Source organism: Muntiacus reevesi, chromosome 8, assembly GCF_963930625.1.
Source record: "Muntiacus reevesi chromosome 8, mMunRee1.1, whole genome shotgun sequence".
Lineage (NCBI taxonomy): Eukaryota > Metazoa > Chordata > Mammalia > Artiodactyla > Cervidae > Muntiacus > Muntiacus reevesi.
In genome coordinates this window covers 48,587,871-48,732,049 of record NC_089256.1, presented here as the reverse complement: position 1 = coordinate 48,732,049, position 144,179 = coordinate 48,587,871, and the positions used below count along the sequence as shown (strand labels likewise).

The following is a 144,179-nucleotide window of genomic DNA, read 5'->3' as shown; positions in this document are numbered from 1 at the left end:
AGTGGAATCAGGGGAACAACATGGCAGTGCCTGCAATCCTGGCCCTTTAGCTATGGCAGCCCACAGCCCCAGAGAACCCAGTAGTGTTACTGAGACCCCAGCCTCTCTACACACCAGTGCTGAATCAAATCCTAGAGACAGAGTTTGGGGTGAATAATAGAAAAGGATAACTTTATTGCTTTGCCAGGCAAAGAGAGACACGTCAGGTTTCTGCCTCGAAAAATTGTTATGTCTTCACCTGGGAGGATTTGATGCGGGTTTTATAACAACTCTCAAGTTTCAAAGGTGAGGTCTCTGACATGATAGGGTGTGCAGGGCTTTCACTCCCTTAGTCTCTTCTCAGGTGGGTCTTCTAATCTAATCTCTGGCTCATTTCATCTTGCTTCAGATCTTTCTTGGCTGCTCCTTCCTTAGCAGCTGTTCTGAATCTGCCTTTGGGACTCAGGGAAGGTCATGGAGGCAGAGTCTTGCCCACAAGAAATGGGAGACAGCAAGGCCTCCATGTCTGGGAGCCCACAGGGCCCCACTTGGTTTCAGTAGCTGCAGGAGAGGCAGTGCATACCACTCCAGTCTCAGGGACAGTGGCACTCATGGCCACAGGGAACTGGACAGCAGTGACAGTGGGACCTGGGGCCCTGGCCCTCCAGCTGTGGAAGCACCCATGACTCCAACCCTCGACCCTCCCAGTGGCAGCAGCAGAGTCCAGGAGCCTAACCCAGACACAGCAGAGGTGCCTGCTTGTCCCTGGCTCCCCTCCCTCCCCTCCTCCTTGGCTGACAGCAACAGAGCCTGATCCCATTTGCAGAGGAATCACCCACCATCCTAGTGCTTCACGTGGGGTAGTGACACTGGCAGCATCAAAGGCTCCAACAACCCCAGAGACACAAGCAGTGATATGGAATCACGCCTCTGATGGAAGCAGTGGAGAGTGGAAAGTGCTGTCTTCCTTCCACCTGAGGCGGCTCAGGTAAGAGAAACCAAAAGTTTGTGCTGTAGCGCCACCTGCTGGAAAGTAGAAGAAAGGCCTCTAATTTTTAATTAAGTTGAATTGTTAGAATCAAATAGAAAGGTGCTCCCTGTTTCAAATGAGTTGGCAGACGGGCTGAGTAGACATTTCCCCAAAGAACACATACGAATGAACAACAAGCAGATGAAAAGATGTTTAATATCACTAATTATTAAGTAAATGCAAATCAAAACCACAATGAGATACCACCTCACGCCTGTTAGAATCCTTATTATCAAAAAGGAAAGTATTGTTGAATATGTGGAGAAAAGGGAACTTATATATAAATAGAAAGATATTTCATGCTTGTGGATTAAAAGAATTAACATTGCTTCAGTTCAGTTCAGTCGCTCAGTCATGTCCGATTCTTTGCGACCCATGAATCACAGCACGCCAGGCCTCCCTGTCCATCACAAACTCCCCGAGTTTACTCAAACTCATGCCCATTGAGTCGGTGATGCCATCCAGCCATCTCATCCTCTGTCGTCCCCTTCTCCTCCTGCCCCCAATCCCTCCCAGCATCAGGGTCTTTTCCAATGAGTCAACTCTTTGCATGAGGTGACCAAGGTATTGGAGTTTCAGCTTCAGCATCAGTCCTTCCAATGAACACCCAGGACTGATCTCCTTCAGGATGGACTGGTTGGATCTCCTTGCAGTCCAAGGGACTCTCAAAAGTCTTCTCCAACACCACAGTTCAAAGCATCAGTACTTCGGCGCTCAGCTTTCTTCACAGTCCAACTCTCACATCCATACATGACCACTGGAAAAACCATAGCCTTGACTAGATGGACCTTTGTTGGTAAAGTAATGTCTCTGCTTTTTAATATGCTATCTAAGTTGGTCATAACTTTTCTGCCAAGGAGTAAGCGTCTTTTAATTTCATGGCTGCAGTCACCATCCGCAGTGATTTTGTAGCCCAAAAAAATAAAGTCTGACACTGTTTCCACTGTCTCCCCATCTATTTCCAATGAGGTGATGGGACCAGATGCCATGATCTTGGTTTTCTGAATGTTGCGCTTTAAGCCAACTTTTTCACTCTCCTCTTTCACTTTCATCACAAGGCTTTTTAGTTCCTCTTCACTTTCTGCCATAAGGGTGGTGTCATCTGCATATCTGAGGTTATTGATATTTCTCCCGGCAATCTTGATTCCACCTTGTGCTTCATCCAGCCCAGCGTTTCTCATGATGTACTCTCCATATAAATTAAATAAGCAGGGTGACAATATACAGCCTTGATGTACTCCATTTCCTATTTGGAACCAGTCTGTTGTTCCATGTCCAGTTCTAACATTGTTTAAATGTCCATAATACCTATGGCAATCTACAGATTCAGTGCAGTCCTTATCAATATCCCGAGGACACTGGGGACAAATACTATTGGTAGGAATGTAAATTGGCACAGCCACAATGAACAACAGAGTGGAGGCATCTCAAAAAATGAAGACTAGAAGTACCGTTTGATCCAGCTATTGCACTTCTATGTATTTATCCAAAGAACATGAAAACACAAATGCGTGCACCCTTATGTTCATTGAAGCATTATTTACAATAGCCAAGATATGGAAACAGCCTAAGTGTCCATGAATGGATAAAGAAGAGGTGATATATAGATGTATATAAAATGGAATATTGCCTAGGAATAAGAAAGATGAAATCTTTCTATTTGTGATAACATGGATAGAGCTTGAGAACATTATATTAAGTGAACTAATTCAGGCAGAGAAAGACAGATATCGTATGATTTCACTCATATTTGGAATATTTTAAAAATAAAAATAAATCAACAGGACTTCCCTGGTGGCCCAGGGGTTAAGAGTCTGCTTGCAACGCAAGGGCTGCTGGTTCAATCCCTGGTCCAGGAAGATCCCACATGCTCTGGAGCAACTAAGCTCATGCACCACAACTACTGAAACTGTGCTTTAGAGCCCATAAGCCGAAACTACTGAAGCCTGTGTGCCTGGAACCTATGCTCTGCAACAAGAGAAGGCATCGCAATGGGAAGCCTGTGCAGCACAACAAAGAGTGTGAATCCCTACTCCTCACAACTAGAGAAAGCCCTCATGCAGCAAAGACCCACCACAGTCAAAAAACATGAACAGGAACAAACACACAGAGTGCAAAGAGCAGAGTAGTGGTTACTAAAGAGGAAGAGGCCGGGGAAGGGCAAAATGGATATAGGAGATCAACTGTACAGTGACAGAAGGAAACTAAATTTTGGTGGTGAGCATACTGTAGTGCATTTGTTGTTGTTCAGTCACTAAGTCATTTAACTTTTTGCGACTGTTTGCAAACCCGTGCACAGCAGCATGACAGGCTTCCCTCTCTTTCACCATATCCCAGAATTTGCTCAGACTCATGTCCATTAAGTCAGTGATTCCATCCAACCATCTCATCCTCTGTTGCCTCCTTCTCCTCCTGCCTTCAATCATCCCCAGCATCAGGGTCTTTTCTAACGAGTCAGCTCTTCCCATCAAGTGGCCAAAGTATTGGAGCTTCAGCTTTGGCATCAGTTCTTCCAATGATTATTGACTGATTTCCTTTAGGATTGACTAGTTGGATCTCCATGCTGTCCAAAGGACTCAAAATCTTCTCCAGTACCACAGTTCGAAAGCATCAATTCTTCAACACTCAGCCTTCTTTATGGTCCAGTTCTCACATCCATACATGACTACTGGAAAAACCATAGCTTTGACTAGACAGATCTTTGGTGACAAAGTGATGTCTCTGCTTTTTAATATGTTCTCTAGGTTGGTCATAGCTTTTCTTCCAAGGAGCAAGGGTCTTTTAACTTCACGGCTGCAGTCACCATCTGCGCTGATTTTTGGAGCTCAAGAAAATAAAGTCTGTCACTGTTTCCATTTCTTCCCCCAACTATTTGCCATGAAGTGATGGGACCAGATGCCATGATCTTAATTTTTTGAATATTGAGTTTCAAGCCAGCTTTTTCTCACTCCTCTTTCACCTTCATCAAGAGGCTCTTTAGTTCCTCTTTGCTTTCTGCCATAAGGGTGGCATCATCCGCATGTCTGAGGTTGTTGATATATCTTCTGACAATCTTGATTCCAGCTTGTGAGTCATCCAGCCTAGCATCTTGCATGATGTACTCTGCGTATAAGTTAAATAAGCTAGGTGACAGTATATAGCCTTGACGTACTCCTTTCCTGATTTTGAACCAATCCGTTGTTCTATGTTGGGTTCTAACTGTTGCTTCTTGACGGGCAGTCAGGTTGCTCGGGAGGCAGGGAAGGTGGTCTGGTATTCCCATCTCTTTAAGAATATTTCACAATTTGTTGTGATTCACACAGTCAAAGGCTTTTGCATAGTCAATGAAGCAGAAGTAGATGTTTTCCTGGAATTCACTTGCTTTTTCTGTGATCCAATGGATGTTGGCAATTTGATCTCTGGTTTCTCTGCCTTTTCTAAATCCAGCTTGTACATCTGGAAGTTCTTGGTTCACGTACTGTTGAAGCCTAACTTGAAGGATTTTGAGCATTACCTCGATAGCATGTGAAATGAGCACAATTGTATGTTAGTTTTAACATTCTTTGGCATTGTCCTTCTTTGGGATTGATATGCATGTAGTGCATACAGAAGTAAAAATACAATGTTATATGCATGAAACATGTAATGTTATAAACCAGTGTTACCTCAGTAAAAAATAAATTATAAAAAAATCACAAAAAGACATAAAGTACAAGAAAAGATAAAAAAAAAAAAAGCAATAGCTACATTTTGTTGAATCCTTTCTATTTAAGCACTTCTAATATAAATACTCTATTAAAGTACAGTTGTAGAATAGTTATACAACAGTGATTCAGTATTTTTATTGATTATACTCCATATAAAGTCATTATAACATATTGACTATTTTCCCTGTGCTGTACAATATATCCTTATATCTTATTTATTTTAGACCTAGTAGTTTGTACCTCTAAATTCCCTAGTTCATTTTGCCCCTCCCCAACTCCTCTCCCCACTAGTAACCACTAGTTTATTGTCTATACTTGTGAATCTGTTTTTGTTTTTTATATTCATTTGCATTTTGGTTTTTTTTTAGATTCAACTATAAAGTCTTATATACATTTTACTTACATAGATACATGAATACATACATTACAAACATGATCTCCTTTAGTCCTCATAACAATGCTATAAAATTGGTATTACTAATATCATTTCATAAATGAAGAAGCTAAGTTTGGAGACCTTTTCCCATGAATATCCAGTAAGTAAGGGGCAGAGCTATGGTTTGAAGCCAGGTCTCTCTAAAGCCTGTGTTCCTAGCCATTAAATTCTATGCTACGCAGCCTCCCAACAAACTGTAGACTTTGTTATTACATAAGCACTAAATCTGCACACAGTCTATAGACTGCCTGCAAAACCTTTAGGCATGAGCACTCAGTGATTGACCTGTGACACCACTAGCTTGGGAACAAGCTCCTGAGGCACTCATCACTCTTCTCCCTGAGAAGTTGCCTGAGTTGGATTCCCAGACCTTTCACTTGGTAACTGAGTGACCTTGGGCGAGTTACATAACCTTTATCAGTCTTACTCGCCTGGTGAAGGCAGTAATTCCCACCTTACAAACTGTAAAGGTAGATGATACTAATACCAGGAGAACATCTGGCACAGCCTGATCATCCTAAAAACTCCCAAGTGAGAGTTCTCCCCTTTCTCAGTGAATTAGCTACTACTCCCTATGTGTAGGCTACAGACCCTTTAGTCTATACCTTCAGTTCTAGTCGCTTATTCTTCCTCTAGATCTGTGTTTCTTGTTTCTCACCAGAAAGTGCAGCCAATGCCAAATTATCTTCACTTGAACAATTATTCCCAGCTTTTCAACACCTAATACCATCAGTGCTATCTTCAATACCATCTTTCTGCTCCTTGAGCTCACTTTCTTCAAATAATCTCCATCTCTCTCTCCTTCTGCTTGTCAGATATCATATGTACACATCACTCCTCTTTCCCAAGAAAAATATTTCAACTCCTAATGCCATATTTTTAAAAGTATATTAGCAAACTATGTTTGAGAGTTGCCAAGAGTAGATCTTCAAAGTTCTCATCACAAGGAAAAAAAAAACCAATGTTTTCTTAACTATGTATGGTGACAGATGTTAATTAGGCTTATTGTGGTGATCATTTCACAGTATATATAAATATCAAATCTTTATCATCTGAAACTAATATCATGTTATCTGTCCATTATATCTCATTGGAAAAATCATACTGTGAAAAAAAGAAAGTATATTGTCAAATTTGAGTAAATTAGAAGGATCAGGATGATGAGAACCTGGAAACTGGCATAGTGAACATATATGTATATCAAGGAAATAGGCATTTTCCTCTTTTAGAACAAAACCCTAAGGGTTGTCATTGGGAAGAAAAAGTTCTTTCTCTGTAGGCTTCAAAGTACAGACCTGATCTATAGGCAGTGGATTTCTGCTCAATATAAGGAAACAGTAAGGACTTGAGTCTCTGCCAGTGAGATATGGTACAGCCATCTGGGATTCTCCGTCTTTGTCTCATCCGCTTGCTTCTTCCACTCTCACGTCAACGGGGAGGAGGAGGATTTAAGCTAAAAAGACATAGTTACCATCTGCTATGAGATTCTTAAGGAAGCAGCTTGCTAAGTTTCAAGTATGTGCATACATTGTTGAATGATTTAAGACCCTCTGGAATCATATGCTACCCATTTTGAGCCTGTTCGAAACCTGGCTTCCCAGCACCAATGGCATGAAAGCTAAAGGTTGCTCATGACAATGAAGGGTTTAAAATCCCCCTCTGAGTCAACCAGACTGCTCAACTCATAACATTGCCTTTAATAATAAATTATCTAGCACATTCATTTTCAAGGCAGTCAGTATTAGCAAGACAGAGGCTTTTCTTTTAAATGATCCTTCTTCTTTTAAGAGTATGAGGACCACAGCAAAGGCACTTTGCAAATGTATCCCACTGGCCTGAAGACAGAAGGTGTGGGAAGGATGAAACGGGGGGCAGACTTCTGAGGGGTGAGCGTAAGGGGAAGGGTAGGAAAAAGGCAGAGGACAAGAAGAGGTGCCTGCCTACCCATCCAAAAGGAAACTGTGCAGCAACAGAAAAGAAATATATTGCTCCATCCTCCAGACCCTGAATGTGTTGCCCATGGTCCACAAATGGAAGAACGTGAGAACAGAAGAACACAGGGGTCTTGGGCGCTGAACCCAAGAGAAAGTAGAATTGATGGCTGACCTGCTGGCGCTGGAGCACGTGGGATCTTTCTTGCATCATATGGAATCTTGCATTGCAGCGCATGGACTCTCTAGCTGTGGCCTGCGTGCTTAGTTGTTCTGTGGCATGTGGGATCTTACTTCCCCAACCAAGGATTGGGATTCATGTCCTCTGCATTACAAGTTCGGTTCAGTCGCTCAGCTCTTTGCAACCCCATGGACTGCAGCACGCCAGGCTTCCCTGTCCATCACCAACTCCCAGAGCTTGCTTAAATTCATGTCCCTCAAGTCGGTGATGCCATCCAACCATCTCACCCTCTGTCATCCCCTTCTCCTCCCACCTTCAATCTTTCCCAGCATCAGAGTCTTTTCCAAAGAGTCAGTTCTTTTCATCAGGTGGCCAAAGTATCGGTGTGTCAGTTTCAGCATCAGTCCATCCAATGAATATTCAGGACTGATTTCCTTTAGGATTGACTGATTGGATCTCCTGGCAATCCAAGGGACTCTCAAGAGTCTTCTCCAACACCACAGCTCAGAAGCATCAATTCTTCGGTGCTCAGCTTTCTTTATAGTCCAACTCTCACATCCATACATGACTACTGGAAAAACCATAGCCTTGACTAGACGGACCTTTATTGGCAAAGTAATGGCTCTGCTTTTTAATATGCTATCTAAGTTGGTCATAGCTTTTCATCCAAGGTGTAAGCGTCTTTTAATTTCATGACTGCAGTCACCATCTGTAGTGATTTTGGAGCCCAAGAAAGTAAAGTCTCTCACTGTTTCATTGTTTCCCCATCTATTTGCCCTGAAGTGGTGGGACTGGATGCCATGATCTTAGTTTTCTGAATGTTTAATTTTAAGCCAACTTTTTCACTCTCCTCTTTCACTTTCATCAAGAGGCTTTTTAGTTCTTCTCTTTCTGCCAGAAGGGTGGTGTCATCTGCATTTTAGAGGTTATTGATACTTCTCCCATCAATCTTGATTCCAGCTTCTGCTTCATCCAGCCTGGTATTTTGCATGATGTACTCTGCATATAAGTTAAATAAGCAGAGTGACAGTATACAGCCTAGACATACTCCTTTCCCTATTTGGGATCAGTCTCTTGTTCCATGTCCAGTTCTAACTGTTGCTTCTTTACCTGCATACGGATTTTTCAGGAGGCAGGTAAGGTGGTCTGGTATTTCCATCTCTTTAAGAATTTTTCAGAGTTTGTTGTGATCTGCACAGTCAAAGGCTTTGGCGTAGTCAATAAGGCAGAAATAGATGTCTTTCTGGAACTCTCTTGCTTTTTCAATGGTCCAACGGATGTTGGCAGTTTGATGTCTGGTTCCTCTGCCTTTTCTAAATCCAGCCTGAACATCTGGAAGTTCTTGGTTCATGTACTGATGAAGCCTGGCTTGGAGAATTTTGAGTATTACTTTGCTAGCGTGTGAGATGAGTGCAATTGTGTGGTAGTTTGAACATTCTTTGGCATTGCCTTTCTTTGTGATTGGAATGAAAACTGACCTTTTCCAGTCCTATGGCCACTGCTGAGTTTTCGTAAGGTCCACTTGACTTCACACTCCAGGATGTCTGGCTCTAGGTGAGTGACCGCAGCATTGTGGTATCTGGGTCATTAAGACCTTTTTTGTATAGTTCTTCTGTGTATTCTTGCCACCTCTTCTTAATCTCTTCTGCTTCTGTTAGGTCCTTGCCATTCTATTCTTTATTCTGCCCATCTTTGTTTGAATTCTCCAGGTAAGAATACTGGGATAGATTGCCATTTCCTTCTCCAGGGAATCTTCCTAATTAATTCAACCCCGCATCTCCTGCATTGGCATACAGATTTTTTACTGAGCCACCGGAGATGCCCTTTTTTATGATTACATATTAAAATTTTCTGAATATAATTGGTTCTGTTGTTTGCTTTAAAGACCTTTGGGATTCTTTTTGCCGCATCCTCATCAAAATTCCTCACTTTTTACTTTCTAATATGTCCAGAGTACACTCTGTTCCCACTGTTTTAAATTTCAGGCAGATGTAAGACATAGCACCTGCCAGTGCTTATCGTTCCTGGTCTGTTTTGTTAAACTCTAAAATCAGGAGACTGTGAAATAACCTCACCATATATTAGTCCCTGGTCTTCCCCTAAGGCTGATAAGATTTGATAAAACTAGTTTAGCTGTTCCCTACGTTACACTACAAAGGTCTCAGAGTATTTTTCTGCACCAAGCCCCTGTAATTAAACACTTTGTCTTTTATGAATCTTGGGATTCATAGGATTTACATTTTTTAAATTTTACATTAGACTATAGTTGATTTATAATACTATGTTAGTTTCAGGTGTACAGCCAAGTGATTCAGCTATGCATACACATAGGTCGGTTCTTTCTCAGATTCTTCTCCTATATAGGTTATTACAGAGCATTGAGTAGAGTTCCCTGTGCTATCCAATAGGCACTTGTTGATTGTCTATTCTATATACAGTAGTGTGTGTATGTTAATTCCAGCCTCTTACTTTATCCCTCCTCCACTTCCCCCTTTGTTTTCTAAGTCTGAGGACTTAGTCTTTTTACACTGTGGCTGTGTTATTTCACTAAAAGCTCTCCTTTCCCTGGTAGAAAATGTTCATGGTTTATTCATCTATCTTCTTTTTACTTCTATTTAAAAGTTGTGCTAAAATATGTATAACCTCAGTTTCGTCATTTTAACTATTTTTACATGTGCAGTTCAGTGGCATTAAGTATATTCACAATGTTGTTCAACCATAGCCAAGGTTTCCAAAATTTTTCATCTCCCCAAAAAGAAATCCAGTGCCTATTAAACAATAATTTCCCTTCCCTACTTCCCCAGCTGCTAGTAACTTCTGATCTACTTTCTGTCTCTATGGATTTGCCTATTCTAGTTATTTCATGGGAGTGAAATCATCCAATATATGTTCTTTTGTCTGGCTTATTTCACTTAGCATAGTGTTTTCAAGGTTCATCTATGTTGTGGGCTGTGTCCAAACTTCATTTTTATGGCCGTAAAATATTTGATTGTACGTATATATCAGATTTTGTTTATCCACTCATTTGTTAATGAACATTTGGATTGTCTCTACCTTTTGACTATTGTGAATAGTGCCGCTATGAATATTGACACTGAGTCTTTGGTTTAAATTCTTTTGGGTTTATACTTAGAAATGGAATTACTGGGCCATATGGTAATTCTATGCTTAACTTTTCAAGGAATTGCCAAGTTGTTTTCCACAGCAGCTGTACCATTTTACATTCCCAGGAATGCATGAGATTTCCAATTTCTCCACATCTTTAATGAAATATTTTATTTTTTAAAATTTTATTATAGATCTTCTAATGGGTATAAAGTGATATATCATTGTAGTTTTGATTTTTGTATTTCTTGATGGCTAATGATGTTGAGCATATTTTCATGTTTATTGATCATTTGACTATCTTCTTTGGAGAAATGTCAAGTCCTTTGCCCACTTTTAAACTGAGTTGTTTGTAGTTTTTTTTAACCTAGAGTTTTGAAGCCCTCTCCACTGTAGGCCACAGGCAGTCAGTCTGCACTTTACAAACTAGAACTACTCTCAACCCTAGAAGACAGACTCTGGTATCAAGGGCTGTCCATTTTAAAATCTGGGGTTGATTGGAGGAACTGGGGTTGATTGTGTTGATTGCTCAGCCATAGAGGTCCCTCTGGTCATAATATAAGATAGATGAACCAAAAACTATAATGAAAAGCAAAAGAAGGAGAGGATAGAATTTGAAGTTAATCTAGTTTACTTTTCTTCATTCATCAATTTAACAAATATTTCTTGAGCACTTTATATGTGACAAACATTGGCTAGGTACTGGGGATATAGTGGTCAATAACATAAATGTGGTTCATGTGGGAGGCAAAATAATGGTTCCCAAAGATGTCCGCATCCTAATCCTAGGACCTGTGAAATGTTACCTTACATGGCAAAAGGGATTTGGCAGGTGTGATTCAGTTAAGGATTTTGAGGTGGAAAGATTATTCTGGATTATCTGGTGGGCCCAATGTAATTGTAAGTCCTTATAAGAGGGAGACAGGAGAATTAGAGTGAGAGAAGACGGAAGCAGAGTTAGAGATTTGAAGACAACAAATAGCTTTGAAGACAGAAGGGGCCATGAGCCAAGAAATGCAGATGACTTATAAAAGCTGGAAAAGGCAAGGAAGCACATTCTCCCCAGAGTCTCTGGAAGGATTGCAAGCTGGCCAACCCCATAACTTTAGGACTTCTGCCTTGTAGATCTATAAGATGGTTGATTAGCCTCATTCTAGACTCTCACTTTATGATCATTTATTATGGCAGCAATGGGAAGCTGACACAGTTCCTCATTCCCCCATACAGGACACTGAGGTATAGTGTCAGTGCTGAGTTTGACTCAGAGTTGGAGTCAGACTCCTGTCAGAATCCAGTAGCCGTGTGACTTGGGACAGAGTTTCTTCATCACTGAGACTCATATTCCATGTCTGTAGAATGGGGACAGCAATGTCTGCCTTGCAACATTGTTGTAAGAAGTAGAGATAAATTATGTAAACAGTGGGCATTTAGTAGGCTCTTAGTAAATGGAAGCTATTATATTTGCCATCATTATTTTCTTTTAAATGCTTTCCTTTAATTAGGCAAGAAAGTGAGAGATCAAAGACATGGACCTTATTTAAAATTAGGATGTTGGAAGAGGAAGGGATTACAAAATGCTTCCATGGGAGTAATTAGGGGAGATTCTCTTCTAGGGAGCAAGGCAATGGCCCTGGTTGCCCTTCTCTCTCCTTCTCCTTTCTCTTAGTCACACTGTCCTGCTGCTCAGCTTCCATGTATCAAACACAAGGATTCATCCCTTCTTTTTTTTTTTTTCTGCCATCAAGTCCTGCTTCCATTTCTCCATCTAAACCCACTCCCAAGAAAAGCCCTTGTTTTGTTTATCTTCCTCAGTCATGATTAAGGTGATTTTGGTTATGGTTGTTCACATTTGGTCATGTTTGCTTTCTTTATGCAGCATTGATAACCCAGTCTAGATTGATTTCCAGTCCTTGGTCATAAATTATAATGTATCTCTCCCTTCTCACAAAGGACAGGTGCCAGCAGCCAGCTCTGCACTGGGTATCTCATTTCCTCTGCCTGTAATAGCTCACTGACCAAGCTGGACACCTTACCCAAGCCAGGAACTGGGATTTGTGATCTAATCAGCCCTGACTCAGAACTGATTGGAACCATATCCATCAATCAGTCACTCAGGAGAGTAATAACAACTATATAAGCTTAGGGAAGGGGGAGGGGAGGAGAGGAGAGCTCAACAGACATGCAAGGAGACATCCCAACGGCTCTGCAGTCCCCTTTTCCAGCCCCTTCCTACAGCTTTACTGTATTTCTGTCTTCAGATTCCATGAAAAAGCACTATGCATATCCTCATAGAGTTAAGATTTTTTATATGGACCATTTTTAAAGTCTTTATTAAATTTGCTACAGTATTGTTTCTGTTTTATATTTTGGTTTTTTGGCCACAAGACATGTGGGATCTTGGCTCCCCAGCCAGGGATTGAACCTGCACACCCTGTATTGGAAGGTGAAGTCTTAACCACTGGACTGCCAGGGAAGTCTCACATCCTTATACATTATACATTGTGTACATACATAGAATATATGCCTATAAATAAATATGCATGTATATAAAAACATGTATATAAGATATACAAATACAAGTTGAAATAAACTTCTAGGCCACTTCTGCCCAGGGTACCATGTCAGCAAATGGAAATTTAGATAACTTTCATGTCCCTGTAAATGCTCCATTTGACCAGAAATGTAGCATATCCAGTCAGCCACCCCCAAATGCCCAACCCAGCTCTGAGCGCTTTACTTATTTTCTTATTCCTCTCACCCCAAACAAGGTTGACCATGTGGCCCAGCTAACCAGATATCTTCCATTTTTCTCTTCTCTGTTCTTTATTCTCTATCCTGTGAAAGCTATCTGCCTTCAGCCCCATTTTGCAGTTCTCTGGACCCCTGTCAATGGAGACTGGCTGCTTCGTGAAGCATTAAATAAGGATTGTTTGTATCACCTAAATTGTCTTCTTTAATCATCTGTAACATCCATATACATAAAAATTTCAGTTTTCCCTTCAGCCAACTTTAAATGAAATCTGTTATGGCAACCAAAGGGTTTCAGCTAATTTAAACATAAATATCTTTGGGGATAGCAAGCTCTAGAATTCCTAGAGGAAAACCATGTAATATAAATGCTGCCATACATCCTCATCTCATTTTATTGCTGAGCCAGAGGCCTAAAAACTTTAATCGCCAATGTCTTACATCATCAAATACCTTCATCCAGTAAAGGTCTTTGGAAAATCACACAATGCGATCATACCAACATCAGACACTGACAAAAGCATCATATCCTTTCTTGAAATGTATGCAAAGAGAAGAAAATTTCAGGATGTCCCCAGCTCTGGCAACTGATCTCAATTTCTTTTAGTGTGGAAAAGAAAAGCAATAAAAATGATGCACCTAAAGATTCTTTCTTTCCCTTCCTTCCTTCCTTATTCCCTTTTTTCTTTCTTTTTGTATTCTTACAGGCCCAAGTTAGTCTTAAAAGAGGCACTTGCGAGCAAAGATCCCCTCCATGGATGCAGACATTAATGTTCCAAATATCTTTTAGGTTTTATTGTTCCTACTAGGCTAACTCACCAAATCAGGCAAGTGCTACCAGGTGTTTTGCAGCCAGTACCTCCTATAGGAAAGATTAAAAGAATGAATGGGGATTGTTGTTATTTAGTCTCTAAGTTATGACCAACTCTTCTGCAACACCATGGACTGTAACCTGCCAGGCTCCTATGTCCATGGGATTTCCCAGGCAAGAATACTGGCGTGGGTTGCTATTTCCTTCTCCAGGTGCCAGACATCTGACTTTTACTCATTTCTCTCAGTCATTCAATGAGGAAGGTGGTGTTTTTCCCATTAGACAGGTAAAGAGTTGAGGTTCAGGGTGGTCAAGTAATCTGTTCGGTATTCCGTAGGAAAAATATGGTGAATTCCATCTCAATCTAGGGTCTGCAATTTTTACTATACTAAGCACAACCTTCAGTTGAGAGGAACCTCATTCCCAGGAAAAGTTCTAGAGTTTTCCCACTCAGTCTAGAACAGAGCTCACACTATAGCCTGGGTCAGGAAAGTGCTCTAAACATTTATCCAATGGACTTTCTGTGGTTCTGTTACTAAGGATTCTAGGTGTTAACCTAAAACAATAAAACAGCTGGTTATTTTACCAGCAAAACACGTTTATCCAGCAACAGCAAAGAATTGCAGTTTGGGGCATGCAATTATGATGAACCACATGTAAGTCCCATTAAGCAAAGGAGAGGAGACTTTTATAGAGGAGAAGTGAAGTTGAGAAGGACTATTAGAAACAAAAGTCCTTTGGAGGGAACTGGTTGTTCTAAGTGGGCTTCCCAGGTGCACTAGTGGTGAAGAACCCACCTGGCAATGCAGGTAGATGTAAGAGACATGGTTTTGATCCCTGGGTCAGGAAGATACCCTGGAGGAGGGCATGGCAACCCACTCCAGTATTCTTGCCTGGAGAATTCCATGGACAGAGGAGCCTGGTGGACTATGGTCCATAGGGTTGCAAATAATCTGACACCACTAAAGTGACTTAGCATGCAAGCAAGCACATGTGTTCTAAGTATCATGGATTTTCATTGGCTGAGCCATGATCGTCTTCCATTGGTTGAGCTGTTTCCAAGCAAGGAGAAAATCTCCTTCATAATTCTTGTAGTAAAGTAGTGTAACTTCCTGCCTGAGATGCTTAGTATGTCTTTTCCTGCCTTACTGATGTCTGTGTTGATGTCAAGTGGAAAACACATGGGAACTCCCTATTCTGACTTCCTGACTCCATTTTAGTGAGGTTTCCCTTTATTAGTTTTCACAAGGATTCTATATTCAGAGTTTATTATAACTGCCTCCTGAAGTGGTCAGTGAGAACAAGAAGGGTGGGGACTGGGGAACAATCAGTGTGATGGTCTCATCTCTGCTTCTGATTCCTGTGCCTTTGATTCCAAGTCCATAACATGGAAATAATAATTCTTGTTCATTCTACCTCACAAAGGACAAAGAGGAGGAGAAGTCACTGACAAGAGTGAGTCATGCTTAGCAATATCATTGTGATGGCAGAAAAAATGAGGCAAATTAGAAAATTCAGGCAGATGCCTCCCTTTAATATCTGTGTATGTCCCCTGACCCTACATATTACAAGAGCTGCCCTTCCCTGGAGCAGGGGAGGGACCTAGCAAGACAAACAAACTTGCCCAAACTTTATCTAGGTCACTTTGAAGGAAGATGTGACAAAAATGTAGTCCACTGGAGAAAAGAATGGCAGACCACTTCAGTATTCTTGCCTTGAGAACACCATGAACAGTATGAAAAGACAAAAAGTAGGACACTGAAAGATGACTTCCCCAGGTCAGGAGGTGCCCAACATGCTACTGGAGATCAGTGGAGAAATAACTCTAGAAAGAATGAAGAGGCAGAGCCAAGGCAAAAATAACACCCAGCTGTGGATGTGACTGGTGATGGAAGAAAGATCCAATGCTGTAAAGAGCAATATTACATAGGAACCTGGAATGTTAGGTCCATGAATCAAGGCAAGTTGGAAGTGGTCAAATAGGAGATGGCAAGAGTGAACGTCGACATTTTAGGAATTAGCGAACTAAAATGGACTGGAATGGGTGAATTTAACTCAGATGACCATCACATCTACTAATGTGGGCAAGAATCCCTTAGAAGAAATGGAGTAGCCATCATAGTCAACAAAAGAGTCTGAAATGCAGTAGTTGGATGCAATCTCAAACACAACAGAATGATCTCTGTTCATTTCCAAGGCAAATCATTCAATATCACAGCAATCCAAGTCTATGCCCTGACCAGAAAGTCTGAAGAAGCTGAAGTTGAATGGTTCTATGAAGATCTACAAGACCTTTTAGAGCTAACACCCAAAAAAGATATCTGTTTCATTATAGGGGACTGGAATGCAAAAGTAGGAAGTCAAGAAACAACTGGAACAACAAGCAAATTTGGCCTTGGAGTACACAATGGATCAGGGCAAAGTTTAATAGAATTTTGCACAGAGAATGCACTGGTCATGGCAGACACACTCTTCCAACAACACAAAAGAAGACTCTAGGTGAAACAGACCACCAGCCCAGGTGGGATGCATGAGTCAAGTGCTTGGGCCTGGTGGGCTGGGAAGACCCAGAGGAATCGGGTGGAGAGGGAGGTGGGATGGGGGACTGGGATGGGGAATACGTGTAACTCTATGGCTGATTCATATCAATGTATGACAAAACCCACTGAAAAATAAAAATAAAAATAAAAATAAAGAAGACTCTACACGTGGACTTCACCAGATGGTCAACACCGAAATTAGATTGATTATATTCTTTGCAGCCAAAGATGGAGAAGCTCTATACAGTCAGCAAAAACAAGATCGGGAGCTGACTGTGGCTCAGATCATGAACTCCTTATTGCCAAATTCAGACTAAATTGAAGAAAGTAGGGAAAACCACTAGACCATTCAGTTATGACTGAATCAAATCCCTTATGATTATACAGTGGAAGTGAGAAATAGATTTAAGGGACTAGATCTGATACAGAGTGATGATCTATGTGATGAACTAGTTCATGAACTGATGAACTATGGACGGAGGTTCGTGACATTGTCCAGGAGACAGGGATCAAGACCATCCCCAAGAAAAAGAAATGCAAAAAAGCAAAACGGCTGCCTGAGGAGGCCTTACAAATAGCTGTGAAAAGAAGAGAAATGAAAAACAAAGGAGAAAAGGAAAGATATACCCATTTGTATGCAGAGTTCCAAAGAATAGCAAGGAGAAATAAGAATGCCTTCCTCCATGATGAGCGCAAAGAAATAGAGAAAAATGACAGAATGGGAAAGACTAGAGATCTCTTCAAGGAAATATGAGATACCAAGGGAATATTTCATGCAAAGATGGGCTCAATAAAGGACAAAAATGGTATGGACCTAACAGAAGCAGAAGATATTAAGAAGAGGTGGCAAGAATACACAGAAGAACTATACAAAAAAGATCTTCATGTCCCAGATGAATCACGATGGTGTGATCACTCACCTAGAGCTAGGTATCCTGGAATGTGAAGTCAAGTGGGCCTTAGGAAACATCACTACAAACAAAGCTAGTGGAGGTGATGGAATTCCAATTGAGCTATTTCAAATCCTCAAAGATGATGCTGTGAAGTGCCACACTCAGTATGGTAGCAACTTTGGAAAACTCAGCAGTGACCACAGGACTGGAAAAGGTCAGTTTTCATTCCAATCCCTAAGAAAGGCAATGCCAAAGAATGCTCAAACTACTGCACAACTGCACTCATTTCACACGCTAGTAAAGTAATGCTTAAAATTTTCCAAGCCAGGTTTCAACAGTATGTGAACCAAGAACTTCCAGATGTTCAGGCTGGATTTAGAAAAGGCGGAGGAACCAGAGATCAAATTGCCAACGTCCGTTGGGCCATCGAAAAAGCAAGAGAGTTCCAGAAAAACATCGATTTCTGCTTTATTGACTATGCCAAAGTCTTTGACTCGTGGATTACAACAAACTGTGGAAAATTCTGAAAGAGATGGGAATACCCGACCACCTGACCTGCCTCTTGAGAAACCTGTATGCAGGTCAGGAAGAAACAGTTAGAACTGGACACAGAACAACAGAATGGTTCCAAATAGGAAAAGGAGTACATCAAGGCTGTATATTGTCACCCTGCTTATTTAACTTATATGCAGAGTACATAATGAGAAACGCTAGGCTGGATAAAGCACAAGCTGGAATCAAGATTGCTGGGAGAAATATCAGTAACATTAGGTATGCAGATGACACCACCATTATGGCAGAAAGGGAAGAAGAACTAAAGAGCCTCCTGATGAAAGTGAAAGAGGAGAGTGAAAAAGTTGGCTTAAAGCTCAACATTCAGGAAACCAAGATCATGGCATCCAGTCCCATCACTTCATGGCAAATAGATGGGGAAACAGTGGAAACAGTAAGAGACTTTATTTTGGGGGGCTCCAAAATCACGGCAGATGATGATTGCAGCCATGAAATTAAAAGACGCCTACTGCTTGGTAGGAAAGTTATGACCAACCTAGACAGCATATTAAAAAGCAGAGACATTACTTTGTCAACAAAGGTCCATCTAGTCAAGGCTATGATTTTTCCAGTAGTCATGTATGGATGTGAGAGTTGGACTATAAAGAAAACTGAGTGCAGAAGAATTGATGCTTTTGAACTGTGGTGTTGGAGACGACTTTTGAGAGTCCCTTGGACTGCAAGGAGATTGAACCAGTCCATCCTAAAGGAGATCAGTCCTGAGTATTCATTGGAAGGACTGATGTTGAAGCTGAAGCTCCAATACTTTGGCCACCTGATGCAAAGAACTGACTCATCTGAAAAGACCCTGATGCTGGGGATGATTGAAGGTGGGAGGAGAAGGAGATGACAGAGGATGAAACGGGAGATGGCATCACTGACTCAATGGACATGAATTTGGGCAAACCCTGGGAGTTGGTGATGGACAGGGCAGCCTGGCCTGCTGCAGTCCATAGTGTCGCAAAGAGTCAGACATGACTGAGCGACTGAACTGAACTGAACTGAAGCAAGATAATAGCACAGAAGAATAGGGACACGATTAACATGGAGAAATCAATCGCACAGCCCCGCCCCTGTGGCCTCCCATAAATGCTATTATAGCACTTATGATGCTGTCTTGTTGTTTATTTTCATGCCTGTCTCCCTCTGATAGTGAGCTACATGTAGTCAGGGTCATTACAAGCTACATAAGAAAAGTGTGAATATGTTTTCTGTGTTAAATAAAAATTTTAAAAAATTACAGAGGTGGCTGAGATCCTCTTTGACCTACTTTTTGTTTAGCATCCCTGAAACCATTCACCTCAGACTGAGATTTGAACCATTGTTGTTGTTGTTCAGCCGCTTGGTTGCATCCGACTCTTTGCGACCCCATGGACTGTAGCACATCAGACTTCCCTGTCCATCACCATCTCCTGGAGCTTGCTCAAACTTTTGTCCATCCTGTCAGTAGCACCATCCAACCATCTGGTCCTCTGTCATCCCCTTCTCCTCTTGCCTTCAATCTTCCCCAGCATCAGGGTCTTTTCTAATGAGTCAACTCTTCGCATCATATGGCCAAAGTATTGGAGCTTCAGCTTTGGCATTAGTCCTTCCAATGAATATTCAGGGTTGATTTCCTTTAGGATTGACTGGTTTGATTTTCTTGCTGTCCAAGGAACTCTCAGAAGTCTTCTCCAACACCACAGTTCAAAAGCATCAATTCTTCAGTGCTCAGCCTTATTTATGGTCCAACTCTCACATCTATACATAACTACTGGAAATACGATAGCTTTGACTAGACAGACCTTTGTTAGCAAAGTCTCTGGTTTTTAATATGCTGTCTAGGTTGGCCATAGCTTTTCTTCCAAGGAGCAAGTGTCTTTTAATTTCATGGCTGTGTCACCATCTGCAGTGATTTTGGAGCCAAGAAAATGAAAAATGTCACTATTTCCATTGTTTCCCCATTCATTTGCCATGAAGTGATGGGACCAGTTGCCATGATCTTAGTTTTCTGAATGTTGAGTTTTAAGCCAACTTTTTCAGTCTCCTCTTTCACCTTCATCAAGAGGCTCTTTAGTTTCTTTGCTTTCTGCCATAAGGGTGGTGTCATCTGCATATCTGATGTTATTGATATTTCTCCTGGCAATCTTGATTCCAGTTTGTGCTTCATCCAGCCTGGCGTTTTGCATAATGTACTCAGCATATAAGTTAAATAAGCAGGGTGACAATATATAGTCTTGATGTACTCTTTTCCCAACTTTCAACCAGTCCACTGTTCCATGTCCAGTTCTAACAGTTGCTTCTTGGCCTGCATACAGGTTTCACAGGAAACCTGTACTGGGACTTGAACCCATGAGACCAGGACTCAAAGCTAGCCAAAACCCACAGTCTTCCTTTCAACTGAGATCACACACTTGGTTACAGAACCTAATGAATCTCAGCTTTTTTCTGTCTTATCACAGAAAGAATTCATTGAGAAAGAAAGCGATAGGTAAGAAGTAGATTTATTTAGAGAGAAACACACCCCAAAGATAGGAGCATGGGTCATTACAGGGTGTGAGTTCGACCTTCAAATGTAGTATGGTTAGCTTTTATGGTCTGGGTAATTTCACAGGTTAATGAGTGGGAAGATTATTCCAACTCCTTTGGGGAAAGGGTGGAGAGTTCCAGGAATTGGGCCATGGCCCATTTTTTGATCTTTGATGGTTGGCATTGGAACTGTCATGGCGCCTATTGGTGTAACTTAGCTTGCTGACGTGTTACAATGAGTGTATACTGAGTATCAAGGTCTAGTGGAAGTAGACTTGTCTGTCATCTTGGACTCATTTGGTTCTTAAGCAACTATTCCCGCAATGGGGATTTCCATGACAAGGAAGAGAAGAAAAATGGATGGCTGATTCTTACAATGTTAAAGATTGTCCTGGAACAAATAAAAATAGAAAGATTTTCCCAGAGTTGGCACAACCAGCTCACAACTGCCAGATAATGTCCAGTCAGATCTAACCTTCCACAGGAAACAGCTGTGTTAAGAGAACATGCTAGCTGCTGCCCAGCTGTTCCGGTGCCGAGGCAGAGCTGAGCTGAGACTGTGTAGCTAAGTACCCACTAGCTGTCCTGTGCCATTCTTTCAAAGGTCATGCCCTGCCTCATTCCCTCCTGTTTCATCCCCAATCCTAGTTTTCTCCTGGGGTGTAACCTTAGTTAGCAGGTTGAATGTAGATATTTTTCTATGTATTTCAAATGAGTGTCATACATATATTTAGCTTACTCTAATTTCAGCCAAAATAGAACAAAACAAACAAAACTCTGAAATTGTAATTTAACTAGTTCCATTCCATATACTGAGTCAATGGCCTGGAGAAGTGTGAGATGAATGACAGAATCCTTCAATTAAACCCAGATCCCTCAGCTGTCCTGGTGCTTCTTTTGGTATGACCATTTCACTGCCCTTGAGGATGATTTTAAATATTTTCAAGGGTATTTCTTTTTTTAAAAATTATTGTTTATTTTAATTTATTTTTGAATGCACAGAGTCTTGGTTGCTGTGTGTGGGCTTTCTCTAGTTGCAGTGAGTAGGGGCTACTGTCTCCAGTTGTGATGCTTGGGCTTCTGTTGCAGAGCACAGACACTTGGGTGCATGGGCTCGGTAGTTGTGGAGCATGGGCTTAGTTGCTCTGAGGCAGGTGGAATCTTCCCAGACCAGGGGTCAAACCCATGTCCTCTGCATTGGCAGATGGATTCCCAACCACTGGACCACCAGGGAAGTCCTTCAAAGGTTATTTCTGATAATACTTGATTTTTGCTTTAGACATTAACTTTTGGATCCAATCCCTATAAGAGTTATACTATATACACTCTCTCAGGCTCCATGTCATACCATGATGCCAATGCCAGACCTGAAACACAGCAATAAAGCTAATTCCTCTATCAGGACCCACAGAATGCAGGCTGCCCAGTGGCCCAGCCCTCAAATCTAAGCTTAAGTCAGCAGCACTTACAGGAAAGGCCTTACTGACAAGGAAACCTAATACCAATCTCAGTCCTCAGCTCAGATTTAGTTGGTTTATCCAACCCTAGAAAATAGATCCTACTAGCTGATCATGCCTTATTTCCACACTGCTGCTTCTAACACAAAATTTGCTCTTGTCAAAAATCCCTGGGAGGAGCCCTCCACTGCTGGTGAGGCCCTGTACTTCCTCAGCTCATGAATTGCTTTCCCCTGAATAAAGGAAAGAACACTAAATTGTTTTCATTTTTTAAAAAAATATTTACTTATTTGATTGTGCTGGGTCTTAGTTGCACGTGGAGAATCTTCCATCTTCCTTGAGGCTTACAGTCTCTTTAGTTGTGGCAATGCAGACTCTTAGTTTTGGCATGTGGGATCCAGTTCCCTGACCAGAGATTGAACCCTGACCCTCTACATTGGGAGCTCAGACTCTTAGCCACTGGACCACCAGGGAAGTCCCAATTATTTTAGTTTAGTCGTTTGACTCTAGGAATGAATGCCCTTTAATTTTTTAGGACAGAGGAAAGGAAACTAGGGAGGATCCTGGAGTGGTGGTACCTTACAAAAGAAAAAAATCCTGGCTACAGATTATTCTGAGTAATGGCATTTCTGACTTTGTTGAGATAATATCCAGAGTGAACCACCACTCTGCTTATATGTAATGTGAGTCTTAAATGGTCGCCATTTGGAGGCTGCCCTTCAAAGCAGCACGTGTGGGCTTTCTGTTTTGAAGATGGTATCATGCTAACAGGGCCCCCGTTAGCAGGAAATACCAATGGGCTGACCCCTGTCCACATGAACTCCGTGGTTACAAAACCTGACTTGAGCCAGCTATACTTTCCTTTCCATAAATGTACTTTAAAGAGAACCAGTCGGAAGTGCCCAGGCCTGGTGCACTGGGAAGACCCAGAGGAATCAGGTGGAGAGGGAGGTGGGAGGGGGGATCGGGATAGGGAATACGTGTAAATCCATGGCTGATTCATGTCAATGTATGACAAAACCCACTGCAATGTTGTGAAATGGTTAGCCTCCAACTAATAAAAATAAATGAAAATAAATAAATAAAATATTTAAAGCTCAAAATAAATAAATAAATAAATAAATAAATAAAGAGAACCAGTCTGGCTGTTATCTCTAAAAACCAGGGGAACTTTGGTCCTTACTCTCTTCTCTACATTCTTGGGGGGCCTGGTCTCCTGGCAGGTACTTGGTGTTTTAAGGATCCTGATTGGTGATTGCTATCAAATCTCTCCTACCCACCAGCTATTCCTTAACCCAGAGTTTCCCTTTACTGTCAGATTTACTGTCTTTTGGATATTCGGGGCAACTATTCCCGCAATGGGGATTTCCATGACAAGGAAGAGAAGAAAAATGGATGGCTGATTCTTACAATGTTAAAGATTGTCCTGGAACAAATAAAAATAGAAAGATTTTCCCAGAGTTGGCACAACCAGCTCACAAGTGCCAGATAATGTCCAGTCAGATCTAACCTTCCACAGGAAACAGCTGTGTTAAGAGAACATGCTAGCTGCTGCCCAGCTGTTCCGGTGCCGAGGCAGAGCTGAGCTGAGACTGTGTAGCTAAGTACCCACTAAAAGTAAGCCTTTTAGTTCAGCAAAGGCCCAGCAGAGTTGTTCATCCCTTCTAAGCAGAACAGAAAATGGGGATTAGAAGGGGTGGCTCCTAGAAATTATCTAATCCAGACATGGATTAGATAATTAACAAATGAGGAATTTGAGGCTCCAAAAGTGGAAGTGTCTGGTTCAAGATCATGCATTTGCATTACTGGCAGAGAGGAAATGAGAACTCAGGTCTTCTGACTTCTTGTTCAGTGTCCATTCCGCAACATTTTGCTTTGGAAGCCCTGAGTGAAACAAAATTAAGCCTTGTTCTTTAGCACCAGACATCTGACCCTTAAAACGTGCTAATGAAGTCTTCAGACTTTCCCAAACTTTTTTGACCAGATTACTATTTAATACAGTTTTCTACTTACATTTACAAAAGAGGATTAGAGGATTCCTCATAACAGTTCAGGAAATGCTGCGCTAGCCATGCAGTTACTGTTAAGTGCTACACCAAATAATTATTTACACATAATCCCTACAAGCCACATTATGCAGCACTGATGCTGAAACACAGGATAATCAGCCAATGGCAAACATCAGCTGTCATTCTAAAGCAGCCCTGAGCTCTGCATCCCCAAATGCAGTAATGTGTGTGTTGGGGGAAGGGGAATATGGGCAGGACCGGGGCTAATGGTCAGTTCCTCTTTGACGTGCAGTCAGTTCAGTATTTTGGATTTAGGGTTGTTCAGCCTCCATTCAGCATGCATGGTTGTGCTTCTGAGATGTGTCCTAGATCCTTGCCCTCAAGGAGGTCAGTCTAGTAGGGGAACCAGCACATGGAGTGAGCACTGTGATAATGCAATGACAGGGACTGTGACAGGGACTGTACTAGGAAATGAGGAGGGAGAGAGTGAAAGTTAGGCCTGGAGACAGGGGTGGTGACTAAACAACTTCCCAGAGAGGTCCTTTCCACTGGGTGTTAAAGGTCAAGTAGGAAATCACTAGATGGATGAATGGGGTGAGGAAGAGAAAAGACAGCATATTAAAAAGCAGAGACATTACTTTGCCAACAAGAGTTCTGCCGTCTGTACTCCTGGGATGCCCCTTACATAAAATGATTACTCTTACCACAGCACTTCAGTTCAGTTCAGTCACTCAGTCATGTCTGACTCTTTGCTACACTATGGACTGCAGCATGCCAGGCTGCCCTGTCCATCATCAACTCCCAGAGTTTGCCCAAATTCATGTCCATTGAGTCAATGATGCCATCCACCCATCTCATCCTCTGTCGTCTCCTTCTCCTCCCGCCTTCAATCTTTCCCAGCATCAGGGTCTTTTCAAATGAGTCAGCTCTTCACATCAGGTGGACAAAGTTTTGGAGTTTCAGCTTCAATATCAGTCCTTCCAATGAACACCCAGGACTGATCTCTTTTAGGATGAACTGGTTGGATCTCCTTGCACCAAGGGACTCTCAGAAGTCTTCTCCAACAGCACAGTTCAAAAGCATGAATTCTTCTGCACTCAGCTTTCTTCACAGTCCAAATCTCATATCCATACATGACTACTGGAAAAACCATAGCCTTGACTAGACGGACCTTTGTTGACAAAGTAATGTCTCTGCTTTTTAATATGCTGTCTAGGTTGGTTATAACTTTCCTGCCAAGGAGTAAGCACCTTTTAATTTCATGACTGCAGTCACCATCTGCAATGATTTTGGAGCCCAAAAAAATAAAGTTTGACCACAGATATGCAGATGACACCACCCTTATGGCAGAAAGGGAAGAAGAACTAAAGAGCCTCTTGATGAAAGTGAAAGAGGAGAGTGAAAAAGTTGACTTAAAGCTCAACATTCAGAAAACTATGATCATGGCATCTGGTCCCATCACTTCATGGCAAATAGATGCAGGTACAGTGGCAGACTTAATTTTGGGGGCCTCCAAAATCACTGCAGATGGTGACTGCAGCCATGAAATTAAAAGGTGCTTACTCCTTGGCAGGAGAGTTATGACCAACCTAGACAGCATATTAAAAAGCAGAGACATTACTTTGCCAACAAAGGTCCGTCTAGTCAAGGCTATGGTTTTTCCAGTAGTCAGGTACGGATGTGAGAGTTGGACTATAAAGAAAGCTGAGTGCAGAAGAATTCATGCTTTTGAACTGTGGTGTTGGAGAAGACTCTTGATAGTCCCTTGACTGCAAGGAGATTCAACCAGTCCATCCTAAAGGAAATCAGTCCTGGGTGTTCATTGGAAGGACTGATGTTGAAGCTGAAACTCCAATACTTTGGCCACCTGATGTGAAGAGTTGACTCATTTGAAAAGACCCTGATACTGGGAAAAACTGAAGGCGGGAGGAGGAGGAGATGACAGAGGATGAGATGGGTGGATGGCATCACTGACTCAATGGACATGAATTTGGGCAAACTCTGGGAGTTGGTGATGGACAGGGCAGCCTGGCATGCTGCAGTCCATAGTGTAGCAAAGAGTCGGACATGACTGAGCAACTGAACTGAACTGAACTGAATGGTCTAGTTGTTTTCCCTACTTTTCTTCAATTTAAGTCTTAATTTGGCCATAAGGAGTTCATGATCTGAGCCACAGTCAGCTCCCGGTCTTGTTTTTGCTGACTGTATAGAGCTTCTCCACATTTGTTGTTTTTTTTCTCCATTTATTTTTATTAGTTGGAGGCTAATTGCTTTACAATATTGTAGTGGTTTTTGGCATACATTGACATGAATCAGCCATGGATTTACATGTATTCCCCATCCCAGTCCCCCCTCCAACCTCCCTCTCCACCCGATTCCTCTGGGTCTTCCCAGTGCACCAGCCCTGAGCACTTGTCTCATGCAACCAACCTGGGCTGGTGATCTGTTTCACCCTTGATAATATACATGTTTCGATGCTGTTCTCTCTAAACATCCCATCCTCGCCTTCTCACAGAGTCCAAAAGTCTGTTCTGTACATCTGTGTCTCTTTTTCTGTTTTGCATATTAGGTTATCGTTACCATCTTTCTAAATTCCATATATATGTGTTAGTATACTGTATTGGTCTTTATCTTTCTGACTTACTTCACTCTGTATAATGGGCTCCAGTTTCATCCATCTCATTAGAACTGATTCAAATGATTTCTTTTTAAAGGCTGAGTAATATTCCATGGTGTTTATGTACCACAGCTTCCTTATCCATATGTCTGCTGATGGGCATCGAGGTTGCTTCCATGTCCTGGCTATTATAAACAGTGCTGCGATGAACATTGGGGTGCACGTGTCTCTTTCAGATCTGGTTTCCTTGGTGTGTATGCCCAGAAGTGGTATTGCTGGGTCATATGGCAGTTCTATTTCCAGTTTTTTAAGGAATCTCCACACTGTTCTCCATAGCAGCTGTACTAGTTTGCATTCCCACCAACAGTGTAAGAGGGTTCCCTTTTCTCCACACCCTCTCCAGCACTTATTGCTTGTAGACTTTTGGATAGCAGCCATCCTGACTGGCTTGTAATGGTACCTCACTGTGGTTTTGATTTGCATTTCTCTGATAATGAGTGAGGTTGAGCATCTTTTCATGTGTTTGTTAGCCATCTGTATGTCTTCTTTGGAGAAATGTCTGTTTAGTTCTTTGGCTCATTTTTTGATTGGGTCATTTATTTTTCTGGAATTGAACTGCAGGTGTTGCTTGTATATTTTTGAGATTAATCCTTTGTCTGTTGCTTCGTTTGCTATTATTTTCTTCCAATCTGAGGGCTGTCTTTTCACCTTGCTTATAGTTTCCTTTGTTGTGCAAAAGCTTTTAAGTTTAATTAGGTTCCATTTGTTTATTTTTGCTTTTATGTCCAATATTCTGGGAGGTGGGTAATAGAGGATCCCGCTGTGATTTATGTCAGGCTTCTCCATCTTTGGCTGCAAAGAATATAATCAATCTGATTTCGGTGTTGTCCATGTGTAGAGTCTTCTCTTGTGTTGTTGGAGGAGGGTGTTTGCTATGACCAGTGCGTTCTCTTGGTAAAACTCTATTACCCTTTGCCCTGCTCCATTGTGTACTCCAAGGCCAAGTTTGCCTGTTATTCCAGTTGTTTCTTGACTTCCTACTTTTGCATTCCAGTCCCCTATAATGAAAAGGATATCTTTTTTGGGTGTTAGTTCTAAAAGGTCTTGTAGGTCTTCATAGAACTGTTCAACTTCAGCTTCTTCAGCGTTACTGGTCAGGGCATAGACTTGGATTGCCATGATATTGAATGGTGTGCCTTGGAAACGAACAGAGATCATCCTGTCGCTTTGAGATTGCTTCCAGGTACTGCATTTTGGACCTTTTTGTTGACTATGATGGCTACTCCATTTCTTTGAAGGGATTCTTGACCACAGTAGTAGATATGATGGTCATCTGAGGTAAATTCACCCATTCCAGGCCATTTTAGTTTGCTGATTCCTAAAATGTCAACGTTCACTCTTGCCATTTCCTGTTTGACCACTTCCAACTTGCCTTGATTCATGGACCTAACATTCCAGGTTCCTATGTAATATTGCTCCTTACAGCATCGGACCTTGCTTCCATCACCAGTCACATCCACAGCTGGATGTTGTTTTTGCCTTGGCTCCGGCTCTTCATTCTTTCTAGAGTTATTTCTCCACTGATCTCCAGTAGCATATTTGGGAACCTCCCAACCTGGGGAGTTCATCTTTCAGTGTCCTATCTTTTTGTCTTTTCATACTGTTCATGGGGTTCTCAAGGCAAGAATACTGAAGTGATTTTCCATTCCCTTCTCCAGTGGACCACATTCTGTCATCTGATTACATAATCTGCTTGGAGATCCTTTGTCTTTGGACTGGAAGCTCTTGAGTACAAGGATACTTCGTTTTCATTTCAGTATTTCTGGGGTTTATTCCAGTGCCTGGGAAAAAGCAGGGACTCACAAACATTTACTGAATAAATGAGTTTAACCACTTGGGAACTGTGCCATCTTAGCATATCACTTAACCTTCTGGAGTCTAAGATTTTATCTGTACAAGAAGGTAATGATACCTCCTCCTTAAAGCTGTTATGAGAATTAAGTGAGATAATGTACATTAAGGCATTATCATTGCGCCTGGCTGGTGGAAAGCAAACAATAATTATTTTTAGGAGAAAAGAAGATTTAAGAAGTTATCTGTTCCAGCCTCCTACTTTCATTAAGCCAATCTCCTCATGCTGCAAGATCTAGATACCATTTTAGATTAAATGAAGAAGATAATAACCAGGTGCATCTCTCTGGGGATACACACTAGATTGGATTTCAAAGAACAACCCTCTCAAGGGCAAGTTCTCCAGAGCACACTCTGCTTAAGCCACATCTAGGTAATCAGGTTTCACATATGAAATACTCCTTTCATATGTAAACCAAGTCAAATACTCCTTTTACTCTGACTGTCATGAAACAGTAAACACTCCAGACTTCCACAACTCTTTAGTTTATTTTTGGCCATGCCATGCAGCTTGTGGGATCTTAGTTCCCTGACCAGGGATCAAACTTGGGCCTTCAGTAGTGAGAGCGCAGAGCCCTAACCACTGGACAGCCAGGGAATATCCATACTTCCTCTACTTTTAAAAATATTATTTATTTATGGCTGTGCTGGGTCTTCCTTGCTGCCCACAGGCTTCCTCTAGTTGCAGTGTATGGGGTTCTCATTGCAGTGGCTTCTTTTGTTGCAGACCACAGGCTCTAGATACATGGGCTTCAGTAGATGCAACATACAGACTCAGTAGTCATGGTGCACAGGCTTTGTTGCCCTGCAGCTATGGAATCTTCCCAAGCCAGAGATCAAACCTGCATCCCCTACGCTGATAGTTGGATTATTTACTACTAAGCCAACATGGAAGCCCTCTCAGTTCAGTTCAGTCGCTCAGTCGTGTCCGACTCTTTGCGACCCCATGAATCGCAGCACGCCAGGCCTCCCTGTCCATCACATACTCCCGAAGTTTACTCAAACTCATGCCCATCGAGTCAGTGATGCCATCCAGCCATCTCATCCTTGTCGTCCCCTTCTCCTCCTGCCCCCAATCCCTCCCAGCATCAGGGTCTTTTCCAATGAGTTAACTCTTCGCATGAGGTGGCCAAAGTATTGGAGTTTCAGCTTCAGCATCAGTCCTTCCAATGAACACCCAGGACTGATCTCCTTTAGGATGGACTGGTTAGATCTTCCTGCTGTCCAAGGGACTCTCAAGAGTCTTCTCCAACACCACAGTTCAAAAGCATCAACTTTTCGGCGTTCAGCTTTCTTCACAGTCCAACTCTCACATCCATACATTACCACTGGAAAAACCATAGCCTTGACCAGACGGACCTCTGTTGGCAAAGTAATGTCTCTGCCCTTTAATATGCTATCTAGGTTGGTCATAACTTTCCTTCCAAGGAGTAAGCGCCTTTTAATTTCATGGCTGCAGTCACCATCTGCAGTGATTTTGGAGCCCAAAAAAGTAAAGTCTGACACTGTTTCCACTGTCTCCCCATCTATTTCCCATGAGGTGATGGGACCAGATGCCATGATCTTAGTTTTCTTAATGTTGAACTTTAAGCCAACTTTTTCACTCTCCTCTTTCACTTTCATCACAAGGCTTTTTAGTTCCTCTTCACTTTCTGCCATAAGGGTGGTGTCATCTGCATATCTGAGGTTATTGATATTTCTCCCGGCAATCTGGATTCCAGCTTGTGCTTCCTCCAGCCCAGAGTTTCTCATGCCGTACTCTGCATATAAGTTAAATAAGCAGGGTGACAATATACAGCCTTGACATACTCCTTTTCCAATTTGGAACCAGTCTGTTGGTCCATGTCCAGTTCTAACTGTTTCTTCCTGACCTGCATACAGATTTCTCAAGAGGCAGGTCAGGTGATCTGGTATTCCCATCTCCTTCAGAATTTTCCACAGTTTATTGTGATCCACACATTCGAAGGCTTTGGCGTAGTCAATAAAGCAGAAACAGATGTGTTTTTGGAACTCTCTTGCTTTTTCGATGATCCAGCAGATATTGGCAATTTGATCTCTGGTTCCTCTGCCTTTTTTAAAACCAGCTTGAACATCTGGAAGTTCTCGGTTCACGTATTGCTGAAGCCTGGCTTGGAGAATTTTGAGCATTACTTTACTAGTGTGTGAGATGAGTGCAATTGTGTGGTAGTTTGAGCATTCTTTGGCATTGCCTTTCTTAGGGATTGGAATGAAAACGGACCTTTTCCAGACCTGTGGCCACTGCTGAGTTTTCCAAATTTGCTGGCATATTGAGTGCAGCACTTTGACAACATCATCTTTCAGGATTTGAAATAGCTCAACTGGAATTCCATCATCTCCACTAGCTTTGTTCGTAGAGATGCTTTCTAAGGTCCACTTGACTTCACATCCCAGGATGTCTGGCTCTAGGTAAGTGATCACACCATTGTGGTTATCTGGGTCATGAAGATCTCTTTTGTACAGTTCTTCTGTGTATTCTTGTCACCTCTTCTTAATATCTTCTGCTTCTGTTAGGTCCATATCATTTCTGTCTTTTATTGAGCCCATTTTTGCATGAGCCCTCTGCTGCTTATTAAATCAGGAAGGAAAAATGAAACAGAATCAGTGGTCCCAGACTATGTTCCAAAGATAAGATGTGATTTCTGAACATCCTTAAGATAATATTCATTTGCCTTTATAATTATGCAAGAGTGAATAGGTGAAGAGTGAATAGGCATAGAGCGGAAGAGAGTAGGTTGGATAAACTGGCTGTTGTTTTACGTGCGTGGGTGCTAAGTTGCTTCAGCGGTGTCTGACTCTTTGTGACCCCAGGAACTATAGCACACCAGGCTCCTCTGTCCATGGGATTCTTCAGGCAAGAATACTGGAGTGGGTTGCCATTTCCTTCTACAGGGGATCTTCCCAACCCAGGGATCAAACCTGAGTCTCTTATGTCTCCTGCATTGGCAGGCAGGTTCCTTACCTCTAGCACCACCTGGGAAACCAGTTGTTTCATTATAATGACTGTAGAATGAAAACAACATATCATGTTAGTATCTTTTTCACACTTAAATTTGCACTTGAAATAAGGGTGGAGACTGTAGGAGGTCTTAACATCTGGACAGATGAGCCTCCCCAAGTTTTACTTAGAACTAGAAGTTTGCCTTTTTAAAGGCAAACCAAAGAAAGCTGCCCAAACCTGGAGTGCAGAGGACCCATCCTCAGGGTGCAAGTCTTTGGACAGGTTGGACTGTCCAAAGTCAATCCAGTTCAACACATAGTTACTGCCTATTCTTGGCTAGGCACTGTGATAAGAGCTGGGGAGACATATATCAATAAGACATGATATCTGCCCTAACGGAGCTCCCAGGCTGTGACCCCCTTCCTAAATAATGTCCAGGTCTATCAGTGGATGTGCCATTTGGGGATGACAGATATGCCATCTCCCCTCCAATGCCTACACTCATGCCCATTCAGCCCAATGCAGTCTCAGAATTGTTCTCAAGATAGCACATCTGACTGACCACCTGGCCAGGAATTGACTCTAACCCTACAGTTGATAAAGTATGGGCTTTTGATAAAAAACAACTCTAAATTCAAACCCCAGCTCCATGTGTGGTATTGGGAAAATTCCTTACTGTTCCTTGAGCTTCAATTTTTCTCATCTGTAGAATGGGACAGGCTTCACAAAATACTGTAAGGCTGGCACTATTACTGTCCCCATTTTAAAGATGAGAAAAACTGAGGCACAGATAAGGTAGATAACTTGCCTAAGATCAAAAATAGAAAGAAGGAGAGCCAGAATTCAAAACCAGAGGTCTGTTTCAGAGTCTGTTCTGGTAACTCGGAAGTAGCATTGGTGGTTCAGTGGTAGAATTCTCGCCTGCCACGCGGGAGGCCCGTGTTCTGGTAACTGCCATGCTACTTTCCTCTTAGGATGGTCAAATGCTCTCTAGGTGCCAAGAAGCACAGAACTGCCAGGCTCAGATGAAATATTCAATAGAGGGGTTTACTAAGGGCCATTTTCCATTGGCTGAGATGTTAGCTCTGGTTGGAGACAGTATTTTGTCTTCAAGTAAAAAAGCTTGCGGTGGAGAAACCTGCTGGATTTGCAAATATAGAGGCTCACATCATATTTAAACTATTTGGCAGAATCTGACTCTTATCTCACCTGATAACAGAAATATGAGAATTCGAGATCACTTGACACAGTAGTCCAAGGTCATCTGACTAAAAACTGTGCCTCCGAGGAACATTGTTAAAGTCACCACACATTTCTAAGATGATTCCACAGTGATTAAGACACAGGTTGAAAAGTAAAAAGGAAAATTAACAAATCTTAACTCATAATTGAGCCCTAATAAATGAACTGATATTTGTAGAACTCTTAGAACACTGTCTGGCACCTAGTAAACACAAAGTGTTTTGTAAGTAAATGAAAAACCAACAAGAGGGCCTGGGAGAAGACCTGGTCAGAAGCATCCATGCTTGGGTGGCAGTTGATCTTTTTTTCACACCCTTCCCCCACTGGCCTTAGAAAAATCTTTTCTGAACCTCAGTTTTCTTGCCTGTTAAATGAAATTATAACAATAACTAATTCAAGGGAATTGTAAGAACCAAATGAGACCAGTGAGATATAAAGATGAAAACATGTCAATTGTAAATGATAAAGCACCATACAGATATCATTATTATTACTACTAGGACTAGAATGAGGTCCTAAGGCAGAGAATCAAATTTCTGGTGTTTGTGCTCAGGATCATCTACCCTTATCTGCAGTTCCCTCCCTGGCACAGCCCTCCAATAGCTGCTGGCCCTGCCAAGGGGAGAGCTGGGTCCCTGGCACCCAGGGCTGGAACACAGAGTGCCCTCTCTCCCTCTCTTCCCCTCTTGCATAGTCAAAGACATATAGAGCTGTTGAGAGTAGCTGGATCTAGTGTGCCAGGTCAGCCACATTCAGGATTAGATAGACTTTTGGGGACTGCCCTGAGAACCCGGTGACCCAGGGTAGCCTCATTCCTGTGGGCACTGGTATTGTGAGTTTTAAATGACTGGCTTTGTAATTATACTTTGGAATGCATAACCTATTCCAGGAATGGGGACTGCATGTGCGGAACCAAACTGAACTTCTTGACCTATGGTGTGTTCTTCAGAAAACAGTACAAAGCCATAGCATTACCATAAGCTGTGAGAATTACCTCACAGGAAATTCCCTTTTCTTTCTCTCTCTCTTTTTTTTTTCTCATTTTCTTTTACTGTTTGGGAGAAAACCATAATTACCTATTGATTTATCTCTATGATTAAATCAAGAGAAAAAACCAAAGTGACTCCTCAGGAATATGTGAAAGACAAAACTTCATGGGTGCTGCGTATTGGATTTAGATACCTTGAAGGGCAAAAAGCAATATAAAGCCACCAAGGAAAAATGCAACTGAAAGGTAATAAGGAGGAATTCTTATATGGTCCATTAGTTCAATAGGGAAGCAGAAACCCACAGGCTGATGGAAACTCTGTAAATACAGCTTTTAAGCAACTTTACAGTATGCCATCAATAGCAGAAATCAAATGATTTTTTTTGATGTGGATCATTTTTTGTGAATTTGCTACAATATTGCTTCTGTTTTATGTTTTGGTCTTTGGCTGCCAGGCATGTGGAATCTTAGTTCCCCAACCGGGGATAGAACCTGAGTCCCCTGCATTGGCAGGTGGGTTCTTAATCACTGGACCTCCAGGGAAGTCCCTAACTTTCTTACTATAAACCAGGAACATGCTTGTGCAGCTAGTTGTTCAATAAATTACTTATGAAAAGCACTGTCTCTAAAAAGCTAGATGACCATTGTTTTATCATGGCTAACCTGATTTTTCCAGGAGTTAAGTGATGTATTAAGATAGTAAGGTAACTCTTTAAGATTACTTCAGATCCAATTAATATCAGCCAAAACACAGTTGAGACCAGAATTACAGAGACTACTACTCAGCCCATCAGAATTGAGTTTAAGGTAAAGAAGAAATCTTACAGCTCTGGTTCTCTGGTTCTGGTCTGAATATTTGTGTCTTTCTCAAATTCATATGTTTAAACCCTAACCCTCAATGTGATGATATTAAGAATTGGAACCTTTAGAAGGTGATTAGGTCTTGAGGATGGAGCCCTCATGAGTAGTGTTAGCATCCTTATAAAAGGGACCCCAGAGCCCTCTTGCCATTTCCACCATGTGAGGGTACAGCAAGAGGGAAGCTGTGAACCAGGAAAGCAGCTCATACCAGACACTGAATCTGCCACTGCCCTGATCTTGGGCTTCCAGCCTCCAGAACTGCAAGAAATAAATGTTTGTTGTTTAAGTCACTCAATCTATGGTACTTTTGTTATAGCAGCCCAGACAGACAAAGACAGCTCTCATGGACATCCTTAAGGAGCAAAGGTGAACAGGATGAAGATGTGATTTATTTTTCCTTTGAGGCTTGGACCTAAAGAAGCAGCTGGTGACAAAGGGGAGAAACTGGGCTGAATGGAAGAGCCTTTCAGAGCAAAGCCACATGTGAAGCTGATGGACTAGGTGGCATCCAGGAAGCAGTGTCCCACTGGGTCCTAGTAGGCCATTTGGACATTTGAGACTTAGAACAAGTGCCCTTCACTTTTCCCTCTCTGTCGTAGCTCTCCTTCTAGTGGCTTCTTAACACTCAAGACAACTGAAACCCTTCCAAGGTCTTGGTCAGATTTGTTTGGGATTATACCTTCCTCAGGTTCTGCACCTAACAGGTGTTCATTCTTTGCTGAAAGCCCTGCAGGGATCAAGAATTTGCAGTATTTTTCTTGTAGACTCATCTTAGGATCTCCCATATTTTCATAATCAGAGACACTCTATGTCTCCCATCTAAAGCCGAGCTCAGTGTTCTTTGCTTGGATTTAAGAGACAAGGATGAGAACAGGAGGTCAGTTGTGATGTCAGAGTTATGGCATCACAAGGGGATGGAACTCAAGATGGGCACAGAGGCTTTTGAGCTCTGGTCTAGGCTAAACTGTCTGAAGCTCTGAAGTATGTGCAGATTTAGTAATGGTTAGTTTTCTTAACTGTAAAGCTTCTCCATCTTTGGCTGCAAAGAATATAATCAATCTGATTTCAGTGTTGACCATGTGGTGATGTCCATGCGTAGAGTCTTCTCTTGTGTTGTTGGAAGAAGGTGTTTGCTATGACCAGTGCGTTCTCTTGGCAAAACTCTATTAGCGTTTGCCCTGTTTCATTCTGTACTCCAAGACCAAATTTGCCTGTTACTCCAGGTATTTCCTGACTTCCTACTTTTGCATTTCAGTCCCCTATAATGAAAAGGACATCTTTTCTGGGTGTTAGTTCTAAAAGGTCTTGTAGGTCTTCATAGAACCGTTCAACTTCAGCTTCTTCAGCGTTGCTGGTCAGGGCATAGACTTGCATTGCCATGATATTGAATGGTTTGCCTTGGAAACGAACAGAGATCATTCTGTCATTTTTGAGATTGAATCCAAGTACTGCATTTCAGACTCTTTTGTTGACCATGATGGCTACTCCATTTCTTCTAAGGGATTGCTGCCCACAGTAGTAGATATAATGGACGTCTGAGTTAAATTCACCAATTCCAGTTCATCTTAGTTCGCTGATTCCTAGAATGTTGACGTTCATTCTTGCCATTTCCTGTTTGACCACTTCCAATTTGCCTTGATTCATGGACCTACATTCCAGGTTCCTATGCAACATTGCTCTTTACAGCATCGGACCTTGCTTCTATCACCAGTTACATTCACAACTGGGTGTTGTTTTTGCTTTGGCTCCATCCCTTCATTCTTTCTGGAATTATTTCTCCACTGATTTCCAGTAGCATATTTGACACCTACTGACCTGGGGAGTTCATCTTTCAGTGTCCTATCTTTTTGCCTTTTCATACTGTTCATGGGGTTCTCAAGGCAAGGATACTGAAGTGATTTTCCATTCCCTTGTCCAGTGGACCACATTCTGTCAGACCTCTCCACCATGACCCATCCGTCTTGGGTGGCCCCACACAGCATGGCTTAGTTTCATTGAGTTAGACAAGGCTGTGGTCCTGTGATCAGATTGGCTAGTTTTCTGTGATTATGGTTTCAGTGTGTCTGCTCTCTGACCGGGAGCTGACTATGGCTCAGATCATGAACTTCTTATTGCCAAATACAGATTCAAATTGAAGAAAGTAGGAAAAACCACTAGACCATTCAGGTATGACCTAAATCAAATCCCTTATGATTATACAGTGGAAGTGGGAAATAGATTTAAGGGACTAGATCTGATAGAGTGCCTGATGAACTATGGATGGAGGTTCGTGACACTGTACAGGAGACAGGGATCAAGACCATCCCCAAGAAAAAGAAATGCAAAAAAGCAAAATGGCTGTCTGAGGAGGACTTACAAGTAGCTGTGAAAAGGAGAGAAGTGAAAGCAAAGGAGAAAAGGAAAGATATTCCCATCTGAATGCAGAGTTCCAAAGAATAGCAAGGAGAGATTTAAAAAGCCTTCCTCAGCGATCAATGCAAAGAAATAGAGGAAAACAACAGAATGGGAAAGACTAGAGATCTCTTCAAGAAAATTAGAGATACTTTCATGCAAAGATGGGCTCGATAAAGGACAGAAATGGTAGGGACCTAACAAAAGCAGAAGATATTAAGAAGAGGTGGCAAGAATACACAGAAGAACTGTACAAAAATGATCTTCATGACCCAGATGATCATGATGGTGTGATCACTCACCTAGAGCCAGCCATCCTGGGATGTGAAGTCAAGTGGGCCTTAGGAAGCATCACTGTGATCAAAGCTAGTGGAGATGATGGAATTCCAGTTTAGCTATTTCAAATCCTGAAAGATGATGTTGTCAAAGTGCTGTGCTCAATATGCCAGCAAATTTGGAAAACTCAGCAGTGGCCACAGGACTGGAAAAGGTACGTTTTCATTCCAATCCCTAAGAAAGGCAATGCCAAAGAATGCTCAAACTACCACACAATTGCACTCATTTCACACGCTAGTAAAGTAATGCTTAAAATTCTCCAAGTCAGGCTTCAGCAATACGTGAACCATGAACTTCCAGATGTTCAAGCTGGTTTTAGAAAAGGCAGGGAACCAGAGATCAAATTGTCAACATCTGCTGGATCATTGAAAAAGCAAGAGTTCCAGAAAAACATCGATTTCTGCTTTATTGACTAGGCCAAAGCCTTTGACTGTGTGGATCACAATAAACTGGGGAAAATTCTGAAAGAGATGAGAATACCAGACCACCTGACCTGCCTCTTGAGAAATCTGTATACAGGTCAAGAAGCAACAGTTAGTACTGGACATGGAACAACAGACTGGTTCCAAATAGGAAAAGGAGTATGTCAAGGCTGTATATTGCCACCATGCTTATTTAAGTTATATGCAGAGTACATCATGAGAAAAGCTGGGCTGGAGGAAGCACAAGCTGGAATCCAGATTGCTGGGAGAAATATCAATAACCTCAGATATGCAGATGACACCACCCTTATGGCAAAAAGTGAAGAACTAAAGAGCCTCCTGATGAAAGTGAAGGAGGAGAGCTAAAAGTTGGCTTAAAGTTCAACATTAAGAAAACTAAGATCATGGCATCTGGTCCCATCTCTTCATGGCAAATAGATGGGGAAACAGTGGAAATAGTGTCAGACTATTTTGGGGGGCTCCAAAATCACTGCAGATGGTGATTGCAGCCATGAAATTAAAAGATGCTCACTCCTTGGAAGGAAAGTTATGACCAACGTAGACAGCATATTTAAAAGTAGAGACATTACTTTGCCAACAAAGGTCCATCTAGTTAAGGCTATGGTTTTTCCAGTGGTAATGTATGGATGTGAGAGTTGGACTGTGAAGAAAGCTGAGTGCAGAAGAATTGATGCTTTTGAACTGTGGTGTTGGAGAAGATTCTTGAGAGTCCCTTGGACTGCAAGAAGATCTAACCAGTCCATCCTAAAGATCAGTCCTGGGTGTTCATTGGAAGTACTGATGTTGAAGCTGAAACTCCAATACTTTGGCTACCTCATGCAAAGAGTTGACTCATTGGAAAAGGCCCTAATATTGGGAAGGACTGGTGGCAGGAGGAGAAGGAGACAACAGATGATGAGATGATTGAATGGCATCACCGACTCGATGGACATGGATTTGGGTAGACTCTGGGAGTTGGTGATGGACAGGGAGGCCTGGCATGCTGCAATTCAGGGGTCACAAAGAGTCGGACACGACTGAGCGACTGAACTGAACCGAAGTTTTCTTAACTAGTCACATAGTAAAAACATTCTCTCTTATTTGAGAATGGGAACAAAGATTCCTAAGAACTGTCTTAAAACTGTAGTGGTGGATCCATTTTTAAATTCTTTTTTCCTCCCTTCATAAGCTCCACACAAGTGATGTGAAAGTGTGATGCAGACACAGGTGGGGAGATGTGGCTGAAGCCTCTTTGACCTGGGACCAGGCAGCACTTTAGTATGAATTTTCCTTGTCATGGATGCTTGAAACAAATGCCTTCGTTCTTGGCCCTTTCTGCTACAAGACCATGGCTATAAGGACTGTAATAGCCATCTGGCCCAGATATCTTGTTGGATGTTCCTTATGGCCAGTCTATGCCAACTGCAACAACCTTTCTAGGAAGGAGATTCCACAGAGGCTGAGGAAAACTGTTTCAAATGACTAACAGCCCATATTTAAAGAAAATTTCATTTCCTCTATTTTGTAGAAATGAAAAATCATGGGAAAGGACATGGCATGCTCAAAGTAGTGTCAGCTAAAGAGGCTTTTATCTGCCTACAGCTCTGTTATTAAGTTTAGATCATGGACAGTTCCCTCTAAGGTCCTTCCTTCTTCTTCTTCTTTTCATTTTTTAAAATATTTATTCATTTGGTTGTAACAGGTCATAGTTGTGGCAAGCAGGATCTTCAGTCTTTGTCGTGGCTTGCAGGATCTTTAATTGCAGCATGTAAACTCTCAGGTGCGGCCTGTGGGATCAAACCTAGACCCACTTGCGTTGGAAGATTAAGTCTTAGCCACTAGACCACCAGGGAAGTCCCAGGCCCTCCCTTCTTGTATTTCATTTTCTCTCTACTGATGGAGAAGAGAAGAGCCTGGTCCTCACAACTGACTGTGACTCAGTTGTGTGTTCTCCTGTCTCCAAATAGACTGGGAGATTTGGGATAGCAGAGACCACACTGTGTGTAGCTCAGCTACTAACTTGTTGGGTAATTCTTCTTTTTCTTTATTTTTTAATTTGAGTAATTCTTTAAAATTAAGGCTGCTAGAAGATAGGGTATGGAAATGTTGTGACCACAAAATTTCAGCCAAATCTCTTATAATAGCCTTTCAAATATTGGAGTATGAGCTGGGTGAGGTACTCCATCATGCCAGAGGATTCTGATTGATGGGATCTATGTGAGTCCAGAGGGAAGACTCTACCAGGCTCTGTCCTGGCCAGAATTTTGCCCATGAATTGGATGAGTACAGATGACAACCTGATGAATCTGCAGTGGACATGAAACCAAACTGGTGTAGTTCATGAAACCTACATATTAAACAATTTTTTGATAATTATTATTTTTGCTTGTTTAATTTATTCAGCTGTGCCAGGTCCTAGTTGTGGCATGTGGGATCTTAGCTGTGGCATGTGGGATCTAGTTCCCCAATCAGGGACTGAACCTGGGCCCCCTGCATTGGGAGTGTGGAGTCTTAGCCTCTGAACCACCAGGAAAGATACACTTTTTGGAAATAATGGTGAACATTTAAGACTTGAGGAGCTTTCACATTAAAGCTCATATTTCTGGCTTCTCTTAGAAGATTTGGCTTCACTGGGCCTTTCTGGCAAGAGTTTGTTGGAATGGAGTAGTACTCGTCTCTTAAGATGGAGCATGTACTCTCCACTTACTATCCCCACCTGGCCTACTGCATTCATTTATCTGACCCTGTCCTGTGTCTATGACTCTTGTCAACTAAACAAACCAAAAAAAAAGAAAGAAAGGAACCTGTTACTCTGCAGAGTCATCACAAAATTCCCCCTTAATAGCAAGATACATACAATTACAAGTGTGGTATTTTCTTTGCCTTTTGTTCAACCAGCAAAACCTATATCATGTTTGACTCTTTGGATCTTGATGAAAAACTGAGCATGAAACAGTATGTTGCCCTGAGAAAGGATCATAGAAGCCTGAAGACCTTGGGCTTGGGAGCACTGAATACAGATTAGAGGACTACCTGACCTTGGCCTCTGGAAGCCTGACCAGACACTTCAAATAATTAGCAGCTTGGCCTGCCAACAGTACTGCTTTGGCAATGAGTACCTTAAATTGCCGAGAACAACCAGGAATCATTGCTGCAATCCCTCCAGGATTGAAAGCACGTCAAATCAGTCATGTCCTGGAATGACTGAGGACACTGTCTCTCTGCTATGCTTGAGATGAACTGATACTATTGGACGGTGGTCTTTGTGAAATGCCTTTACCTGTTCTGTTCTGAGAACAGAGAGAACTTGGTTTAAACTCTGATCAGTTAAAATCTAAAACTGAATGGTTCAGAAGAGCTAAAATAGGCTTTGTTGCAGGTGAAAGTCATGAACAACTTTAATTGCCATTAAAGTACAGCTTATGACGAAGCTAGAGTTGCTTTGGAAGATGGAAAGAAGGAGCAGAATGTCCCTGATGCTGTTGAGCAACTTCTCACAAGGTTGTGTGGTTGCCCAGGACTACTTGAAAATCTGTAGACACCTCAGGGGAGAAGAAAGGAACAACTGGGAGAGGACTCACTTGCCTTTTTCTGGGCAAATGAGAGTCAGGAAGTCAAGAAATGCAAACAGGTGGTAAAAGATCCATCACTTAACTCTCTCAGACATTTCAGAAGAAGACATCCTTGCTGGAAGTTTCTCTCTGTGTCTTATGGCTTGCAAGACCTGGCAGCGGAGCCAGGTGTCATTTTTCTACTTAAAATCCAGCAATGAGTGGGCACAGATGTTTTCCTGAGAACCTAATTCAGGCAAGAGTATACTTAGGTCCAAAAGAAGCTAAGTCTAGAAAGAATGTCATTCTATATTAGACAATCTAAATCTCCTCATGTAATTAATTCCTTTGCTTAGAATCATTCAGTGACACTCCTTGTGTTTAGGAAAAAGTCTAAATTCCTTGGCGTGGCATCTGATCCCTCTCTGCCTCCCTAGACTCATGTTCTGTTATACTCCTTTTGATACCTGGCCATCCTGGTCCTTAAGTTTCTCATATCTCTTCTCTCTCATCTTTGAACATGTTTTTCCTTCTGCCCAGGATATTGCCTCACTCTGTCCTCAACTCACGCTTCTAGTTTTAATCTTAAATATCACTTTTCTCAAGAAGGCTTCTCTGATTTCTCCAATAGGTTAAAAAACCACCCATATACCCACAAACCTATTTCTCCTCAGGCTCCATACTGTATCTATCTTGACACTTCTCACACTTATTTTAAATTTTTTGTTTAAGATCTTTCTTCCTAGCTCTATACATAGACTTTGAATCCAGAAACTATGTCTTATTTATGGTTGTTACCTTTGCAACGAGTAGAAACCTAGCATTTAATTATGTGCAATAAATACTTGTTCAGTTAATGACTACAGTGAAGGCTTTCAAGGAAGAAATAAGAAACAGTATTCATTGGCTTTGAAAATCTGAGATCATCTTACTCCTTTTCTCTAGGTAGACTTCATTTCAAGTCAAAAAATAAGGAAAAGGAGAAATCATAACTCCCTTGATAGTTCATCTTTGGGCTTCATGTAGGCAACCTTTGAATAAATCTGACAATTACATTCTCTCCATAATCTTACCTTTTCATACTGACTATGCATGTTACCAAACCTAGCCCTTTGCCCGTAAACTTATTATAGAACATGACTTTCTACATCACTAATCACTTGATCTTGCCTCTTTGTTCCCACCCCAGATAGCCATTTTCCATTTCCTGAACAACAAGCAGCTCTTTTCATTTAAACATTTCACTCTATTAGTTTGATATTTATAAAAATGAAAGTAATTATCAGCAGAGTGCTAGTGGCTTATACGCAAAATGAGGATTTGATCTCCAGGCCCTGTGTGAGTGACAACATCATGTGCTATTTATCTATTTTATTCACATTAGTGTATGCTAAGTCTATTTAGTCATGTTTTTCCCCAACCCCACGGACTGCAACCCACCCGGCTCCTCTATCCATGGTATTCTCCAGGCAAGAATGCTGGAGTGGGTTGCCATGCCCTCCTTCAGGGAATCTTCCCAACCTAGGGATGGAACTGTGTCTTTTTTGTCTCCTGAATTTGCAAATGGGTTCTTTACCACTAGCACCACCTGGGAAGCTATATCACAGTAAGTAATCTGCCCTGGAGGTGCTCACAGCCTGGGGTAGTGGTGGGATTGAAAGAGTTCTTAAATGAAAGATATTACTTCTGTTCTTGCTTATCAAAGATTTACATCAAAAATTACATGTAAATGCAAACATAGCTGCACAGAGACCTTAAGTGTAGAATCCATAATAGTTATTCAGACTAAAAGACTGAAGAAAAAAAGGAAGACTGAAAAAGACAAAAAAGAGGGCAAAACCATCAAATAAGCAATCCACTATCCACTTAGCCAAAGCAGGCCCAATTCCCTGTTGCCCCAGGCCTGTCATCAATGCGCTGATAACACTGGGAGTTCACTCATTCCTGTCCAACTCTTTTTGACCCCATGGACTGCAACACACCGGGCTTCCCTGTCCATCACCAACTCCCAAAGCTTGCTCAAACTCATGCCATCCAGCCATCTCATCCTCTTATCCCCTTCTCCTCCTACCTTCAATCTTGCCCAGCATCAGGATACTTTCCAATGAGTCAGTTCTTCCCATCAGGTGGAACTTCAACTTCAGCATCAGTCCATTCAATGAATATTCAGGACTGATTTCCTTTAGAATCGACTGGTTTTATCTCTTTGCAGTCCAAGGGACTCTCAAGAGTCTTCTGCAACACCACAGTTGAAAAGCATCAATTCTTTGGCGCTCAGCTTTCTTTATGATCCAACTCTCACATGCATACATGACTACTTTGACTAGACGGACCTTTGTTGGCAAAGTCTCTGCTTTTTAATATGCTGTCTAGGTTGGCCATAGCTTTTCTTCCAAGGAGTAAGCGTCTTTTAATTTCATGGCTGCAGTCACCATCTGCAGTGATTTTGGAGTCCAAGAAAATAAAGTGTGTCACTGTTTCCATTGTTTCTCCATCCATTTGCCATGAAGTGATTGGACTGGATGCCATGATCTTAGTTTTCTGAATGTTGAGTTTTAAGCCAGTTTTTTCACTGTCTTCTTTCACTTTCATCAAGAGGCCTGTTGTACCCGGATCGCGGAATCCCACCAAACACCACAGGAGCAGCGGATTGATGCAAAAACAGTGAGGAACTTTATTACAAGCTCGTGCAGGGACTCTCTTCACACAACAGCGAAGGAGCCCCCAGTGAAAGTAGCGAATCTTTTTTATACGGTATAGCAGGGGAAGCGGGAAGGGAAGCTTAAGGGGATTGGTTAATTCTTCAACTAAGGATGTATTGTTAGTTACTGATTGGTGGGTTAGAGTAAGGGGGGGGGGGGGTGAGGGACTTTCCTGTCCTCCCCTGATTGGCTCCTTGAGTTTCTTTCTCTCCTCCGGAGGGGGTTTTACTCAAAATGGCGGTGCTATCCTAAAATGGAGTCCTTTGGGTTTCACATTTCACAGGCCCTTTAGTTCTTCTTCACTTTCTGCCATAAGGGTGGTGTCATCTGTGCATCTGAGGTTATTGATATTTCTTCTGGTAATCTTGATTCCAGCTTGTGCTTCATTCAACCTGGCATTTTGTGTGATGTGCTCTGCATATAAGTTAAATAAGCAGGGTGACAATATGCAGCCTTGACATATTCCTTTTCCTATTTGGAATCAGTCTATTGTTTCATGTCTGGTTGTAACTGTTTCTTCCTGACCTGCATACAGATTTCTCAAGAGACAGGTCAGATGGTCTGGTATTCCCATTTCTTTCAGAATTTTCCACAGTTAATTGTGATCCACACAGTCAAAGGCTTTGGCATAGTCAATAAAGCAGATGTTTTTCTGGAATGCTCCTGATTTTTCTGTGATCCAACAGATGTTGGCAATTTGATCTCTTGTTCCCCTGCCTTTTCTAAATCCAGCCTGAATATCTGGAAGTTCACAGTTCACATATTGCTGAAGCCTGGCTTGGAGAATTTTGAGCATTACTTTGCAAGTGTGTGAGATGAGTGCAATTGTGCGGTAGTTTGAGCATTCTTTGACATTGCCTTTCTTTGGGATTGGAAAGAAAACCGACCTTTTCCAGGTCGGTTTTCTGATATCCCTAACTCCCTTCTTGTTGCATGCTTTCTACTACTTCACTTTTCTGAGTCTCCTCTCACAGATGGGAAAGAGATTGAACTAAGTTCGTTTGTAACAGGGTACTAGTATGGGAGTCCTTAGGATCTCCCCTCTCCCAGACAAGAGAGCATCTCTCCAGGGAAGTGCTGGGCCACTCAGTGAGCAGAGTAGGTAGCTGCTTGGTTTTCAGTAAAGCTCTGCTCTTCCAAGTCTTTCCAGAGTTTGCTGAGGAAATCCAAACTTTGTTGGACTCCTTTTCATTTGTTTCACATGTTGGTATTAGTTTTATTTGGAATCACATATGAGAAACACCATCTTTTCAATGCTTAGGGCCTTGAAGTTGCAACTCTGTCCCTGATAGGGGCTTTATGGGCATATCTGAGGCCTTGATCCTAACATCATCATCCAGGGAAGTTACTTTTATGGTAAGAATTCTGAGCCGTGCAGAATCAGAGGAGGTTGTCGAGATAGATGATGCTAAAACTTGCAAAATAAGGTGAATTTAAGGTGGGTTTCCTCATAAAATTCTACTTGCTTTCTAGGGGTATCACAAATCTATAAACTTTGTGGACTTCTGGGAGATGTTTTATGTAAATGGAGTTCTATGGTCAAATAATATGGAGGAAATAGTACACTTTCTGTCTCCCTTTAAAAAATATATGATGTACATTAATATATTAGATCCTCCAGGAAGTCCTGCAGTAAAGGAACTGGTATAAGTTAAATGTATATAATCACAGCAAGAAAAAATTTAAATCAAGTAACACCTGTTAATATCCTGCAATATCCACACATATTGAAAAATGCTACCCAAGTATTTGTTTCTTTTATGGGGGGGAGGTTGGTGGGGGACACAGTGTTTTCAAAAGAGACTTTTGCACATATCCAATCAGGTAAATCAATGTTCTCTTGTCAACTGGGCAAAATGAAATGCCAACCCACTCCAGTGTTCTTGCCTGGGAAATCTCATGGACAGAGGAGCCTAGCAGGCTACAGTTCATGTGACTGACACTTTCCTTTCTTTCTTGTCAACTGACTTATTTGATGGGAACAATAAATTTATGTGCTGATCCCCAGAATATACACCCATGTGATTTCATGATAAAGCATTAGTTGGCATGCTTTAAAACATCAGATAGCATTTCTTTATCTCCCTTCCCAGGGTATTCACCAGTAGATGATGGCAAGGTCAAGTGACTTCTGTTGACGGTGCATTTTTATGGGCTTCTGTCAGCAAAACACTACCTGTACTAGCCAATGAGTCTAAAAATGGACAAGCTGAACACATCATATTGAAAGAACATATGTTCTCACTTTATAACACAGTTTGAAGAGCTAATTTTACTGTCTACTGGTTATTAAAAAAAAAAAAAACTTTCAGGTTCAATAAGGATTCAGGGGAGAGATACTGGGAGAAGCAAAAAAAGGGAGGGGAAAAAAAAGTCATCTTACCAAAACTGATCACTGCTCCACTCTTTCTTCCCCAAACAAAATCTCTGAGTGTGTCTGCTTCTTTAACTTCCACCAGGAGCTTGCCAGGGGAATGTTTCCACTTTAATGCTCCCTACTTAGAGTCCTTCATCAGAATCACCCCCATTGGACTGGGAAACTGATAAAGATTTCAGTCTAAGCTGGAGGCAGGGAGGATGGGTCTCCTGGTTAATCAAAACTCTGTTACACCAAAGTAGTAGTAACATCTGTTGTGAACGTGAACATTTTGTCCTCTCAGAATTGCTCTTTTTTTCTCTTTTCCTTCCTTCATTAGTATATATATGTATATGTGTGTGTGTGTGTGTGTGTGTGTACATATACTTCTTTATTTGGCAGCATCTGGTCTTACTTGAGGCATGTGGGATCTAGTTCCCTGATCAGGGATGGAACTTAGGTCCCATGGGCTTTGGGAGTTCAGAGTCTTAGCCACTGGGTCACCAGGGAAGTTCCCTTCATTTTTTAAAAAACAGAAATTTCGGGTCCACAGCCTTATTCTCACAGTGGCTCTCATGAGATTATTACTGCTCCCTGTTCCTCTGCTCCCCAATCCCCTCCTATCCTGTTTCTCTGAGGCCTGTCAATCTCCTTATTCCAGCTGCTGTAGCTGCCACAGCCAGCTGCGGGCTCAAGGAAAAAGGCGGCCTCCTGTGCTTCTGGGAAATAAATTACCCTTCCCTCTGCTGCACACCAGGGTGAGAGAAAAAAATGTGGCCAGCATTGGTTCAGTGCTTACTAGATGCCAGGCACTGTGCTAATAAGCACTTTCTGTATATTTTCTTATTTCATCCTATTTCGATTTTATAGATGAGAAAACTCAGGTTCACAAAGGTAGTAACTTGCCCAAGATTACATGCTGTAAGTGACAAAGCCAAGATTTGAAGGCTGAGGCCAATTTTGTATTCCTAACCACTGTTGTAAATTCATTCATTCAACAAATGTTCCAGGCAGTATTCCAGTACTGGGGATGCAGAGGTGGGAAAAAAAGAATTGACTCTTTCCTCATGCAGCATACATTTTAATAAGCAGACAGAAAATGCACAACAGAACATATAATTTTAGATGCTTGTAAGAAAATGAAAGCAGGGTAAAAGGCTGGAAAAATGGAGAGGGGCTGCTGCTCTGTACAGAGTGAGTGGTCAAGGAAGGCCTCTGTGAGGGGGTGACACTGAAGCAGGGATCACCTGGTGCACCTGCCTTTTCACCCAGACACCCACAAGCTGGTGATTCCAGGTAATGTCCTTAGGAGTATTCATCTACATACCCTGACAAGTCTCTTTTGATACCTCTGGAAAACTTCATTTCATCTGGGAGACAAAGTTGGTATTCTCCCATAGAAATATTTGGATGTCTTCAGAAATATGCTGGTTCGTGTGTCTTCAGAGCTGTCCAGGAGCTAGGTGCCCTCGCCAAACAAAGTCATTCACTATATTTGGCAAGGAAACCCTATTCTTGGCTGACAGTTGCTAAGCACTTACCAAGTCATGTGTCAGATTTTGCATGTGTCATTTCATTTAATGCTGATAACCACTCAAAAGGGAGATTGTCTTAACTTCAGCTGTCATAACAAAATATAGTATCTGAAAGTTAGAGGTCCAAGATCAAACTCACCAGTTTCTGGTGAGAATTGTCTTCATGGCCTGTAGATGGCCTCCTTCTCCCTGTGTCTTCACACAGGAGTCGGGGGCAGGTGGGTGCGGGGTGGGGACAGAGAGGAAGCATTCTGGTGTGTCTTCTTAAAAAGGTACTAATCTCATCATGCGGAGAGGGCAATGGCAACCCACTCCAGTATTCTTGCCAGGAAAATCCCATGGACGGAGGAACCTGGTAGGCTGCAGTCCACAGGGTCACTAAGAGTCAGACATGACTGAGCGACTTCACTTTCACTTTTCACTTTCACGCATTGGAGAAGGACATGGCAACCCACTCCAGTGTTCTTGCCTGGAGAGTCCCAGGGACGGCGGAGCCTGGTGGGCTGCCGTCTATGGGGTCGCACAGAGCCGGACACGACTGAAGCGACTTAGCAGCAGCAGCAGCAGCAGTCTCATCATGGGGACACCAAGCTAATGACTTCATCAAAACCTAATTAACTCATAAGGTTCCTTCTATACACATTGACGATTAGATGAATTTTCAGGAGGCACAGTTTAATCCATAGCAGAAAGGTTATTACTCCCGTTTTCAGGCAAGGAACAAGTACAAAGAATTTAGGTAACTCACCCAATGTCACATGCATGCAATCAGTAGTCAATCATGGTCAGTCTGACATATAAGCACATGTTCTTGACCACTTTTCATGTACAAGGATGCACTGTTCCATCATCACCCACCTAGAATCAGAGGAAGGTACCTTAAACTGTTCAAAAAGATGAACATATCCTTCTTTGAAGGCATTAAAAAAAGTGCCTTTCTTTATCTTTGTTCAAATCACATGCCCTCTTTTCTCCTTAGACGTTAAATGAAAGTCAGATTCAGACCCTATTGTACAACAACAAAAATTTTTTGCTTAAAAAATAAGAAAACACCTATGAATCAACTCTCCTGGTTCTGATTCCATGAGCATCATGTAACCTTCTGTTAATAATGTAGCTTATCCCATTGATTGTCTTTCATAGAAAGTGCTGATACCAAACTTGACTACTTTGTACTGTATTTTTCATTGTTAAATAACACATCTTTCCAGTTGCTACACATCCATTTGTTGTTCATTTGGTTAGCCTGGGCTAGTCCCCAAGTCTCATCACCATTGGAACCAACAACAAAATAGTTTAAGGGTCTCAAAAGTTGAAACCTTTTCCAGACTCCCGTGCTCCTGCTCAGTCTCCATGTTGTCCCTTATTCTTGTTGTTGCATATATTAGCACTCCATTCCTTTAATGGCCAAGTAGTATTGCACTGTGTGGATATATCACATTTTACATTTCCACTATCAGAGTGTGAGGATTCTAATTTTGCCACATCCCTCATCAACACTGGTTGGCTTATTCTCTATCTTTTAGATATGTATATATTTTTTTGGCCACACTGCACAGCTTATAGGATCTTAGTTTCCCAACCAGGGATTAAACCTGTACCCTTGACAGTGAAAGCATGGAGTTCTAACCACTGAACTGCCAGAGAAGTCCCTCATTGTGTGTGTGTGTGTTTAATATTGTTTTATTTTATCTGTTTACTCATTGATGGTTGCACTGGTTCTTTGTCGCTGTGCACAGGCTTTCTCTAGGTGTGGTGAGAAGAGGCTACCCCCTGCGGTGCACCAGTTTCCTATTGTGGTGGCTTCTCTTACTGCGGAGCACAGACCCTGGGCACTCGGGCTTCAGCAGTGGTGGCTGGAGTGCTCTAAAGCACAGACTTAGCTGTTGTGGTGCATAGGCTTAGTTGCCCTCTGGCAAGTGGGATTTTCCTGCACCAGTGATCGAACTAGTGTCCCTTGCATTGCAAGGTGGCTTCTTATCCATTGGACCACAAGGGAAGCCCTGCTGACTGTGGTTATGATCTGTTTCCTTGGTTAGTAACGATGTTGAGAGCTTCTTAATGTAGTTATTGATAATTGCTATATCTTCTTTGAATACATGTTCCATTGCCTTGTCCATTTAAAAATTTGGTTATTTGTATTTTTATTAATGACTTGTAAGAGCTCTTTATATATTCTGGATATAAGTCCCTTATATATATGGTTTGTAGATATTTCCCCCCCCCCCATTTTGTGGGTTGCTTTTTTACTTCCTTGATGGTATTGCTTGCAAAACAAATGTTTTTAATTTCCATGAAGTCCAATCTATTTTTTCTTTCATCACTTATGCTTTGATGTTGTAGTCAAAAGGCTTTGCCTGACCTCCAGTTTGGAGATTTACACCTTTTTTTCATTTAAGAGTGTTAATATTTTAGCTTTTACATTTGTGTCTTTGATACATTTTGAGTTAACTTTTGTATATGGTGTGTAGGGTCCAATTTTATTCTTTTGTATGTGAATATCCTGTGTTCTAGGACCATCTGCTGAAAAGACTAGAGAAATGGTCTAAAAACATAAGACAAATCACAATCCTCCTTTGTTAAAAGTTTCAGTGACTTTCTATTGCACTTAAAATCCAAATTTCTCTGCCTATCTCTTCACTTTCACTTCACACCACTTTTTATTCACTGAGATCCAGGGTCCCAGGTCTCTCATTTCCCAAAATAAGTAAAGCTCGCTTTCCCCTTAGCTTCCTCCCCTTTCTTTATTCTCTCACTTTAAATGCCACCTCGTCATAGATGACTTTCCTCAATTATTCTTCCTAAAAGTAAGTTCTCTATTCCATCATGCTTATTTTCTACATCAGCTCCTTTTATTTTCTTCATGGCTTTAATTATCTGTATAACTATATCTGTATTACTACTTCATTTACTTTTTTACTTTGAGACATCACCAGATGGTCAATAGTGAAATCAGGTTGATTATGTTCTTTGCAGCCAAAGATGGAGGAGCTTTATACAGTTAGAAAAGCAAGACCTGGAGCTGACTGTGGCTCAGGTTGCCGGAGCCTGCCGGCAAACGAACTGGTCGAGAATGCAATTACCAGAGCACCTAGGAAAAATAAGACTCAGAAAGATGGGGTTGAGAGGGACGGAGCCCGCTTGCGTCTGACTCCACTGACTTTATTGAAGAATACCACACCTATATATACGCTAACAGGAATTACTAAGAGCAGATCGAGGGTTTGCATACGTGCAGAGCTACAGATGTTTTAAATTCCCACACTCAAGATCAGTAAAGCACTAATTATCCTAGCGCCCAACATGATTAAGATCAATAGAACATTAGATAGAAAACAGACTTCATCAATAGAACATTATCTAGATGGAAAACAGGTTTCGAGCATGATGAGCTTATCAGCACCAGAAAAACAGGCAAAAGGTCACCGGGGTGTTTTTTTCCTGAAGGAGACAAATGCCAGTCTATACTTTAACAAGAAGGGGTGGCAGGACAAAGAGAGACCCTTTGTTCTCTCTTAGGGCCGTAAGGGGCCTGTACGTTCAGGCCAGCTCCCTGCATCAGATCATGACTTCCTTATTGCAAAATTCAGGCTTAAGTTGAAGGAAGTAGGGAAAACCACTAGGTCATTCAGGTATGACCTAAATCAAATCCCTTATGATTATACAGTGGAGCTGGTGAATTAAGGGATCAGATCTGGTAGACAGAGTGCCTGAAGAACTATGGATGGAGGTTTATAACAGTGTACAGAAGGCAGTGACCAAAATCATCCCAAAGAAAAAGAAATGCAAGAAGGCAAAGTGGTTGTCTGAGGAGGCTTTACAAATAGTTGAGGAAAGAAGAGACATGAAAGGCAAGGGAGAAAGTGAGTTATACCCAACTGAATGCAGAGTTCCAGAGAATAGCTAGGAGACATAAAAAGGCCTTCTTGAAAGAACAATGCAGGGAAATAGAAGAAAACAATAGAATGGGAAAGACTAGAGATCTCTTCAAGAAAATTGGAGATACCAAGGGAACATTTCATGCAAAGATGGGCACAATACAGGACAGAAACAGTAAGGACCTAACAGAAGTAGAAGAGATTAAGAAGTGGCAAGAATACACACAAGAACTATACAAGAAAGGTCTTAATGACCCAGATAACCATGATGGAGTGATCACTCATACAGAATTGGGAAACCTGGAGTGTGAAGTCAAGTGGGTCTTAGGAAGCATTACTACAAACAAAGCTAGTGGAGGTGATGGAATTCTAGCTAAGCTATTTCAAATCCTAAAAAAATGATGCTGTTAAAGTGCTGCACTCAATATGCCAGCAAATTTGGAAAACTCAGCAGTGGACACAGGACTGGAAAAGTCACTTTTCATTCCAATCCCAAAGAAGAGCAATGACAAAGAATGTTCAAAGTACTGTACAATTGCACTCATTTCACATGCTAGCAAGGTTATGCTGAAAATCTTTCAAGCCAGGCTTCAACAGTACATGAACTGAAAACTTCCAGATGTACAAGCTGGGTTTTGAAGAGGCAGAGAACCCACAGATCAAATTGCCAACATTTGTTGGATCATGGAGAAAGCAAGGGAATTCCAGAAAAACATCTGCTTCACTATGATAAGACTTTGACGGTGTGCATCAAAACAAACAGTGGAAAATTCTTAAAGAGATGGGAGTACAAGACCACCTTGTCTCCTTAGATACCTTTATGCAGGTCAAGAAGCAACAGTTAGAACTGGACCTGGAATAGCAGACTGGTTCAAAATTGGGAAACGAGTATGACAAGTTTTTTGTCATACTGTATATGTCACCCTGCTTATTTAGCTTATATGCAGAGTACATCATGTGAAATGTCAAGCTGGATGAAGCACAAGCTGGAATCAAGCTTGCTGGGAGAAATCATCAACATCATATATGCAGATGATACCACTCCATTGGCAGAAAGCGAAGAGGATCTAAAGAGCCTCTTGATGATGGTGAAAGAGAGTGAAAAAGCTGGCTTGAAACTCAACATTCAAAAAACTAAGAAGCTGAAGCTCCAATACTTTGGCCACCTGATACGAAGAGCTAACTCATTGGAAAAGACCTTGATGCTGGGAATGATTGAAAGCAACAGAAGAAGACATCAGAGGAATGAAGATAACTTAACTGACTCAATGGACATGAATTTGAGCAAACTGTGGGAGATAGTGGAGTATAGAGGAGCCTAGAGTGCTGCAGTCCACGGGGTGGCAAAGAGTCGGAGACAACTTAGCAACTGAACAACAATACTTCTAGTGTTTCGCACATGGTATACATTCAAAAGTGATGTTAGAAACTGGAATTTACAATTAGAAAGAAAGAAAATTTAGTTGCTCAGTCATGTCTGACTCTTTGGGAACCCATGGACTGTAGCCCACAAGGTTCCTCTGTCCATGGGATTTTCCAGGCAAGAGTATTGGAGTGGGTGGCCATTTCCTTCTTCAGAGGATCTTCCCAACCCAGGGATCGAATGGGGGTCTCCCACATTGTAAGCAGACGCTTCACCGTCTGAGCCACCAGGGAAGTCCTAGAAGGGACTTTATAAATCACCTAAACATTCTGATTTCACAGGTACAAAAGTCTAGGCCTAAGGAGGGTGAAAGAATTGTCTGAGGTCAGAAAAAACAGTGTCCTTAGTCCCTAAGTTGTGTCTGACTGGACTCTTTTGAGATCCCATGGACTGTAGCCTGCCAGGCTCCTCTGTCCAGGGGATTTCCCAGGCAAGAATACTGGAGCGGGCTGCCATTTCCTACTCAAGGCAGCCTTGGAGACCCAGGGATCAAAGCAGCATCTCCTGCATTGGCAGGCGTATTCCTTACTGCTGAGCCACCAGGGCAGACCGTCAGAATAACTAATTTTGATTCTGAGAGCTCTAATTTCCATGATAATTTCTTTTTCATTTATAATACTGATTTGCCTTATGCTAATACGGCTTTTTTTTTTTTTTTTACTAAAATGAATTATTTTTTAAAAATTCCTGACAGAAATGACATTTTTCTCAGTTTTCTTCCTAAAATGCCTGGAATGGGCCCTCAGAGAGAAGGCCCTTGCCGGGGATAGGAAGGTCGCAAGACACCTTCATTAGGGCGCTAACTCCTTTTTTTCTGCCTTGTGGCTGACCCACCGCTCCTCCCTCCGCTGCCTGCCCCCTTCCTTTCCTCGGAGGCCACCGCCTCAACACCGCGATCCCCGAGGCTCCGCCCCCTTCAGGGCCGCGCGCCCTTCTCCAAGATGGCGCCAGTGGCCTCTCCTCTGGGGGAAGTGAGCTCACGCTACTCCGGAAGGGAAGGCGGGGAGAGAGCGAGCGGGCGGGTGACCGGCTGTGGGGCTCTAGGGCTGTGGGTGGGGCGGTGGCCGCAGTTGAGGGTTTCACGTTTGAGCTGTAGCGAGGGTGGGGGACTCGTCCGCCTCTGGGAACCTGGTCGAGGGCCCAGGGCCGGGGGTGTTGGAGGAAATCGCCCCGAGCTGTTCGCCTCTGACTGGAGGCGAGGCGACCCTGGGAGCCGGCGTCCCGCCCCCGGCGGCCTCCTTCCCCGACCCTCCTCCCGGGCTGAGCTCGAGCCGCTCCAGCTCTGCCTCGAGAGCTGCTGTGGGAACCGCCGAGCGGGCTGGACTGAACCTTCCCGCTGAGGACCAGCTTGAGAAGAGGGAGCGAGGAGGGTCAGTCCGTCAGCCCAGAGGTCAGGCCGCGGGTTCCGTCAGTGGTCCGTACTTCGCCCAGCCCTCCTGGCTAGGGTCCGCGACCTCCTCACGCTGTTTCTGCTCCTCCTCTGAGCATGCCACCAAGTCCTCTGGCAGGGTGATTTTTTTTTTTTTTTTTCTTTCCCTCCTTGCTTTTGCCCGGAAGGAGTTATATATTTAAAGGACATCTGCCCTCATCGCTGTCCTTCTCCTTTTAAAAGTTTCCTTCGGGGGAATGCTTGTATTCCTTCCCTGGACTGTTTGATAATTACTGCTCCAGCCGCCGGCTGGTTTAGCAGTTGGGAGCCCTTTCAGATCAGATCTTAAATCTTATCACTTACAAAACTACTCTACAGAGTTGTTTCTCCCGCCCAGGAAGGGCAGATGGACTTTGGAGTTAAGATGCAGGGGGGTGAACCAGTGTCAGCAGTGAAAGTCTCAGAGGGCGAAGGAAGGCTGGAGGGCCTGGCCACCGCGGTGACCCCGAACAAGAGCAGCAGCAACAGCAGCTGTGGGGGTGGAATCAGCAGCAGCAGCAGCAGCAGTAGCAGCCGAGGTGGCAGTGCCAAAGGCTGGCAGTACAGGTATGGCCCTTTCTCCAAGGTGATTTCCTGAGCAGGGGGTGAGTATGCTGAAGTCTGCATTCCTGCAGTTGTTGAAGGGTTAGGTTTATGCAGTAACTTCAGAAGTAGCTAATACGTTTCATTTGGACCTGGGGGTCTCAACTTTCATTAGCAAGATTTAATACGTTTATTTGTCCATTCAACAGGTATTTATTGAAGGCCTTTTGGAGAACACATAAATGTATCCCTTAACTCCCCGTACAACCTTGGAGTTAATTTTTCCTGTGATTTGAGTCTATACTCACTTTTCTTTTTTGCCTATATTGTAATTTGTTTACAATAAGTCTGCCTCCCTTTCTTGCTTGTTGAAGGTGGGGGACTGTTTAACTCCACTCTCTCCAGAGGCTAGCAAAATGCTTGGTGCTGAGAACTTGTTTGTCCAGTGATGGAATCATTCAATCAGAAAAGATTCTTGTCCTCATAGTATTTGTGATTTAGAAAAAGAGATGTACCTAAATAATTTAAATACAGAGTGTGTGCGTGCTCAGTCGTGTCTGTCTTTGTGACCCCGTGGACTGTAGCCCGCCAGGCTCCTCTGTCCATGGAATTCTCCAGGCAAGAATACTGGAGTGGGTTGCCATTCCCGTCTCTAGGGGATCTTCCTGATCCAGGGATCGAACTCAGGTCTCGGCAAAAGTACAAATGCTAGTACTTTCGATACTCTAAACTAGTGAGATGTTTCAGTTTGAGTTGATTAGGCCACTCACACCCCTCTGTCTTTGAGAGATTCTACATTTATTAATTTTCATTGATATGAATGAAAAACTGAAGGAACAGGAAGTGAGTGCTGGAGAAGTAATGGTAGTTTTTTGTTTTTGATAATGTATAGGATAGGTGAGCATAGCCATCCAGAATCTTTTTTTTTTAATTAAGAGAAATATTTGACATGTAACATTATATTAGGTTCAGGTGTACAACGTAAAGATTTGATATTTGTATGTATTGTGGCATGATCACCATAATAGATCTAGTTAATGTGTGTCCCCACACAGAGTTAATTTTTTTTTTTAATGAGAACTCTCAGCAACTTTCAAATGTGTGATACAGTATTATCAACTATAGTTGTGATGCTGCACATTACGTTTCCATGACTTATTTATAACTGGAAGTTTGTACCTTTTGATCACCTTCATCCATTTTACCCACCGCTGCCTCTGGCTGCCCTCAGTCTGTTCTCTGTATTCATGAGTTTCGTTTTGTTTTTTAGATTCTACATATAAGAAGGATTGTACTGTATTTGTCTTTTCTCTTTCTGACTTTTCTCACTTAGCATAATGCCCTCAAAAAGTACATCCACCTTATTTCAAATGGCAATATTTCCTTTTTTATGGCTGAATAATATTCTACTGTGTGTGTGTGTGTATATATATATATATATACCGTATTTTATTTACCTACTCATCATTGTACATTTGATGGACTCTTTGGTTGCGTCCATGTTTTGGCTTTTGTAAATAATACTGCAGTGAACATGAAGGTTCCGATATATTTTCAAATTAGTGTTTTCCTTTCCTTCAGATGAATACCCGGAAGTGAAATTGCTGAATTCTTCAGAACCTTAAGAATGAATGAATGAAATTGTAATATCCTGTGTTATTGGAATTATAGGAATGAATTCTTAAATTTTGGTCAAGTGATTGCCTTATGCCTAGCTCTAGTCCTTTTTAGCCTTTGTGATGTTTGTAGTTGTGAAATTTGCATGAAATTTGGAAGAGATTAAAATCAAGATTTTGTGAAGGCTATACATTTATCATGAATAGTGTCCATATATGTGAAATACGCTTGGCTGTATTTACATACAGAAAAGTGGAAGATTATAACTTTTTATTGGTAAGTGATCATACAAAAGGAAAGTATAGTTATTGTGAAATGTTTAGGCTCAGTTTTGGAATGCATGATGCTTTTGTGTGTGTGTGTGTAGTTTAAGACTAACCATATAAAATTATCAATAACTTAGCAGGGTTATTTTGCTGTAACTTAAGAAAGCAAGATAAAGTAATATTTCATGTAGCCAGAGGTCAGTCTTCTGACATCCTCAACTGTTTGAAACCCAATCTTTAATTGAATTGAAAAGTGAAACAGGTTTTTTAACACTGTCATAAAGCCATATACTTTATTCCTATACTTTGATTCAGGACTCTATTATCCCTTACTTAGGGTATTATTTAATGGTTATATAATTTTAAAACTAGAATCTGTTGAAAGCACAAAGGAAAAAAGTTATCAGGAAAAGGCAACTGACAACATAGAACAATCAAAGACTTGAAAAATTAACATGCAGATTCAGCTATATTACTTCCTATTAATATAGTTACAATGACCTTGTCATCCAGGAAAGTACAATATGTTTAAGAAGGCAGAGAACTGTATTATACTATGGTGAACAATTTCAAGGAAAATGACTAAACTAAAAAAAATGGCTTAAGTGTTGGGTAATTCAGTTATGTGGAACTCTTCCCCAGTGATACAGATATATAGCGCATTACTGCATTTACATACTGACATATACTTTTACTTACATGAGGCTTGTTCAAAGCTAATCTTTCAGCCTGTCTCTCAGTTGAATTTATCCCTTTATCCTGTAGGACATTAGTCAGACAGTTTCCTTCATTGTCTTGTGTTACTTCTTCCCAGGCTTCTTCCTCTGAGGCCCTAAGTCTCTAGATTTAAAAAACAAAAACAATAATGAAAACTAATCTCAATCCTTTCCTCTTAAAAACAGTTTACACTCAACTGCTTCCATTTCCATAACCCTTATTTATTGCTCAACCCATGACAATTGGCTCTGTCCTTATCAAGGATATGAGTAAAAAATGATGAATATTTTTAGATTCTTATTCCAACTTTATAAGATATATGATATCTTTATAAGTGTATCTTTTACTATTTTTTTCTTGCCTTTTTTGATATTACTTTCTCTTAATTTCTCCTTTATTGCTCTAAGAAAAAGCACCAAGTCTTGTCCGACTCTTGCGAACCCATGGACTGTAGCCTGCTAGGCTCCTCTGTCCATGGGATTCTCCAGTCAAGAATACTGGAGTGGGTTGCCATTGCCTTCTCCAGGGGATCTTCCCAACCCAGGAATCAAACCCAGGTCTCCCGCATTGCAGGCAGATTCTTTACTGACTGCTATGCTGGGAGCCCCTTTATTGCTCTAACTTTTGTCTAATTGCTCCTTTCTCACTTCTTTGGTTGGCTCTTTTACTTTAGAAGCTAGTATGTTGCTTCATCATCTCTTAAGCTCATGATTTCTGTTTGCTGTCTCATTCTCTTCCATGGCCTCACCAGTCCCCATCTGGAATTTTAGAGTCATAAATGCAACTGTGCTTACCTGTAACTTGCTACTATCCCATTTTAAAAAATGGAGATTTCAGGTTATGTCTTAGGGAGTGGTTGAAATTTAGTAAAGACTGTGTGATTCAGTGGCTTCCCAGGTGGCACAGTGCTGAAGAATCCACCTGCCAGTGCAGGAGACACAGAGATGTGGGCTCTATCCCAGGATCCGGAAGATCCCCTAGAATAGAAATGGTAAAATGCTCCAGTATTCTTGCCTGGAAACTTCCAGGGACAGAGGAGCCTGGCGGGCTATAGTCTGTGCTCACGACTGAGCAGCTGAGCACATGCACTGTGGTTCAGACACTGGGCTTTGGCTTTGCAGACTTAGAAGATGAATTGGCCTAATGCTTTCACGAGTCATATATGTTGTAGCATATATTGTTACTTTATTCCTTTTTGTGGCTGAATAATATTCCATTTATGAATACACCACATTTTGCTAATCTGTTCATCAGTTTCCATGTTGTATATTATGAATAATGGTGCTTTGAACATTTGTGTTCAAGTTTTGTCTGGACATAGGTTTTCATTTCTCTTGGATATATACTTAGGAGTAAAATTGTTGGGTCATAAGGTAATTGTTTAACTGGTCAACTGTTTGTGAACCTGTTAGACCATTTTCCAAAACTGCTGCACCATCTTTCACCATCCTTATCAGCAGTATCTTAAGGTTTTAATTTCTTGACATTCTCATCAACACTTGTTACTGTCTGTCTTTTTGGTTTTAGCCATCCTAGTGGGTATGAAATGGCATCTCATTGTGGTTTTTGAATTGCATTTCCTTGGTGACTAATAATGTTAAGTATCTTCATGTACTTACTGGTTATTTGTCTGTCTTCTTTGGAGAAATGTGTATTCAGATCTTTTGGCCACTTTAAAAAAATTGAACTGGATAGTTGGTTTACAATACTGTGCTAGTCTCAAGTATACAGCAAAGTGTCAGATTCTTTTCCATTGTAGGTTATTACAAGATACCGAATATAGTTCCCTGTGCTATGCAGCAAGTCCTTGCTGTTTATCTATTTTATATACAGCAATTTGTATCTGTTAATCCCAAACTCCTAATTTATCCCTTACCCCCTTTCCCCTTTGATAATCAGAAATTTGTTTTCAATGTCTGCGAGTCTGTTTATATCTTGTAAATAAGTTCCTTTGTGTCTTTTTTTTAGATTTCACATATAAGTGATGTATGATATTTGTCTTTTTCTGACTTAATTTCACTTACTATGTTAAAGTCTAGGTACATCCATATTGCTGCAAATGGCATTATTCTTTTTTTGCTGAGTAGTATTCTTTTGTATGTGTGTGTGTGTGTGTGTGTATTACATCTTCTTTACCTATTCATCTATATCAGTGGACATTTAGGTTGCGTCCATGTCTTGATTATTATAAATAGTACTTCTGTGAACATTGGGGTGCATCTGTCTTTTCGAGTTAGAGTGTTCATCTTTTCCAGATATATGCCCAGGAGTGAGATTGCTGGATCATATGGTAACTCTATTTTTAGTTTTTTAAGGAACCTTCATACTGTTTTCCAGAGTGGCTGTACCAGTTTGTATCCTTACCAACAGTGTAGGAGGATTCCTTTTTCTTCACAGCCTCTTCAGCATTTATTATTTGTAGACTTTTTGTTGATATCTTTGGCCATTTTAAAATTGGATTATTTGTCTTTTTATTATTGAGTTGTAAGGGTTCTTTGTGTATTCTGTGAACAATTCTCTTATCAGAAGGTGAAGGTGAAGTCGCTCAGTTGTGTCCGACTCTTTGCGACCCCATGGACTGTAGCTCACCAGGCTCCTCAGTCCATGGGATTTTCCAAGCAAGAGTACTGGAGTGGGTTGCCATTTCCTTCTCCAGGGGATCTTCCCGACACAGGGACCGAACCTGGGTCTCCCGCATTGCGGACAGACGCTTTACCGTCTGAGCCACCAGGGAAGCCCTCTCTTATCAGATACTGATTTGCAAATATTTTTTCCCACTTGTGGGTTGTTTTTTCACTTTTTTTTTTTTTTTTTGCCAAGCCACAGGGCTTGTGGGATGTTAGTTCCCCAACCAGGGATTGAATTTAGGCCCACGGCAGTGAAAGCCCAGAGTCCTAACCACTGGACCACCAGGGAATTCTGGTCTTTTCACTTTTTGGATGACATTTTTTGTAGCACAGAAGCTTTTAATTTTCATGAAGCCCCATCTGTTTTTTCTTCTTTTGCTTATTACTTGGGGCCCCTGGATCAGAGACCCTCAATATGAGGGTTGGGAGAATATGCTGCCTCAACAATTTAGGGACAATGCCCTTTCCCAGAAAGAAGTCTAATAAGTTGGCAATATAGCTAGTAAATGAAAGAAATTTTATTCCCAGGGAGCTGTTTGCCTAAAGATATTAAAAGTAGATGAGCTCTCTAAAGGAATGAATAATAATTGATGAAGAATTAGTTAGAACATGGAAGCTTCTTCATTGCCTTTTCATACTGCTCATGGGGTTCTCATAGCAAGAATACTGGAGTGATTTGCCATTCCCTCTTAGAGTGGACCACATTTTGTCAGAACTCTCTACTATGACCTGTCTGTCTTGGGTGGACCTTTACGGCATGGCTCATAGCTTCATCGAGTTATGCAAGCCCCTTCGCCATGACAGGGCTGTGACCATGATGCAAAGAACTACTCATTGGAAAAGACCCTGATGCCAGCAAAATTTGAAGTCAGAAGGAGAATAGGGCAGCAGAGGATGAGATAACTGGTTGGGTAGCATCACCGTCTCAATGGACATGAATTTGAGCAAACTCTGGGAGATACTGAAGGAAGAACAGGGAAACCTGGCTTACTGCAGTCCATGGGGTTACAAAGAGGTGGATATGATTAGCGATTGAACAACAACAAAAGTTTCATCATTTACTGGTGTTGTAACTCATGCAGCAAATACTTTTGAGTCTTTTCCATGTGTGAAGCTCTCTGTTAGTTAATTCTAAAATAATGTATGCTCTCAGAACAGTGGAAGTAGGGACCCCAAGGCTTATTTTGGGAGGATCGTGAAAAAGGATCACTAAAGGGAAGAGCCTTAACTATATTTGCAAAATATTAATGTATCATGATGAACTTTTTAAAAACCAAAGCTGAGACATGTGTTTGTTAGTTTTAAATTTTCTTTCCAGAGTAATTTATACTCATATGATTTATATTCACTATTTAAAATGAAAATAGATTTCTTAGTTCTAGATCTTTCCTTCCTTTTTCATAGTAAATGTTCAGTTTATAAAATGTGCATGTTTCCACTATTTTTCTTTTGTCAGCTTTAAGAAAAGTTTACAAATCTGCAAAGCTGCCACTTTTTTATTTAAAATGGAGAGAAGAGAACTACCCAGAGGAGGAACTGAAAAGCAAATTGGGGCATATGATGGGACTGGTTTTTCTTATTTTGGAGTCTGTGCTAGCTAACCACTGTTAACAAACAGATCTCTTTGTTAGAAAACAGTATGCTAACATTAGCAAATAGTATACATTTCAGTAGATTGGGTAGAAGTCTGCAAATACATAGAAATAATTTTTGTGGTCAGACCTAGTGTCTTCCACTCTAAATACTCTGTTACAGGGAAAAGTACCCATTTGCAAATAGGGAAATGACATTTGCCTAAATATAGCCTAGTGTTTGCTGTCTTTGAGATTTTTACCACTTTTGGGGTTGATTTGAAGAAAAAGTTGTTAACGTTTGCTTTTTTTCTCTAAAGGAAAGTTGAATATGCATTTCTGTTCCCTAGCTTTTGTTTTGTTTTGTTTTCTTTGTCTTAAGTCTACTACAGCTGATAACAAGGGGAAGACAACTTACAGGCATAAAACTGAGAACAATAATAATACTGTTGCAGAAATCTAGTGAGAATTCTACCAAGCCTTGAACAAGATTTGATTATAGTATACTGTGATTTCTTATATTTTTGCTTTATGAGTTTAAGTATAGTCTATTTGAGTTCATATTTCTCAAGAAGTTCTATTTATTAAAACTATACAAACAACTTAATGTTAGGACACACAAATTAGTCTTTTTAGTATTTTCTGAATGTCATGTAATTTAGGTCCCAGAGGTAACTGCCTGTTAAATAGACTTGTGGGAAATTATGTCTTTTGTTTTTGCTTTTGAAAATACTAGAGATAACAGACCTCATGGTGTAATGGTTAGCACTCTGCACTCTGAAAATAGTGGTGAATATTCTTAATGTAAGTTATACTACTTTGAGAGAGGGAACATCTTTCTTAGCTAAGAATCTTCCACTGTACTGATTTTGTTTAATCAAATAATTTGTGTTCAGACTTGTTCAGGTTTAACTTAAAACTAAATTGCCTAATTAAAAAGTTGCATTAGCATTTCGATAATATTTGGGTTTTAGGAAAATTTTAAAGCAGTTTAGTTTCTGGTGAAAAAAAGATTTTCTTTTTGGTTAATTAGGTATTGTAACAAAGCATCATTTCCTACTCAGAGTCTCTGCATACTTGAGTTCCCCTGCTTTTGCAATTTGCTTCCATTACTATTCTTGAGGTTGGCTGGAAAGTCCCTGGAGGGGTAGACTGAAGCCTATGGTTGCTACTGGCTGTAGCTGGAAACCCTAGTCAGAGGGATAGAAGGAAGAGAAAATTAGAAATGGAACAAGATGTAAAACAGGGATGAAAAAAGGACATAGGAAAGAGAGATAGACAGAGGGAGAAAGAGGGAGGGACGGAAGAAAGGGACAGAATGAAAATGATGTAAATGATGAGATGAAATGCCACCAACAGTTGCTTCTGAAACAGGTTTCCTATCCTTGATACAAGAGGCCTTTTTAATGTAGTGCCTGAGCCTGTACTCTCAATTCTATAAAGAATAAGTTGTTTATCAATTTTGTAGATATTTCATGTATTTATAACTAACATAAATGAAAAATATTCTAAATCTAATTTTGGAGAATAGGTAATATGTTCACTTGATCCAGAAGGAAAAAAAGATTTGTGATGAAAATCTTTCCACCTGATCTCCACCTGCTCAGGACTCCTCTCACCTAAAAATAGAGGGTAAACACTTGTTTTTTTGTGTACTTTCAGAGATTTTTTTTTTTTTTTAAGAATTAAGTAAATATAATATACATTTGCTCCACTTTTAATTTTACCACAAATGGTATCAAACTATATATATGTATGTAGTATTAGCTTAGGCTTTCATAACAAAAATGCTGTACTCTGAATGGCTTAAACAACATAAATTTAATTTCTCACAACTATGAAGGCAGGAAGTTTTGAGATCAGGGTGACAGCATTGTCAGGTTCTGCTGAGGGCTCTTTTCCAGGTTTCCAGGTGATCTTCTCACTGTGTGCTCACATGGTAGAGACAGAGGGATGGGAGAGAGCTCTCTGGTGTTTGTTTTAAAGGCACAAATCTCATTATAGGGGCCCCAATCTATACCTGAGTATCTCCCAAAGGCCCCATCTCTAAAAACCATTACAGTGGGGGTTAGGACTTCATCATATGAATTTTGGAGAGACACAATTCAGTCTACCTTTAATAAGTTCCCTATTGATGGACATTTGTTTTCCAAAATTTTGTTATTATAGTGTTGTAGTTAATAACCTTCCACACATGTCATCTTACAAAATGTGAATATATCTGTGGGAAAAATACCTAGAGGTTGGACTTACTGAATCAGGTTGTCATTTTGATAATAGTTATTATATTTCTCCTCATTGGGGTGTATGGTGGCAGTGATTGAGTGCTTGTTTCCCATCAGCCTTATCAGTGTAATGTGTTATTCAGTTCAGTTCAGTCGCTCAGTCGTGTCCGACTCTTTGTGACCCCATGAATCGCAGCACGCCAGGCCTCCCTGTCCATCACCAACTCCTGGAGTTTACTCAAACTCATGTCCATTGAGTCAGTGATGCCATCCAGCCATCTCATCCTCTGTCGTCCCCTTTTCCTCCTGCCCCCAATCGCTCCCAGCATCAGGGTCTTTTCTAGTGAGTCAGCTCTTCGCATCAGGTGACCAAGGTATTGGAGTTTCAGCTTCAGCATCAGTCCTTCCAATGAACACCCAGGACTGATCTCCTTTAGGATGAACTGGTTGGATCTCCTTGCAGTCCAAGGGACTCTCAAGAGTCTTCTCTAACACCACAGTTCAAAAGCATCAATTTTTCGGCGCTTAAAGACTGGCAAAAATTTAAAAGTTTAATAGATTAAAAAATGGTATTTCAGGATAGTTTTAATTTGATTCTTTTTTATTATGAGTGAAATTTTAGCATGAAATTCTGAGTGGGATTTTATTCTGTTTTGGTCTCATTATAAATAGTAAATCAATTTATTAATAGATCAGCAGTTGGGAAAATTCTGTACAAAATATACTTATGCCTTTGACATTTTTGTTTCTATTATTATATTCTTGGTAACCAGAGACATGGTTTCATTTTAGAGTATACCTTGTATATTTTGAAGTTATATTTTTAAAATTTCACATGGTTTTATAGCTATACAAGATATGGAATCATTTGATTATGCAAATTTGTATTTGGAGGTGATCTACTTCCTAGAAATAGGAAACTTGAAGATTTGCCACCAAAAATTATGATGAAACTATTATTTTAAAAAAAAAAAGATTTCTTTTTTTTGCCTCTCCACGAGGCATGTGGAATCTTAGTTCCCCGACCAGGGATCAAATCTGACCCCTTGACAGTAAGCGTGTGGAGTCCTAACCACTGGACCACCAGAGAATTCCCAGATGTTTCTTTTATTTCAGTAATAGAGTGAGCTTTAAAATTTTTCTGTGTTGTTTTTTGAATAACTTACAGGTTCTTTAAGGTAAAAAAACTTGAGAGTTTGAATTTGTCATTAAGTAATGTAAAATTTTCAAAAGAGTCAACTCTTTAGTTAGGTTATATATATATATGAAAAATAACTTTGCTTGGAGCTTCTTGTGTGGTTATCACCTTTTTTCTCCCTTTTTTCCCATTTATTTTTATTAGTTGGAGGCTAATTACTTTACAATATTGTAGTGGTTTTTGCCATACATTGACATGAATCAGCCATGGATTTACATGTATTCCCCTCCCGATCCCCCCTCCCGCCTCCCTCCCCATCCCATCCCTCTGGGTCTTCCCAGTGCACCAGCCCCGAGCACTTGTCTCATGCATCCAACCTGGGCTGGTGATCTGTTTCACCCTTGATAATATACGTGTTTCGATGCTGTTCTCTCTAAACATCCCACCCTTGCCTTCTCCCACAGAGTCCAAAATCTGTTCTATACATCTGTGTCTCTTTTTCTGTTTTGCATATTGGGTTATCGTTACCATCTTTCTAAATTCCATATATATTTTTTTCTCCTTTTTAGTTCAAATATGGAGGAAGGGAAATGCTTTTCTGTTATTTCTTTTTACATTCAATTTAGAAAGAATTAGCACAAGGGAAGAATGTATTCTTTCTTGAATTATGCTGTACAGGCAAAATTTAAATGTTACTGTAAGTGTGTTTTTGGAACTAAGTATGGTTTAAAGCTAGAGAGAGGTACATAACAAAAGTAGAGAGAATAGACATTCAGATAGGGAGAGGATAGCAGGGACTTTTAGTATCCTGCTGTCCTCTTGTTCTGTGGTGTCCAAGTCTTATTGAAATGGCTATTATGAAGACTTTTTGAGAGTATATGGGGTATAAGTAAATGCTACTATGTGAACAAGATATTGTACTAGAAAAATATGTCTACTTTTCTGTAAAAATTTTAAATGTGAAATATGTTGCTCTTACATGCAAACTTTACTTTTGAAATAACAATTTTCTGTTGAGGAAAACCTTTGGAATTTTGAGTGATGAGTAATGTACACACATTTTAGATTGAAAAGGTCATCTAACTAACACATGAGAAAACATAAAGAGAATTTAAGTGATTTGACCAACGTCACTCGTGGCATTAGTCACTGGGAAAGTCAAAACTTGATCATGTATCCCTTTCAGGTGTGCATTCCACAGTTTATACTACCTCACGCTTAAGCTTTATTTATTTATTTTTTTTTATTTTTTATTAGTTGGGGCTAATTACTTCACAACATTTCAGTGGGTTTTGTCAACGCTTAAGCTTTAGAAACTTAATTTTGAACATAAAGCTATTGAAGATCCTACTAGTAATGTCTGAAAGTCCTCTTTATAAGTAAAGACTTCATCCTCTCTTTGTTGGCAGTGGTGCTGTAGGTTGGTGTGAGGAAACTGGCCGTTTTTGTATTGAAAGGTGGGAGTTAACATTGGTTGCAGTCTCTTTAGAGAGCACATTGACAATATATAAAAATTCAAAATGCATATACATTTCAAGAACAAATCTGAGTCAGTTGAAGTGAGGTGGATGAACCTAGAGCTTGTTATGCAGAGTGAAGTCAGTCAGAGAAAAACAAATATTGTATATTAATGCATATATGTAGAATCTGGAAAAATGATGCTGATGAACCTATTTGCAGAGGATTTGACGAAGTTGAGAGAGTAGCATCAACGTAAATACACTACCATGCCTAAAATAGCTAGCTAGGGGGAAATTGCTGTTTGACACAGGGAGCCTCGCCTGGCGCTCTGATGGCCGAGGCGGCTGGGCCAGAGGGTCAGGAGGAAGCGGGTACGTGCATACGTGCAGCTGGTTCACATGTTGTACAGCAGAAACCAACACAGCATCGTAAAGCAGTTATCCTCCTTTAAAAAGGAATTTTAAAATGCATATCCTTTTCGCCTAGGGATTTCACTTTTAGCAAATACATACAAAGATGTGTATAACTTAGTTTGTTGTAGTATTGTTTGTAATAATAAAAAGCCTGGAAGCAAATGTCCATCACTAGGAGGACTAGTTAAATATATCGTAATACTGCTGTGCAGTGGATTTCTATGCAGATGCTAAGAATGAATTAAATCCATATGTGTCAAAATGAAATCATCCATAAGAAAATTGTGAAAAAAGCAAGGTACAGTGTATGTAGTAGCAACCATTTAAAAAAAATTTAGTGAGTGCACACAGTGCACACACACACTTGCAGGTACACAGACTCTCTTGAAGAGATGGTAAAAAGTTGAGGGAAGTGCTTATCTCTGAGGAGGGGAACTGTTGGCTGGAAGACAAGATCGGAAAGAGACTTTTCACTGTATATGTATGTAGTTAGGGAACAGTTTTTAGGAAAAAAGTTTTTATGAGTTGCTCATATTTCTGCTTCCCTTGTGAGTTGAGGTACTGACTCTCCTTTGTTCTTTACTGTTTTTTTCCAAAAAATATTTGTATAGCAAAAAGTTTTAGAGGATAGAGATAATATCTCCCTCCTGAGCAAAAGTCAGGTTTGTTTGTTTTTTTGTTTGTTTGTTTTTTAAAAGTCAGATTTGTTTACTGTCCAATATAATAAAGATTATGTCTCCTTGCCATGGAGGTCAGATAGACTTACTGTTCTTAAAAGATTTGGGTTCCCTCCACTCAAGGTTCCTTGTCTGTAGGCCACCTACCACATGTGCAGGCATCTCCTGCCCTCTGCATTGCCCCATGTGACTGGGCTGATAATCTACTGCTATTGCTGTGACTACTGAAGCCTTTGGTCTCTGATATAGGAGTTTAATGTATTCTGCCAGCATCCAGGAAACTGTGGCAAGCTAATTTGTTGGCTTGCAAATAGGGTAAAAGTGGAAACAGTGGCAGATTTGATTTTCTTGGGCTCCAAAATCACTGCAGACGGTGACTGCAGCCATGAAATTGAAAGATGCTTACTTCTAGGAAGAAAAACTACGACAAACCTAGACAGCATATTAAAAAGCAGAGACATCACTTTGCCGACAAAGATCCGTATAGTCAAAGCGATGGTTTTTCCAGTATGGATGTAAGAGTTGGACCATAAAGAAGGCTGAGCACCAAAGAATTGATGCCTTCAAATTGTGGTGACTGGAGAAGACTCTTGAAAGTCCGTTGTACTGCATGGAGATCAAATCCGTCAATCCTAAAGGAAATCAATCTTGAATATTCATCAGAAGGACTGTTGCTGAAGCTGAACTTCCACACTTTGGCCTCCTGATGCGAAGGGCCGACTCATTGGAAAAGACCCTGATGCTAGGAAAGATAGAAGGCAAAAGAAGAATATGACAGAGGATGAGGTGAGGTGGTTGGATGGCATCACCAACTCAATGGACATGAGTTTGAGCAAACTCTGGGAGACAGTGAAGAACAGGGAAGCCTGGCGCGCTACAGTCTATAGGGTCGCAGAGTTGGACATGATTGAGTGACCGAACAACAACAAAATAGGATGAGATCTCAGACCACAAAATAGGATGATGTCTCAGACCCTTCATAGTTCTTGACAAGATACCTAGTGGACAAAAAAATTATTTTTTTCAAATAAAAGAAGTGGGAGACTCAGCTTTTTAGATCCCATCATTCTGACTTGAAAATGTCAATCTAACAAAGTAAGACAGATCTAGAGAACTGATCTAGAAAATGAGCCCTTTGTCTGCAGAGGAATCGACTCCCTTGAGTGGGAGAAGACCAGTGTTTCCTGGGCATTCACCATATTGAAGTGCACTTCAAATATATTTGGGTTGAAATATCTCTTCTTCATTCCTCATTATAAATCTGAAGTTCGATTTTTTTATTCACATTTACAGATAAAGACACAGGACCAGATGTGTTACTTGCCTAAGATCGCACTGGGATTCAAACTTGTGTTTGTCTGGGTTAAGCTCCTGCTCTTCACATTATAATAAACAACTTCCTAACTTTCTGTAAGTGTTAGAGTTGACTTTCTACCCTTTCATGTATAAGTTTCTTTTTTCCCATCTTCAGATGGCTGATTACCTCCATGAGGGATTTAGTTGTCTGTAACTATCAGATTATATATTGAATTTTTCTTTCTGTTTCCAGTCTGTATAGGCAAATGTTTTACAGCTGTGTTGCTCTAACTTCCTTTATGAAAACTCTCTTAATTATGTAAGACAGTCAGTGCAGTTTGTGATTTAAAGGAGCCCATGGCTGATGTAACTTTATGATCTTCAAAATTCACGAGGATTTGTATTCTACCCTGTAATATATCTGTTACTGGGCTTTTCAGAGTTCAATAAATAACACCATGAGTTCAGGACCAGTTGAGAGGACATACGGATCAGATAGGATGCAGTCAAATTGTCAGATTATTTTTTTATTGTGGTAAAATGTACATATCATGAAATTTGCAACTTTAACCATTTGTAAGTATTTATAAGTTCAGTGACCTTAAATATATTCACATTGTTATACAGCCATCTCCACTATTCATTCCAGAATTTTTTATCATCCCAAACTAAAACTCTGTAACTATTAAATAACTCATTATATCAGGCCCCGCCCCAACCACTGTTCTACCTTCTGTCTCTGATTTTGACAAATCTAAGTACCTCATGTAAATGGAATCATAAAATACTTGTCATTTTGTGATTAGCTTATTTTATTTAGCAGTGTCCTCAAGATTTATCTGTGTTGTATCATGTGTCAGAATTTCCTTCTTTTTCTTTTAAGGCTGAATAAATATTCCCTGTATGTAAATATATACCACATTTTATTTATCCATTCATCTGATGGGTATCTGAGTTGTTTCTGCCTTAAAAAATTTTTTTTAATTAAAGTATTGTTGATTTACAATGTTGTGTTTAATTTTTGCTCTACAGCAAAGTGACTCAGATATATATATTTTCTTTTTCATATTCTTTTCCATTATGGTTTATCACAGGATATTAAATATAGTTCCTGGTGCTAGACAATAGGACTTGTTTATCCATCCTATGTATAATAGTTTGCATCTGCTAATCCCAAATGCCCAATCCTTCCCTCCCCTACCCCTATTCTCCCTTGGCAATCACAAGTCTGTTCTTTGTATTTGTGGGTCTGTTTTTGTTTCATAGATATGTTCATTTATGTTGTATTTTATATTCCACATATAAGTGGTATCACATGGTATTTGTCTTTCTCTTTCTGCCTTAACTTCGCTTAGGGTGAACCTAGAGGTCCTTGCATGTTGCTGCAAATGGCATTATTTCACTCTTTTAAACGGCTGAGCAATATTTCATTTGTGTGTGTGTGTGTGTGTGTGTGTGTGTGTGTGTGTGTGTATGTATGTGTACCACAGCTGCTTCATCCCTTCATCTGTCGATGGACGTTTTGGTTGTTTCTATGTCTTGTCTATTGTAAACAGTGCTGCTATGAATGTAGGGGTACATGTATCTTATTTTGTTTTTTTTTTATAATAAGTTTTAACATCCTGGAGAACAATTACTGAATAATTTTAAAATAAGTGAAGGTTATTAATGTCAGCTTAAAATAAAATTTCGAGTAACATTTATCTGTCACTAGATAATTCTCTAATAATTAGCATGTTTTCATGTCCCTGTTGGCCATCTATGTGTCATTTTTGGAGAAATGTCTATTTAGGTCTCCTGCACTTTTTTTGCTTGGGTTGTTTGTTTGTTTTTGTTATTGAATTGTAGAAGCTGTTTGTTTGTTTTGGAAATTAAACCCTTGTTGGTTGCATCACTTGCAAATATTTTCTCCCACTCTGTAGGCTGTCTTTTCAGTTTGTTTATTGTTTCCCTTGCTGTGCAAAAGCTTGTAAATTTGATTAGGTCCCATTTGTGTGATTTTGCTTTTATTCCTTGGGAGACTGACCTAAGAAAATATTGGTACTGTTTATGTCAGAAGGTTTTGCCTATGTTCTTTCTGGGAGTTTTGTGGTGTCTTATCTTATATTTAAGTCTTTAAATCATTTTGAGTTTATTTTTGTGTATGATGTGAGGGTATGTTCTGGCTTCATTGATTTACATGGGACTGTCCAGAGTTATTTGTACCTTTTGGCTGTTGTGAATAATGTTGCTATAAATATTTGTGTGCAAATATCTGTTGGAGTTCTTGGTTTTATTCTTTTGTGTATCTACCCAGAAGTGAAATTGCTGGATCATATAGTAATTCTACATTTAACTTTTTGAGAAATGATTATACTGTTCGCCACCGTGGCTACACCATTTTATAGTCCCACCAGTAATGCACAAGTGTTCTAATCTCTCTACATTCTTACCAACACATGTTATTTTCTGTTTTGTTTGGTTTTATTTATTTATATTTTTGGCTGCACCACACAACATGTGAGATCTTAGATCCCACACCAGGAATCAAACTCGTGCTCCCTGCAGTGGAAGCACGGAGTCTCAACCACTGGACCATCAGAGAAGTCCCTTGGTTTTGGTTTTGATAATAGCGATAACTAATGGGTAAGGGCTTCCCTGGTGGTGCAGTGGTAAAGAATCTGCCTGCCAATGCAGGAGGCACAGGACGCTTGGCTTTGATCCCTGGGTTGGCAAGATCCCTTGGAGTAGGAAATTGCAACCCACTGCAGTATTCTTGCCTGGAGAATCCCATGGACAGAGGAGCCTGGTGGTTTATAGTCTAGGGTCTCAAAAGTATCAGACACGGCTGAGCACTTACACACACGCACGCACACACACATCCACCTCATTACAAGCAGCTTAGAATATCCAGGTCCTATCTCTGTCAGAGCAAATGAGAGTATGTTTTCTGGGTAGATAGTCTAGGATACAAAGAAGAGTGCCCAGAAGGGAGTGAGCTATTCATGCCTAGCTATGGAAAGAGTGAAGGGAAAGGGGAAGGCTGGGAGAGGAGGACAGGAGCTCTCTGGTGAAGTCATCCTCATGAAAATATGTGAGCAGGGAGCAAGTTTCTTAACATTTATGTGAGTTTTAACATTAAAAATACTTTAATTTCTTACAGTCAAGTAAATTTGCTCTAGAAATATAGCCTTGTTTTACCCTGTTCTCCTAACCACCTAGCCCAGTTTTGGGTATGTGTGACCTAATTTGGGGCTTCCCTGGTGGCTCAGATGGTAAAGCATCTGCCTGCAATGTGGGAGACCGGGGTTCAATCCCTGGGTTGGGAAGATCCCCTGGAGAAGGAAATGGCAACCCACTCCAGTACTCTTGCCTGGAAAATACCATAGACGAAGGAGCCTGGTAGGCTACAGTCCATGGGGTTGCAAAGAGTCGGACACGACTGAGCGACTTCGCTAAGTCACTAACCTAATTTGAGAATTAAAGGCTTATAGGAACATAGTTTTACATCCCAAAAAAAGCAATGCTCATAGGGTCACATTGGAAAGTTTCAAAAAATTTAATCCATACCTATATTAATAAGTATAAATAGCTCTGTGTCTGGACTGTCCCATCTAGTCAATATGATAAAACATTTTAAAATGTTTTACTTGATTATAGAAATAATGTATTAGGATTGAAAAATGTGAAACAGTAAAGGAAGCAAATTAAATCATCCATAATTCTTCTATCCAGTGATAACCACACTTAGGATTTTGTGTACTTTTGTTCTGTGCATGTATTTTACACACTATATAAAATTCTGTAACCTGCAATTTTAGTGCTCTTGATAAGTGTTTCCCCATGTTAAAAGCTCATAAACATTTTAACTGGTGACTACTATTCTATATTAGTTAATCATTTTCTTAATTTCATTTGTTTAATTTGTTTTTCTTTCCTCTTCACTTCCTTTTTTCCCCATTTTATATTTTTTACTATCATAAATAGTGCTACAATGGACATGTTTGCATATTATGTTTGTCTACATTTCTATTGTCTGTCAGGATACCTAGAAGTGAAATTCTTACGCCAAAGAGCATTAACATTTTTAAGAATCTTTAGCAGAAAGGTGAGAGTTTCCTTTGACTGTATACTTTTTGGTATAGATTAAGATAGTTGCAATTAGAATTTGTTTTATCTGGGATTTATTTCAGTATACAGGCTATGAATTTAAATTTTTTCTTTCTTTCTTTTTTTTTTTTGCAAGCTTCTCAGTTGTCTTGTGCTTTTATAGGAAAATTCTCCTTCTGTCTTCTCATTGCTTAATTCATTCAACAGAGATGTAGTGAACACCTGCTTATATCCCTGACTATGCACTAGGTGCTGCAAGGACTGTAGGATGAGTAAGAAGCAGTCATGCTCTGTGGAATATCTTTTTACAGCAGAAGGAGGTACATGTGTTGCAATCATTCCCATCTGTTGTCAGTGGCTTTTTCCTCAACTAAGAAGGTGGCTCCCTCCGTTCATGCTATTTATATTATCAAGGGAATGAACCAAAATTCAGCCTTTTTGAAGGACAATTTTTGCCTAGTAGAAAGTAGGAATATTGAACTGTGACTGACTGGCACTTTCTTTACTACAGCTTGCATAAATTTCTGCCTATAATTAAGTGCCCTAAGGTATCTGATGCTAGTTCCTCTACCTGCGCTCTGGAGCCCTCTTCTGAGTTGTGAGCCTTTTTCTCTTTACTGTGAAGTGAAGTCGCTCAGTCGTGTCCGACTCTTTGCGACCCCATGGTCTCCTCCGTCCATGGGATTTTCCAGGCAAGAGTACTGGAGTGGGCTGCCATTTCCTTCTCCAGGGGGTCTTCCTGACTCAGGGATTGAACCCGGGTCTCCCGCATTGCAGGCGGATGCTTTACCATCTAAGCCACCATGGAAGCTCTTCTCTTTACTGTAGCCTATCCATTAGGCACTTTAAACTGCCCCTGCCTCAAGCCCACATTGCCTTAACCACTTTTCTTTCTCCCAGTCTTTCTTCAGTGCATTGCCAGCTAGCTCTGCCTTCATCATTACATTGAATTATTATCTCTTGGTTGTTAAATCTTTTTTTTTGGTCATGTGTCGTGGCTTATGGGATCCTAGTTCCCTTATCAGGGATTGAACTCAGGCCCACACAAGTGAAAGCACTGATTCCCAACCACTGGACCACCCTTGGTTGGATTCCCTTGGTTGTTAAATCTAATAGAAATTTCTCAGTCTTCATCTTCTTTTAGCCTCAAATAGTATTAGCATTCTTGACCAAAAACTTACTTGAAATACTCCTGGTTTTCGTCCTACTATTCAGCCACTCTTATCTCCTCTCTGTATTCTTCTTGCCTTTAAAACTTTTCTCTAGGGTTCTCTCTCAGAATCTGCCCCTTCTCTTGTCATTTTTTAAAAAAATTATTTATTTTTAATTGAAGGATAATTAACAGTATTGTGTTGGTTTCTGCCATACTTCAACATGGATCAGCCATAGGTATACATATCTCCCCTCTCTCCTGAGCCTCCCTCCCACCCCTTGTCATTTTATATAATCCCTAGGTGATTTGCCCTTATGATTTCAAATACCAGTTATATGCTTATGTGCTGATTACCACCAAAATCTGTGTGTTCAATCCAAATCATTACTACCGTATTGGATATCTCTTTGTGTAATGTCTCATAGGTCCCTTAAAATCACCATGGTAATTTGGAACAAACCCAAAACTTCTTTTATGATCCCCAGTTCAGTGAAGGTGTTCATATCTACACAGTAGTGCCAGCTGGAAATCTGGGTTTTTGCCTTTGTCCCTTCTGTCTTACTCTTACTCTCACTCTCATTCCACATCTGATAAGTCCTGTCACTTCAACCTAATCACCATTGAATCCTGTGTCTTTGTTTAATGAATACTGTATCTTTAACGAACTATCATTTTCATTTGTATGACAGCTAAAAACAGAGTCGCCGTGGGTCAGTGTCTTTTCCTTCAAGATCTTTTTCTTATATTTGGTAATGAATTTGGGATAAAGAGGTATAGCCTTCTTTATTTCCCTATCCTTTTCAGTGGATTTTCAGAGTGCTTGATATTTAGAAGGTACTGAACAATTGTGTTGAACTGAAATAAAAGAATTTGAAACTATTTAAAAAGTAGCTTAATTTAGAAGCTTCTACGTGTTTTCCTTAAGTCTGATGAAGAAGAATTAAGAAATCTGTGTTATAATAATGGAGAATTAGAAGTTGAAACAGTCATTATTAAGATACTTGGGAGGTGTTGAACAGCAAATTAAATAGAATAATGCTGCTTGACATATAGTTCAGTTCATCAACTGTGTTTAGAGACTATCAGCTTCTAACTTGATTTCAATAAAATGTTAACAAGATCAGAATGTACCCAATTTGAGTGGTGGAGTTGCTGAAGGACTGAAGAAGAAATTAACTTTTTTATTGCCTATTTTTCAGTGTATTAATCTTTTGGACCATCATCTCTACTTCATAGGAAAAATATTAATATGCTATAATCAAATATGTGGTATATTCCCACTTTAACAACTAGGTTTTATTCATATTAACAGGTTAAATGCACATATTTTAATTGGGAACAAACCATGAGTGTTAGAGGTACTACATAATAACTCAATTACAAGGAAGTAGAGAGAAGAAAGGAGAGCGAACAAAGGACTTGCACTCAGAGAGCTTTTTATGCGGGCCACCAGATGGCGCAGTGGTTCCACATCCGCTGGTTGCACTGACAAAAGAAGGGGAAGGATGAGGGAGGGACAGTGTCACCAGCTGTTCAGGGATGGGATGTTCTTAAGTCGGTTCTTTGTAACCTCAGATGTCTGTTTTCTGTAGTAAAAGCAGGCCAGCAGCTTATAATTGCATGTTTGAATTTGTTTCTTTTGAAGTTGGCTTTATGCTGCTACCAAATGAACCATGTCAGTATCCCTATTGTGATTTTTGTGAGAAGGTTAACTTTTTAGATACAAGAATCAAAAATACTAAAAACATTAAGAGTTGAACATAAAACATTATTATGCAGTATGAAGATAAACTTTTGTTGTTTAGTGAACAATGCTACTGAAATTATACTCTAAAAAATTCATTGATAGTCATTAAATGACTAATATAATTAACTTATGACCCAAATAAGGAATACATTTAATAATATGAGGGACTGAACAAAGGTAAGGAACATGAGCCCTCATTGCTTTGAAATAAAGAGTTTTGTTTTTCTTAGTTGTGGATAGTTTATTTGAAGTTTTAAGACAGATTTTCTGCACAGTTCATATATCCATTTGAAGAATATATGTAATCCTAGAACCAGAGGAAGTGAACTATAATTACATTGTAATATTTTTATTGCATACTAATAGCTATGAAATGATGCTTGTTTAATAATGAAAGTTTGGTGTAGAGAAGCTAGATTAAAATGGAAAATAAAAAATGGTGAATTATGGACTATCTAGGTACTTTAGGCAAATATTTAATTCTGGTTTTGTGACACCTTAGTCCTCTTCTGGGTTGATAGAGAATGTAATTAAATAAATATTAAGGTTATAAAGCCACAAGAATAGGCAAAGAATAAGGTTTTTTAAAAATTTGGATATAATTGTCATGTAACATTACTTTTAAGTGACAGTGATTTTTTTATGTGTTGCAAAATGATCACAAGTCTAGTTAACATCTATCACTACACAGTTACACTTTTTTTTTCTTATGATGAGAACTTTTAAGATCTATACTTAGCAACTTTCAAATACACAATATAGTATTATTAATTATAGTCACCATATTATAAATAACATCCCTAGGACTTACTTATTTTATAACTGCAATTTGTGTCTTTTGATCACCTTCACCCATTTTGTTCACCTGTCACCTCTGGCAGCCACTAATCTCTTCTATCTATGAGTTTTGTTTTTTTGTTTTTTTTTTTGGTGGGGGGGCATTATTAGATTCCATATTTAAGTGAAGGAATAAGTTTTGAGGATGAGAACTATTCAAGACAGCTAAGCTATATGTGAAATATCAAAAACAGATGAGGAACTTTTCGTGAAATTATTTTTGGGCAGAGTCCAGGGGCACTGGGACTCCTGTGGCCCCAAAAAGCTGTTTGAAACCTGGGAAAAATTTGAGAACCAGACTAGAGGAGTATCTCTCTGCCTTTTCAAGTACCAGTGTAACTGAAAGAAGTACCTTTGCTGTGACCTAAGGATGGAAATAGGGCAAAAATCTAACAGGTTGAGTTTTCAGAGAATCCTTCCTCTAGATATGGGATTTAGAAAATCCTGAAATGAGAATTCAAATGGTACTGACAGTTTTAACATGACAGAGTACATATATAATTATCATAACTTTGGGCTGGCATTTTAGAAGTTGACAGCCTTTACCTTCTTGAGATTACTGACCTTATAAAACCAAAAGGGCTTGAGCAGTTTCATTTAATGTTAGTGGAAAAAACGGTGTTTTTTTGCTAACCTTGGATTGGAAGAAAAATATAGAAAAAAATAATATATTTTTTGAACTGGGATCAGTTCTTTACTTTCAGATTTGATCTTTATTTCCAAACACTCTTAAGAAATGAGGTTAGAAAGACACCCAATGCTGAGTTTATCCCTGAGGCATCCTCCTATTTGATCTCCACTAATAAAAACTCCTAGAATCTTATAGTTATTTTGTTATGTGTTTACGCAAGAGAGTGTCTTTATCTTCATCTCTTTTCATTTGTCATTCAGATCAATCTAAATCTTTTAAAAGTTCTGTTCTGTTTGTTGTGTCAGCTCTCTCTTGATTTCACTTTTGATGTCCATGTTTTAAAGGTTGTCAGTTATCTCATATTTTCCATTTCCTAAATGCTGGTTAGCTGAACTTTTACCAAATAAACTCTGCAATTCAGGGATAGTAGAGAAAATAAATGTTTAATATTAGTTGCATTTTATAGTGTAAAGTTAAAACTTTAGATGAGTTTAAAAGGAATTCTTAATGTAAATTACAAAATACAAAAATGAAGCCTGTATGTCAAAAAGATATATCAATGTAGTTGTAGCTTTGATATCTTTTCATAAGTATAGGGAACCTTAAAATATTGGAAAAGAAGTAGTGAGATACTGCATTTTCTGTGAATCACTATAACAGAATATATCTATTAAATAGAAAAGGGGGGGCAGAAGTAAAGAAACTCAGTAGTAGCAAGGCTAATCATACAGGTTCCAAATGAATCTTTCCAGTGGCAAGATTTGCAGTGAGCACTTTGCTTCATGCCTATCTGGGATGGGGGAGTGGGAGTGAGGTGTCACAGACATCAAGAACAGGATCTTCATTTTGGAAGCCCAAAGATTCAGAGACATAATGTGTCCCACCAGAGTGAGGAAGCACTATTCAGCCTAGAGATGCTTTTTTAGTTTGTTCTGGAACCATAAAACTGGGTTGTCTTTGTTCAGTGTTGAATTAGGTTATTAAATGCTTTTATTTATATTTACAGCATATTTGTTTCATAGTTATGTAATTTTATACTTATATAATGATTTTATGTTTGAGATACACAATTATTTGATTACACTTGTTTTTGAAGAACTGTGATAAAATATATAGTCCTATTAATATGAAATATGGTTGTTAACCTATGAATTTTACTTCTGAAGTAAACTTGAGACATTTATAGAAAAAAGTATGTCTCTAAAGCTATTTTTTCAACTGTACAGTTAACTTCCTGGAATTTCTTCTAATTTTCACTGACTTTGGCACTTTCTGATCTTTTGAAACAGTGACCACATGGAAAATGTGTATGGCTACCTAATGAAGTACACCAACCTTGTCACTGGGTGGCAGTACAGGTAAGTGTAATTCTCCTGTCACTTCTCTCTCTCTCTCTCTCTCCCCCCCAAGAGAACAGAAATGGGTCTGATAATTTTATAATCTGATGTTACATGGCTGGGAAACATGTTAGAGAAAGATTTACCATGTTTTCCAAAAGTCTAATGACTTTCTTTTTGTATTTTTAGGAGGTAAGAGGAGTTAACATTGCCCAAATTGCAGCCTCCAAATACGTCAGAAGTTACTGTTACGTTAAGATTAGTATCATTTATCAACTCGCCTTGGGCTTCTTATGTGTACTTCCAGTGGTTAGGCTTTTAGGATGGTTTGGAGACAGCAAAGAGATTTGTGTTAGGTGCCTGTTGAGGATTCTTGCTTCTTTTCGTTGTTGAGGATTCTTAAACTCTTTTGGGACCTTGAAAAGTTTAAATAACCAACCTGAGGTCAAACAAGCAGTCAAGAGGTAGCACAGCCAACTATCTTAAATACTTTGTGGAATTGATATTTGTGGGGCAGGGGACTAAACTTTTATTTTTTTATTGTGGTAAAATATAACATAAAATTTACCATTTTAAGTATTTTTTGATGTGCAGTTCAGTGATATTAAATACATTCACATTTTTGTGCAATCATCACCCCCATTCATCTCAGAACTCTTTGCATCTTCTCAGACTAAAACTATACCTATCAAACAATAATTTCACATTTTCCTCTCCCCTTGAGTCCTTAAGCAACCACAGTTCTACTCTCTGTCTCTATGAATTTGATTACTCTAGGTACCTTATATAAGTGGAATCATATGTTTGTCCTTTTGTGATTGGCTTATTTCATTTAGTGTAATGTCCTCAAAGTTCATCCATGTAGTGTGTGTCAGAATTCTCTACCTTTTGAGGGCTGAAAAACAGTCCCTTGTATGTATATACCACATTTATTTATCCAGTTATCAATCAGTGGACATTTGGGTTGCTTCCATCTTTTGGCTATTGTGAATAATGCTGCTGTGAGCATTGGTATACATAATATCGGAGTTAGTACTCTCATTCCTGTGTGTGTGTGTGTATACCCAGAAGTGGAATTGCTGAATCACATTGTAATTCTATGTTTAATTTTTGGGGGAATCTCCATACTGTTTTCCATAGCACTGTTTTACATTCCCACCAGCAGTGTACAAGGATTTCAGTTTCTCAACATCTTCTCAACACTTGTTACTTTCTGTTGTGTCTATGTGTGTGTGTATAATAGCCATCTTAATGGGTATTGAGTGTTATCTCATTGTGGTTTTTTAAAACTATTTAAAAAAGTGATAAAGCTAGAATCTGAACCCAAATAGTTCTGACTCCCAGGTTGGTATTTTCATTATAAATACTGCTTCTTATTCACATGTCATTTGGAGACCTCTGATTTTGGTTAAATGGAATGATAAGCTGATTCTGTCTTTCTCCCTTAAACAATTAGAAAATGGTACATAGTATATGAAAGAATGTTTTTCAGAATTCAAAAAATAGTTGAAGCATTGTAATGAACATGTGATTGCCTAAAAGAGAAGACAGTTTGGGATATGTTTAACTGAAGTAACAGTAGGGCTTTCACATAAAAGTGATAGCTGGAAGTTGGAAGTCATATGAGAGGTCAAAGCTGGATATGAAATTATAGAAGAGAATCTTTCCTGTTAAAGTGAAAAGGGTAGTTCTCTAAGGTTCCCACCCTTTATTTTTTTTAAGAAAGAACAAAGTCTTTTTTCATTTTGCATTTTCTCACCTCAGTTTTTATGTAATTATTTGAAGGCTTATACATTTAAATGATGTATAAAATACCAAAAAAAAAAATTTTATATCCCTTTGCTTTTAGCACTGTTTTTTGTTCTCTCTCTCTCTTTTTTTTTTTTCATTTCTTTTTTTTTTTTTTTTTTAATTTTTATTTTTCAGTGGGTTTTGTCATACATTGATATGAATCAGCCATAGAGTTACACGAATTCCCCATCCCGGTCTCCCATCCCACCTCCCTGTCCACCCGATTCCTCTGGATCTTCCCAGCCCAACAGGCCCGAGCACTTGACTCATGCCTCCCACCTGGGCTGGTGGTCTGTTTCACCACAGATAATATACATGCTGTTCTTTCGAAACATCCCACCCTCCCCTTCTCCCACAGAGTTCAAAAGTCTGTTCTGTACTTCTGCGTCTCTTCTTCTGCCCTGCATATAGGGCCATCGTTACCATCTTTCTAAATTCCGTATATATGTGTTAGTATACTGTAATGTTCTTTATCTTTCTGGCTCACCTCATTCTGTATAATGGGCTCCAGTTTCATCCCTCTCATTAGAACTGATTCAAATGAATTCTTTTTAACGGCTGAGTAATATTCCATGGTGTATATGTACCACAGCTTCCTTATCCATTCATCTGCTGATGGGCATCTAGGTTGCTTCCATGTCCTGGCTATTATAAACAGTGCTGCGATGTTTTGTTCTCTTTTTAAAAACGAAAATAGGTTAACTTTTCTCGCCCATGACATTCAACGAATTTCATTCATGTTATATTATTGAATATTACTGAGAAGTTCTCAGAAGTGGAACAGAGTAGGAAAGCTCCAAAGTATACCCAAGCATTTAAGATTTAGTATATGTTAAACATGGCATTTCAGGTCAGTGGTGACTTGAGGCCATGGGAAGAAGGACCATGTGTTTGTATACTTGTGTGGGGGAGCATACTAAAAAGATCCATTGGCCACTGGTTGCCCAGGGAGTTAGCTAAGAGATCCAAGCAAAGTTCTAGCATAGGGAAGGGCACTGCTTCTGCCTTTGCAATTCTTCTAGCTGTCCTAGAGGCCAGTTTTAGCAGTAAGGGAAGTGTGGGAATGACTACAGCCCATCCCCATTTGCCACTGAGAACACAACCTTTTACCCGTTTGTCCCATCAGAGAGGTCTCAGGTTGTCAACTGGTTTGCTGCAAGCTCATTTCCCTTTTCTGCCGGACTGCCTGGAGGCTTGTGGCACAGCAACGATATCCTGGGTTACCAGCATGAATTGCAGATTGAATGATAAAGAGGAACAGAAAGGTTCAATTCAGTTCAGTCTCTCAGTCATGTCCGACTCTTTGCGACCCCGTGAACTGCAGCACGCGAGGCCTCCCTGTCTATCACCAGCTCTCAGAGTTTACCCAAACTCATGTCCATTGAGTTGGTGATGCCATCCAACCATCTTATCCTCTGTCGTTCCCTTGTCTTCCTGCCCTTAGTCTTTCCCAGCATCTGGGTCTTTTCAAATGAGTCAGCTTTTCACATCAGGTGGCAAACTACTGAAGTTTCAGCTTCAACATCAGTCCTTCCAATGAACACCCAGGACTGATCTCCCTTAGGATGGACTGGTTGGATCACTTTGCAGTCCAAGGGACTCTCAAGAGTCTTCTCCAACACCACAGTTCAAAAACATCAATTCTTCTGTGCTCAGCCCTCTTTATAGTCCAGCTGTCACATCCATACATGACCACTGGAAAAACCATAGCTTTGACTAGACAGACCTCTGTTGACAAGGTAATGTCTCTGCTTTTTAATATGCTGTCTAGGTTGGTCATAACTTTCCTTCAAGAGTAAGCATCTTTTAATTTCATGGATGCAGTCACCATCTGCAGTGATTTTGGAGCCCCAAAAAATAAAGTCAGCCACTGTTTCCCATCTATTTGCTATGAAGTGATGGGACCAGGTGCTATGATCTTAGTTTTCTGAATGTTGAGCTTTAAGCCAACTTTTTCACTGTCTTCTTTCACTTTCATCAAGAGGCTCTTTAGTTCTTCACTTTCTGCCATAAGGGTGGTGTCATCTGCATATCTGAGGTTATTGATATTTCTCCTGGAAATCTTGATTCCAGCTTGTGCTTCATCCAGCTCAGTGTTTCTCATGATGTACTCTGCATGTAAGTTAAATAAGCAGGGTGACAATATACAGCCTTGACGTACTCCTTTTCCTATTTGGAGCCAGTCTATTGTTCCATGTCCAGTTCTAAGTTGTTTCCTGACCTGCATACAGATTTCTCAAGAGGCAGGTCAGGTGGTCTGGTATTCCCACCTCTTTAAGAATTTTCCACAGTTTATTGTGATCCACAGTCAAAGGCTTTGGCATAGTCAATAAAGCAGAAATGTTTATCTGGAACTCTCTTGCTTTTTTGATGATCCAGCGAATGTTGGCAGTTTGATCTCTGGTTCCTCTGCCTTTTCTAAAACCAACTTGAACATCTGGAAGTTCATCATTCATGTATTGCTGAAGCCTGGCTTGGAGAATGTTGAGGATTACTATACTAGCATGTGAGATGAGTGCAATTGTGCGGTAGTTTGAGCATTCTTTGGCATTGCCTTTCTTTGGGATTGGAATGAAAACTGACCTTTTCCAGTCCTGTGGCCACTGCTGAGTTTTCCAAATTTGCTGGCATATTGAGTGCAGTACTTTCACAGTATCATCTTTTAGGATTTGAAATAGCTTAACTGGAAATCCATCATGTCCACTAGCTTTGTTTGTAGTGATACTTCCTAAGGCCCACTTGACTTCACATTCCAGGATGTCTGGCTCTAGGTGAGTGATCACACCATTGTGATTATCTGGGTCATGAAGATCTTTTTTGTATGATTCTTCTGTGTATTTTTGCCACTTCTTATATCTTCCACTTCTGTTAGGTCCATACCATTTCTGTCCTTTATTGAGCCCATCTTTGCATGAAATGTTCCCTTGGTGTCTCTGATTTTCTTGAAGAGATCTCTAGTCTTTCCTATTCTGTTGTTTTCCTCTATTTCTTTGCATTGATCACTGAGGAAGGCTTTCTTATCTCTCCTTGCTATTCTTTGGAACTCTACATTCAAATGGGTTTATTTTTCCTTTTCTCCTTTGTTTTTCATTTCCCTTCTTTTCACAGCTATTTGTAAGGCCTCCTCAGACAGCCATTTTGCTTTTTTGCATTTCTTTTTCTTGGGGATGGTCTTGATCCCTGTCTCCTGTACAGTGTCACGAACCTCCGTCCATAGTTCATCAGCCACTCTATCAGATCTAGTCCCTTTAATCTATTTCTCACTTCCATTGTATAATCATAAGGGATTTGATTTAGGTCATACCTGAATGGTCTAGTGGTTTCTCCCACTTTCTTCAATTTAAGTCTGAATTTGGCAATAAGGAGTTCATGATCTGAGCCACAGTCAGCTCCTGGTCTTGTTTTTGCTGACTGAATAAAGCTTCTCCATCTTTGGCTGCAAAGAATATAATCAATCTGATTTCGGTGTTGATGATCACCGAGTCATCATTATCTGGTGATGTCCATGTGTAGAGTCTTCTCTTGTGTTGTTGGAAGAGGGTATTTGCTATGACTAGTGTGTTCTCTTGGCAAAACTCTATTAGCCTTTGCCCTGTTTCATTCTGTACTCCAAGGCCAAATTTGCCTGTTACTCCAGGTATTTCCTGACTTCCTACTTTTGCATTTCAGTCCCCTGTAATGAAAAGGACATCTTTTCTGGGTGTTAGTTCTAAAAGGTCTTGTAGGTCTTCATAGAACCTTTCAACTTCAGCTTCTTCAGCATTACTGGTCGGGGGATAGACTTGGATTACTGTGATATTGAATGGTTTGCCTTGGAAACGAACAGAGATCATTCTGTCATTTTTGAGATTGTATCCAAGTACTGCATTTTGGACTCTTGTTGACCATGATGGTTACTCCATTTCTTCTAAGGGATTCCTGCCCACAGTAGTAGATAAAATGGCCGTCTGAATTAAATTCACCCATTCCAGTCCACCTTAGTTTGCTGATTCCTAAAATGTCAACGTTCACTCTTGCCACTTCCTGTTTGACCACTTCCATTTATTCTAGGTTCCTATGCAATATTGCTCTTTACAGCATCAGACCTTGCTTCTATCACCAATCACATCCACAACTGGGTGTTGTTTTTCTTTTGGCTCCATCCCTTCATTCTTTCTGGAGTTATTTCTCCCCTGATCTCCAGTAGCATATTGGATACCTCCAGAAAGGTTAAGACCATGTTAAAGGAACTTAGGCTTAGAGCTCAATTCCTTTGGTAGGCCTAGCCACTTGGTCCCTGAGCTGTGGCTAAAGCTTAAGTAACAAAAGCACTGTACCTGTGCCAAGTATTCAAGGTGGTTTCCCGGCAATCTATTTCTGTTTGACTACGGGCAACTTAGAGAAGCTTGGAGAAATCCAGGATGAGCATACTCTGTAAATAATAAACTGCTTGTTAAATGTGGTGCCCTTGGAAAGAGCAAGACCCTCTCTTGAATGTGCTTCCTTTCACTTTCAATTAGCATTCATGAAGAGGAGATTTCTTCCTGCTTCCTACTTAGAAGTTCTGTACATGCTCAGTACTAAAGCTTAGAATGGTCAGCACAAAGCATATGTGTGCTTTCCATCCAAAGTCTTCCCTGAAGTTGATTTTTGCTATCATAAGACATACTTCCAAGTCAGAATATTTTTTAAAGTTCCATTCCAAAATACTTCATTTTAAGTTGTCAGCTATTCTGAAGATTAGTCATTTTCTCAAACTTGCAGTCTTTATTTTGAAATTGCACAAAATAAATAATTATTTAATTTTTCCTTTTAACAATGTGATGACTTTTCATTATATAAAGATAGATGCTGAATCTTAAGCCTTTTTTTCTGTATTTCTTTAGCTTCTAGGTTAGACCAGCTTGCTAAGAATACTATAATCAAGAGTCTAGTCCCCTTCTGGGCAAAATAGCTTTCACTTTCCTTACTATGTGAATTGTCTTTCTATCTCCAATATGCACATCTTGTACATCTCCAGAGAAAGGGTGAACGAAGAACATTTGGGTTAATTCATGTGTGATGAAAGACAGCCTACAGTGTGTTATTGGTGCCACTGGGTCCATAGCATCATCTTGGTATTAGGTAATCGGTTTTTGACTCAATTCTATCATTTTACCAGTTCCTCCTCAGTATTACTTTTGTATATCTAGGTGAGTGCTTCCCATGTTGTAGATTTGTGGTAATGCTTTTGGGATAAGAAATACATGTTCCCAGTAACTTGAGATTTCCAACGTTGTTCTCTGAATTTTCTTTGAATTGACTTCCTAGAAGAGACCAGTCTTATTTCTTTGTTTGAAATAATTGGGCTTGTAGACTAGTAGAAAGAGATTTCTTTCCTTTTTTCCTTCATTCATTCCTTTCTTTGTTTCTTGTTTGTCTGCTTGTTCAGATTCTTTACTGTTTGAACCACCAGGGAAGCCCGTTTAAAAGTCATGAGCATGCTAAAAGATGAATGAGAAAAACAATAGTCTTGCTTTCCCAGCTCCCTTTTCAGATAGCTGCTTTCAATTTCTCTTATTTGCTTCTCATTATTTCTTTTTCTTTCCCTTAATAAAAGGCTGATTATATTCCCTCCCAGTTTGGTATGATTGATATAGTTGCCAGGTTGCTTAAGACAGTATCTTCGAGGAACTTGAACTGGATCAAATTGTCTGTCTGGATGTATTACAGAATACATTAACATGTAGAATACCAAATTGCTCTAAACCCAAACATTAATTTTTTGGAATAGAAACTTTTTAGATTTTTTTCCTAAAGAAAAGATACTACTTAAATTGGAATCCAAGTTAACATATTTCCCAAAGTAGTTAATCTAAAACCAAATCAGAACATCAAATTCTTTTCCAATGTGTATCATTATTTCATCATTTAGTTTCAAGTTCCTTATGGTTCTGCATCTCCAGTTGCAGCCTTTTCATTTTTAAACAGGATAAGTAATCTTTAGTTGTGACCTGTTTAATAATATGTTCACAAAGTCTTGCTACTTTGGCATTATTCATATTGTGTATTTCACTGGTTAAATCTTAAATCATATTCATTTCTTACCTAGTATTTGTTAATCCCGGAGCTCATGCTTTGATTTCTTCCCAGTGAATTTTAAATAAAAACTCTCCCTACCGTTTGTCTATGGGAACTTAACCCTCCCTGTTAATGAATTCTGAAGGGAAATCTTCCTCTGAAGGATACTGTGTCTTTGTTTCCTTTCTGCATTGTCTTGTATGCCTCTTCCCTATTAAATGCCTCTTTCACAGCTGAAGATTTTATATCTTTTATTAAACTCATTCCATTCTTCAGTAACATTTACTACTAGGAAATTCAGTCTAGTGTTTCTAAATACTTCTTGAGATGCTTTTGAATTTTATTTTTTTAATAGCAAAAACTCAAAAGTATGTGATTAAAATTTGGATTGCTTTAGTTTGACTAGGGGAAATACTTTAACAGTATGACCTTTTTTAAAATCATTGCAGGTTTTTTGTTCTAAACAATGAAGCTGGGCTGTTGGAGTATTTTGTGAATGAACAGTCTAGAAATCAAAAACCCAGAGGTACTTTGCAGCTTGCAGGAGCTGTAATATCGCCCAGTGATGAGGACTCTCATACCTTCACTGTAAATGCTGCCAGTGGGGAACAGTATAAACTCAGAGGTATGACTGAAATATGAGAATTAATAGTGTGATTTTCTTCTTCCTTGAGAAGTTGGTATCCTTACCTCCTTTCATTTAGGTTTTGGAAATAGAAACTGTTATCATTGATGATATAGAAACAGTATTCTACACCTTGGAATTGTTTGAAGGATTTGTGAGATCTGTTTTAATTAACGACTTTTAAGTTGCACAGTGAGCAAGTCTGTTTAAAATTGACCTTCTGAGAAATTTGTATAGACGAAATACTGAGAAATCTAAAAACATAGACTTGTTTAAAATTTTTTTGTCTTCCACAGATTTGTATTTTACTTCCTTTCTTGATTTAGTTATGTTCTCTGTGTTTTTTGATGATTAATGTACATAATTGGGATTTATGAAAATGCTTGTATTCAGGTATAACTTTTTTTAGATGAATTTAAATTGTATAGAGGTTTCCAATTTTATTTAATACACATAAAGTATGATGTTAATCCTAATTGATCATGCTAGAAATCTGAAAGAATATATTGAGTACATACCAAATGCTTAATAAAGGGTATTTATTTGAAGAAGAGCATATCTTTAAGAGAAAGTTAAGACATGTCAAGTTCCATATACCCACCTAGCTGTATGTAATTTATCCTCCTTAGGAAATATCCACATCCAGCTATGGTGTTACCTAACAAGGTTGATGCTTTGGCCTTTTTCCAACCTCGCTCTGGTCAGGGAGAGTAGGAAAATGCCCTGATTTTCAGTGATCTGTTCTTCATGCTATAGACAATTAATTGTATTCTAAAAATAAATGAAAAAGTAAATAACTTATAGATACTTTTTATCAGCCACAGATGCTAAAGAGCGACAACATTGGGTTAGCAGACTTCAGATATGTACACAACACCACACTGAAGCTATTGGCAAGGTATGTGGATTCATGTATGATGTTAATGCACGGAAATGGGAAAAGATCTTTTTAACTTTAGTTTTTTGCATTTTAAAATTGAGATTCACATACCATAAAATTGATCCTTTTAAAGTTTTCAATTTCATGGTTTTTATTAGTATCGTCATAAGATTATGTAGCTGTTGCAACTAATTCCTGAACATTTTCATCACCTTCCAAAAAACCCGTATCTGTTTAACAGTCACTCCCTATTCAAATCTCTCTTCTCAGTCCCCTGGCAAACACTAACCTATAATTTCTGTTTCAATAGATTTGTCTATTCTGGGCATTTGATGTAAATGGAATCATACAGTATGTGGTGTTTGTTTGTTTGTTTTTGTCTGGCCTCTTACAATAAGCATAACGTTTTAAAGGTTCATCCATGTCATTGCATGGATCATACTTTATTCCTTTTTAAGACTGAATAATCCTGTTTTATGGTTATACCACATTATGTTTATCAATGTATCAGCTGATAGGCATGTGGATTGCTTACATGTTGTGGCTGTTATGAATAATACTTCTATGAACATTCGTGTTCAAATTTTTGTATGAACACATGATTTCAGTTTTCTAGGTTATTCCTAGGAGTGGAATACTGAGTTTTATGGTAGTTGTCTGTTTAACTATTGAGGAACTGCCAAACTGTTTTTGAAATTGGCCAAACCATTTCCCATTCTCACCAGCAACACACGAAGGTTCCAGTTTCTCCACATTCTTATCGATACTGTTACTCTCCTTTTTTACAATTGCTATGGCCATCCTCATGGTTATGAAGTAGAATTTCATTGTGGTTTTGATTTCATTTCTCTAATGACTAATAAGGTTGAGTGTCTTTTCATGTGCTTATAGATAATTTCTGTATCTCATTTGGAGTGTTTTCTTTTTTAAGATGAGAAAGAGGGTCTTAGTACTTGAAATCTGAGGTCAGAAATGTCTAAAAATGAATATGTGGGAAGCAGAGTTAAAGGATTTCCATACCTACTTTTTTGTCTTCTTCCTAGTGTTCTTTCCCCATAGCTAACTTTTTTAAAGTTGTGATTTAGGCCTGCAGTCTTTAAGAAATCCAGCAAAAACTTTATTCTTGCTACAAGATTCTAATCATTGGCAGTGACCAGAAAGTACTAGTTTGTTTCAAAGATACTTGAATGTTACACTAGAAAAATTACTATATTGAGTATTGCTGAATATATTTTTTGCTTCAATCATGATGTTTAAATATCTAAAATTAGGAATTTCTTGTTATTCGAATATATGTCTAATGTAAAAAAAGAATTCTTGACAGCACACACCTGGAATTAATTTTCTGAGTAAATTACCAGTTTACTATGGGATGTGTGAAATTCTTAGACTTTGAAAGTCTTAAATTTTTCCATCTTCAGAACTATTCTTGTAGTTAATTCTGAGGTTAACTTTATTTTTAAAACTGCTTGTGTGTAAGACTTCAGTATATTATAGGTTGAGAGTTTACCTAAATTTTTAAAAAGGAATTATTTTCTTTGTCTAATAGAATAATCCTCCTCTGAAATCACGGAGCTTCTCACTTGCATCTAGTGGTAATTCTCCTATATCCCAGAGGAGACCAAGTCAAAATACCATTTCCTTTTTTAATGTTGGACATTCCAAACTACAATCAGTGAGCAAAAGAGCTAACTTACCTCCAGACCATCTTGTGGAAGTCAGAGAAGTAAGTATGAATTGAAATCAAGTTAAAATGCATAAAATAATATTACCAACTTGATTTTGTCCCCCCAAAATTTTAAATCCTGTGTGTGTCTTCTGGGGGCCTCAATGTTTAGGTCATAACAATTCCCTGATTTTTTAGGTGTCCTAAGTTTCCTCAAGTCTGTGAGCTAGGTTCTGTGTACACTCATGTTTCAAAAATCTGTATCTTTTGTTTCTCAAGAGAAAGTATAGACTCCTTTAATGTAAAATTTATGATAAAAGGGTTATTAAGCTTAGTGGAAAGACTGTGTGATCAAACAAGTGACTTTTTGTTTACTGATACATGTAAATAGAGAATATCAAACTCACAAAAATAGACTAGTTAAATCCTTGATGTTCCTTTATCTCACCATTTTCCTTATTCTCTTTGAAACTAAGTACCAAATAATTCTAGTTAATAAAGAATGCAGTTAGGTTAATAATCCAGGTGTTGTTTACTGAGTTAATTCTGGTAGAGCTCATAGATACCTATGTAGTGGATTGTGAAAATAATATTATAAAATCACACCCAAATGATTTAAGGCAGGAAGCTGGGGAAAATGTTCCCTCTATCAGGTTATTTTGGGTTGTATTTATAGGTGAAGAAATTGAGGTTTAAAGAGGTAAAATAATTTGCTTGAGATGAGTAATAGCTTTTAACTCACTTTTTAATGTTAAAAATGAATGGCAATTACAAATACCTTTTTTAATAAAATAATAATTTTTAGTATTTATATTGATGGTATTCAATCTGTTGATAGGTGTTTATATCTTTAGGAAATCAAGGTTCTGGTATATTAATCTACAGTGAAGGAAATGGAAATATTAAAAGTGGTTAAGATAATCAGGGATGGAATAAAGAAAAACATATAGGAATATGCTTGTATCATGGTGTGTTCCTTCACCCGTAAAAATTAGGCTGTCATGAAACTTTGAAACTCTTTGATCATGGCTGGTGATGGGAGCTTGAGGGTTCTTCAGAATGCTGGTGGCATTCTGTTTCTTGATCTGAGTGTTGGTTACATGATGTGTTTGGTGTATGAAAATTTGTCAAGCCTATATACTGTTGAGAAGTGTACTTCCCTATCTGTAATATTATATGTCAGTCTGTATACTTCAGTAAAAGGTTAAAAACAAGCAAAAAGCATATAGTTGAAATTGCCATGAATCGTGCACATTTTCTATGAAAAAGGAACCTTTTTGTATTTGAGATTTTAGCCATCTGTGGAGGCCTCTGCTTGGTTTTTCTTGGATCTTTATGACCTGCTGTACTGAGAACACTGTCATATCTCTCTTAGCTTCTTTTCTACTGTGACTTTAATCCCCTACTCTTCTCTTTCCTGCTCTAATGGTTCTTTTGTTATTCTCACACCCAGGGGTAATTTCTTGCAATATCCACACTGTAATTTTCTGGACTTTAAATATACCCTTTCATATTATTGTGACAGCATGTTAATATTTAGCATATGACTCTGACATTTGTATATAGAGAGTATGTGGTGTCCCCAAAGTTTCACAGCTGCCTCTTGAGGAAGGATAAGTATTTACTTATACAGCTCACTAATTTAATGGCAGCCTTCTTGAATTATGGCACCAGTAATTATTCTAGGATTTGAGTGTTGACCATTGTTCGGCAGTCTTTGCCAATGCCACCTACAAAAAAGTTTTAGTTGAGTGTCTTTGTCTTCACTAAGTTTATGTGTTTGTTTTTAAGAACTCAGTAGATCAAACTATAAAATTATAGTTATTTGATTTCTAACATTTTATGTAAATGTTCTATTAGGAACATTTCTGTATTCCAATGGAATAATTCCTCACACATAATTCTATTTGTGAGGAAATAGTGCATTTGGAGAGTTCACTGGAACTGTGTTTTCCTTTAAAAGCTAGCTTATTTCCTTTTATTTAAAATTATCATAATCTGGTCTGTAGATGCATATTGTTTTCTAACTTTGCTTATGATGCCATGCATTAAAGAATCTTGTTTCAGTTTTGTGGCTTGATGTATTTCATTGTGGGAGCTCTAAATGCTTTATGAAAGCATGGTCCACAGAAAGTTTCTGAGCCTTTTTTTATCCAAGACAATGACTGAAAAGATTTGTGTTAAGGTAAAATCAAAGCTGACAGTTTTCACAAGCTGAGAGCACTTTTTAGAAGCTTCTTATTTGGAGGCTTCGCTGCTAGTGTAGGAGATACAGATTCGATCCCTGATTTGGGAAGATCCCACATGCTGTGAAGCAACTAAGCCTTTGCTCTAGTTAGAGCCTGGGAGCCACTACTGAGCACAGTGAAACCCGCTCACTCTAGAGCCCGAGTGACAAAAGAGAAGCCACAGCAGTGAGAAACCCCGTGCACGGTGACTAGAGAGTAGCCCCTGCTTGCCGCAACCAGAGAAAAGCCCAAACATCAGCAAAGACCCAGCACAGCCTCCCCCCGCCAAGAAAAAAGCTTCTTATTTTGCAGTAATTTTAAATTTACAGAAAAGTTGCAAAAGTAATGCAGGATTTCTACGTGTATCTCTCACCCAACTTTCTGCAATGTTACTATCTTTCATAACAGTATCAAAACCAGGAAATTATATAACTATAATACTGTTAACTATAGTTCTTATTCAAATTTTAGTAGTGTTTCCACTAACATTCTTTTTTCTGTTTTAGGATCCTGTCCTAAAATGATGCATTTAATTATTATTATTACTACTTTGTCTCCTTCTGTCTGTAATTGTTGCTCAGTCTTTATCTTTCCTGGCATTGATACCTATGAAGATCCAGTTTTGTTTAATGTTCCCAGATTTGCATTTGTCTGATGTTTTCTTATTATTTGAGTGAAATTATACATTTCTGGGAAAGATACCCTTGAAGATATGTATTGCCAGTACCTATATCAAGGAGTAGACTCCAGGAGTTGGTGATGGACAGGGAGGCCTGGCGTGCTGTGATTCATGGGGTTGCAAAGAGTCGGACACGACTGAGCAACTGAACTGATATCAAGGAGTTCATGATATCAGTACGTCATATTACTGGTGATGTTCACCTTGATCGTGTGGTTAAGGTAGCTTCTGCTTGGTTAAAGTAGCTTTTCTCCACTGTAAAGTTGCTGTCTTTTCCTCTGTAGTTAATAAATATCTGGGATACGTGTAGCTCTATGGCTGATTCATGTCAATGTATGACAAAACCCACTGAAAAATTAAAAAATAAATAAATAAATATCTGGGGAGTTTCTTTGAGACTATGTAGATACTTTTTCTTTTCAAAGACATTGAGAGAACTTTTGTTGACATACTGACTATGGTTCCTGGTAGGCGTTCTCAAGCTTTTTGTGGTCTTGGTATCTGTTTCACTCTTAAAAATTATTGAGGACCTCAAAGAATTTTTGCTTTATATAGGTTACATTTACCAATATTTGCCTTATTAGAAATTGAAACAGGTATTTTTAAAATGCTTGTTTTTAAAATTTACTTTTAAATTTTAGATGTTTTATTATTTTAAAATAAAAATTAATAAATTCATACATGTTAACATAGATAACATATTTTTATGACAACCAGCTATTTTTTCCCCCCCAAACAAAATAATTACACTCAATTTATTGCAAATATGTAGTTTTAGTTGAACTATATGAAAAAAAACTTTGTGGTTAGGAAAAAAAGAATGTTTTAAAATAGCTTTTTAAGGTAAATGTGGCTCTTCTTTGATACTCCAGTAAAACTGGACAGTGGCAGTTTCTTAAGTGTTAGATGCAGTGTGGAATCTAATATATATCAGTGAACTTTTCATGTTTCTGTTTCATGAAAATACATTGGTTTGCCTTGCAGTTTGAGTGGATCTTTAACTTATGCATGATTTTGTAACACTGCATTAGTCATTTGGAAAATGTTAGTTCAGAGTTAGGCAGCCCTTACAGATATTGGTATACAATATCAAAAATTCACGTTCATTAACATCTGTACCAACTTCATCAGAAAAGGCTTTCAATATTGGGAAACTGCCAAGCTTATGGTGACTGATACAGGTTTTCCAAAATTGTAATTTCATTTTAAAGCTCAGATTTTATAATTGGCAACAAATACTGTTGGTTGTTTTTCTTGAAATGACAAATCATTTTCTTTAATTTTGAAAAGATGTCTACCACATACTCCCAAGCCTGAAGAGCTTTAGTTGTTAGCAATCATTCTGTCAGGGAAAAACAACACTCTTGTGTTTCTCCTCTATTCTACTATAACACCCCATACTTCTGTACTCCAATCACCAAATGTATGGGGGTTTCCTTTACACTAGGTAATTCTCTGATTCTTGGCAGACTCCAGCTAGGTGTTCTACAGTTTAATTCAGTTCTGACACCATTTAGCTGAGATAGTATCAGATCCCACTGCCCTCATTTCAGATGCCATTCCCAGGTCCAGGTTGTCACATGTGTTTCTGAACAACCAATATATATCACGTTCTTTCACGTCAGGTGGTGATCTGTGTAAATAAACTGCTAGTTCAACCTGTAACTCAGTCTCACAGGTGCTTTTCCTTGGGCAACCACAGTGCTTTGGCATGCAACAGCAGTGTGCTTTTTTTATTTTAATATACAGCAGAAGTGTGCTTCTCATTTTTCATATAGACAATTTTAAATATGTTTACTCAACAGTCGAGATATAGTAAAACTAATAAATTTTACTGATTTTTCAAAAATATTCTTAAATAAAATTGGCTGTCTTTTCCCCAGTCCCCAATGCCTACTCCGTGAGTGCATGGCAGTGAAGAATACAGTCATGAATACAGTCATGACATTGTTGTATCAACTGCCTTGATTCTAAGACACCAACAGTTTTACCCACCATTGCTTTTGCACCATCAGTGCAGATGCCATTAAGTGAAGAAGGCAAATTAATTTCCTAGAATTATTGTGGAAATAATCTTGACTCCATCAACCTCCTGAAAAGAGCCCCATAAGAATCTGGAGAGCACTGTTTGAAAATTGCTATTCTAGAGTGATCTAGCTCCAGTTGGTTATAATGCAAAGATGTAATTCAAAGTGAGTTTGAAAGGAGTATTTTAATCAAAGTCCATAAGTCCAGCAATAAATGAAGTAACATTTGGCAAAAGCAACTGACTGTTGAAAATCAAGTCATATTGTGACTCTGTGGATTTGTTACTTAAGTGTTAAAGTGATCTATTTTAGTATTTACTAATTACAATTAATTACTAATTTACAATTCATCAATCACTCCTTTAATCAGTGTGTGCTTCATGTAGGTTACTATGCTGTGCCTTGGGAGAAGCTAACATCACCAGTCTAGTAAGGGAGAAACATGTAAAATACAAGTGATAAAATCATGATTCTCATCTGATTTTCAGACAAACTCGATGCCACATAAGTGATGTTCATTATCACCGTATTTGTCATACCTAGCTGCAAAACAGATTAAGCAAGTTTTCAGCTTTCATGATGGTTTTTCATTCTTAAGGAACCAGTTTTACTAATGTCAGGAACAGTCACTAAAACAGCTTCACAGAATCATTTCTATTTCATTGTAAATATATGGTCAGCCCATTTGTTTGCTTTGGAAAGAACCATAACCAAATTTTATTCTTTGGCAGGAGGACGGGGGCATGCCATGCAGCTTCTGGGATCCAACTGGTACCCCTTGTAGTGGAAGCACAGAGTCCTAATCAATGGACCACCAGGGAATTTTTAGATTTTAACATTTGCGCTCTAATTATAATTTAAAGTTTTTTTTTTCCAGTCAAGAGCATCACTTTCTTAAGCCTCTTCACTTTTTATTTTAATTTTTAAAAATAATTTGTTTATTTTATTTTTTGGTTGTGCTGGGTCTTCATTGCTGCCTGCAGGCTTTCTCTTAATTGTGAAGATGGGGACTCCTCTCTAGTTGTGGTGTGGGGGCTTCTCATTGTGGTAGCTTTTCTTGTTGTAGAGCATGGGCTTCAGTGGTTACAGCATGCAGGCTTAGTGGCTTGAGAGCCCTAGAGCTGACTCAGTAGTTGTGCAAGGATTAGTTGCTCTGCAGTATGTGGAATCTTTGCAGACCAGAGATCGAACCCATGTCTCCTGCATTGGCTGGCTGATTCTTAACCACTGGACCACTAGGGAAGTCCTTAGGCCTCTTCACTTATAATATCAACACTAGCAAGTGGCTTTTTTGGGCCATTTGTACAAAGAAACACTTTTCTTCTCTTAAATGTTATATTGTGAGAGCTGATTATTCATATTGTCAATATCCTGCTTATGATTTTTTCCTTTATTAAACTTTTATTGGCTTATAACATAATATAGAAAAGTATGTAGATCATAAATGTACATCCTTTTTTCCTTTGTGTTCTCTAAAGAGTGTATTCAAGTGAATAGGTGTTTTTTTAATTTGAATGTCCAGTTTTTCAAATGTGTTTCTTGTTGTGAGAATAAGAAGTTGTATTCTCTTGAGTTCAAAAAAGAAAGTGAAAAATAATCTCTTGTTTGGCTCTAGATTGAATCTATTAGCAAGTAACGTGGAGCCTGTTTAACCAACTCACTTCAATCATTAACAACTCTGTTTGAATATGCTTCCTTCCGAATGTTAGACAGTCCCTAAAGGCCATACTTCCTCCATGCTATTACTTTTGTTGTAAAGTCAACCCATCCTTGAATGTTGTATATCCCCAGGAAGTTTACATAAGATTAGCTGTTTGATTTATTCTGGAAGGATATTTTTCCCTTGCCTGGAAAGTAATAAACTCATCTTGGTTCAGATATACTTGAGTAGTAATTTTTTCCCTCAGCATTACTAGCACTTGTGACTTGTTTAAGAAATCTGACAAGTATAAAACTTAGTATTTGCTTATAACATTGCTAGAAGCAGAGAAGAATGATTATAGTTAGAACCCCTAGACCAGTGGGAGATGCAAAAGAGTCATATTATAAACATCCCATTTCTAATTTTCATGCCAAGAAGTTCTTGTAAAATGAAGAAATAGGGTAAGTATATAACTTGGCCTTCAAGCTGTAACAGATTTAGACATAATTACAGCAGGACTCTAAGCATGAATGGGGATTGTCTCTGAAAATCTGGGGCTTATGTATCAACTAATTGTAGAATTTTGTCTATAATTTCTTATCTGGCTTTCTGTTCTGTTTAATCATGGAAGTTCTTTTCATTAGACCAGTGGTAAACCTAATGGATCTGTTTGGCCCCCTTCCCTTGGTCTCCATCCCAGTTCTTAATTAACCTTCTAAGCATGTATCCTTGTATGAAAGAACCTGATATATAAGTGTGCATCTTGTAATTTTAATGTAACTACCTCCTGGATCAAAAAATTAAATATTACCAGTACCCTAGAGGACCCTCTGATGCCTCTTCATCATTATACTCTCTTCACTATCCTGACTTCTAATGTGTAGAGGTTTCCTCACCTATAAACCAAAGATTTATTGTGCCTGTGTTTGAAATTTCTGAACTGAATGAAATATGTGCTTCTCTGGGTATGGCTTCTTTTTAGTCAGCATATGTTGGAGATTTACTTATGTGTTATCATCTTTTGAGTAGCACTATTAAATGCTTATTGGGAATAGCCAAACAAATTTAAAATAGATTTCTAGGCTAAATATATCCTAAAAATGACAATTATATGTTACATGTTGTACAGAATATGGTGATTAAAGTGGCAACTATATGTATACATGCTATACAGAGATTGAGTGAGAAACATGGAATTGTTATTTTCCTTAGATGATGTCTCATGCTGAAGGACAACAAAGAGACTTAATTAGAGGAATTGAATGCCTTCCTGCTTCTGGCCATCTTAGTTCCTTGGACCAGGATCTCTTAATGCTCAAGGCTACTTCCATGGCAACTATGAACTGCTTAAATGACTGCTTTCATATTCTCCAGTTACAGCATGCATCACATCAGAAGGGCTCATTGCCTTCAGGTAAGTTATTGCTTAAAGGTAGGACTGAACGTTACAGGTCAAAACATGGAAATAATAACTGCATTCTTTGTAATTCTGCTCAAGAAAATCTTAATCAAAGCAAGACAAATAGAAAACCAGCTAGCCTCTTGGCTTTTATTATCGTACTAATGTTACACAAAGTCTCTTTTACTGTGTCCTTTTTCATATCTAAAACCATTTTAGGTCTCATATAATTAAATATTCCTTTAGAGACCTCAAATTAAACTTGTCAAAAACTGAATTAAAAATTCATGTCTTCTGTATTTCTGTTGAAGTTGATGGTATTACTCTATCCAGTCAATCAAAGTAGAAACATTGGAATCATTCCTTGGTTGCTTTAGTCCACTAGTCACTATTTCTGTGTTGAGATACATATATATAAAAGTCTATCAGTTACCTTTCAGTTTGGAAAATAAGATATACATCTAGTATTTGAGAGCACCTATTTGTTGAAATTATTTTATTGGAAAGAACTGTTATTGCATTATTTGTTATTCAATAACAAAAAATGAAATTTTCTATTAAATGAGATTAATAAACTCATTTAAAAATTGAGATATAACTGACATATAGTACATATAAAATGACATTGTATATAATTGACATGCAAGTTTAAAGTGTTGATTTAATACATTTATATATTTATATGCCACCAGAGTGTTAACTAATGTCCCAATCATATCACATAATTGTCCTTTCTTTTTTTCTCTGCCCCTTTGGAACTAAGGAATTCCCTGTTCTGTAATGAGAACATTTAGGATCTAGTCTCTTAGCAACTTTGAAATATTTACTGTAGTACTGTTGACTCCATTCACTGTGCTGTATATTAGATCTCCAGGACTTATTCATCTTCTAGTTGCAAGTCTGTACCCTTTAACAACATTACCCCAATTTCCCCATCCCCATCACAATGAATTAATAGTAGTAACTTAGTATTTCCCAACACTCATTGTTTTCTTATTCAATGAACTCCTCTTGCTTGTGAAAGAAAGATATTTTAGAAAGAACTGATCTAGAAGGACCCTGAGACCAGACGATTTGTTTGATAAAGAATTTTGTTATGATTTATCTGTGAATAATCTCTTAAATCTCTTAAATTCAGTGTTTATGTGCATCCTATTTCAAGAAGTAGGGGAATCTAGATGCTGATATTAAAAATAAACATATCAAGGTAGGAACAAAGAGCTTTCATTTCTTTGAAATTTTGAAACAGGCCCCATGAACTTATCCAGGGCATTCCCCCAATTGTGAATCCCCCTCAATGAATCTGAACTAAGTGCCAAGGCAAGATGTTCTGGTAGCCTCATAGGTACTTTGTAATTTATTCCTCTACTGAAGTCTAGGATTTTGTTATAGACTAAGTAAATTCCATACTCCTTTTAAATTTCTGGTATAGTAGTCTGAGTATCCCTTAATGTAACACTGTATAACCAAGCTTCTGTGAAACCTAAATCAGCCTCTGAAATCAAATGGAACATTTTCCATTATTGATTAGGCATAGAATCCACTTTGTTAAACTAGTTGAGGGTAATAAGAGACATTTGAGTCATTAACTGAGAAGATGACAAGTCTCTAAATGTGACCACTGTCTTTCATTAGGTCAGCTATTATTTATTCAGTAGAAGAACCTTTCAGTTTAAAAGTATATGGAGCCTTTTTATATGATTGGAGAAAAAACATGACATGCACCTGCAATTCTTAAATTAGATTGTGGAATTATCTTGATTGGTTAGAAAATTGGTACTGAGAATAAGGTTCAACCCCAAATTGAAGTAGATTTTACTGTTTCACAATCCCAGGCAGTTCCTATAATTGTGATTCCCTCAAGTCTAACTGCATAGTGCTTATCACTAGAGGGTCAAGATTCATGCAGAAAGGTCAACTATTGGGGTGAGAATACACTTAGATTCACAGATTTGCCCAGGAAGTGAGTTCACTCCTATTCAGGGTTGATTCACTTAAGTGGTATCTGATTTCAAGTTGCAGGTTGCTCTGTTGTTAAATAACCAATCGGCATGCTCATGCTAATGAGATACAAGTCGCTGTCTTGCAGAGTCTCTTAACTGGCTGAATTGCTTTTAGCCTTGTAGATGCAAAACACAATCGTTTAATAAAATCCACATTTGCTGAACTTTCCAGATTATGAGCAAGTTTCAGCGAAAGTTTTCTCTTACTTCATCAGGAACGACAATCGAATGGTTAGAACCAAAGATACCATTATCAAACCACTATAAAAATGGAGCCGACCAACCCTTTGCAACTGAGCAAAGTAAGCCAGTGGCAGTCCCAGAAGAGCAGTGTGTTGCAGAATCTGGACTATTAGCAAGGGTAAGGTAATACGAAAATACAGTTTTGGAGTAAAAATTTGGAATCGCTGAAAAGCACCTTTTCATTGTCAGGATGTGCATACTCAGAGAGCTCACTCTAAGTGTTGTTCTACTTTGAACTGCATTGGCTTTGGAAGGGCTCTATTGTGTAAAACTTGCACATATTGTGTTTCCAGGTTAAATTATGTGTCCTTCTTAGTTTCAGTTTACTTTTGCTTTATATAAATGTATTTAAAATTTACATGTTTTTCTTTTTCTGGAAAACAGCTTTTCTAATGGAAGATTATTTGCATGGTATTTATCTCATAGATTTCTTAATTTAACATTATTTAGTAGGTGTTTGCTATTAAGTTTCTAAATTTAAAAGTTTACTGTTAAGGTTTTTTTTGATAGTAAGCACTGTACCACACCAATTTTTAAAAGTGTTAGTCTACTTAAAATAACACACAGTCTTATGCATTTAATATTTTTGTAAAGTAATGTTCGTTACACATTTCCCAGAAGCTAAACAGGGCTCTCTTCTATTCTTAGTTCTACCTCTGTAACATATCATACTGTTTTTTTGCCTCTTGAGTTTACATCTTTTATTTTTATGGTTACCATAATTACATAGATAGTTTTGTTTTAAGCTCTTTTTACTTGATACTTCTCATAAGTGTTTTTATATGTTATTCTGAGCTATATAATTAAAATTTTTAAAGGGTGAAGTAGGCTATTGAATGTCTAGGTTGTTATTTTTTTTTGTTCTTATAAATAATGCTGTATCATTTTGTATACTGTTTTATTTTTTTTCTCCCCTTTATTTAGCTTATTTCTTAAGTTATTGCCAACTAAAGTTTTTGAGTCAGGAGTAAGGCGTGGTTTCTGGCTATGTGTATGTTAGTAAGTTGCTCCTTGAAAGAAACATACCACAGGGACTCCCACAGCGGGCAGAGGTCTGGCTCAGTGAGGCAGGCCGGCCGAGGGCGGGGGAGGAGGAGGGAAAAGCCTCTTGTTCTTACAGTTTCTTAACTAATTCATTTGTGGAGTCACGCAGTTAGTAAGTATTCATTAAGTTATCTTAGTATATGAAAAGTTCCAATGTTAAGAGTTAGAGGAGACACAAAAATAGAAGACAGTTCTTTCACTGGAGAGACTTAAAATCATTTAGAGTCCCCAATTACTGTGAGGCTCTAAAAAAGATGGGCTCGATAAAGGCCAGAAATGGTAGGGACCTAACAGAAGCAGAAGATATTAAGAAGAGGTGGTAAGAATACACAGAAGAACTGTACAAAAAAGATCTTCACAACCCAGATAATCACGATGGTGTGATCACTCACCTAGAGCCAGACATCCTGGAATGTGAGGTCAAGTGGGCCTTAGGAAGCATCACTACGAACAAAGCCAGTGGAGGTGATGGAATTTCACTTGAGCTATTTCAGCCCCTGAAAGATGATGCTGTGAAAGTGCTGCACTCAATATGCCAGCAAATTTGGAAAACTCAATAGTGGCCACAGGACTGGAAAAGGTCAGTTTTCATTCCAATCCCAAAGAAGTGCAATGCCAAAGAATGCTCAAACTACCGCGCAATTGCATTCATCTCACACACTAGTAAAGTAATGCTCAAAATTCTCCAAGCCAGGCTTCAGCAATACATGAACCATGAACTTCCAGATATTCAAGCTGGTTTTAGAAAAGGCAGAGGAACCAGAGATCAAAAATTGCCAACATCCGATGGATCATCAAAAAAGCAAGAGAGTTCTAGAAAAACATCTGTTTCTGCTTTATTGCCTATGCCAAAGCCTTGACTGTGTGGATCACAATAAACTGTGGAAAATTCTGAAAGTGATGGGAATACCAGACCACCTGACCTGCCTCTTGAGAAACCTGTATGCAGGTCAGGAAGCAACAGTTAGAAGTGGACATGGAACAGCAGACTGGTTCCAAATAGGAAAAGGAGTACGTCAAGGCTGTATATTGTCACCCTGCTTATTTAACTTATATGCAGAGTACATCATGAGAAACGCTGGGCTGGAAGAAGCACAAGCTGGAATCAAGATTGCCGGGAGAAATATCAATAATCTCAGATACGCAGATGATACTACTCTTATGGCAGACAGTGAAGAAGAACTAAAGAGCCTCTTGATGAAAGTGAAAGAAGAGAGTGAAAAAGTTGGCTGAAAGCTCAACATTCAAAAAACTAAGCTCATGGCATCTAGTCCCATCACTTCATGGGAAATAGATGGGGAAATAGTGACTGATTTTATTTTTCTGGGCTCCAGAATCATTGCAGATGGTGATTGCAACCATGAAATTAAAAGACGCTTACTCCTTGGAAGGAAAGTTATGGCCAACCTAAATAGCATATTGAAAAGCAGAGGCATTACTTTGTCAACAAAGGTCCGTCTAGTCAGGGCTTTGGTTTTTCCAGTGGTCATGTATGAATGTGAGAGTTGGACTATAAAGAAAGCTGAGTGCAGAAGAATTGATGCTTTTGAACTGTGGTGTTGGAGAAGACTCTTGAGAGTCCCTTGGACTGCAAGGAGATCCAACCAGTCCATCCTAAAGGAAATCAGTCCTGAATATTCATTAGAAGGACTGATGTTGAAGCTGAAACTCCAGTACTTTGGCCGCCTGATGCGAAGAGCTGACTCATTTGAAAAGACCCTGATGCCGGGAAAGATTGAGGGCAGGAGTAGAAGGGGACGACAGAGGTTGAGATGGTTGAATGGCATCACCCACTCTATGGACATGGGTTTGGGTAAACTCCACGAGTTGGTGATGGACACGAGGCCTGGCATGCTGCAGTTCGTGGGATGGCAAAGAGTCGGACACAACTGAGTGACTGAACTGAACTGAGCTTACTGTGGGGAAGGCTTGCCTGATGATGTTGAACCCAGGTCCTGTCATCTCCTAATATGTGGGCCAACTCATTAATCATGCTTAACTTTCTCGTTTGTAAAGTAGGGGTAATAATACATTATAAGTTGTTATTAAGATAAAGTAAATTTAGCAGAGCACCTAGTTTATGGAAAATGACCCCAGGGTCGTTGGATTTTACAAATCCGAATGGCCATTCATGTCGTGTTCTTTGTGGAATGATTATTCCTGGAGTACTGCTGCACAGAATACAGTGTAAACTCAGGCAGAAAACTTTAGTCTTTTTTTTTTCCCCATTTATTTTTATTAGTTGGAGGCTAATTACTTTACGATATTGTAGTGGTTTTTGTCATACACTGACATGAATCAGCCATGGATTTACATGTATTCCCCATTCTGGAAAACTTTAGTCTTAATGTGACAGATATTGAGATCATGAGCGTGAGAAGGGATGCAAAATGTATAAAAAGATTGGTATATCATATGACTTGTAATTGAAGTGTGGATAGAAGTCTGTGGAAGTAGGAATGAAGACATGAACAGGGAATGTGCATTTCAAATGAAAAATCAGTTGAACTTGTGATTGACTGGATATAGGGTTGGGTAACAAATGTCTTCCAAGTTTTTGATTGATTTAATCTCAGTCTAAAATTGAGATTAAAATTAGGGTCCCATTCACAAACCTAGCAAAATTAGAAAGAAAGCTTTTTAAGAGAAGGTTTAGTGTAGTTTATAAACATGTTGAATTTTATGTGGGAAGAGGATGTATGATTGTTAATGTACATGAAAAACAGTTTGGAAATGATGAAACCAAAGCTTTGCAGAGATCAGGACTATAATTTTTTGTGAAAAATTATAAACAATAGGTCATACACTCCACATTTTCATTCTTCTAAATGAGAATACAAAACATGTTGGAGATCAGGATAGAGATATATGGTAGAGATGAGACACAAGAGATGTGGGGGAGAGGATTGTTGAATTTCTAAACTTTCTGAAATGAGTAGCCTAGTGTATGACCCAGTGCAAGCAGAAAAAACTCTTTAAGTGCATAGATTCTTTTTGTTCAATTAACAAAAGATTTTAGACTCCACTCAAGCTTTCCTGGTGGCTCAGCTGGTAAAGAATCTGACTGCAATGCGGTCAACCTGGCGGGAAACCTGGGTTTGATCCCTGAGTTGGGAAGATCCCCTGGAGAAGGGAAAGGCTACCCACTCCAATATTCTGGCCTGGAGAATTCCATGGACTGTATAGTCCATGGGGTCACAAAGAGTCAGACACAACTGAGCAACTTTCACTTTCAAGCATACAAGAATAGACCTGAATTGTTTGAAAATTTCACATATGCCTTTTTTGGAATAGAAGTGTCAATGCAGGCTGAAAACATGTATTACAGTGGTGGAAATGTTGCTGTCAGGTGATAGAGAAGATAAACGCTAGAGACTAGAATGAAGCCCACAGTTTCTTAGTGCCCAAGTCAGAAATCAGGAAGACAAAAAATGGGGTTGGTATGAGTTTTGTGGAATTTCCCTTTGCCATGCAATCGCCAGATATTATGAATTCCTAGAAACTCAGCTGCTTTTGTCACTGCATTTACTAGTCATTCTGAGTTTGTAGGGATTTTATACATTTGAGCAGTTTGTTTGAATTTTGGTAATGCTTTTTTTTTTAAACTTATCTTTAAGAAATGTATGATCTCTAAGAAGAGGCGTTTCAAAAAGAAAAGAGAGCTTCCAGAATCTTCCATTCATATTACACTTTAGAATCAGTATTTATTCATGAATGGAATTCTTTTTTTTTCTATTTTATTAAGTGGTTTGACTATTTTTATAAAGATAACAAAAATATGTTCTTTAGCTTTTCTATCAAATTTGTTTTATCTCTTTAGTTTAATACTATTTTCATTAGAGTTAACTGCACAATAAACTTTGTGTATAATTGTGTATAATAATATTAAGGCTATATTTGTGTTATTAATCTGTGTCCTAGGTTCTGACCTCAAATGTAATAGTACCTTTCAGAAGCTGAAGGACATTATTTAATCAAGATCTGTATTTTCCCCCTCAACATTTCTCAAATGAAAAATTGTTATATTTGGTATTGTGTATAGAAAGAGGAATGATCATCTTTTCCCTCTGATTTATAATGAGTGTACGTTCACAAATATATTTAAACTATATTATGCAACTGACTTAAGATGGATTACAGGAGGTACTTCCTGACAGACTTACTAGCCATAGGAAAGGGAAATTGAGAAATTTGCCTTTGGGAATCTCTCCTTAAGGTCATGAAAACAAATAATTGTGGTATATACAAACAGTTGGTGTATTTGGTCTCTGAAAAAATGAATTGGACTCAGTTCAGTTCAGTTCAGTTGCTCGTCATGTCTGTCTCTTTGTGACCCCATGGACTGTGTCACACCAGGCTTCCCTGTCTGTCACCAACTCCTGAAGCTCGCTCAAACTCATGTCCGTTGAATTGGTGATGCCGTCCAGCCATATCATCCCCTTCTCCTGCCTTCAGTCTTTCCCAGCATCAGGGTTTTTTCCAGTGAGTCAGTTCTTCACTTCAGGTGGCCAGAGTATTGGGATCTGCTTCAGCATCAGTCCTTCCAAAGAATATTCAGGACTGATTTCCTTTAGGATTGATTGGTTTGATCTCCTTGCAGTCCAAAGGACTCTAAAGAGTCTTCTCCAACACCACAGTTCAAAAGTTCCAATTCTTCGGCATTCAGCTTTCTTTATAGTCCAACTCTCACATCCACATGTGTGACACTGGAAAAACCATACCTTTGACTAGATGAACCTTTGTTGGCAGAGTAATGTCTCTTCTTTTTAATATGCTGTCTAGGTTGGTCATAGCTTTTCTCCCAAGGAGCAAGCATCTTTTAATTTCATGGCTGCAGTCACCATTTGCAGTGATTTTGGAGGCCCAAAAAATAAAGTCTGGCAGTTTCCATTGTTTCCCCATCTATTTGCCATAAAGTGATGGGACTGGATGCCATGATCTTCGTTTTCTGAATGTTGAGTTTTAAGCCAACTTTTTCACTCTCCTCTTTCACTTTCATCAAGAGGCTCTTTAGTTCTTTGCTTTCTGAACTGGACTATTAATTGATTTATCAGAATTTGAGCTAATAAAGACTTTATTGATAGAAGTGATGATAGAAGGGAAGAAGAAAAAAGCAGAACAAAGGCAAAAGAATGACCAGAAATTCTTTATTTTTCATCTCTATCACCATGTTTTGTATTTTGTTTTTAATATTTTAATAATATTAAGTTCTTGGTTTTTTGCCTGATTAGGGTTGATTTTCTTTGTCTAGCTAGAGAACAGATGGGCTTCTTGTTTGATAGGATTTGCTTATGGGAAGAGAAAATTAAAGGCAGAGACATTAAGAGAATCATTTCTTTTTTAAAACCCTCATAACTTAAATTTTAACACATTAGCAAAGATAATATACTCATGAAAGCTCTCTTGCACAAAGGTAATGAAAAGAGGTACTCCTGAGAAAGATCGTATTCCATCCCCACATAAACATGAAAAGTGACATCCAATAAGATTGTTTAGAATTTTGGGATTTGAAACTGTTACTTGTTGTTTAAATAAAAATAAGAAATTAGATTTCTCTGACTTGCCCGGTGGTCAGTCCAGTGGTAAAGAATCCATCTACCAATACAGGGAACACAAGTTTGATCCCTGGTCCAGGAAGATTCCACATGCCACAGGGCCAGTTAATAAGCCTTTGTGCCACAACTACTGAGCCAGTGAGCTGCACCTACTGAGCCAGCGAGCTGCAACTGCTGAAGCCCACGTCCTCTTGAGCCTGTGCTCTGGAACAAGATAAGACACTGAAATGAGAAACTCGTGTACCACAAATAGAGGGTAACCTCCTCTTGCCACAACTAAAGAAAGCCCATGTGCAGCAACAAAGACTCAGCACAGCCAAAATTAATGAATAAATTTAATTTTAAAAAGGAAATGAAATTAGAGTTCTTTTAAGCAGTTATTTGGAGCTAAGACCTTTCTAAGAGGAGGGTAAACATTTTTGGCTTTTCTAGGGGTTGTTTTATTGATTGATTGAAAAACTGTGTAGAGAACCTTTTGTGGTCTGCATGACCAACTACAGGGTTTCCATACCTGCACCTAGAATTTTCTTCATCCCCAAAGTTTCTTCCTGACAATTCCAAGGATGAGTAAATATCTAAATACAGATTACAGAAGTTAGACTGGATATGTACAGTCACTTTAAAATTTTACTTTTACAGTGTAAGCTTAAAAATAGGGCAAATGTTTAATTCTCAAAGCATCTTGAATTATAGATAGTAGTAGGGTCCCTAGGCAGGTGGAGAAAGCCTTCAAAGCTTAAGTTTCAGATGAGACATTTTTTCACTCTTCCTGAAAAATCCTATTTTCACAAAATATATGTATTTTATGTGTGATGCTTATGACAAAACAACAGTATGTTCAATGTCAGTGATAATGCGTTCATTGAAGGAAATCTATTCCATGGCCAAATGATGTAAGTTGTATTTTCAGAAAGATTTTTGTCTGCTCTCAGTTTTGTTTAGGCCTAATATGTCTTCATCTGATGTTTATACTTTTATTCTTAGTGCATATTAATACGCACTTGTAACAACAGACTTTTGCTTTATTTTGCATCAAGGAACCTGAAGAAATAAATGCAGACGATGAGGTGGAGGATACTTGTGACAATAAGGAGGATGATCTGGGAGCTGTGGAAGAGCAACGCAGTGTTATCCTACATCTCTTATCACAGCTCAAGCTGGGCATGGACTTAACAAGAGTAAGTAATGGGATAGACAGTCTATGAAGATCATTTGGTCAGGACTGTACCTATAATTGTTAATGCTGTCAGGGCTTTTTAATCTTTATGAGTTGGTTTCTTTTTCTCTTGATCAGCATTTCTTATTTTCATTAAAAATGTGATGGTTTTTTTGGTGCAGATTAAGTCACATGGCAACTAAAGACCTGTAATCTTGTTTCTGTGCAAAATAAGAGTCCATTGGGATACAGAATTGGAAAATGTAAAGAAAAGGATTTAATCCCGTAAAACCATTAAAGTCATTGATCCTTCTGCTTTATTCTTACTTCCTATGTTTGATAGTACATTTTAGGTATTCTCTGTAACCAGAGGTCAGCAAACATTTTCTGTAAAGGATCAGATAGTAGATGTTTTTTGCTATGTGGGCATAGATCTCTGTTGTAACTATAGTTGATACATAGTTCTAACTATATATATGGTTACATATATATAGTTGATATATAGTTGTAACTATATATATAGGAGTTAGGGACACCAGCCCCTCGTGCAGTTGATAATCCTCATATAATTTTTGATTCTCTCAAAACTTATCTACTAATTTATTTTCTGGGAGCCTTACCAATAACATAAATACTCAGCACAACTTTTGTTTATATGTGTTACTAATACTAGACATCAAAAATGAACGTGAAAAACATTCATGTTTATTTACAGGTATAATAATTTATGCATTGATAATGATGAAGCAGCAACATGATTGTTTTATTGTATCCTAGTGCAGTAAACTTCATGGTAGCCTAGCCTATATACTAATGAAGAAATTGTTATAAAATTTTTGTGACATAAGGTATTACAGTCATATTCATGATATAGGAAACATTACATTTTTTAAAAATCCCACATACCTGTGATAATACAGTTTCTTGCAGTATGAGAGAGGTATGATAGTTATGGTAATATAGTTCTTTGAAAGCAGTTATGAAACAGTAAGAAAACTAACATATTCATTTTATATTATGTATTACTCCTCTTAAGCCTGTGTAAGTGTAGACTATCCACCTCAATACAAGTCTTGCACATGATGTTCTGCATGTATATTTTTGTATATTTATTGGGAAAAAAATCCATGTATTTTGACCTGCATTTCAAACCCATATTGTTTAAGGATCAACAGTATTCAACCCAGCCTGTGAAGTGTAAAAGCAGCTGTGGATAATACTGGGTTGACCAAAAAGTTCATTTGGGTTTTTCTGGCTAACACCTTACAGAACAAACCCTTTGGCCAACCCAATATTTTGGATTGGGTGTATTTCAGCAAAACTATATTACACAAACAGGAAGCCAGATTTGACCTGAAGGCCATAGTTTGCATACCCCTGGTCTGCAGGCTTGCTACTTTAAAAATGTGGCCTGAATTAATTTGATGGTGGGAGTCCTTTTACTGTGTGCTGTGCTTATGCTCAGTCGCGTCCAACTCTCTGCGACCCCATGGACTGTAGCCTGCAAGGCTCCTCTGTCCATGGGGATTCTCCAGGCAAGAATACTGGACTGGGTTGCCATGCCCTCCTCCAGGGGATCTTCCTAACCAGAGATTGAACCCAGGTTTCCCACATTGCAGGCAGATTCTTTACCATCTCAGTCACCAGGGAAGCCCAAGAATGACTGGAGTGGGTAGCCTACCCATCTTCAGGGGAACTTCCTAACCCAGGAATCAAACCAGGATCTCCTGCACTGCAGGTCAATTCTTTACCAGCTGAGCTACCAGGGAAGCCCCCTTTCACTATATATGTATATATCAAATCATTACAATGTATACTTTAAATAACTTATGGTTTTATTTGTCAGTTATGCCTTATAACTGAAAGAAGAAATAAATCTGAAAGTCAGTATCATCACCATCACCTGAGAACTTGTTAGAAATGTATAATCTTGGCCCCAGTCTCAAAGTTAGAGAAACAGAATCTGCGTTTCAGGAAATATGTATATATGCATTAAAGTTTGAGAAGCACTGACGTATAGTTTTTAATTTTAGGCCCATCTTCTCCATTCCCAGTTTATCTAATGAGTGTGCCTTAATTTGTTTTAACAATTAACCCATGACATTGATTTATAAAGCCAATAAGGTTCAAAACCTATGTATGTTAGACATTTACTACTGTGGAATTACATATTTTGAATCACTACTGACACTACTTTGCGTTAGTGTGGAATTTCAAAATTGACTTCAGGATGTATATTTGAATTGAGGTTTTCAATGCCTGTGAGGTAGTAAAAGTGTAATTTAAAAGGTTGTTTGATTCCAGTGAATTACTTACCTGAAAATGTAACTTAAATAAAAAGCATTTTGCCTTTAGCATTCACTTTGAAGCATTTCAAAATAAAAAAATATATTTCTTTACTTCGACTTATAGTAATTATAAGAGAGTTTGTAAGTAAGTTGATTCAGTTAACCTACTAAGAAGCAGATATTTTAGGAATAGATAAAGAAAGCCATTCTAACAATTCATCTTTCATCTAATCTTAGTATTTCAACTGGGTATCATTTTTATTCTAGAAATATTTTCGTATTAGTGGTTCAGAAAAGACTAGCTTTAAAATTGGTTAAAATGAGCATTAGGTATAGATTTATTTGGTTATTATGGTATTTGCTGTCTTCTAGTAAATTTAGGTTTTAAGTCATAATAACAATGTTGGGGTTTATGAGGTATTAGAACATTTGAAAACAATGTGCTGTAGTAGTAATCCAGATGATACATTCTCTCTTGACATAGATAATGAATTCAATGTAATTTGTCCACATTTGTGCATTGTTAATTGAAAAAATACATATATATTTTATTTATGTATAAAATCATTAACTGATCACAAATTATAGTCCATGGGGTGGCAAAGAGTTGGACATGACTAAAGTGACTTAGCACACATATAATATTTATTTTTTATTTTTAAAATAAATAACTGCTTTACAATGGATAACTGCTTTACAATGTTGTATTGGTTTCTGCCATACATCAACATAAATCAGCCATAGGTGTATGGCTTCCCTTCCACCTCCCACCCCATTCTAACTCTCAGAGTTGTCACAGAGCACTGGGTTGAGCTCCCTGTGTCCCACTTGCTATCTGTTTTACATACAGAAATGTGTATGTTTCAATGCTACTTTCTCAATTCATCCCATACTCTCCTTCCCCTCTGTGTCCACAAGTCTGTTCTCTATGTCTGTATCTCTATCGCTGCCCTACAAATAGGTTCGTCAGTACCATCTTTCTAGGTTCCATATATATGAGTTAATATTCAATATTTGTTTTTGTCTTCCTTACTTCACTCTGTGTCATAGGCTCTAGGTTCATCCACCTCACTAGAGCTGACTCAATTTCATTCCTTTTTATGGCTAATATTCCATTGTGTATATGTACCACAACTTCTTTATTCATCTGTTGATGGACATCTAGGTCGCTTCCATGTCCTGACTATTGGAAATAGTGCCACAGTGAACATTGAGGTATTTGTGTCTTTTAGAATTTATATACGTTTAAAAGAATGGTACTTTTTGAACAACGTTAAAGAACCTGGTAACTGAACTGCAGTCACGTACACCTCCTATCTAACAGTGACACTGAGACAGCAAAGAGTTATCGAGCCACCTTATATTCTAGACACTGTTAGGTATTGTGACTACAGCAACAAAGAAGGCCCTTACTTGCATGTTGTGAATAAGTAATAGCCATTTTTCCCATTATTTTGTTCTTTTAAAAATAGTGTCATGAATTTAGTATAAACTTTTCAAAGAAAGTTTTTGAAAAATAAAAGGAAAAAAATCTATAATTCTACCATCCTAACAACACAGATGTTACTTTTTGTGATTTTCTTCCAGTTTTTCTTTATATAATTATATTTTATATCTAATTTTATAATATTTCCCTTTTTTTCAGTTAATATCTTTTTTTTTGTGAAGTGTATTGTACACACAGAAGACTGACTAGAGTGCACAGAAAGAGTTCAGAAAACAGTGGTAAAATAAATACCTGTGTACCCACCTCTGATTAAGTTACAGAACATTGCCAGATCTTGGAAGCTCTCTGAGTGCCCTTTCCAGTTGTAGTCTTCTGTTTTTTCCTAGATATAACCACTTAACTTGTCTTTTGTGTTAATCATCCCCCTACCTTCTTTTATAGTTTTACCACCTATATATGTATCCTGTAACAGTGTTACTCAGAGGAAAGTGAATAGTGAGTACAATCTTGGCTGTATATTTTCTTTATATTTCTTATGAGAATCTTAGAGATTTCTTAGAGATCTGATGTTTCTTGGATTTCCCCTCATGTTTAAGTATAAGTTCAGTTCAGTCGCTCAGTCGTGTTTGACTCTTTGCAACCCCATGAACCACAGCATGCCAGGCCTCCCTGTCCATCACCAACTCCCGGAGTTTACCCAAACCCATGTCCATAGAGTCGGTGATGCCATCCAACCATCTCAACCTCTGTCGTCCCCTTCTCCTCCCACCCTCAATTTTTCCCAGCATCAGGGTCTTTTCAAGTGAGTTAGCTCTTCACATCAGGTGGCCAAAGTATTGGAGTTTCAGCTTCAACATCAGTCCCTCCAATGAACACCCAGGACTGATCTCCTTTAGGATGGGCTGGTTGGATCTCCTTGCAGTCCAAGGGACTCTCAAGAGTCTTCTCCAACACCACAGTTCAAAAGCATCAATTCTTCGGCGCTCAGCTTTCTTCACAGTCCAACTCTCACATTCATACATGACCACCGGAAAAACCATAGCCTTGACTAGATGGACCTTTGTTGGCAAAGTAATGTCTCTGCTTTTTAATGTGCTGTCTAGGTTGGTCATAACTTTCCTTCCAAGGAGTAAGCGTCTTTTAATTTCATGGCTGCAATCCCCATCTGCCGTGATTTTGGAGCCCAGAAAAATAAAGTCAGCCATTGTTTCCACTGTTTCCCCATCTATTTGCCATGAAGTGATGGGACCAGGGGAACTAAAAACCTAATTTTAAGTTTTGAACATGTGAGTGGAGCCTGTGCTTTTCAACACAGTAATCTGAATTGTTGGGGAACCTGATGTTAGTATCATTTAGATTTTTCCTGTAGGGTTAGTCGAATTCCCCCAGAAGAAAATTCTTCTAACTTCTTGCCTGATAGGTAAAGCAAGTAGGAGTTAGGGAGGAGAAGAGGGCTAGGTTGGAAAGTGTCTTAGTATCAATCATTTAATTTATAGAGGGTTACTTCGTACCCCTTTATCATGTCATTTAACTAGACCCAGAGTATTCTTGGGCCCCCCTATAGCTCAGCTAGTCAAGAATCTGCTTGCAATGTGGGAGACCTGGGTTGATCCCTGGGCTGGGAAGATCTCCTGGAGAAGGGCATAGCTGCTTCTCCAAACCCATTCCATTATTCTTGCCTGGAGAAATCCCCATAGATAGAGGAGTCTGGTGGGCTACAGTCCACAGGGTTGCAAAGAGTTGGTCACATTTGAACACAGTACAGAGTTTAAAAACATAGACTGTTTTAATTTTATTTTCACATTTCCCTCTTTCATTTGTATTACTTCCTAAGACAAGATTCTTGGAAGAATCATTACTAAGCTAAATGGATATGAAATCTTCAGGCTCTTGAAAAAATGTTGCCAGATTGTTTTGTCACAGAGTTGAGCCATTTTCAGTGCTTCTCCAATTCTGCTTTAAATAAAATGTTTAATCTTCCTTCTATTTACCTGGCTTTAAGTATCAAAAGCTCTTTTCTTAGAATTAGGCTTCTTGTGCTTAAAATTAAATGTAAATTACCATTCTCTTCCCTTATGTCTTTCCCCTTATGATACTTTTATCCAATCTAGGAATTTGAAGTGGTTGGTTTTTTTTAGTTGACCCTTTTGAAGTCCTGAATTGATTGTTTGACCTTAACAGTTTGGAAAGGCTATTTCCTTTTAAGCATGCTTATATTTTTTAATTAATTTATTTTTAATTGAAGGATAATTGATTCATAACATTGCCCTTGTTCCTGCCATACTTTAACATGAGTCAGTCATAGGTACACATAATGTTCCCTCCCTCTTGAACCTCCCTCCCACCTGCCTCCCCACCCCACCCCTCTAGGTCGTTACAGAGCCCTGGTTTGAGCTCCCTGAGTCACACAGCAGATTCCCCTCGACTGACTGTTTTACATATGGTAGTGTAAATGGTAGTGTATATGTTCCCATGCTACTCTCTCCTTTAGTCCCACCCTCTTCTTCCATTCTGTGTCCTTGAGTCTCTTCTTTATGTCTGCATATCCACTGCTGCCCCGTGACTAGGTTCACCAGTACCATCTTTCTAGATTCCATGTGTATGCATTAATATACCATGTTTTTCTCTTTCTGACTTACTTCACTCTGTATAATAAGCTCCGGGTTTGTCTGCCTCATTAGAACTGACTCAGATGCATCCTTTTTTAGGGCTGAGTAATATTCCATTGTATATATGTACCACAACTTCTTTATCCATTCATCTGTTGATAGACATCTAGGTTGCATCCATGTCCTAGCTCTTGTAAATGGTGTTGCAGTGCACATTGGGGTACATGTGTCTTTTTCAATTTTGGTTTCCTCAAAGTATAGCAGGCTTATTTTTTACTGAGACAAATTACTTTTCTTTTGTGACTCTGCTTTTAATACCCATCTAGAATGAAATATTTTCGGGGAAATAAGATTCATTCTCTACAGATGTATCAGGTCTTTGAGAAGACCTCTAATTAGGAATATAAAGAACAAAATAAAGAAACAGACTTGAAAGAAGCAGAAATCTCTTGGGAGAATAGAGGACCAGACCAGGAAGGTCCTCACCTCTATCTTCTAACCCTTCTCTTAAATTTTAATTTTTCCTATCATGTTCTAATTTTTTCTGAATTTTCTTTTTCAAAAAGCATTCTTGTTTCATGTGTATAATATCATCTCAATTCTCTGAAAGTATTACTGTTTTTTTGTACTGCCCTCTTTGGTTGATTCGTTGTTGTTGTTGTTGTTGTTGTTTTAGGTGGTGCTTCCTACATTTATCCTAGAGAAGCGTTCCTTGTTGGAAATGTATGCAGACTTTATGTCTCATCCAGACCTATTTATAGCCATCACTAATGGAACTACAGCTGAGGACAGGATGATTCGTTTTGTTGAGTACTACCTTACCTCATTTCACGAAGGCCGTAAGGGAGCCATTGCTAAGAAACCATACAATCCTATCATTGGAGAAACGTTTCACTGTTCCTGGAGGATGCCCAAAAGCGAGGTAGCATCCAGTGTCATTAACAGCTCTTCTACCCAGGCCATCACAAATCATGCACCTCCATCAGAGGAGGCTTTGAACCAGATGGGTTCAGACTGTTACATGGTCAGATTTGTTGCTGAACAGGTTTCCCATCATCCTCCAGTCTCAGGATTTTATGCAGAATGTGCAGAGAGGAAGATGTGTGTAAATGCACACGTCTGGACTAAGAGCAAATTCTTAGGCATGTCGATAGGCGTGACAATGGTTGGGGAAGGTAAGTAGAAAAAATTATTATCCAATTTTTCATATCAAACCATAACCTTAAATTGGGGGAAGTTTGATAAATATCAACTGTAAATTTGAACTGTATGTGTATTACTTTTTCCCCTAATTCCTAGTATGTTTCAGAATGTTGGTAGAGGGGGGAGGGTGAATCTATCAAATTAAAATTTTTTTTGCAATTTTTTTCCTGATTTTAAATGTAAATTATTTTTATTATAGAAAATTTAGTAAACTTAGAAAAGTGTCAAGGAGAAAAAGTATGTCTAATCCCTCCATTCAGAGATAGATAAATTTAGCTAGTATTTTGTATTTTTTCTATGTGTGTATGTTCATACTTTCAGTTTTATAAAATTAGGATTCTCTCTATGTAGTTGTGTCCTCCTTTATTGCAGTGAATATTTTCTCAAGTTTTTGATAATGCTTTAAAACATAAAACATGTTTTTCTTATAAATAGCACTCAAGAAATATTTTCTAGGCAAATCTGTGTCTGTGTCTTTTGTATATCATAGGAAATATTCATAAAATATTTTAAAATATACTGCCAACCTTTAAATCTACTCCAGCACAAATTATTATAGCAATTAAATACAGTGTTTTTTGGCTAAGAATACAAAAAACAGATTAACAACAACAGACAAGTCTCCACAGAAATCTTTTCAGAGTTAATGAAAATATAATGGCAGGAAAAAACTCTGCCATTTTAATGTCAGAGGAACACTTGTGTGCGTAAGAAAATTTGTTGTAAATATAAGCTGACATTGTAAGCATGGTGTAGTTAAGCCTGGGACCCTAATATTTTGAGATTGTGTTGTTTTAGCCCTGAAGAAAATATTTTATTCCCCTTACAGGCATTCCTCATCTTTAACACCTATTGTGCTATGAGTCAGTTTCCAAGTAATATTTCAAACTAATTAAATTTTTTATAACATAGTAAGATATTGTATTAGTTTAAAAAATAAAAGAGTTGGCTCACTCCAGTTATAAGGTATATCACATTAACCTTGGGCTCTTCACAAAGCAGTTTACTTGTTTTAGAGATGAAAAACCTGAAGTCTGATAGTGATGGAATGTGTCCAGAATCATAGAAATTAAGGCATAGTCAGATTTAGATCCTCATTCTTTAGCACACTCTCCCCAAGGGCAGTTACTCTTACCAGTTCATGAGGCAGAAAGTATCTGGTAGATTCTCCCACTCTAAGAAAGGAAATACCTCAAGAAATGAGGAAAAGCATTAATATCTTAACCACATGTTAAGTGAGAAGGTGGTATGATATTTTTTTATTATTATTTAAGTGCTGGTTATAGATTATTATTATTTAAGTGCTGGTTATAGATTTGCCTTTTTAAAATTAAATTACCTTTGGCACCCTCAACAGAAGGTAAATTAAATCAGAGAATGGAACTTCTGACAGTTTATTTTGCTCCTGTTAGTAGCTCTGATTTTCTTTAAAATAGGAGGAAAATGTGTTTAATTATTAGATAAATGAGATTTTAGAATTCTTTGAATTTCAGTTATCCTAGCTAGTCTTTATTTTCCTGTTTACTAATTACATATTTCTTGGACCGTAAGTTCCATAATGAATGTTAACTCATGCTAACTATATTCCTAGAAATAAAAGATCCTGACTCCAGTTTGTAAGGCCAAATGTTTTTAGAAAAGAACATGATATCCTTTCCAACTTAGAATTAATCCAGTTATTGTCAAATACTTGAATAACCAAGTATGTTATATGTATGTTTCTGATAGCTCCCATTATATATAAATATATACAAAACCATGTTTCTTTTCCTATGGCTCAATTTATTATTGCCCTGTGCAAAAACTACTAAGAACAATACAAAAAGTAGTTGCTGTTGCTTTATGTAGACTGTTTTAGAACTCAGTCTATTAGTGTGTCCTAAAATTTTGACTGTATGAAAATATAATTTTTGTCCTTTTTTGTGAACATTAAGAACACAGTACTTCATGAGCATTTATTAAGAGAGAGATACCCTCAGAGTTCAAACTAGCAGTACATATCCAGTTTGGTGTTTATTTTGATGGTGAACTAGGTAATGAGTTTAGGTTAGTAATGTAATTAGCTCAAGTCTCCTCAGTGTCTCTTAATCATCTGTGATAGATTGATTATTCATTAATGTAATTCCCTTTTTTTCCCTGTAACTCTCTTTCTTATATGTTTTTTAAAGTCATCTTTTAATATACTATCATTTAATATAGAACAAGCCCCATTAGAATATTGTTTGAAAACTGCCATTTCTAACTCTTGTAGCTTTGCCTTAAATATTTCAGAATTTGGCAAGCAAAATTATTATGATGACATTAGTTTATATCATAAAATAACTTTTTTCTATCTTAATATGCATAGAATAGAATGAAGAACTCCCCCCATTTCGTTTGAGATTAAGGTCTATGTTACGTTAGATATTTAGTTATTCTAAAAACTACTTTAAAAGTTATTAATACTAGCTAAAGATCAGGTCTTATAATGATACAGTCTAGCATGGACTTAAATTCTGATTTGAAGTTTTATTTTAGAGCATTAGAGGGAATTTTGTTCCTTGAACCCCAAAGGGATACTAAAGTCATAGTGAAAGTAACCTTGATTAACTGTTACCATGAATTGTTGTCAAATGTAATTGTAAATGAAACCAATTTCATGCAAAGCGAAAAGAAAATTAAGCAAAATTATGATGTTCTTTTACCAGGCAGAAAAAAATCCTAATATGGATTTTACATAGCTATCTTTTTTTGTTGCTTTTTAAACATATTATCCACCTTCATGTTTTCACATTCAGGTATCCTCAGTCTGCTGGAGCATGGAGAAGAGTATACGTTTTCTCTGCCTTGTGCATATGCCCGGTCAATTTTAACTGTTCCTTGGGTAGAACTGGGTGGCAAAGTCAATGTCAACTGTGCAAAAACTGGGTACTCCGCCAGCATCACTTTTCATACTAAGCCATTTTATGGTGGCAGACTGCACCGGTAAGAATATTTTAGTGATATCTGGCTCTTAGGCTGTCAGTTTAATCTTGTATTATAACTCATTCATTTTCTGCTTTGTTTTTTGTGAAATGGGGCTGGATTTCTATTAATGTTTTTTTAATAATATATTTCATCTTTGAAGGAATTCTGAAAATTATGATCTGATTTTAAAAATAGTAAGAGATCTATCTACTCTAATAAACTAGAACTCCTAACAAATGGTATGTTGTTTCTGGTCCAATTTCTGCTTTTAAAGGAATTCAGACTTGGACCGAGACTTTAGTAGAGGTAATATTTATATTTGCTACAAATTAGGAAGAAAATTTATCTGCTAATCTATAAAGAATAATTCAAGAAGCACAGTGATGGAAGTCAATATCTTCAAGCACCAATACTGAATAATGGCTTTGTTGTGATTCCATTTAGGAATGGGCCAGTTATTATACTCCTTTAATGGCTTGTTGGTCTCTTTAGCACTCGTCCAGATCATCCAACTTCATGAAGACAAGTTTTCTAACAGGATCCTCAAAAGAATACTGTTTGTTTTAGCTTTTGATGTCTATTCTGATTATTCTGAAGTACAGATAGTTTTCTTTTTTTACAGTTTGTATTGAACAATAATATATAAAAGTATGTAAGATGATTTTGGGCCATTTCAAATAGAACATTAGTGAATGCATGAATTTATGTTTGATAGATACCTAGGAGTGGAATTGTTGGGTTGTAAGGAATGAAAATTTGACTTTATTATTGCAAAAAATTTTCTTACATGAATATACCAGAATGTACTAGCTTCGGTCATGTGTGAAATTTTCAGTGTGTATTAGCTGTTTTACTTCTTCACCAGACAGCTGGGACTGAACAGTCTTAGAAGTGGAAAGATTTATTGATTCCCAGGCATTGAATGGGCCTTAAAAAATACAAATTTCAAAATACTGAAGCACAGAATTAAAAAGAAAAAAAAATCAGTCAAACAGAACCACTGGAGATTATCAGAATAGTTGTCCTTTATCGTCAGAGGAGGTATTGTGGTTCACGTTTTGTGGATGATTTCCTGCCTTTCCTGTATGTTTACTGGTGAGCTTTCCTGTTCATAACTTCCCTGGTGGCTCAGCTGGTAAAGAATCCACCTGCAATGTGGGAGACCTGGGTTCGATCCCTGGGTTGGGAAGATCCCCTGGAGAAGGGAACGGCTACCCACTCCAGTATTCTGGCCTGGAGAATCCCGTGGTCTGTATAGTCCATGGGGTCGCAAAGAGTTGGACAGGACTGAGTGACTTTCACTTTCACTTTCCCATTCATAATTTTGTTTGTTTGTTTCTAGTTGTGGCCTTTTCTTTTCTGCCTAGAGAAGTTCCTTCAGCAATTATTGTAAAGCTGATTTGGTGGTGCTGAATACTCTTAGCCTTTGCTTTTCTGTAAAGCTCTGAACAAGAGCCTTGCTAGGTAGAGTTTTCTTGGCTGTAGGTTTTTCCTTCTCATCACTTTAATGTATTGTGCCTGCAGAGGTACAATATATCCTGGCTTGCAGAGCTTCTACTGGAAAAAATTTGCTGATAAACATATTGAGATTCCTTTGAATGTTATTTGTTGCTTTTCTCTCGTTGCTTTTCATATTTTCTCTTTGTCTTTAATGTTTGTCAGTTTGATTAACATGTATCTCAGTGTGTTCCTCCTTGGGTTTATCCTGTATGGGACTCTCTGTGCTTCCTGGACTTGGGTGGCTATTTCCTTTCCCATATTAGGGAAGTGTTCAACTGTGATCTCTTCAAGTATTTTCTCAGACCTTTTCTCTCTCTTCTCCTTCTGTGTTGTGCTGTGTTTAGTCCCTGTCGTGTCCGACTCTTTGTGACCCCACCAGGCTCCTCTGTCCCCAGGGATTCTCCAGGCAAGAATACTGGAGTGGATTGCCATGCCCTCCTCCAGAGGATATTCCCAACCCAGGGATCGAACCCAGGTCTCCTGTATTGCAGGCAGATTCTTTACTGTCTGAACCACCAGGGAAGCCCTGTTCTCTTCTGGGACCCTTCTCCTTCTGGGACCTCTATTATGTGAATGTTGGTGCATGTAATGTTGTCCTAGAGGTCTCTTAAACTGCCTTCATTTCTTTTCATTATTTTATCTTTATTCTGTTCTGCAGCAGTGATTTCCACTACTCTGTCTTCCAGCTCACTTATCTGTGCTTCTGCCTCATTTGTTCTGCTATTGAGTCCTTCTAGTATATTTTTCATTTCATTTACTGTGTTGTTCAACTCTGTTAGTCCTTTATATCTTCCAGCTCTTTGTTAAACATTTCTTCTGTCTTCTTAGTCTGTGCCTCTCTTCTTTTTCTGAGGTCTTGGGTCATCTTTACTGTCCTTACTCTGAATTCTTTTTTCAGTAGATTGCCTGTCTCCACTTCACTTAGGTATTCTTCTGGGGTTTTTTTGTTTGTGTTTCTTTGGATACTTGGAGACTTTCTGATATGATAGTGATTCTGACAAGGGTGAGGTAATATCTTATTGTTTTTTGATTTGCATTTCTCTAATGGTTAGCAGTATTGAGCATCTTTTCATGTTCATATTAACCATCTATATGCCATCTTTGGAAAACTGTCTATTTAGGTGTTTTGCCCATTTTTTGGTTGGGTTGTTTGGCTTTTTTTGATACTGAGTTGTATGAGGTGTTTGTGTATTTTGGATGTTAACTCCCCCCCTTTTTTATTGGAGGCTAATTGCTATACAGTGTTGTGGTGTCAACCCCTTATTGATCAAATCATTTTCAGATATTTTCTCACATTCCATAGTTTTTCTTTTCATTTTGTTGATGGTTTCATTTGTTGTGCAAAAGCTTTTAAATTTAATTAGTTCCCATTCATTTATTTTTGCTTTTGTTTCTTGTACTAATCCAAGAAAATATTGCTACAAGTTATGTTGAAAAGTGTTTCTCCTATGTTCTTCTCTAGAAGTTTTATGGCTTTAGGTCTTTAAGTCATTTTGAGTTTATTTTTGTATATAATGTGAGAGAAATATAGTAAGTGTGAGTTTCTTTCTTCTTAAAGATACAGTTTTGTCCACCCTGTCAGATTATAGCTTTTCCCAATGATGTTTTGATCTTCTACTGGTTAACTTCTATATGAGCCCTTAGACTTGATATTTTTGGAGCTTTGTACAATTGATACTCCCTTTTTCCTCTAGGATAACCTTTCAGAAGTTTAAAAATACAGCTGTTGTGCACTCTTTTCATGTTTAATAAATTGAGAGTTACACCTACACATTGACTGTATGCATAGAATTCCTCCAGGGAGAGATATTTAATATTATAAGGTTTTTAATAGATAGTTATTGAAAACTTTCTTTTATTCATATTATTCGAACTGTTGTTCTTCAGTGAATTCTCACGTTTTACAAGTGTTGCTCAATGAATAAAGAATTTCCCACATTCATTTAATTGAACTTGTATCTGCTCTATGAATTCTCTGGTACTCAAGAGTCTCCTGTTAAAGACTTCTTCCCATTCATTATGTATGCAGGATTACTCCCCAATATGGGTTGTCTTCTGTACATTGAGGCCAGAGCTCCAGCTAAAGGATCTCCTACGTTGATTTCAAAAATAGCATTTCCTCCTAAGAGTTCTTTGATGTCAGTTAAGGTAAAGCTCTACATTTACTGGCCATTTACTACAATTACTACATTTGTAGGGTCCTTCTCCAGTGTAAATTATCTTATATTACCTGAGTCAAGTAGTGATGAAAGACTTTCCCACACAGATCGCATTCATAGAGGGTTTTGGTATGGACTCTTTTGTGTGGTTTAAGGAGTGAATGATTATAGAGAGTTGCTTCATAGCATTTGTATTCATATAATTTTCCTCTTTTTCGTTTTGTCTTGTGCCATTTAACATATGAATGACTAATAAAGGATTTTCTCCAGGGTGAGTTCTCCCGTGTCTATAATGAGTAGATAATGACTGTGGACTTCTTTTGAAATCATTATTATTTATCATAAGGCTTCTCTGCTCTGTGAACTCTAACAACTCAGCAATACCCACTCTTCCTGATGAAGCCCATAATCATGTCCTTTGACTTCCTGTATCTGCATTTTTTAAAAACTCAGCTGTTGTCTGTCTCACTCAGTATTCCCTGCTAGGAGCAGGCAGTAAACATTCAAAGCAGAGATGTGCTGACAAACCTGACGCCCACCAATGGCTGAATCTCCAAGAGCAGCTCCAGAGAGCAAATCTACCGGATTGAGATTCAGGTTGGCAAGTGGGAGGAAAGGTGGCCAATTTTATAGTTCCTCTTTTCTCTGTATGTAGTTTTCATAGCCCTTCTACACAAAAAACAGTTTCATTTATTTAACTACTTTGTAGCCACAATTTTGTTGATACAGAATCTATTTTAAAAGTTAGAGGGACTTTAAAAGATAGGGCACATTCAGGCTTCCTTTTATGATTTAAAATTCCTATCATATTATCTTTAGTGATATTTTTGTTGACAAATTCAATATTTATTCTGAAGGCAGTGGGAGCCAATGAAACTTTCAAACATTTAATGATACATTTTGTTTATTTTACTTGTTTTTATCTTTTCTTTTGTAATCATTTCAAACCCACAAAAGAGTTATAAAAATTCTCATGTCCCCTTTGCCTACATTTCCAGTTGGTAACATTTTGTTACAACAGCCTTATCAAAATCTCTCTATATTTATACACACATACTTTGTTGTCATTGTTGTATTATTATTATAATTATTCCTGAAACATTTGAGAGTAAAAAACATCATGACACTTTACCCCATGTATTTTAGTCAGAGTTTCCCAAGAACAGGAAAATGCTCTTACATAATCACTCTTCCATGATATTCTCCAGGCAAGAATACTGGACTGGGTAGCCATTCCCTTCTCCAGGGGATCTTCACAACCCAGGGATTGAACCTGGGTGTCCTGCATCACAGGCAGATTCTTTACTGTCTAACCACCAGGGAAACCAACATAACTATGAATGTTGTCAAATTCAGGAAATGTAAATTGATACAATACCATTATCTAATGTATAATCTGTATTAAATTTTTTTAATTGGCCTGATAATTAGCAATGTATTCTCTCCTGACCCAGGATCATGCATTACATTTTCTTGTTATATCCCTTTAGTCTCACTTAATTGGCAATATTTCTTCAGCCTTTCTTTGTCACTTATGACATTGACATTTTTGAACAATACAGGCCGGTTTTATAAAATGCCTTTCTTTAATTTGGGTTTGTTTTTTATTTTAGGTTCAGGTTATACATTTTTTGATAAGAATCCAGTATGAGCAATGTTGTATCTGGAAGTGATATGCTTCCCATCAATAAAGATCAATTTGGTGGCAGATAAAGATTAGAATAGGGGTGTGTGAGGGGATATTAGAAGTTGGGAGACCAGTTAGGCCTTCAGAATGGACAGACTTCAAGGAGTAACTGACTGGTACAGGGGAAACCACTATATCTAAGATAACTTTGGATGATGACCTAGTTATCTATTGCTTGTAATAAACCTCTCTAAAATTTAGTGCTTAAACAGCAATTTATTATTATCTTTACAGTTCTGTGGGTTGGCTGTGCTCAGTTAGGTGATTCTCACATGGCATCTTTCATGTGGTTGTAGTTGGGTCTTGATTGTGGCTTCAGTTACCTACAGGCTTGAGCCAGCTGAGTATCGAAAGCAGCTCAGTCACATGGGAAGCAGGAGAGCTGGCTGTTGACCAGGGCCTCAGCTGAGGCTGTAATTCAGGGGGACTGCATGTGGCCTTTCCACATTACTAGAGCTTCTCTTATATTGACATCTGGGTTCCTAAGAGGGACGGAGTATCCAAAACCAAGAATTTCAAAAGCTTTACTGGCTTTTGATACCTGGTGTTCATACTTTGACTTTTTAAAGATTTCTAACAATTTTAGGTAAATATCCTTGGTTTGTTAATGATCAGTCATTTATTTGCCATCTTATTTCTTTTAATTTTTTACTTAAGTTGGCTTCTCTTCTCCTTTCATACCTTTTAATGGGTCCACAAGGCCATAAGCATTGGGTCTTTTTGTTACCTAGAAGTATACTTTTGATTGTCTCTAGAGTTTCCTCATTTTTTCCACTGTGATTTCCCTTAAAACCAATGATTTCACTTAATTTCTCACTTAAAAGATTAATATTAAAAACAGGTTTGTCTATTTTGATATCTTTTCTTCTTTGATTTTACAGAATATTTTAACTTAGGCTCTCTTTTGTATTAGCCTGCTTCCCTCCTCAGACATAGCCTAGTTTTTTACTGCTCTCTGCAATCAAGCAGACACATTATCTGCTGTCTGCATTTGGTATAAATATATTGTCTTCCACTTGCCTTTCCTTACTCCCTCATTTTCCACAGCTATCTCTGATGAAGCCAAGCAGGTCTAGTTAACTGTTCCTCATACCCTTTTCCATATCCTGATCCTATTTTCCATTTTTAAATATATGTAATGGTATAATGTCATTAAAATTGTGTCAGCTAACTGCTCAGTGGCACACTGAAGATATAGAAAAGATAAAAAAACTCCTGCCTTCAAGAAGCTTTTGTTTTTCAGTTGCTAAGTTGTGTCTGACTCTTTGTGGCCCCATGAACTGTAGCACACCAGGCTTTCCTGTCCTTCTCTGTCTCCCAGGGTTTCCTCAAACTTGTGTCCATTGAGTTGGTGATGCCATCTAACTATCTCATCCTCTGTTGACCCTTCTCCTCTTGCCCTCAGTCTTTCCCAGCACCAGGGTCTTTTCCAACAAGTTGGCTTTTCACATCAGGTGGCCAAAGTATTGGAACTTCAGCTTCAGCATCAGTCCTTCCAGTGAATACTCAGGGTTGGTTTCTGTTAGGATTGACTTCTTTGATCTCTTTGCTGTCCAAGGGATTCTAAAGAGTCTTCTCCAGCCTCACAGTTTGAAAGCATCAATTCTTCAGTACTCAGTCTTCTTTATGGTCCAACTCTCACGTCCATACATGACTACAGAAAAACCATAACTTTGACTACACTTCCACAGTCCATATATGGACCTTTGTCGTCAAAGTGAGGTCTCTGCTTTTTAATACACTGTCTAGGTTATCATAGCTTTTCTTTCAAGGAGCAAGCATCTTTTAATTTCATGGCTGCAGTCATAGTCCACAGTGATTTTGGAGCCCAAGAAAATAAAATCTGTCACTGTTTCCACTTTTCCCCATCTGTTTGCCATGAAGTTTTGGGACCATATGCCATGATCTTAGCTATTTAAATGTTGAGTTTTAAGCCAATTTTTTCATTTCATTCTTTCACCCTCATCAAGAGGCTCTTTAGTTCCTCTTTGCTTTCTACCATTAGAGTGGTATCACCTGCATATCTAAGGTTGTTGATATTTCTCCCAGCCATCTTGATTCCAGCTTGTGAGTCATCCAGCCTGGGATTTCACATGATGTACTCTGCATATAAGTTACATAAGCAAGGTGACAGTATACGACCTTGACATTCTCCTTTCTCAATTTGGAACCAGTCTATTGTTCCATGTCCAGTTCTAGCTGTTGCTTCTTGTCCTGCATACAAGTTTCTCAGGAGACAGGTAAGGTGGTCTGGTATTTGAATCTCTTTCAGAATTTTCCGCAGTTTGTTGTGATCCATGCTGTCAGAGGCTTTAGTGTAGTCAAATGAAGTAGATGGGTTTTTTTTTAATTCCCTTGCTTTTTCTATGATCTAAAGGATGTTGGCAATTTAATCTCTGGTCCTGCTGCCTTTTCTAAATCCAACTTGTACATCTGCAGGTTCTCTGTTTACATATTGTTGAAGCCTACCTTGAGGAATTTTGAGCATTATCTTGCTGGCATGTGAAATGAACGCAATTGTATTGTAGTTTGAACATTCTTTGGCATTGCCCTTCTTTGGGATTGGAATGAAAACCGACCGTTTCCAGTCCTGTGGCCCGCAAATTTGGAAAACTCACAGTGGCACTCAATATGTCAAGAAGCTTAGACATTCTGGTATTAGAATTCAGGACCCTATCTTTGGAAAGCATTTGTAAGGCTTTTAGGAAAAACTCATGTATAACAGACAGTTAAAAATAAAGTCTGTTATTGTAATAAGTATGGTGATGGGAAAGGATGAGTATTCTCATGTAGTGGCATTGAATAACATGATAGGACAACGTGTCCTGTAGTTGTTCTGCATAAAATATAATTATCTTTCATGTGGTGTTTCTTATATGCATATCAATAAAACCCAAAGCTAAAGTTTTGACTTTCAGTCTTTAAATAAAATTTTCCTGTATGAAGCCAAGTTAATATATCCAGTGATTTTCTAGTATTCTATGGGCTTCCCAGTTGGCACTAGTGGTAAAGAACCCACCTGCCAATGTAGGAGACATAAGAGACAGGTTCAATCCCTGGGTTGGGAAGATTTCCCTGGAGGAGGGCATGGCAACCCACTTCAGTATTCTTGCTTGGAGAATCCCCTGGACAGGGGAGCCTGGCAGGCTGACGTCCATAGAGCTGCACAGAGTAGGGCACAACTGAAGCGACTTAGCATGCATGCATGCATGACCTATCTCTAGCATGTACAGTTCTTGTTCCCTGCCCCATTTCTTGTCATGATGATCTTGCAGTAACTGCAGTAAGCAGCAAAGACTCCGTGTAACCCAGCATGCTTAAATAGGGACCTAGGGCTTGTTATGTTTTAAGTGGAAAGGCTTGTGACAGTGATAATGATAACTTGAGAGATTGTGGCAATAAAAGAAAGATCAAGTGAGAAATGAATTATTACCCCTCAGTTTGCAGAATATAGTTTTGGGTGTGTCTGATTGTAAGATGGAAGAGGTAAGTGTTTAGTGCCATCTCTTTATATCCTGTTTGGTTAGATATATATTTTCAAGGAAGGAAACAATGTTGGCTGGTAGGATCAGAGAAGAAACATGGATGTCACAAAAATTAGGGAAAACCCCTTAGCAGCATAGTTATTTAAGTTCATATGCTTTGAATTATAACCCAAAGTTCCCACTAATGCTGTAATCTAGCAGAGTTGGTGTTCTTTGTGTCTAATTAGCTACAATTATGCCTAAGTTTTTATTTTTTTCTAACTTTTGATTTTTGATGTTTGGTCTGCTTTTGGATTCCAAACCCTAGTACACCTTCATATCTAAGATCTGGTTCATTTGCTTATTGGATCCTGTGCTGTTGTTGATGTTGTTGTCGTTTAGTCACGGAGTTGTGTCTGACCCTTTTGCCCCCCGCCTTGAACCCCATGGATCCTGGCAGGCTCCTCTCCACGAGATTTCCTAGGTGACAGTGCTGGAGTGGGTTGCCATTTCCCTCTCCAGGGGATCTTCCTGACCCAGAGATTGACCCAGTGTCTTCCGTACTGCAAGCAGGTGCTTGACCACTGAGCCATCAGGAAGCCCATTGGCTCCTATACCTCTGCCTCAAGTTTTGAATTTGTAGGCCATTCACTTCTCCTGATTAAAAGCTATGGATTCCCTAAATTCAGCCATATCCTTCTGGTTCCCAGGCCCTTGACTTATATCTGACAAATGCTACTTTGGGTTCCTGAGCTATCTCCTGAACATGGCCTTGGGTCCTTTAGATTCCCTTTTGAATCCAGATAAACCATAATCCCTGGTACACTGACCAGACCCTAGTATTTGCCCACTATTCTTTGAGTTCTCAGTCTTTGTCTAATTGTACCCTGTTGTTTGTGTCCAACAGTGAACATAGAGTACTTCATTAAAAATAATTAGACCTGTTTTCTATCCCAACCTTCATTTGAGCTGCCTCCTATCTGTCTGTTGATAAACCAGCCAGATAACCCTTCATTAAACTTTCAACAGTAGTACTTGAGCACTCTTAGAGTTTTGTGTTGCTGGCAATAATTTTTGTATGCCAGTGTTCTTTTTAAGAAAATTATAAAAATTTTAATATATCTTATTTTTTCTATCTCTTATTATCTGATTTCTGTATTTAACTTAAAATTAAGCTTATGTGATTTTATATAGAATTTATATATCCAGAATTCAAATTTTCTGAACTTTTTTTAATTTAAAAATTAGTTATTTATTTATTTTTGGATGCGCTGGGTCTTCATTGCTTTGTGTGTGTTTTTTCCTAGTTGCAACAAGTTGGGGCTACTCTTCGTTGTGGTGCATAGTCTCCTCATTTCAGCGGCTTCTGTTGTTGCAGAGCACAGGCTCTAGGGCCCATAGGTTTTACTAGTTGTGGTGCACAAGCTTAGTCGCTCTGTGGCATGTGGAATCTTCCTGGACCAGAGGTTGAAGCTCTGTCTCCTGCATCGGCAGACGGATTTTTATCCACTGCACTACCAGGGAAATCTAGGGACTTTAATTTTTTAAATAAATAGGACTAGTTCTTTTTTTAAAAATGTTGAATAAGCTATAGTGTTGTAGCGTTTTTACCCTGCCCCTAGTGTTTTAACATCTTTGACTGTAATAAAAAAAGAATGTCATTATTTTTCATATTCCTACTTAGTTTTAATGTTATAATAGTTGTTTGTAGCAGAAATTAAAATATCGTACTTTGTGATCATTTATGGTAAGTCTCTAGTTTGATTCCCAGTATTCTTTCTAAAATTAAATTAATATATTTGAAAAAATTATCTCGGAAACTATCATAGATTTACAGAGACTCTCACTTTGGCACCAACAGACTGAAGTGAATTGTGTAACTGTTTTAAACAGAATTCACAAAGTACATTCTTGGGGTTTTAAAATCCCTAAGAAACAAGCACAGTATTACTTATTAAAGCTTTTTTTTTTCCTGCCTGTTTCTAGGGTTACAGGTGAAGTAAAGCACAACATCACTAACACTGTCGTATGCAGAGTACAAGGGGAATGGAATAGCGTTCTTGAGTTTGCTTACAGCAGTGGAGAGACAAAATACGTGGACTTGACTAAGTTGGCAGTGACGAAGAAAAGAGTAAGACCTTTGGAGAAGCAGGATCCATTTGAATCCAGGTGTGTCATCCTTGCATCCATCAGGAAAGAGTCAGAAAGCCTAGATCTTAATTTAAACCTTTTCACTAATTTCTAACCCTTGGCAAGTCACTTCACCACTTTAGATAAGCTTCCTCATCTGTAAATTGAAAGTGTTGGCCTGATCTCATGTTTGTAAACACTGTACCAGCTATGACATTATGTATACACAGTCACATTTTAGTAAAAATAAAACATTTGTAAACTAGACAAAAATATTAACTTTTAGCGGTTAAAGGATCACTGTCTTTGTCATACAAGCTCTTACAAGTTATTAATAAAAAGATGGGTACCCTAATAGGAAAATGGGCAAAGACATAAAGAGGTAGTTCACAAAAATAGAAGAAAACAATACCCACTAAGAAAATGAAAAATTGTTCATTATAATTAGAATTCAAAGAAATACAAAAATTTTTTAAATGGTATCTCTTTTGGGGAAAAGTGAATAGACATTTTCATATTGTTGGTTAGAGAGGTAAACTGATACAATCTTCCTAGAAGGTATTTTGGAAATATATGTCATAGACCTTTAAATGAAATGGGGGACTTCCCTGGTGGTTCAGTGACTCCATGCTCCAAATGCAGGGGCCTGGGTTCAGTCCCCAGTCAGGGAACTAGATCCCACATGCCACAACTGAGAGTTCACATGCCACAATAAAGATCAAAGATCCAATGTGCTGCAACAAAGACCCGTCACACCAACTAAATAAATAAATAAAAATAAATATTAAGAAAAAATGAAAAAGATAAATGAAATGGGGCTTCCCTGATTGCTCAGTGGCAAAAAATCTTCCTGCCAGTGCAGGAGATAATGGGTTCAATCCCTGGTCTGGGAAGATCTCACACTCTGCAGAGCAACTGAGCCCATGGGCCAGAACTATTGAGTATGCACTGTAGAGCCCAGGAGCCACAAATACCGAAGCCCACGTGCTCTAGAGCCCATACTCCGCAACAAGAGAAGCCACGGCAATGAGAAGCCTGGGCACCACAACTAGAGAGTAGCGCTCGCTTGCCGCACCTAGAGAAAAGCCCATGCAGCGATTATATAATTTTTTTTTTAAGTAAATGAAATGGTTCTATATGTGTTAATAAGGTAGTCTCCAGAATGTATTGGCAGTAGTTGCTTCCAGAGAGGAATACTGGGGTCTAGGCTTTCCAGGTGGTGCAACAGTGAAGAATCTGCCTCCAATGAAGGAGATGCAGGAGATGTAGGAGCTCCTTGGGAGACCCAAGGAGATCCTTGGGTCAGGAAGATTCTCTGGAGGAGGAAATGGCAACCCAATCCAGTATTCTTGCCTGGAAAATTTCATGGACAAAGGAGTCAGGTAGGCTGCAGTCCCTGGGGTCACAAAGAGTCAGACACAACTGAACCACTTATTCATCTCTCTGATAAGAAACAGACTTACTCTTCACAGAATGCCCTTTTGTACTGTTTAAATTTTATATCACATGTAAGTATTACTGTATCAAATATAAGGAAGCATTAACCATCTTAAGGTCACATAAATGGAACCAAACCATTTATAAGCAGATGTGTAAAGAGATTTAGTACCTATTAAGCAAAAATTCAGGTTGGGTCAAAAAATAAAACAGTAGTGACTGAAAAAAAAAATCTTATTTACGATTATTTAGAATTTATTTAGGAGCATGCATCAAGGTTTGGTTTGTGGACCCCTGGTGCCCTTGATATTTGTACCAGGGGTTTGCAAGTTGAGAAAGCTTTCTTAATAATGCTAAAATACTATTTGCCTTTTTCATTCTGTTGGCACTTGCATTGGTGGTACAAAAGCAGTGGTGGGTAGCACTGCTGGGCCTTAGCACTGTTCAAGGCAGTGATATCAAATTGTAAAAGTAATCGTGTGTTCCTTGCTGCCCTGCAGTTGTTTTTCTTTTCTACATTGCAATTTTTTCAAAGCCATTTTCTTTTAAAAATGTTCTTGAAAAGCAGTACAGATTATTCGTTTTTTTAGATCTGGAACATTGACTACCTGTCTTTTTAAAAAATATTCTGTATGATACATTTGGAGTATACATAAAGCATTTGTGCTAGATGATAAAGTACACTGATTATCTGAAGGAAGAGAACTTGTGCAACTGATGGAGTTACAAGCAGATTACCCTTTCTTGAAGCACCATTTTTACTTAGGTGATTGACAGACAAACTAAGACTGTTATCATTTTAATATTGGGCAGACATTTTTCTTGTAAATGAATGCTGTGAACATGGCACTTAAAGGAAAACAATTGGCAATAATTTTTTTGCTAATAATAAAATTTAAATGGAAACAACCTAACCATCCATTGACAGATAAATGGATAAGCAAGTTGTGATATGTATTTATAATGGAATATTATTCAGTCCTAAAAAGGAAAGGAATCCCACCATTTGTGATAGCATGGATGGACTTTGAGGACATTATATGAAGTGTCAGAGAAAGAGCAAATACTCAATGGTCTCATTTATACAATTGGTAGTATTTTTTTTTTATTGTATAATAATACTCCCAGTATTTTTATAATTGGGAGTAGTATTCAACCATAAAAAGAAGGAAATCTTGCCATTTGAGACAACGTGAGTGGATCTTAAGAACATTATGCCAAGTGAAATGTCAGATATGTAAAGACAAATACTGTATGGTCTTACTTATATGTGGAATCTTAAAAAAAAAAATAGCTCACAGATACAGAAAACAGCGATTGGCATTATTGCCAAAATGCCAGAGGTGGGCACCTGGGCAGTGAGTGAAATGAATGAAGTAGGTCAAAAGATACAAATTTCCAGTTTTAAAATAAATGTCATGAGGACATAATGTACAGCATAATGAAGTTGCTCAGTCGTGTCTGACTCTGCGACCCCGTGGACTGTAGGCTACCAGGCTCTTCCGTCCACAGGATTCTCCAGGCAAGAATACTGGAGTGGGTTGCCATTTCCTTCTCCAGCATAGTGGCTATAGTTAATTATAGCTGTATTGGATAATTGAAAGTTGCTAAGAAAGTAGTTCTTAAAAGTTCATCACAAGAAGAAAATGTTTTTGGTAATTATGTATGGTGATGGAGGTTGACTAGACTTATTGTGGTGACCATTTGTAGTAATACAAATACTAAATTATTATGTTGTATACCTGAAACTAACACAATATTATATATCAACTATATATTTCAACAAAACTTTTTAAAAAAATTCATAGAAAGGAAGCCAGATTGTGGTAACCAGAAATGTGGGGTAGGGAGTGAAGGAATTGGATGACAGTAGTCAAAACATACAAACCTCCAGTTATAAGATAAATAAGTACTAGGGATGTAACATACCTCATGATGATTGTGGTTAACACTGCTGTTAGGTATATTTGAAATTGGTTGAGAGAATAGATCCTAAGAGTTCTCATCACAAGGAAGAAACAAAATTGTTTCTCTGCTTTTGTTTCTATGTGAGAGGATGAATCTTAACTTATTGTGGTAATCATTTCACAATATATGTAAATCACATCTTTATGCTATACTCTTGAAACTTATACAGAGCTGTATGTCGATTGTATCTTAGTAAAACTTGAGGAAAAAATGAAGCTTTTAAAGGCAAATATCAAAATTTTAGAAAACTTTTATCTGTCACAATGAATTGAAAACTTCCTAGTAAACCCATGATGAAATTGGTGGTGAAACTAATGAAGGTGATTTTTAAAAATATGACATCATAAAGTATGTCAATATCTGGAAGATAATTTTTTCAGATGATCACTGCATGATATTTTCCAGTGATATTTTGTATGATATTACAAAATTATGCATGGATAAAAATTCCATTGAAGGTATAAATTAGACCAATGGATTTTCATGTATTAGAGTATGAAAAATTCATTGACATTTTTTCAGTTTTCACATTGCAACTAATCTTTTAAGAACTACCAGTTTCTGAATTTTAATATAATAATAAAGAATTGAGTTATTTGAAATAGTTATTAAAATCCCTTCTCTTTACTAACTATATATCTGTGTGAGGCCATATTTTCTTTATATACTTTAACTAAAACAATGCATATCACAATAGATTGAATGTAGAAGCAGATATAAGAATCTGGCTATTATTGAACCAGGTGTTTAAGAGATTCTCTTTGCTAAACTTGTATTATAGATTTTTTTTGTCTGCATTCCTGGGGGCTATTGGCCTTTTGTTTTCTTTGGGAGAAAATTTTTAACCATAAATTTAATATCTTTAGTACCTAGGGCTATTGGGGTTATCTACTTCTTGAGCAAACTTTGGTAGTTTTTATCTTTCAAAGAGTTGGTTCAATTTTTCAAATTTATTGACATGTATTTTATAATATGTGCATATTTTTTAATGTTTGTAGGCTTTATAGTGATGATGTCACACTCATTCTTTGTATTCATGATTCTTTTCCTGATTAATGTGATTAAAGGTTCATTAATTTTACTCAAAGAACTAGTTTTTGGTTTCATTGATGTCTCTCTATATTTCTGTTTTCTTTTTAATTGATTTCTGCTCTTATTTCCTTTTTTCTGTTTATTTTGTGCATCATTTGCTCTAACTTTTTATAGTTTCTTAAAATAGAAGTTAGAAGGGTCAGCAAACTTCTTTTGTTAAAGGCTCTGTTCAGTTCAGTCACCGAGTCGTGTCCAACTCTTTGTGACCCCATGGACTGCAGCATGCCAGGCTTCCCTGTCCATCACCAACTCCTGGAGCTTGCTCAAACTTAGGTCCATCAAGTTGGTGACACCATCCAACCATCACATCCTCTGTCGTCCCCTTCTCCTCTTACCTTCAGTCTTTCCCAGCATCAGACTCTTTTCCAGTGAGTCATTTCTTTGCATCAGGTGGCCAAAGTACTGCAGCTTCAACTTCAGCATCAGTCCTTCCAATGAATATTCAGGATTGATTTCTTTTAGGATTGACTGGTTTGATCTCAGAATGAATATCTTAAGCTTGATGGACTAGATAGGCTCTACCACAGCTCAGTTCAGCCATTGTAGCATTAAAATAGCCATAGACAAAAACAGATAGATGTTGCTATATTAAAACAAAAGTCTGCTTACAAAAATGAGCATTAAACTTTTGTTTACTCCTGGTTTGGCTTCTGGGATAGCTCAAATGGTAAAGAATGTGCCTGCAATGTGGGAGACCTGGGTTTGATCCATGGGTTGGGAAGATCCCCTGGAGAAGGGCATGCCAACCCGCTCCAGTATTCTTGGCTGGAGAATCCCATGGACAGAAGACCTTGGCGGGCTACAGTCCATGGGTCACAGAGAGATAGGACTGAAGCGACTTAGCATGCACACACCGCTGTGAACATTCTTGTGCAAATCTTTTGTGGACATGTTTTCATGTCTCTCGGGTAAAACACCTCAGGGTGGAATTGCTGGTTTGTGTGGGTTTTATGTCTAACTTTTCACATAACTGCCTAACTATTTTCCAAAATGGCTGCACCATTTTACATTTCTGCTGTGAACATATGAGGGTTCCAGTTCTCATCCTCATCAACATTTGTTATTGCCTATCTTATTTAATATACCCATTCGAGCTGGTCTGAAATAGTATCTCATTGTGATTTTAGTTTGTATTTCCTTAATGGCTAATGATGTTGAACATGTCTTTATGTGCTAGTTAGCCATTTGTATATCTTTTTTGTTGAAATGTGTACTTATAAATTTTGCCCATTTTTTAAATTGAACTGTTTGTTGTCTTAGTGTGTTATAGGAGTTCCTTGTAAATTCTAGACACAATTCCTTTGTTGGGTATATGTTTTGTAAATATTGTCTCCTTACGTCTTTCCATTTTCTTAATGGTGTTTTTTTCAGTAATAAGTTTTTATTTTGATGATGTGAGACTATCATTGTTTTCTTTTATAGATTATGGTTTTGGCGTTGTAGTTAAGAAATCTTTGCCTAACCCAAAGTCTCAAAGATTTTCTCATATCTTCTTAGTTTCATTGTGACATGAGACTCTAAGGTCACATTTTTGCACATGGACATCCAGTTTTTTCAGCACCATTTGTTGAACAGACTGTACTTTCCCCAAGAATTGTCTTGGCAGTTTTCTTTTGCTTGGAGTCTGTTGAGTTTCCCCTTCCCTGTGCTGTGCCTGCAAATGCTCTCTAACTAGTTGGAGCACTCCTAGGGTTCCCCTCATTTGTTTGCCTGCTCTCAGGAATCACTGTCCTGTGCTGCCTTTTGTTCAATATCTGAAAACCATTGTTTATATATTTTCGTCTAGTTTCATAGCTGATTAAAAGTGGGAGGGTAGATCTGGTGCCCCTCATTTCATCATGTCCAGAAGCAGAAATGGTGTCTTCTGTTTCAGCTTTTTAAATATATATTTCTCTTTTTGCTTCTTATTTCCTAAGTTTCTTTAAAATAAAATCTTGGTTATATAACTTGGGAAAAAATACATTATTTTTAATTTAAAAAGAAGCAGAAACAGCACTATCTTGGACATTAACATCAGCAACACAGGATGTATTCTTATAACTCATGTGTGAAATTATAGATATGATTCAGGAAATGTAATTTATTAAAATTACTGTTAATTTTGAGGGTATCCTTTTTTTTTTTTTTTTTTTTTTAAGAATGCTTGTAAAGCATGTGGCTTTCTGTTTTCAGGCGATTGTGGAAAAATGTGACAGACTCTCTGAGGGACTCCGAAATCGATAAAGCCACAGAGCATAAACGTACCCTGGAAGAACGCCAGAGGACTGAAGAAAGGCATCGTACTGAAACAGGCACACCTTGGAAAACCAAATATTTTATTAAAGAGGTATATGTCCTATATGCCTTCAGACTAAACTCATTATCTACATAATGAGAACTTTACCTTAGTAGGCGTTTTTGACTTGTTAACACTTATATATCTTTGTTTCTGAAAATAGTCCAGCTTAACCATGAGCTTTTTGTGACTTTTTGACAATTTGTCAAATAGAATCGTTTACCAGCAGTTCAGAAATATATTTGGGGATTTAAATTCACCACAAAATACTAATATTAATCTTTAATCTCAATAATGAATACACAATTAAAAGTTTGTTGCCATTGTGCCACAACAGTGAAACTTTTTTCACTTCTAAAGATCACATTTTAAGGGATACATGAAAAACTTAATTGGCCACACAGAGGATAGTGAAGTGGCTAGAATCTTTACAGTGCTTAAGGATAAAAGAATGAAATGGTGAGTGTTGAGACTGAAAACAGAAAATTAGGGCTGTTCATTATAGCTTTCTTCAAGTATAAATAGGCTTTCACATGGAAGTTTTTTGTCAACTTGGATAGCAGACTAGAGCTAGGCCTAAATCTACGAAGCACATTTTGAGCTTGACATAAGAAAGAATTGTTTATCAATAAAAATACCTAATAATAACAAGTGTACATTTTATAGTAATGTGTTCCTATCACTAAGCTCATATAAGAGACCAAAGCTTATATAGAAGAGTTCAATTCACTGCTTTTGCAGTTAAGACTAAATGATTTCTAAAGTCTTTTCTAAATTTAAAGGTTTTATTTTATTTTGTTTATTACTTTCTGATAGAACTCAGAGTAAGGTGAATAATGAACCAGAGCCAATGCCAAAAAAAGTTTTCTTGTCCATAGCCAAGTCTAAGGAAACTCACTGAATTTCGATTGGTCTGTCAGGAGAAACTCTGGAAAAATCATTTGAATGTGAATTTTGGATAGCTACTACTCTAAAAAGCACATAGTTTATTATAGTAATTTCATTGCTTTAATTTTTCTCATCTTTGGATATCTGATATAAATACCAACTGTTTTCATGGATAGGAATTGAAGGGAAAGTCCTTTCCGTATCTTTGTATATGGAAAAATAAAACCATTGTAATTACTCTGCAAAATTAAAGTTTGGTAACCTTGATTTTTTTCATTTCAAGCTCACTAAGAAAGCAGATATACCAAACACAGGAAAAATTTTCTAAGGGAAGACTTCTATAAATCATTAAAAATGAACTCTATTGGCTAAGAGCAAGAAATTGTAATGGTAAAAGATGCAACCAAATTTAAAAGACAGGCCTCCTGTATCTTTCAACTAACATGACATGGAAACATGCTACTTCTCATTCATTCTTTTTTTGACAGATTATTATTAAGAGCCTACCACTTAATACCTTTATTACATTTTGTAATGTTGAATAGACAGGTGTAGAAAGTGGTAGCAAGATACAGCAATTGTCCAGTAAAATACTGATTTTCTTTCCACCTAAGTAATCTTAACTAGCTGCCTGATGGAACAGTAGATTGGAGATACTGACTCACATTTGGGCCCCTTTAGGTGGTAAGATATAAGATGACTTTCTAAATGGTGTGCCATGGCACAGTGGTACAAAATAGATAGGTAAGATTTTATGACAAATGTTGATTGCCTAAGCTCATGGAGAAGAGGAGAAATGAAAGGCAAAGGAGAAAAGGAAAGGTATACCCATTAGAATGCAGAGTTCCAAAGAATAGCGAGGAGAGATAAGAAAGCCTTCCTCAGTGATCAATGCAAAGAAATAGAGGAAAACAATAGAATGGGAAAGACTAGAGATCTCTTCAAGAAAATTAGAGCTAGCAAGGGAACACTTCATGCAAAGATGGGCATAGTAAAGGACAGAAATGGTATGGACCTAACAGAAGTAGAAGATATTAAGAAGAGGTGGCAAGAATACACAGAAAAACTAAACAAAAAAGGTCTTCACAACCCAGATAATCGCGATGGTGTGATCACTCACCTAGAGCCAGGCATCCTAGAATGCGAAGTCAAGTGGGCCTTAAGAAGCATCACTACGAACAAAGCTAGTGGAGGTGATGGAATTCCAGCTGAGCTCTTTCAGATCCTCAAAGATGATGCTATGAAAGTGCTGCACTCAATATGCCAGCAAATTTGGAAAACTCAGCAGTGGCCACAGGACTGGAAAGGTCAGTTTTCATTCCAATCCCAAAGAAATGCAATGCCAAAGAATGTTTAACTACCACACAATTGCACTCATCTCACATGCTGGTAAAGTAATGCTCAAAATTCTCCAAGCCAGGCCTCAACAGTATGTGAACCATGAACTTCCAGATGTTCAAGCTGGTTTTAGAAAAGGCAGAGGAACCCAAAATCAAATTGCCAACATCCATTGGATCATCGAAAAAACAAGAGAGTTACAGAAAAACACCTACTTCTACTTTATTGACTATGCCAAAGCCGTTGACTGTGTGGATTACAACAAGCTGTGGAAGATTCTTAAAGAGATAGGAATATCGACCACCTGACCTGCCTTCTGAGAAATCTGTATGCTGGTCAAGAAGCAACAGCTAGAACGAGACTTGGAACGACAGACTGGTTCCAAATAGGAGAAGGAGTACATCAAGGCTGTATTTTGTCACCCTGCTTATTTAACTTATGCATCAATTATTTGGTGCTCAGCCTTCTTTTATGGTCCAACTCTCATATCTGTACATGACTACTGGAAAAACCATAGCTTTGACTCTATGGATCTTTGTTGGCAAAGTGATGTCTCTGCTTTTTTTTTTTTTCCAACTCTTTGTGATGCCGTGGACTATAGCCCATTATGCTCCTCTGTCTGTGGGATTTTCCAGCCAAGAATACTGGAGTGGGTTGCCGTTCCCTTCTCCAGGGATGTCTCTGCTTTTTAATATGCTGTCTAGGTTTGTCATAGCTTATCTTCCAAGGAGCAAGCATTTTTTTATTTCATGGCAGCAGGCACTGTCTGCAGTGATTTTCAAGCCCAAGAAAATAAATTAGATCTGTTTCCTCCCTTCTGTGATTATACACATCCATCAGGATCTATTGGTTGTATCCTCTTAAATGGATGTTTAAAATTTCTTGCGATGTGTATAAATGCAGGCAGGAAGGCTTTTACAGAATAGTGGGCCACACTGGAGTCAGATGTGCTAAGTTTCCACCGCAGCTCATACCTTGGATAGTTTATTTATCGTTTCTCACTTCAGTTTCCTCATCTGTAAAATGTAGGTAGGTGCTAAACTTCCGTGGTGGGAGTGGTAAAGAATCCACCTGCCAATGCAGGAGACACAGGTTCTATCTCTCATCTGGGAAGACCCCACATGTCACAGAGCAGCTTAGCCCACGCACCACAGCCGTCGAGCCTATGCTCGAGAGCCTGGGAACCACAGCTGCCGAGCCCACGTGCTGCAACTACTGAAGTCCATGCACCCTAGACCCCGAATGCCACAGGAAGAGAAGCCACCACAATCAGAAGCCTGTGCACCACAACTGGGGAAAAGCCCATGCAGCAACAAAGACCTATCACAGCCAAAAATAAATAAATAAATAAAAGTATTATTTTTTAAGTGTAGGTAGATATACAGAAGTTGTACTGGAAAGAACTCTGTCCCTTCCTGGGTGAAGTTGGACTGCCCATTTCACTTCTCAGAGCTTCCATTTTTTCTTTGAAATGAGATGGTCAGATGGCACAGGTTAACTTGTAAACCTAGCATTCTATAATGTGATTAAATGACATCAGAATATTGCAATAATCAGTTCTAATGAGATGGATAAAACTGGAACCCATTATACAGAGTGAAGTAAGCCAGAAAGATAAACATCAATACAGTATACTAACGCATATATATGGAATTTAGAAAGATGGTAACAATAACCCTATATGCAAGACAGAAAAAGAGACACAGGTGTATAGAACAGACTTTTGGACTCTATGGGAGAAGGCGAGGGTGGGATGATCTGAGAGAACAGCATTGAAACATGTATATTATCAAGTGTGAAACAGATCACCAGTCCAGGTTGGATGCATGAGACAAGTGCTCGGGGCTGGTGCACTGGGATGACCCAGAGGGATGGGATGGGGAGGGAGGTGGGAGGGGGGGTTCAGGATGAGGAACACATGTAAATCCATGGCTGATTCATGTTAATGTATGGCAAAAACCACTACAATACTGTAAAGTAATTAACCTCCAACTAATAAAAAATAAATGGAAAAATAAAAAAATTAAAGAATATTGCAATAGAGGAGAAAGATTGAATTCAATGCTGAATATGGGGCTAAGTAGGAGTTTATAGCGAGCATGTAGGATGAGGGAGTAGATGGAAAATTACCAGGAGGCCTTGGTCAGATGCCAGTGATGATGGATCGAGGGAGGCCCATGATTAGTTAGAAGGTGGGAGGAGAGGAACTTCATTGGATATCAAAAATGAGAGGATTCTTGATAAACTGGTTCATCGGGATTTTTTTGGCTAAAACTGAGTTCAGCAGGCCTAGAAGGCTTAGGCAAAACTAGAGACAAAAGAGTCTTAACTTTTAAAGTTTAGTCAAGGAGAGTCTTGTCAGTATGAGCCACATAATTGCTGACCATAAGTCATTTTTGGAACAGGGTATTGTAAATATATTTTTTTTAATTCAATGCAGATATATTGAAGTTGATATAGGGATTATGGACAGAGGTTCAAATCTGACTTACTTAATAACCTCATTGCAGAAGCACTAAATTTCAGTCTTAGCTACTGTGACCTCAACTTTTACCCCTCAACTTTTACTCAGCTTGGCTTTTACCCCAGTATTCTGCTTCATGCATTCTTGACAGCACTTTTTTCCTCACTTGGTCTTCTCCTGTCTTTAGTAAACTCTTTGACTAACTTTATCTCCTTTTGGTAACCTTCTGTTCACAGGAACCAGGGAAAGCTAAGGGATAGAGTCAGGAAAGAACTAGAAAACAATACTCAGCTACTAGATGCCATTTGCCATGTAGAGAACAGTTAGTATGTTTGTGGCCGTTTTCCGTGTTCCACATGCTACCTGTCTCTCTATGGGTGAGGGTCAGTGTGAAGCATCTTGGCAAAAGTAGCAGAGTTGCTACAGATGACTTCCACATGGAGCACAAACTAGAACTTCTCACCTAATCATAGCTAAACCACACATACTTTTTGATGTCTTAAGCAAAAGAGATCTTTTCTTTAAAAACTCTTGTGTTTAAATGTGAAAATAGAATTCCATTTCAATAAAAGCATGGCATCTAGTTTTGGTTACTGATTCTGAAAATACTAGAGGAATGGTCCTTTAATTTGTTTTTCTGCTTGTTTCAGGGAGATGGCTGGGTTTATCACAAACCCCTTTGGAAAATAATTCCAACAACACAACCAGCAGAGTGACACATACTATCTAAGACTCAACTAAATGAACTTCTCTGTTTACCCTAAACCCTCCCAGTATGGAGTCATTGCACTGAGTGAACTGCTTCCTGATTGCACAGACTGAAACTAATTACACACGAATGTACCGATTAGGGCACCATAGAACTGTAACAAGACCAAAGTGTGGAAGAAGCACGATGGACTTCTTACCAAGCTGTTCATGTGACGTGAGCAATATCATCTGAAAACCTTTCACCTGAATTATTAGATGAATAATCTCTTATCCAGTTTCTGCTCCAGAAGCTAAGTTTGAATCCCCTGTTTTTGCATGGGGGCAGCAGATAAACACAATGAGAACTCAGTGATTTTAATTTCTTTATAGTGAAAATTGAAGTCTCTTTTAGAGTTTGTGCTTTGCTTTCTGTTAGTAGCTGAAGTATTTGCTACTCTTAAAACAAACCAAGAAGAGGAAGAAGATGACCCAGAAGTGGCTTCAGCCATTGTGCCTGAAATCAGTGTTAAAAAAAAAAAATCAACCAGGTTGTCATAACAAGGCATTCTGTTCCTTCAAAGAGACTGTGTGCCTGTGTCTGAGGAACTTATCCATTATCCACCTCTGTTGGAACTCTCTTTTAAAAAGTATATTTATAAATTGATTAGAATTATAACCATGGAGAATTTTTTCTTCTGAGCATTTTAATATACTTGAAAACAACATTGACTTGAAAAATTTCAGAACATTTTTCAATACCTAGTTTTATTAAATATTATACTTGAGAGACAATTTTTTTAAATGTGTTCATGTCAATATGATGAGATTTTGGCCTTTCTCAAGAACTGAGGCATTAAAGAACCTAGCAAATATTTAAAAATAAAGCTGTTACTGTTTTCCTTACCTTTTTTTCATTTGTAGGTTAATATCCAGTATTATGTGCTATCCCTCTGGATAAGTATGCTTTATTTTACCTCCGTTCACTCAAAATTTAAAATAACTATTCCTATTTGTCAGTAATTCAGAATTTGAATATGTGACTAAATGTATGTATAGTATGGTTTTGTTTTCTTTTCAAGGAAACTCAAATGCTAACGAAAGAGTGTGAAATAAAAAAGATACCAGGAAAAAAGTTATCAGGAAGTTGTATTCAGGTACAAATCTTTTTTTTTTTTTAAGTATTTTATTGAGGTTGAAGAATTACTGACAAAAGAATAGTGCTAATTATGGCTTTCATCATTCATTCAAGTATTTATTGAGCACCTACTTATGGTACTCAACAGTTGTTTTACTGCAAGCTACCTTAATTTTCCAAGAGTGGTGCCTTACTCTGTTTCTCCTGATGTGGTCTTCCAATCAGTGTGTGTAACATATACCTATTATTCATCAGCCGTTGTAGGTGGCTGTATCTGTTGCATCAACATAAGATGTTTAAGCTTTGTGCACTGATAAATTGTGTTTTATTGAAGGGGGTTAATAGGATGAAAACAGTAAAATAATTTTTTCAACAAATTGTAAATTGTAAGAAAATAATTGGTTTATGTACAACCATTTTAATGATTCCCTTGTTCATTTTTGCTGTGAAATGCACTGAAAAAAATCTCAAAATGAATTAAAGTTCATGTGTTGGAAAGATTAAAAAATAAAACTGGACAACAGTGATGCCTTTGTCTATTTTATAAGTGGAGAGAAATAGAAAGTTGGAGTTATTTCTCCATTCATTTGAGAAGGGCATTTATTTTTTAATTTATTTTTACATGAAACTTCTAGTATTTTATTAATTTTTCATAGTTTTACAGTACTAGTAAAAATAGTGGTCATTAAGTATAAAATGGAAGTTGAAGAAAAAATAACCCAAGTCTTCCTTGACTCCCACCCTCCCCCAAAGAAACTAGCTAGTATATGGCAAATATCCTTTTCACATGTTATCTTTAGGCATATATTCACTTTGTGGTAGTAGTAGATGGTTTTGTCGCTAGGTTGTGTCTGACTCTTGCAATACCATGGACTGTAGCCTGCCAGGCTCCTCTGTCCATAGCATTTTCCAGGCAAGATTACTGGCGTGGGTTGCCATTTCCTTCTCCATATTTTATGTTTGTATTGGAATTAGTTGTTTTACAATGTTTCTGCTATACAGCAAAATGAGTCAGCTGTATGTATACATGTGTATATATACACACACGTGTATAATGATGTTGATTTTTATTTTTTTAATAATTTATTTATTTTTGTCTGTCCTGGATCTTCATTGCTGCATGGGTTTTTTCCTAGTTGCAGAGAGCAGGGGTTACTCTCTAGTCGTGGTTTGCAGTAGCCCCTCTTGTTGCAGAGCACAGGCATTAGGGTGTCCAGGCTTCAGTGGTGGCTCAGTGGTTGCAGCTCCCAGGCTCGAATGCAGGCTCAAAGTTGTGGTGCAGGGGCTTAGTTGCTTCACGGCGTGTAGGATCTTCCCGAATCAGGGATCGAACCCACATCTCCTACATTGCAGGTAGATTCTTTACTACTGAGCCACCAAGGAAGCCTAAGACATTGATTTGAAATCCTTACCTTCAGGAATCTTTTGGGAAGATAAGGGAGTAAGCTTAGTTGTGTTTTTATTTTTAATGAAATATTTTAATTTTGCTACTTAAGTAAATTGGAATAGAAGTTTTTGTTTTGTTCTTTGAACCATTTGAATGCTCATTTATTTCTTTGAATTTTTGAACCATTTTAAGAATTAATGAAATAGGATTTTTAAAATTCTTGTTCAAAATACATTTAAAGTAACTGAAATCTCCCCATGTTGACAGAAGTGAAGTAATACCACTTTAGGCTAACTGTTTTACC

At 38.6% G+C, this 144,179-nt stretch overlaps 1 protein-coding gene across 1 annotated transcript; it reads left to right on the top strand.

Moving 5' to 3' along the window:
* Nucleotides 1-54,078: 54,078 nt before the first annotated feature.
* OSBPL11 (oxysterol binding protein like 11) lies at nt 54,079-143,001 on the top strand. Its single transcript, XM_065943098.1, has 13 exons — nt 54,079-55,013; nt 78,744-78,812; nt 87,071-87,246; nt 88,065-88,144; nt 89,676-89,852; nt 97,581-97,782; nt 99,986-100,131; nt 107,650-107,790; nt 114,789-115,287; nt 118,093-118,279; nt 129,058-129,240; nt 135,871-136,024; nt 141,314-143,001. The coding sequence occupies exons 1-13, from the start codon at nt 54,814-54,816 to the stop codon at nt 141,377-141,379; spliced, it is 2,280 nt and encodes a 759-aa protein (XP_065799170.1). The 5' UTR covers nt 54,079-54,813; the 3' UTR covers nt 141,380-143,001.
* The last annotated feature ends 1,178 nt before the right edge of the window (nt 143,002-144,179 follow it).

Bases quoted from the DNA above. Each gene is read 5' to 3' on its own strand.
- OSBPL11 (XM_065943098.1), top strand. From the start codon at position 54,814: ATGGACTTTGGAGTTAAGATGCAGGGGGGTGAACCAGTGTCAGCAGTG. The intron at 87,247-88,064 runs GTATGACTGAAA...ACTTTTTATCAG, and splicing joins GGAACAGTATAAACTCAGAG to CCACAGATGCTAAAGAGCGA. The intron at 115,288-118,092 runs GTAAGTAGAAAA...TTTCACATTCAG, and splicing joins CGTGACAATGGTTGGGGAAG to GTATCCTCAGTCTGCTGGAG.